The sequence below is a fragment of the Schistocerca nitens genome, chromosome 1 (genome assembly GCF_023898315.1).
Source record: "Schistocerca nitens isolate TAMUIC-IGC-003100 chromosome 1, iqSchNite1.1, whole genome shotgun sequence".
Taxonomy (NCBI): domain Eukaryota; kingdom Metazoa; phylum Arthropoda; class Insecta; order Orthoptera; family Acrididae; genus Schistocerca; species Schistocerca nitens.
In genome coordinates this window covers 114,697,084-114,841,262 of record NC_064614.1, presented here as the reverse complement: position 1 = coordinate 114,841,262, position 144,179 = coordinate 114,697,084, and the positions used below count along the sequence as shown (strand labels likewise).

Here is a 144,179-nt window from a genome sequence, read left to right as displayed (position 1 = left end):
CAGTGTTAGCTATGATTAAGTTGTTCTCTGTGCAAAATTCTACCAGGCGGCTTCCTCTTTCATCCAATCTAGTTTCACCTGCTGATTTTCATTGTCTTCCTGTTCTTACTATCGAATTCAAGTCCCCTATGACTACTAAATTTTCGTCCTCTTTATCCATCTGAATAATTTCTTTTATCGCAACTGACATTTCTTCAACCTCTTCATCATCTGCGGAGCTAGTTGGCATATAAACTTGTACTATTGTGATGGCGTGGGCTTCATATTTATCTTGGCTGCAATTATGCGCTTACTATACTGTTCGTAGTGCAAGGTGCATGGTTTATGGGGGGGGGGGGCGCAACCCAAATAGAGTGTAGCAGTTCTTCTGTAATGATGCGAAGTTTCAACAATGCGTGACACATGTGCTTCGAGCTATTCCACAAGTGACGTTTGCTAACAGTTTCCAGTAGCTTTAAACTAATATCGGAAGTGTGCTGTAGCTAATGGTGATTACAGTTAAGGTCAGTAAAGATTCTTTTCTTGTAGCTGTGATTTTCGTTTCCTTTTGACGCTATTTGGCGAACATCGCGAACTCTCATATAAATAATTCGTTCATACAAGAAAATATACCAACTCATAAAAAGTAGACTGAACCGCAGGTTTAGTAAAATGATTCGTACTGAATCAACATTATAACCACCGACTATGGAACAGATCGAGATTTTAAAAAACTGCAATAACGTGGCTTTCTTTGGGACACAATATTCACTTCAGCGCACGCTGCTTGCAGTACACATTATTCACATATCACAGCCCCATGTGCAGGAGCCACAACGATCCGTAACTCAACGCCCACAACTCTCTTATCAGCTGGACTACAATTTGCTTCACTTAATGCACCCATGCATGTAACTCAGTGACTCAAAAGGAACAACAGAGCAGCAGTATACCAAGACTGACATCAGAAGCATTCTGATTGTGCTCCTTGTGACCTTCTGAAGTTTCTCCTCTACCCCCTGCAATGCTGTGTGTGCGACAGGGTAAATTGGGACCTGCTCCAACAGGTGGTTGTCCACACGCCAGAGCTGCCTACGCTGAGCATTTTGATCTACAGTCGATACACTCGAAAATGCGGCAAGTGACTGAGACTTGGCTTCGTGCAGAATTCCTTTCTTTAGTGTCCCTCCAGCAACACCCATCACTCACTGTTCATCTCGAGAGGAGATGAAACCACCATCACCCTGCTAGTCCCATGCGAATGTTGATGGAGAGCCGCCTGACCCTGGAAATTACAGAGCCATTTTTAAACTTGTGCTAAACAGAGAAGAAGAACCGAAACCAATCTGGAAGAAAATGGGCTATATCGGGGATTTCTATACAGAACGAACTGACTGTATGTATAAACGAGGAGATATGTGAATATAATATCCAGGTTCGGATTCAACCATATTTTACGTCTGCATTGCGAACTAGGAATAGATGCTTCAGACAAGTCCGAAAAAATGACGTTTTGCCATTCGTGCACCCAGGTTCGTAGTTGAGTACAGCATCGCAGGCGCTCCTGCCCGTGATGCAGCGTCAAGGGTAACCGCAGCCATGGTCTCCGAGCTGATAGTCTATGCTGCTGCAAACGTCGTCGAACTGTTCGTGCAGATGGTTGTTGTCTTGCAAACGTCCCCATCTGTTGACTCAGGGATCGAGACGTGGCTGCACGATCCGTTACAGCCATGCGGATAAGATGCCTGTCATCTCGACTGCTAGTGATACGAGGCCGTTTGGATCCAGCACGGCGTTCCGTATTACCCTCCTGAACCCACCGATTCCATATTCTGCTAACAGTCATTGGATCTCGACCAACGCGAGCAGCAATGTCGCGATACGATAAACCACAATCGCGATAAGCTACAATCCGACCTTTATCAAAGTATCAAAACAACATTTCACCAGGCAACGCCGGTCAACTGCTGTTTGTGTATGAGAAATCGGTTGGAAACTTTCCTGATGTCAGCACGTTGTAGGAGTCGCCACCGGCGTCAACCTTGTGTGAATGCTCTGAAAAGCTAATCATTTGCATATCACAGCATCTTCTTCCTGTCGGTTAAATTTCGCGTCCGCGTCTGTAGCACGTCGTCTTCGTGGTGTAGCAATTTTAATGGTCAGTAGTATATATATATATATATATATATATATATATATATATATTGCCTGTGGTACTCCGGGTATTACCTTTACATCTGTCGATTTAGCTCCGTTACGAGCGAAGTGTTGAGTTTTGTCTGCCAGTCCCATCGCAGGTCTGCTCCGATACTCCGTAAGCTCGTATTTTTTTTTTTTTTCATTAAACGTCAATGCGGGAGGGATTCAAATGCCTTACTGAAATCAAGGAACACGGCATCAGCCGTTGTGCACTGTTCTGTGGATCTCATGGAGGAACAGAGCGAGCTGACTTCCGCAGGATCTTAGTTTACGGAATCCATGTTGATTTTTATAAAGTATTCACGATACGCGTTGAGACATTGATTCCACTGGGAAACGAGACGATCAGTTCCTGTTTCGTAGAATGCAGTCGGCCGTTGACAGATCCCACTCTTGCGCTTCCTCGTCCGACTGAAACCGACGTCCACAGATGTCGTACTTCAGGTCGCCAAAGATGTGAAAATCACACGGTGATAGATCCAGGGTGTATGAAGGATATTGCAGTTTTTCCGAAGCAAGTCCCTACAGTGCAGCCTTCGTCCAATTCGCAGTGTAGGGGCCGGCGTTTTCGTGCAGCAGGATGATTCCGTCCGATAGCATTCCAACAGATGGAGAGCAAACGGCAAAGCCTGCAGTAGAAACATCCCATATCTCCCTCCACCAAAGAAATCCAAAGCTGTTCATGGAATTACCGGTAAGGCCATGATCACAATTTTCTTCGACAGTCGGAGCTCTCTGCTCGTCAAATTATTGGAACCACAATCAGTGCACAGCGATATGAAGACACTTTGCAGAAATGGCCACCCCCTCCCCCCTTCCCATCAAGTCAAAACGCCCAGGAATGAAATCATTTTGTTGCACGATACCGCCCGTCCCCACACTGCAGATCGGACGAAGGCTACACTTCAGGGATTTGATTGGGAGAAACTGCTACATCTTCCATACAGCCCGGATCTTTCACCGTGTGATTTTCACATCTTTGGTGACATGAAGAAAGACATGCATGGAAGTTGATTTCAGTAGGATGAGAAAGCGTAAGAGCCAGTAAGGTTGTGGAATCGTCAGCGGCCGACTGCTTTCTACGAAGCAGGAACTGTTAGTCTCGTCTCCCAGTGGGATAAATGTCTTAACGCGAGTGGTGATTACTTTTGAATGGAACCATTACATGGTCCCGCTTGTGGCGGGTGTTCGGTTTTCATTTGATTTTTCGTGTTAAAACTGTATGCGTAAAAAGTCTTCGGTTGTCTTCTGCTGACTGGTGCTGGCCCAGGAATCTGTTCTGGAGAGGAGATCACAGTTTGTTACAGTCTGTATCCTCTTGCGCCTCCACTTCCGAACTTAACTTGCATCGTATCCACTCTCCAAGTGGTACAAACATACACTAATAAGTTCACATTACCTCTACTTGCTAAATATCTCATGGGCCCAACCTTGGACATAATGCAACAGCGAATCTCCGAGACACATCTCGGTAGGTTTCCGGAGGTGTGTGGCACAAAGTGTCTACGCACAGGTCACGCAATTTACGCAAGTTACGGCCGGTGGTTTGCTGACTCGTATCTGGCAGCCTATAGTGCTCCAGACATGTTCCATCGGATTCAGATCGGGCGAATTTGGCGGCGAAGACATCAATGTGAGTTCACCATCACGCTCTTAAAACTACTCTAGCCTTCCGACACGGGCGTCCTGTAGGAAGGTGCCATCGCCGACAGAGGCGACATCACGTATGAAGGAATCCAGTTGGTTCTCGTAATGCTCACGGAGTTCACAGCTGTACGGTGAAACTGTTCGTACCATTTAACTGATCTGATAGAGTTACAGTGGCATCCACAATGGTACTTTTTTATTTCTCCTTTCCGAACTTTAATTGCCTATAGAAATACCCTTTCTTTTTCTTTAATGGTTGCTCAGTATGCAGATCGGACAACATTTGAGATAGGCTATAGCACTGTATCACTCTCTTCTTAACTACCGCCTTCCTTTCATGTCCTACGCTCTTACAATTTCAGTCTGGTTTCTGTGCAAGTTGACACAATATTTCGTCCTCTATATTTTATCGATGTTACCTTCAGAACTTGAAAGAGTGTATTCCAATCAACATTTTCTACGATATGAGTTCTTTACCGTTGCCTATTTATCGTTGCGGAGGAATATACTGCCTGCTAGATGCCACAGCCTCCAGAAATTTTGTAAACATAAACAGGTTGCTTCTTTCACCAGGGTTACTTTATTCTTAAATAAATTATTCTGTCATTTCGTCACTCGTGTATAGTTTCTTCATTCTGGCCAATTTAGGATATACATACATGACGTAGAACAAAACATTTTTTTCATATATGTGATAAATATGCATTTGGAAGAAACAGACGAGTCCATTATTCAGGCGAGCGTAACGGGAGCGAGTAATGCGAAAGTACTGCTTCCACTGGGATACGTTACAAAATGTGCTGGAAAATTAGTCCATAGTACATTTTTAGCAAGGCTCCCATACCCACTGTATAGGACATATTCTTTACTAAGAATATATTTCTACTTATTTTTGAGCAGAGCTTATCGATATTTTGCAATGTTAGTAGTTTGACCACCTCTTTTTTCCAGAAACCTGTTCAGTCTATTTCTTCTACATTAACATGTCCAATGCTCAGAATAATGACCACTGAGCTGAAAGTTCTGTTTTTGTGAAACTTCACACATGTTGTTTTCTTCCTGTTGATCAGTAGATTATTTTCTCTAAAATATCTTTCTACACTCTGCATGCTGACATTGGATCTCTTTTCCAGATCCTTTCCTGAGTCGTTACATAGGAGTAAAGTTGTGTTGTCGGCATGTACAATCACTTTTTCATTTACTGTAGTGGGCACGTCATTTACATAGAATATAAAAGGCATAAATCTGAGCTACTCCATATTTTACCACCAAAAAGCCAGTGTAGACATTTCTCTCAATATTTCCAGATTTGTGTTTTATCTCCACCCTGCTACTTGCTTTCATAAAAGCTTTTTATGATATATGCACCTTTCCCTCTTACATCAGAGCAGTGCATTCTTGGAGTATTCTATGACAGACGAAATCAAACACTTTGCAAAGTTCTTAGTATACCCTCGCTACTTTTATCTATTCATCAGTGTCTCAATTACTTTTTTTACGAACTTTGCGACAACAGTCTTTGTGGGTCTCCCTTTTCTCAACCCATGCTATGCTTTGTTTAAGGTATTTTGTTTCTCTATTATGGTTATCATTCTGTCGTTAATCACATGTGATTTTTAAGGTCTACAGTTTCCTTGATCTACCTTTAAATAGTTGAACTACCTTGCTCCTTTTTAAGCAGTTTGGGAAAACTCCTTTCTACATTACTAAATTTGTCAATAACGTCACTAGTTTTGCAAGGTATTGAGCACAAAACTTAATCAGAATAACACCAAGGAAATAATTTTCTGAATAAAAATACAGCTGATACAGCAAAATTTTACAAATATGATCAAACACTAATAGGACACAAAGCAAATAAATTAATAGAGAAACGCTACTCATAATAAAAGTCGAAAAAAGCTGCTATGGAACAGAAACAGTTGCTTAAAAATCTCAACAGGAAGCTCAATGGGAGCAATGCACAGGCTGTGAAAGCTGATGAAAATTCTACAATAGTGCTTACAGACAAATGTGAATATATAAATAAGACAATTGATTTCTTTCAGAATAATCACATAGATGAAATCTCACATGACCCCTCACAGAAATTGAATCTTACACTGAGGAAGCAGTTGACTAAAACATATTTCCTATTAACAAGAGACATTTGCAGTACTGTTGTAAGTAGCTGTGCTGTGTGCAGTCTGTGGCTGGTTGGCATTGTTGAAATATTCGCTATTGTAGTGTTGGGCAGTTGGCTGTTAACAGAGCGTAGCATTGCGCAGTTGGAGGTGAGCCGCCAGCCGTGGTGGATGTGGGGAGAGAGATGGCGGAGTTTTGAGAGCGGATGATCTGAACGTGTGTCCATCAGAGACAGTAAATTTGTAGGACTGGATGTCATGAAGTGATATATACATTATGACTTTTGAACACTATTAAGATAAATACATTGTTTGTTCTCTATCAAAATCTTTCATTTGCTAACTATGACTATCAGTAGTTAGTGACTTCAGTAGTTATAATCTTTTATTTAGCTGGCAGTTTTGGCGCTCGCTCTATTGCAGTAGTTCGAGTAACGAAGATTTTTGTGAGGTAAGTGATTCATGAAAGGTATAGGTCATTATTAGTCAGGGCCATTCTTTTGTAGGGATTATTGAAAGTCAGATTGCGTTGCGCAAAAAATATTGTGTGTCCCTTTATTGATGATCTGAATAAGTAAAGAGAGAAATGTCTGTGCACATTCAGTTTTGCTCAGCTGTTTGAAAATCAAATAACGTAAGGGGTTTATCAGCACAATCATTCATAAAGTTTTCTAAGGGGAGGTTTCATATGTCGACCCTTAGCCGAGGATACCTCACTGTAATCTTCTGATTTTTTGTTGTGGATTGTGTAATTAGTGTAGCTACTGTTTATTGCTAGCGCGTAATTGTAGAAAGAATCTCCTTTGTAGTTGTAGTCTTTCATTCTTGTACAGTAAAACAGTTGTGGCATGCATGTAGATTTGCACCAAGTGTTTCGCAGCTGCGCTTGCGATTAACTAGATATTATTTTCAGTGCTATCTTAATGCGTTTTCTTATTTTTCCTCTTCAAATTGTGATTTTCTTGTTATCGTGTGAAGCACATGATAATTATGGCCTCTGAAAAACGTAACACTTGGCTCCAAAGTAAATTGAGAAATGATAGTGACGACGAGTGTAGCTTATCAGCACCACCGTGGTGTAATAATTTGGTAATTGTGCATAGGGAAATGGACCAGGCGGCAAATAATGGTGAAAGTGAAACAATTAGTCAACAGGGAAACATTGTCGATCGATCGGTCGGCAACAGCTCGCCTCAGGAATCCGAAATGACAGGACAAAATTTTGCAAATACTGCAGATTCAGGTTTTGCGTCATTACCCGTTTCTCAATCAGGTCAAGACACATTTTCTGCCTTTCAAAATGCGAATGTTGCCTGTTATGCACTGCCGCTAAGCACAAAGGAACAAGTTCCAGACACTAATACGTTGTTATTGCAATTCATGCAACGAATGGAACAAAATCAGAAACGAACACAGCAACAGCTACACAAGTTAGACGCAATGGAACAAAATCTTCAAAAGATAAACACAATTGAGCAAACGCTTGAACCAACTCGTAAAGATTTAACTGCTGAGTTACTTAAAATCGAATCTAAATGTCAAAAAGTCTGTAATGACGTGAAAACACAGATTTGTGAGCATTTTCAACCTATTTTTACGCGTCATGAAAATGCATTACAGAATCACGAAGCAGCCATAAAGGAACTGCAAACTATTGTTCATGAAAATCACAACACCTTGCAAGCTAAAACTGACTCAGTTACATCTACCGACTCGGTTACGCAACTTGCAAAAACTCAGGAAAACTTAAAGGACACAGTAGATACGTTTTCGACACAAATGGACACTCTGAAACTTGGTTCAGAAAAACACACTGCGGAAAGCAGTTCATTATCGGAGAAAGTAGCCGAACTTTCGGATCAGTTCACTAACTTATCTACAAAGGTAGATGATGATCTGAATGACACAAGACCTGTAGCCTTCACTGACTCAGAAGAGTATGAACAAAGTAGAAAATTCCAACAAAATCAAAATCAAATCAATACACAGTACAAAAGAGAGATCCGGGAAGTACAAGATCAGTTGACACAGGTAATACAAGAATTACATATTTCAGAGCACACTCGCGCTCCAATACGGGAAGAGGAACATAGAAATACGGAACAGCCACAAAATAATAACGCAGGGCACTTCGGAAATTATGAAAGAAATTGGCAAGGTACACCGAATTTTGAGATGGAACCGCCGAAACGAAGTAACAATGACCTATATGCGACTCGCCGACATGATGATTTTGACTATAAGCTGTTCATTACTACACGTAAGTTCAAAACATTTAAGAATTCTGGCCACGACATTCATCCACAAGCGTGGCTTCATCAGTTCTCTCATTGTTTTCCTCCCAACTGGTCATTAGAGCACATATTAGAATTTATGTGTGGCTACTTAGAGAATGAACCAGCTGTAAGAATGCGATCGGTCATTCACGATTGTCACAGTGGAGGAGAATTTTATCATGCCTTCCTCTCAGCATATTGGTCTCAAGCTGCACAAGACCAAGTAAAACATAGCATCATAATGATGAAACATTTCGAACAATCTGAATTTTCCAGTCTTGTGAAATATTTTGAAGACATGTTGCATAAGAATCAGTACCTGTCAAACCCATACAGCCCCTCAGAACTCATCCGCATTCGCTTAATCAAATTGCCTGAACATGTACGACATATTATTTTGGCAGGACGTTGCAAAGACGACATTGAAGCTTTTCAAGGACTCTTACAAGAATTAGAAATTGACACAGACAGTCGCGGGATCCAAAAACAGGAAAACAATCACTACAGGTCACATCCGTCACAATTTCGTGACGACAGAAACAATAACTGGAGACGACAAGGCTATTCTTACAACGCAAATCGTGACCAAAACAGACACCACCCATATGACAACCACTGGCAGAGTAATGGTTACAGAGGAAGATCAGGACTGTCTTTATGGACTGTGAGAAAATTTTAGCTTTTGACCAACATTGTATGAATAAGTGTGTGCATTTGGTTTCTTTGTTATTGTAATTATGAAAAATTTCTTCAAATCTGTATTGGCCAGTGCCCAAAACAATTTGTAAAATTTTTTGTGGGTAGCATATGGGCTATGTAAGTAGGCTGTTTAGGTTTTTATGTTGGTAACGTCATGTAGCGCTCTATGTGAAAATCACTGACTGTGCTGTGTGCAGTCTGTGGCTGGTTGGCATTGTTGAAATATTCGCTATTGTAGTGTTGGGCGGTTGGCTGTCAACAGCGCGTAGCGTTGCGCAGTTGGAGGTGAGCCACCAGCAGTGGTGGATGTGGGGAGAGAGATGGCGGAGTTTTGAGAGCGGATGATCTGGACGTGTGTCCATCAGAGACAGTAAATTTGTAGGACTGGATGTCATGAAGTGATATATATATATATATATATATATATATATATATATATATATATATATATAATGACATTTGAACACTATTAAGGTAAATACATTGTTTGTTCTCTATCAAAATCTTTCATTTGCTAACTATGCCTATCATTGGTTAGTGACTTCAGTAGTTATAATCTTTTATTTAGCTGGCAGTTTTGGCGCTCGCTGTAATGCAGTAGTTCGAGTTACGAAGATTTGTGTGAGGTAAGTGATTCATGAAAGGTATAGGTTATTGTTAGTCAGGGCCATGCTTTTGCAGAGATTATTGAAAGTCAGATTGCGTTGCGCTAAAATTATTGTGTGTCACTTTATTGATGATCTGAATAAGTAAAGAGAGAAATGTCTGTGCACGTTCAGTTTTGCTCAGCTGTTTGAAAATCAAATAACGTGAGGGGTTTATCAGCACAATCATTCATTGATTTTTCTAAGGGGAGGTTTCACTGTACCTAATAGCTCCAAAGTTATGGGCCCAATCAATTATCCATAAAACTAATTTCCTCATAAGACCTATTGTTAATGCTGTAAACTATCCTGGCTACAAAGTTATGTGAAAGCTACGTTAAATATTACAAAACGAATACAATTTTCAAACCACTTTTTCAGTGAAACTCAGTTAGCAAACAATTCATGCCATTAAATAACACTCGATGCCAGTTAGTGCAAATTTTATTTCCTTAATCACAGCAAACTTGTACAGCAGCATACGTATCAAAGACCCCATAGATATAATTAAATAGAATTTATTAAAAGATCAGACTTTGTCCAGAACTGAAATAGTTAATTATTTCAATATTTAATTATTTCAATAATTATTATTTCAATAGTTCAGTAGTTAATGATTTCACATTCTTTGAAAAAAATGTATAAACAGGATTTGCGTCTAGCAATGGCTGATCCACTCACTGGGATCACTGCAGAAATTCTGTCTAATAGCCTTGAAAATATACCTCTGAAGGGAAGAACAACATTACATAGGAAATTGTCCACTACTGCAGGCATATAGTAACAGTGTTGAGCAGATTCAATACTTACATATTCACTTCACCATAAGCAACAGAAATATAGCAAAACAATTTTTTTAAGCATAACAATAACCAACACAAACCAGGCCTTGAACATCAGTGTGCACAGAAAACCAGCCAACATAGACACTGTCATTGATGAAGCCTCCTCACTCTGCAACACGCGTAAACAATGTGCATTCAAACCTTTCTTAAACAGAAAGCAGAAATTCCAACTTAATTTTGCTGAATATGAGACAGAAATATTCACCATCGGATACACTGCACGTAACAATGCCTACCAATGACATGAAATAGATGCTCTTTCACAACACATATCCAAAAAAAAAAGCAAACAAATCAACACAGCCAACACCTACAGCATTCAAAAATCCAAGTACGTAATTATACCATATTTACGAGTCAATTTAGACAAAATAGCCAAGCTGTTTAAGAACACAGTTACCAGGATCACTTTTGCCACTAACAGCTGAAGGGAGAGACTGGTTCAAGACCTCTAACAACCAACAGAAAAACTGAGCAAATCAAGACTTTATAAAATTCAATAGTATCATTGTAATAAGTAGTACATTGGTCAATGGGCTGACATTTTAAAACTCATTTTAAAGAACACATTGACTGCTTTAGACTTGTTAAAGCTTACAGTGAAACACAAAACAAAGCTGGACACAATGGTGCAATAGACAACGATCTTAAAGTACTGCATAGTTAAGGAGAGCTGCAAAATCAATATCTTGGGGGAAATGGAAATTCGCATTTGATCAAAAGAGGAAAAATGAGATCCTAAAGGAAATGATGGGGTTTAAGAACTCACATGTTTTCAATAATTTCAATACAATATTCTTAAAAAAGAAAATACATAAAAATTTAAATTATGTATGAATCTAGGTTGCAGCAATATCTTTGTAATTCTTTAAAATAAATTTCTATACTGTCATTTATTTTGTAATACCTTTTTCGACCAACATCAGTGATGTGATAGCAAGATGTCTGGAAGAGGTTGCAGATAGCTGATAACACCACAACCATCATATCGATATTTAAATCGAAACAAGCTCTGTTTTGACTACCATCTTGTTTTCCTGCACTGTTATGTTCAAAGAGTGTAAATGAAATAGAGCAGCTTAACTCCACCACGTCTGAAGGAAACTGAATTCCCTTCCACTATTTTTCTGTAATCAGTCGTCCTCTTTCTCATGCCTCCTTGAAATTAATTTAACTAACTTCATATACCTCATGCTAGCTCAGTTTTGTCCATAAAACAGTAAACACCGGCAATTTCTGTGCGCACTGACTGGATAAACTTTTCTATGCAGATAAAACAGCAATATGAATCAAAACATGTTCGTCTGGTTACGATAACTTCTTGTTATTCACAAACTGAATGCAAACTGAGTGCATTTTCGACAAGTACTACCTGAAGATTCTAGTAAACATCGAAACGCGCTATGATTAGCTAACTGCCGTAGAAATCAAAGTCTCAAAAACGAGCTCACTATAGTCGAAAATGTATTTAAAAATTGTGTGTCACAAGTAGTTAACACAAGTAGTTCAATAATAATAATAATGACTTAAAAAGATATTTAAATAATTTCTTGACATTTCATTTGTGCAATGTTTTCAGTGATATTCCATTTTTGTAATGATTTCACTAACCTATAAATAAAATATGTTTGGCATATAGCTGTCTTGCTATTTTATCTCTTTGCTCAAAAGATTTAGATTTACATAATGATTTATTATGCAGATAAAGTAATTCTTCAGGTGCAGGTTTATATTTCCCATAAAGTACTGGTTTCCCAAATTTAGTAGCTGTAAAAAGATGACCACTGTTTATAATCTAGGAACTTCTCAGTAACTGCAGTGAAACATTTCTGGGTCAGATAATTTCAGGAACTTTCATTATACATCTTAGTAAAATGAAAATTTAATGTCAGAGACAGTCTCCTAGTTTTCTGGGAATGTTATGATACTTTACCACTAGCTTGACTTTCAAAAGATTCTTCAACAGATCCGTTACGTTTTCACTATTTAACGTATAAAAAACCGAATCACATAGCTTTTTTTTTTCAAACCAACAAGTCAGGCCTCAAACTGGTCTATTTTTCTTATGTGTCACACACTAAGTTGTTTAATATGCTTCTCTGCTTATACTCTGTAGACTTAAAGACGCTAACTGTGATCATCATAAACAGTTGTGCTAGATACCAACAGAGTGAAAGTCCACCATAAGAGTATAATAATTATTTCACTGCATTATCACGATCTGTCGGTGTATCGAAACTTAATGAAAACCAGGAATTGATGAGCCTGATTTCAACTCGTTGATGTTATCCACACTACGAGATATTAACTAATTGGTTATTTGTTTGTGATATCGTGTTTCAGATTACAAGGGCTAACTAGTTCAAGAGAGACGTAGAAACAGTGGACGCTGAACATATTTCAAAGGCGCATGTGCGAGAAGAGCAGAATTTATCCACAAAATATTTGAAACGACTATAGGATTAACCGCAGAAACAAATGTAGAATTACGTACTTCAGTTATTTTTGTGAAGGGGATGGCACCTTTTTAGTTTTAGAAGTGATACAAGATGGACGCTTTCCTGTGATTACGGCAGATTTATATGGCGCACCGCCATTATCATTTATATTTTACTTAATGTAAGTCTCACTGTAAATTTGTTGTTTATGTGTGATAGTAAAATTAGTTAATATTTGTTTCATTTTATATTAAAAGTTATCCACAGCTATACAGCATCTTGAAATGGCGAAAGCTTCAGTGTTCTTTAAATGCACATGAATAGTTCAGTATGAACCATTTCTTGGGTGAGTAAATATTTTCGAAGTCCAATAGAAGAAGTTTTCGTTTGAAGAGGTATCCACGGTCGAGTAAAATAACCAGGACGGGCCTCACCCACGAAGCCACTGTCAAGTGCGCCAAATAAGAGGAATGAATTAACAAAAATTATTTAGCTTAGAAATTACTTAATTATTTTAGTAAGTGTGGCTCACCCCCTAGCATTTATCCAATCATGATCACGTCATAATTAATAATAAAATAAACTTTAAAACATTTTAACGTGACAGTGACGTCAACAGAACAAAGAAAGTGATTATTTAAAATTTTTAGTACTAATAGCATACCAACATAGAGACATCGTTTCTTATCAGTTTATCATTCTCTTTCTGCACAGAATAATCACAGCACATGCCGAGACCATACAAAAGAAAACTTTAATATATATGTGCACTAACGTTAAATGTCTTCGTACCACGACTGTATCCAGATGACGAGGTCTGACGTTGCAACATGTTGCTAATTACATAATTTAGTCAGAAAATTTTGTGACTGATAGCAGCATTTCCAACCTTACTGTTTTTGATTGCAGGTTACTGACGTGCATGAAGCAGCAAATACAGAAATGTTTCCAGCAACTAGCATAAGACCTTTCCAACATAGCTCAGGCTCAATGAAATTCAGTTTTTGGCGGTCTCATACAGCGTAAAATTGAATTCCATTTGCAACGGTGACCACACAGAAATCTCTTGACTTGTTAATTGGATCTTCAGTCGGTTTGTTGCAGAAAAACATTATTATAAATGAAAGGCGCTAGTCTGTTTTTGTTCCACAGTATTACTTTCATTGTGTTAATCGGTTTTCGGCTTACATTTAATGAGTATTTTCACCAAAGAAGTTACAATCTTTATGAACACCATTGGAAGAGAAGTTACACATCTAGATTGAAGCAGAAACGTACAGTAAATAACAACTTTGACAGTGTGGTGGTAATGGAATGTAAAAGGTAATTTTTTTATTTATTTACTGTTCAACTTTTTACTTTTTACTGAATTCTTTAAATTTTTTTACTGTTCAACTTTTTACTGTTTTTCCAGTTACAAGGTCATCTTCAGACATTTAGTGAGTATTGTCACCAAAGAAGTTACAATCTTTATGAACAACATTGGAAGAGAAGTTACACATCTAGATTGAAGCAGAAACGTACAGTAAATAACATCTTTGACAATCGTATAGTCACAAATCGTGTAAGTGAAAAGTGATTAAACATATTTTTAACCAATCATACGTTACTTGAAGTGACAAATGTAGGCACCTCGTCCTTTGTGTGTGTAAAATCTATGCTCCAAGCGGGTATGAAAGGAACTTGAAAGTCGCTTGCCCAGTGTCGTCGGATGAATAGGATAATGCACTGCCTTTGTTATTCCGAATTACGATTCATGTTCCTTCGAACTTGCATGCATCGTAATACGGAAAAGACACAGGCACTGCACAATCGTATTTATCCGCCGACACCAGGCAAGCAACTATTAAGGAAAATATCTGCTCTGCACAGGAATATACACAATGAATGTACGAATACAGGTTACGGACACATGGTTTACGGCATGTGGAAGTTTGGGCCTGGCGATGAGTCGTGTTCTGGTAGCCAAATGGTAAGGCGACCTCTTGCGACAACCACGAAATCTGGGTTCGAGTCCCGGTCTGGGACAAATATTCACTGTCGGTATTCCATCATGCAGCTGATGGTTGTCCATATTCGCAACTGCGAATACGTTTCATTTATTTTACGACGGATGTAGTCGCCACAATGCCTGTTCCTTTGGAGATGCTTGCATTTCTAAAGCAACAGGCAACGCAACAGCAACGCAGTTCAGACAATGCAAAACCGTATTTTTCGTTAATGGTCATGTTCTTTTGGAGCGAGGAAACACACGTCATAATTTCTTCCATTCATGGGAAAATACTACTCATTAGCTATAAATAATGCAACGGACTTCTCGGTCCTTCTCATTCTACCATACGTATGAGATATCATCCATCCAACGCATTTGCTGTTTTGTCACTGGGCTTTGATGAAGACAATAAAATATAGCAAAAAAGGCAGATAAGCGAAATGAACTTCTAGATTGAATCTTGAACGCTGCTACCCTTCTCCTCCCCCCACCCCTTCCCCCTCCCCCCAATATAGGAACCTTGGAATGCTCTATGACCAGGCACACAACATATTATCCTGAGAGTAGAAAAGTTCATTGAATTTGGTCGTGGTCTTTCGAAAAATTTAGCACGAACTGTATAAAATCTGTTGTCAAATGGCGTAGATTAATTGTGACTGCTTAAGCTAAGGAAAATCATATTTTAAAAAATACAACTGTCACTAGCACTTAGTTAAGCAAGTTGAAACGTGGTACTCCATTTGCACCATAGCAGGTACAAATTCAGTGAAAGGACTCTTCTGCGAAAAAATTTACGGATTAGCATCTTGCCGGTGCGCTATTCTAACGGCCGCAACAGCAGAGAAATCACTATATCCAATGTAATATTTAAAAAGAATTAAAATTTCCGAATTTGTCTCGTATGATCCGCTCTTCTGACACAAAAAATACCAAAGTGCTATCTGAAAAACTAAGCTAATGTCTCTATTTCTTTGATTAATGTAGGTGCCAACCCCGCCGGTCACTACTCACAAATCGTGTAAATGAAAAGAGATTGCCGGCCGCGGTGGTCTAGCGGTTCTGGCGCTGCAGTCCGGAACCGCGGGACTGCTACGGTCGCAGGTTCGAATCCTGCCTCGGGCATGGGTGTGTGTAATGTCCTTAGGTTAGTTAGGTTTAATTAGTTCTAAGTTCTAGGGGACTTATGACCTAAGATGTTGAGTCCCATAGTGCTCAGAGCCAGCCATCTGAAAAGAGATTAAACGTATTTTTAACTAATCATACGTTACTTGAAGTGACAAATGTAGGCTTCTCATCCTGCGTGTGTGTAAAATCTATTCTCCAAGCGGCAGTTATCCACGGTATTCACGTTATCCACATTTTCTTCCCGCGTAAATGTGTCACTGAGACTACAGTCGCTTATATTGTTGCCGTCTACAGAGAAGGCAGCGTTTATCCCGGAGGAAATACACTGAAGCGCCAAAGAATTTGGTATTGGCATGCGTACTCAAATAAAGGGATATGTAAACAGGCAGAGTACGGGGCTGCGTTCGCCAACGCCTATGGAAAATGAGCGTTTGGCGTCATTGGCGGGGAGGCCCCTTACGGGACAGATCCGGCCGCCTTGGTGCAGGCCTTATTACATTCGACGGATGGGGATGAAATGATGATGAAGGCAACACAACACACAGTCCCTGCCCGGAGAAAATCTCCAACCCAGCCGGGAATAGAACCCGGGCCCGTAGGACGGCAATCCGTCACGCTGACCACTCAGCTATAGGGGCGGACAGCAACGCCTATATCAGACAACAAGTGCCTGGCGCAGTTGTTAGATCGGTTACTGCTGCTACAATCGTAGGTAATCAAGATGTAAGTGAGTTTGGACGTGGTGTTATAGTCGGCGCACGAGCGTTGGGACACAATATCTCCGAGGTAGCGATGAGGTAGGCATTTTCCCGTACGACCATTTCACGGGCGTACCGTGAATATCAGGAATCCGCTAAAACATCAAATCTACGATTTCACTGGGGCCGGGAATAGATTCTGCAAGAACGGGACCAACGACGACTGAAGAAAATCATTCAAAGTGACAGAAGTGCAACTCTTTCGCAAACTGCTGCAGATTTCAGTGTTGGGCCATCAATAAGTGTAGCGTGCGAACCATTCCCCGTCAACAGCGACATTGCACTGTTGCTCACTGGAAACATGTTGCCTGGTGGGACGAGTCCCGTTTCAAATTGTAAAATTGTATCGAGGGGATGGACGTCTACGGGTATGGAGACAACCTTATGAATCCATGGACCCTGCATGTCAGCAGGGGACTGTTCAAGCTGGTGGAGGCTCTGTAATGCTCTGAGGATTATGCAGTTGGAGTGATATAGGGCCCCTGATACGTCTAGATACGAATCTGACATGTGACATGTACGTAAAAATCCTGTCTGATCACCTGCATCCATTCATGTCCAATGTGCATTCCGACGAACTTGAGTAATTCCAGCAGGACAACGCGACACCCCACACGTACAGAAACGCTACCGAGTGACTCCAGGAACACTCTTCTGAGTTTAAACATTTCCGCTGGCCACCAGACGCCCCAGACATGAACATTATTGAGCGTATCTGGGATGCCTTGGAGTGTGCTGTTCAGAAGAGACCTCCACCCCCTCATACTCTTAGGGATTTATGGCCAGACCTGAAGGATTCAGGGTGTCAGTTTCCTCCAGGAGTAATTCAAACATTAGTCCAGTCCACGCCATGTCGTGTTGCGGCACTTCTGTATCCTCGCGGGGGCCCTATACGATATTAGGCAGGTGTAAGAGTGTCTTTGGCTCTTCAGTTTAATGGAAAGAATCGGTAAGAGATGGAGGAAAGAGAAGAGTATTTTTCTCAGAAATTTTAGTGCGTTTCGTTCTGTTCCTCTGAGCTTTTCGCAGTAGGCGGTACAGTCATTCTCCACTGTAAAAGCAGGTAGTTAATGATGTCCGTCCCCAAATAAGATAGCTGTGGCAGCATCACGTAAACTACTCTCTCCCACAGGCCAGGAATCCGCCGCACCTGAAACAACGAAAACCAGGCAAGAGTTATTAAACATTTTAAACGATAGCCTTGTAAAATAGCTACGGAGCACTCGTCGATATTTTTAAAGCATTGCAGGTGATCATGTTCCAGTTTAATCTTAAATGCCAACTACTGCATGATAATATTGTCAGAACTTCGGCCAGAGTTCAGAAATTTAGCCATCATGAAGATAAACGAAGGAGTACCACCAAACTAGTGGAAATAGCTTGTTTATTACTTTATTCATTACAAGTACTGAATAAATGTGACGCAGTATTTTGCTAGCGGGTGGTACGCTCTTCCCTGGCGCACACCCGAAGTTATTTCTACATCTGTTGACAACTCTCCATCCAAGGTAACAACATACTGCGTCCTCTCTACCAACAAATCGCCCATCCAGTCGCAAACTTCGTTTGATAGTACGATCGCACATTTGATAATAACTGGAGGTGTGGTACTGAGTGAAATTTTGAATCTACCTCGCTGCGCTAATCTGTTGCGTCGAGGCTGTTACGCAAGAAAAGTGCAAGTTCGATGTTTTCGGAACCGTTAGTATGGAAAGGTCATTCTGTTCGAGCTCAGAATACGTTTTAATATTCTACAACAAAGAGATGGCAAAGATGCTGGACGGTAGTTCTATGGATAACTTCTACTACCCTTCTTCCAAATGGGCGTCACCTAGGTTTTCTTCCAACCACTGGGCACTGTTTGCTGTTCGAAGGACCTGCGATTTACTATTGTTAAAAGAAGAGCTAACTCAGCCGTAAAATCGTTATTGAATCTGATGTTTAGTTTTAGCGAATTCATCTGTTTTTCAACACCCCTGACACTAATATCTGTATCACTCATCTTTGCAGTGGTGAGAGAATTAAATTAGGGAAATACTCCTGCATTTTCATTTATAAAGGAACGGTTGAAAACGAGGTTCGGAGTTCTTCTTTTGCTTTGATACCTTCAATTTCAGTCCATATGATCAGACTTTCTTTGGATTTATTGTGAGATCAATCGATAACAATCTGCTACGGTTGACAGCCAAATATGCTTCGTTCATGGTCTCCCTATCTATAGCCCTTCACTTTTTTCGTTCCTACATCGCAGCAGCATCTGCTTCTATAGAACTGTACAGTGACTTTATAGCTACCTTAGAGGGTGCCTCCCATCATGAACTATTGTACTAGGTACATATTTGTTAAGTGCATGGTCAGCCAATCTTGTGAACCCGAACCACAGTTCTTCTGTGCGCTCCTGTCTTGAGCTAAATGTTTCGCGTACCTTATTGAGGTGTGACACTACTGCGTCTTTATCTAGTTTGTTGAACACACAAACCTTATAATTGTTCTAGTTGCCTTTTGTACTTTGGTAACTGTTGCTACCATGTCTCATGGACATTGGTACTAAGTTCGTCCTCAAAGAGGTCAGATCTATTTGTCCCTATAAGAACCGTTATGTTTTCATCACTAGTGGGATTTAGAGCAGTCTTTTCTAGGCAGTTCTCATAGAAAACAGTGAGTGATGTTTCGAAGGAAGTCTTGACACGCATATCACTTATATAGCTATAATTTTCTCAGTTGATGGTTGGATGATTGAAGTCTCCTCCAGTGATGACAGTGTGATTGGAGAACTTACGTACTAGTGCACTACGTACACAGATGTGGAGGTAATTCTGGTGGCCAATAGAACGATCCGGTAAGTTTTGTCTGATACTGAATCTTGCCAATCAAATCTCGCAAGCAGTTTCAGTTTATGTCTTGATGAACTTGTGTTCCTTGTCTATTGCGTCAAATACATCACCTCAATTTATCATTAGCCTATCCTTTGAATATATGCTTAAATTTTCACCATAAATCTCACTTTCTGTACCTGGTATTACGTGAGTTCCACTGCTTTTTAGGAGCATGCCTATTCGGGGGCTATTGTTTGGATTATATACTGACATATACGGATCCTCTGCAGCTATCGTTATCTGGACCAGATGGGGGATTTGCCTACTCTAAAATAGAAAAAAAAAATACAGTCAATTTCCTAACAGCTTCAGATGTGTAGTGCGCACTTGAACCATTTAGTGGGGACCTATAATTCTCAGACGTATGGCGCAAGTACAAGAAGTCGTAGCCTGGCTGGTCACAAAATATTCCAAATCTTTGTTCTTTGATTCAATGCTTCCCCAATTACGATGAAGTATTGCGATTTTTTTAACGACAGTTAAATATCGAAGGGTCACACTTGATCGCCAGCTTATATGGAAGTACGGAGCTCACGACACCTGGTAGAAAACTTCTGCCTCCCTAGGAGCCTGTGTGTTTACTTATTTATTTATATTTAGTGACGATGCGGCCCAGCACGAATTCCTCTCCAGCCCTAACTTCTTCATGTCAGAGATAGCACTTGCAAGTGCAATTATTCGTTGGATGTATTCCAATACCTGCCTTCCTATATAGTTTTTACCCGCTACAGCTCCCTCTAGTTACATGAAGGGTATTGCTTCATGCCTAGACACATGTATTATCATCCTGTGTGTTATTCTTGCCAGTGTCTCCCATATATTCCTGCTGTCGCTGCACACTTCGGACATCGTAGCGCCTACTGGATCGGCATCCCACTTTATGTCCAACCATCACGGGATGCCTGCATCACAGCGTGTGTATTCACCAGGAAAACCTACGTCGTCTGTGTTGTCAAAATAAAGACTTACTGGCGGCCACAACACAACACACCACCAGGTCTCCACCAAGAGCCGCCAGGGACCGCTAAACGTTTGCGGAACCTGCAGAACAGCTTCATCAGTGGTCGCAGCTAGCCTAAGAACTTCGTTACGTCAGGCATGTGATCGCAAATTCTTCTGGCAGATACATCTGCAAATTGACTTTATAAGGCGGCCCACTGCCGGCCAAAGGCACCCGCCCCCTGCCACGCCTTCACTGTTGTGTCCCCCCTACCCTCCATCTCCACACCCTTCATCTCCTTTCCCAAGGTGACTTCCATCAACTCCCCCTCCTGGATGATGCCCTCTCTCCCTCCATTTATCCCTCCTATCAACTCTGACCCTCACTCCCCCTCCTTTCCTCTGTCCTTTTCCCGGGCTCCCTCTCCCCCCCTTCCATCCTCTTTTTTTCCCCACCTCCTCTCTCTCTGCCCCCTTCTCTCCTCCAAGTCCTTTTGCATTTCCCTCCTCTGCCTTTTCTCATTCCCTCTTGTGTCTGCCCTGCCCCTCTCCCCCCTTATGAGTCCTCTCCCTCCTTGGTTCCCCCCCTTTTTCGTTTTTTCCTCTCCTACCTCCTTGTTTTCCCCCTCCTCCAGGTCCCCCCCTCCCACCAATCTGCCCTTGGCTCAAGAGTGTCCTCTTTGTGCCGCCATTTTCGTGCAGTGTTTTACAGTGAGTGTTCCGTGTTGTGTGTCTTTTGGGAAGTGTTGCGAACGGCCATCATACTGTCACTGGGTGTGATTTTTTGTCTCTTGCGAACAGAAACCAGACTGTCGCCATGTTTTTTTTTTAATTGTGTGTCTACTATGTTACTTGTCTGATTCCTGTGTATTTTATTAACATTGCCAACCCCTTTGCTTTCTGTTTTAACTTTCCGCATTTTTCCGCTTTTTACACTTTAAGTCACCGTTTTATCGCCTGCTTTTCTTGTTTCTTTTCTTCTTCCGTTTTTAAAAAGTCTGTTGGCTGTAGAGCAGCGTACTAAGCTGCTGCCAGCCCGCCCCCTTGGGGGGGAATTGAAAATCAATAAAGGAAAAAAAAAAAGCCAAAGGCATTTCGGAAGGATACAGCAGCCTCGGCCAGACACCTCTTCTAGCTGGCCGATCTCTTGGTGTAATCGACGAATCTCTTGACATTGTAGAACGGTTTGTGTTTGTTCCCTGTAAAGAGTCGGGTCTTTTATTATTATTATTATTATTGTTGTTGTTGTTTTGTACTTGTGGCCGGCCAGAGTGGCCGAGCGGTTCTAGGCGCTACAGTCTGGAACCGCGTGACCACTATGGTCGCAGGTTCGAATCCTGCCTCGGGCATGGATGTGTGTGATGTCCTTAGGTTAGTTAGGTTTAAGAAGTTGTAGGTTCTAGGGGACTGATGACCTCAGAAGTTAAGTTCCATAGTGCTCAGAGCCATTTGAACCTTTTTTTTTTTTGTACTTGTGTCGATCCACAGTTGGGATGGAGTCGGTTGTTCTTTTGGATACTGTATTATTGTTTCGTTTTGGTGAATCCAATAAATTGTTTTCGGACTTGTGTTTTCCGCATTTCTATTTTACTAGCACAGATACTTCAGTTCTTTTCATTCAGTCATCAAAGCCTGTGGGGTACTTCCTATTGACCAAATACCGTGCAAGGAAAAACTCCGAGAATAGTTAATTTTCACTTGTATCACATAAATTTTTTTTTGTCGTTTCTTGTCGGTCTCTCTGTCCATCTGGATGTTAAGAGCCCATTTTCTCAGGAACGGGAAGAGTTGTCAAGTTGAAATTTATGTCAAATGTCGAGGTTCGACCTCGAGGTTTTTGCTCGAGTATCATGTCGTTTTTGGAAACCCAGAATCTACTATGTAGGAATCAACATGGATTCCGGAAACAGCGATCGTGTGAGACCCAACTCGCGTTATTTGTTCATGAGACCCAGAAAATATTAGATACAGGCTCCCAGGTAGATGCTATTTTTCTTGACTTCCGGAAGGCGTTCGATACAGTTCCGCACTGTCGCCTGATAAACAAAGTAAGAGCCTACGGAATATCAGACCAGCTGTGTGGCTGGATTGAAGATTTTTTAGCAAACAGAACACAGCATGTTGTTATCAATGGAGAGACGTCTACAGACGTTAAGGTAACCTCTGGCGTGCCACAGGGGAGTGTTATGGGACCATTGCTTTTCACAATATATATAAATGACCTAGTAGATAGTGTCGGAAGTTCCATGCGGCTTTTCGCGGATGATGCTGTAGTATACAGAGAAGTTGCAGCATTAGAAAATTGTAGCGAAATGCAGGAAGATCTGCAGCGGATAGGCACTTGGTGCAGGGAGTGGCATCTGTCCCTTAACATAGACAAATGTAATGTATTGCGAATACATAGAAAGAAGGATCCTTTATTGTATGATTATATGATAGCGGAACAAACACTGGTAGCAGTTACTTCTGTAAAATATCTGGGAGTATGCGTGCGGAACGATTTGAAGTGGAATGATCATATAAAATTAATTGTTGGTAAGGCGGGTACCAGGTTGAGATTCATTGGGAGAGTGCTTAGAAAATGTAGTCCAGCAACAAAGGAGGTGGCTTACAAAACACTCGTTCGACCTATACTTGAGTATTGCTCATCAGTGTGGGATCCGTACCAGATCGGGTTGACGGAGGAGATAGAGAAGATCCAAAGAAGAGCGGCGCGTTTCGTCACAGGGTTATTTGGTAACCGTGATAGCGTTACGGAGATGTTTAATAAACTCAATTGGCAGACTCTACAAGAGAGGCGCTCTGCATCGCGGTGTAGCTTGCTCGCCAGGTTTCGAGAGGGTGCGTTTCTGGATGAGGTATCGAGTATATTGCTTCCCCCTACTTATACCTCCCGAGGAGATCACGAATGTAAAATTAGAGAGATTAGAGCGCGCACGGAGGCTTTCAGACAGTCGTTCTTCCCGCGAACCATACGCGACTGGAACAGGAAAGGGAGAATGACAGTGGCACGTAAAGTGCCCTCCGCCACACACCGTTGGGTGGCTTGCGGAGTATGAATGTAGATGTAGATGTAGATGTAGGTCTACTGCTCCTTGGGGCCGTAAAAAATTTAAGCTTCTAAGTCAATATAGCAAAGATTCAGTCGTTCACATCACATCTTTTGACGCTTGGAAAGTTACTCATTGAAATTTATAATTGAAGTATCTATACACATGTATGACCTGGTGGTCTGGTGGTAAGGCGCGTGCTTGGATACCAGAAGGTCGCAAGATTGAACCTCGTTTGGACCACGGGCATTTTCAGTGGTCACTGCTGCCTCCATGTTGCCCACAACAGGAAGAGAAAAGCCAGACTCGCTGTCTGTGATGGGATGCCACCTTGAAGAAAGGATAGCGTTAAAGCAGTAATCGCTAGCTCTACGTAAGCCCTCAGGCTGTATTTACCGGCCGGCTGCCAGCTCAGCCCCTGTCTTGACGTACCTGGAAGTACCTTCCGATGCAGGCGTCGACGAGCTCGTGGATCACTTCGTCGATACTGGGATTCCTTTTTGCGAGGAACGTCAGTAAAGACATTCTTTTCTGTAAAAAAAGAGAAACAAAACAAAAATCACAGACGAAAATGATAACAGTGATTCGATGATACATAGATGTTAGGTGAAACAAGCGCTGCATCATTGTAAAAAGTACAGGGGCGAGCGAGTGTGTCATGGCAGGGCATACTCCAGTTCACTACTACTAGCGCCACGTCATCATAATGCGCCTGCAGAGGATTGCGCCACAAACTAAGAGTGAAATTAAACATGAAAATAACTTTTACAAACTTTGTCAATGTATGCTTCAGCATATTAATGCTGACATTACGAAGTCTCGGAATGATCATGTGAATACGTTTCACTAAATATATTATTTTAAGAAAAAGTAAGTGGCGCTAAATGAAGAAGTTAAAAAGCTAAAAGTTATTCAGAATGTGCAAACGTATATCACAGTCAAAGGTTTCAAGTCTCAACTTGATCGGAGCAATATTTTGGTCAAAACTGGAGTTTTAACGAAAAATTGAAGGCGCTAAATACTAAACTGATAAAGATAAAAATTCGTTCATAGGTTCAGTTTAATCAAAAAACCTAATATCTGTAACACCTATAAGCTACCTCTACTAGTTTTCACTTTATCTACGGAAAACCAAATTTGGGACAAAAGTGTCCTTGTTCATAATAGATTAGGCATAATTTGTATTTGTTAATAGAATGCTCTAATTACAGCACTTGACTACATTCATTAAATAAATCAGCTGTACCAGGTTGCAAGACTTTATTGTAAATAACAATCATTACAAGGAGTTTTAAAGAGGCAGTTCAGAAGTCATGTTCTACTGTTCGTTCCGTTCTAAAAATTCCAGCCAACAAAATTTAAATGCAGTCGAGCAAAAACTTTTTTGGTAACTAAAGCCAACTTAACTCTAATTATAGACGACATTTCTTCACGATTAATGAGGTCCTTAGGAGCTATAGCCATGGTAAAATTATTCCGTCTATTATGCTTGATATATAAAAAGGGCAAAATATCCTCGCACTTCAAGAAGAATGTAGTAATTTCCATTCCAAAGATGCCAAGTGCTGACTGGTGTCATAACTGATTTGTAAGGGCACTCGTAACTGCTGTGTTAAGCACGCCAACAAACAAAAACGCTTATAGCAGTAACTGTAGTTTTAGAAAAAGTGTTGAACAGAAAGCAAGATTCGATTTCCGAACCTAGCAGAGGTAAACTACAGGGGGTCATCAACAACTTGTATTGAAGATAGACTGCAGTTTTAAGAGTCGAAGAATATATAAGGGACCATCAAACGAAAACGAGACAAACGGAGAAAAATGTAAGCAAGATGTTTATTATTTCAAAAGTAATCTTCATAACTGTTAATACAATTGCCCCATTGTGAGATAAGATGGTCAGTGCCTTCATGGAAAAATGTTTCTGGCTGCCTACGTAATAATATTTGTACCCAAGCCTGTGCCTCTTCGTACGAAGCAAATCGTCGGCCACAAATACCTTTCCTCAGGGCTCCAAAAATATGGAAACCGCAAGTGGAGAAATCGGGACTCTCTGGAGGATTGTGTGCGGGGCTCCCAGAATAAAACTTCTGCAGCGTGCTTGAAACAATATTGGCAACTGTCCCGTATAGTAGTGTAAGGACTACTGCTATATTTTTCTGTTATGACATAGTCTACGGTACTCTTCACGCATCTTTGGTTTCTGGAACTTTCGCAGCTGAGGATGATTTTGTGTGGGAGTGCGTTGTCTGACTATTTAGATTCAACAATGCCTAAGTGCTACTGAGCATGCGCGGGTTTGCGCCGCGTGGAGCCGTGTCGTGCATAGATTGAAGAATACGCTAAATAGTTGGTTTGCGAGTTTAAACGTATTACGTAGGTTCTTAGGGTAAAAGTAGGAATTTGTTTTCTTGGCGGAAAGGCACGCGGAACATTGTTAACTGGTTAGTAGTTAGTTACGCAACGTAATGGAACTTGAACAGATACGAAACGACTTCCGCGAAGAGTGATAACTGAAAAATTATCGGAAGGCAGCAATGGTTACTTCACTGTGAACGGAAAAAAATGAACTTAACTGTCAATACAAGAGTGGGTTAACCTAGGCCTTGTTAGAAAGTGTGTGACACGCCAAAATGACAATCTAAAGAATTAATATTGATCTGTACTGTTGTTGGCAACGGCCTTGCCGCAGTAGTACACCGGTTCCCGTCGGATCACCGAAGTTAAGCGCTGTCGGGCGGGGCCGGCACTTGGATGGGTGACCATCCGGGCCGCCACGCGCAGTTGCCATTTTTCGTGGTGCACTCAGCGTTGTGATGCCAATTGAGGAGCTACTCGACCGAATAGTAGCCTCTCCGGTCAAAGAAAACCAGGAGAGTGGTGTGCTTACCACACACCCCTCCTATCCGCATCCTCAGCTGAGGATGACACGGCAGTCGGATGGCCCCGATGGGCCATTTGTGGCCTGAAGACGGAGTGCTGCTTTTTGTACTGTTATTATTTCAAAGTGACATTCTTTCCTTTTTTAACTGAAAGGCTATAGTATCTGCAACTGTAAGAAACGCATGTTTGTATTAGGCAGATGGTCAGGTTTATTTAGTAACGAAGCGTGATCTTTCTCTAAAGGCACTGTACTCGAGCCCGTTTGCCATAAAACAGGGTAGCTCACTGTTTATCTGGAAATCAGCTTAAATGGTTAATTATGTCATTTCATGCTCATAACATGATTTTTCCTCAATAATTTCAGTATTAAAAAACCTGGAAATGAAATTCAAATAATTTAAAAACGCACTACAACAATCTATTTGAGTCGCATGTTGCCTGTGACGTCACCGACTACCATGCTGCTCCTACTGTCGTAAAGGTCATTCACAGTGGTATCTTGTTTTACACTCCGGAAAGTGGGCTACAAATGGTGTGTAGTACCACATTGTACAAATACGTCTATAAAAACTCCAGAAAATGATTTTTGAGTGTTCTAAAGAATGAGAAGATGCGTAAAATGTGTTTTAGCTCGCCCCTAGAGATCCAGGTGTGATATTGGTCACAACGTGTGTGTGTTTTTGTGAGGATGATTTTGATGTAAGTAAACACTCTACATGTACACGACGTCGCTTACAGCGTAATAGGTAGCGTATTGGACTTCTAAATGCAATGTTCGCAAGACTGATCCTCGCTCATAACAACTCTGTTTTTTTTTTTTTTCGCTTTAAACCGCTGTTTTCTGAACACCCGTGTTCTAGGGGTAGCGTCTTTGATTAGTAATCAAAAAATCCTCGGTACTGGGCTCGAAACCCGCCACCGCTTAAATTTTGACTAATAAGCAGCATTGGCGGCCGAAGACTTCCGGCACAGGAAGTCACCCTCATTCTGCTTTATCAAAGAGGGCGGAGGAGTGGAAAGAGCTTCGGGCCACTCCATTGTCCTTGGAGCGGGAAACTGCTTCTTAAGGCGGAAGAATCAGCATTGATCAACGGCATGAGGATGCAGAACGCAATGAAAACCACTGCATTAAAGACACATATCGTTTATCCACATGTGGCCTGAAATTGAAAAAGTGTCATGTTGACCTCTCTATTGAGATAAGATACCGGAATAGTCTCCCTTTCGGATCTTCGGGAAGGGGGAGGTGACCATGAGAAAAAGATTGAATAATAAACGAAAGGATAACGTTCTACGAATCGGGGCGTGGAATGTCAGAAGCTTGAACGTGGTAGGGAAGCTAGAAAATCTGAAAAAGGAAATTCAAAGGCTCAATCCAGATGTGGTAATGGTCACTGAAGTGAAATGGAAAGAAGACAAGGATTTTTGGTCAGATGAGCATGGGTAACTATGGATAGAAAGGTAGAGCAAAAAATTGTGTTATAGTCAACAGTTCAGTGATAGGGTTGTTCTTGTCAGAATCATCAGCAATCCAATACCGACAAAGATAGTTCAGGTATACATGCCGACGTTACAAGCTGAAGAAGTAGAGAAAGTATATGAGGATACTGAAAGGGTAATACAGTGCATGAAGGGAGATGAAAATCTAATAGTCATGGGGGACTGGAATGCAGTTATAGGGGAAGAAGTACAGTAGAAGAAAAGGTGATAGGAGAGTACGCACTTGGGACAAGGAATGAGAGAGCAGAAAGACTCATTGAGTACTGTAATAAATTTCAGCTAATTATAGCGAATACTCTGGTCAAGAACGTCCGCAGCTCGTGGTCTAGAAGGTAGCGATGCTGCCTCTGGATCATGGGGTCCCGGGTTAGGGATTTTCTCTGCCCTAGGAATGGATGTTTGTGTTGTCCTCATCATTTCAGCATCGGCATCATCATCATTCGTGATAGTTGCTAGATTGGACTGAGTAAAACATTGGAGTGCCAAAAAATTGGGACTATGTACGGGCGCTGTTGACCGCGTGAGCGTCCCACAAACCAAACATCATCATCATCATCTCTTCAAGAATCACAGGAGGAGTAGGTATACTTGGAAAATACCGGGTGATACAGGAAAATTTCAGTTAGACTACATCATGGTCAGACAGAGATTCCGAATTGAGATACTGGATTGTAAGGTATACCCAGGCCGTGAGTGATGAGTAGTAGGCTGAAGTTCAACAGACTAGTCAGGAAGAATCAATACGCAAAGAAGAAAGAAGTGGGACACAGATGTGCTAAGAGATGACGATACACACTTGAAGTTCTCTAAGGCTATAGATACAGCAATAAGGATTAGCTCAGTAGGTAGTACAGTTGAAGAGGAATAGTCGTCTCTAAAAAAGGGCAATCACAGAAGTTGGAAAGAAAGACATAGGTACAAAGGAGGTAACTGCGAATAAGCCATGGATAACAGAAGAAATACTTCAGTTGATCGATGAAAGAAGAAAGTGCAAAAAAGTTCAGGGAAATTCAGGAATACAGAGATGCCAGTCGCTGAGGAATGATATAAATAGGAAATGCACGGAAGTTAAGACGAAATGGCTGGACGAAAAATGCGAAGAAATCGAAAAAGAAATGAGAGTCGGAAGAACTGACGCAGCTTACAAGGAATGAACGGGAATTCCACTGTTAAATGCAGATGAGAGAACGGATAGGTGGAAAGAGTACAATGAAGTCCTCTAACAGGGAAAGATTTGTCTGATGTCATAGAAGAAGAAACAGGAGTCGATTTAGAAAAAATAAGGAATCCAAGATTAGAACAGAATTTAATAGAGCTTTGAGGACTTCAGATCAAATAAGACAGAAGGATTGATAAAATTCCACCAAAATTTCAAAACTCATTGGGAGAAGAGAGAATGTAGGTGTGTAGAATGTATGAATCTATCGACATACCATCTGACTTTCGGAAAAATATCATCCATACAATTCCGGAGACGACAAGAACTGACAAGTGCGAGAACTATTACATAATCAGCTTAACAGCTCATGCATTCAATTTGCTGACGTTAATACTACACACACCAAAAAAAAAGTTTTGTATCGCCCCGGTTCTCAGAACTCCTGAAGATACACAATGACTGTGCATATTGTATAACAGACACAGTCCCTTTGACTGTTCAGAGATCTCACTAAACCTGCCCAAAGATATAAACAACCATGCATGAGCAGCGCCTATTAGATAGAGGGGATCCGACAGTCGATCAGTTCCAGTCATTCCACCAGAAAGGAGGTACAAGGCTGGTGTTGTCTGTAATTCAACCATTAATAGACTGTCAATACCGCGGTTCGATCACGTCCGCAATGTTACTTTGTGCCAGGAAGGGCTCTCAACAAGGGAAGTGCCCTTGCGTCTCGGAGTGAACCAAAGCGATGTTGTTCGGACATGGAGGAGATACAGAGAGACAGGAACTGTCGACGATATGCCTCGCTCAGGCCACCCAAGGGCTACTACTGCAGTGGATGACCACTACCTATGGATTATAGTTCCGAGGAACCTTGATGGCAACAGCACCATGTTGAATAACGCTTTTCGTGCAGCCAAAGTGCGTCGTGTTACGACTTAAACTGTGCGCAACAGGCTGCATGATGAGCGACTTCCTGACGTCCATGGCGAGGTCAATCTTTGCAACCACAACACCATGCAGCGCGATACAGATGGGCCCAACAACATGCCGAATGGACCGTTCAGGACTAGCATCACGTTCTCTTCGCCGATGAGTGTCGAATATGCCTTCAGCCAGACAATCGTCGGAGACGTGTTTGGAAGCGACCCGCTTCAGACACACTGTCCAACGAATGCAGCAAAGTGGAGATTCACTGCTGTTTTGGGGTGGTATTATGTGGGGCCGACGTACGCCGCTGGTGGTCATGGAAGGCGCCGTAACGGCTGTACGATACGTGAACGCCGTCCTCCAACCGATAGTGCAACCATATCGGCAGCTTATCAACGAGGCATTCGTCTTCATGGACGACAATTCGCACTCCGATCGTGCACAACTTGTGAATGATTTCCTTCAGAATAACGACATCGCTCGACTAGAATGGCCAGCATGTTCTCAAGACATGAACCCTATCGTACATGCCTGGAAGAGATTGAAAACGGTTGTTTATGGACGACGTGACCCTCCAACCACTCTGAGGGATCAACGCCGAATCGCCGTTGAGGAGTGGGACAGTCTGGACCAACACTGCCTTGATGAACTTGTGGATAGTATGCCACGATGAATACAGACAAGCATCAATGCAAGAGGACCTGCAACTGGGTATTAGAGGTTTACAGCAATCCGGACCACGATCTCTGAAGGTCTCGCTGCATGGTGGTACAACATGCAATGTATGGTTCTCCTGAGCAATATGCCGGCCGGTGTGGCCGTGCGGTTAAAGGCGCTTCAGTCTGGAACCGCGTGACCGCTACGGTCGCAGGTTCGAATCCTGCCTCGGGCATGGATGTGTGTGATGTCCTTAGGTTAGTTAGGTTTAATTAGTTCTAAGTTCTAGGCGACTAATGACCTCAGAAGTTAAGTCGCATAGTGCTCAGAGCCATTTGGACCATTTGAACCTGAGCAATAAAAAGGGCGGAAATAATGTTTATGTTGATCTCTATTCCAATTTTCTGTACAGGTTTCGGACCTTTCGGATCCGAGGAGATGCAAAACATTTTTTTGATGTGTGTATGTAGAAGAACGGAAAAGAAAATTAAGGATGTGCTAGGTGACGATCAGTTTGGCTTTAAAAAAAGGTAAAGACATAAGAGAGGCAATTCTGACGTTGTGGTTAATAACGGAAGCAAGACGAAAGAAAAATCAAGACACGTTCATAAGATTTGTCTACCTGGAAAATGCGTTCGACAACTTAAAATGGTGCACGATGTTCGAAATAGTGAGAAAAATAGGGGTAAGCTATAGGGAGAGACGGTTAATATACAATATGTACGAGAGCCAAGAAGGAATATTAAGAGTGGACGACCAAGAACGAAGTGTTCGTATGAAAAAGGGTGTAAGACAGCAACGTAGTCTTTCGTCCCTACTGTTCAATCTGTATATCAAAGAAGCAGTGATGGAGATAAAAAGAAAGATTTGGAGTGGAATTAAAATTCAAAGTGAAAGGGTATCAATGATACGATTCGCTGATGACATTGCTATCCTGACTGAAAGTGGAGAAGGGTTAAATAATAGGATGAACAGAGTGAACCATCTAATGAGTACAGAATGCGGGTTGAGAGTAAATCAAAGAAAGACGAATGTAATGAGAAGTAGCAGAGATGAGAACAACGAGAAACTTAACATGAGGATTGATGGTCACGAAGTAGATGAAGTTAAGGTAATTATGCTATCTAGGCAGCAGATAACCAATGACGGACGGGGCAAGGAGGACATCAAAAGCAGACTAGCTCTGGCAAAAGGAGCATTCCTGGCCAAGAGAAGTCTACTAGTATGAAAAATAGGCCTTAATTTGAGGAATAAATTTCTGAGAATGTGCGTTCGGAGCACAGGGTTCTGTGGTAGTGAAATATGGACTGTGGGAAAAGCGAAAGAGAAGAAATCGAAGTATTTGAGATGTGGTGCTACAGGAGAACGTTGAAAATTAGGTGGACTGATAAGGTAAGGAATGAGGAGGTTCTGCGTAGAAACGAAGAGGAAAAGAGTATGTGTAAAACACTGACAAGGAGAAGGGACAGGACGATAGGACATCTGTCAAGACATCAGGGAATGACTTCCACGGTACTAGAGGGAGCCGTAGAGGGGAAAAAACTGTAGAGGAAGGCAGAGATTGGAAAACATGCAGTAAATAATTAATCACGTAGTTTCAAGTGCTACTCTGGGATGAAGAGGTTGGTACAGGAGAGGAATTCGTAGCAGCCCGCATCAAAAGAGTCGGAAGACTTATGACCGAAAAAAAACTACTGATTTCTCGAGAAAAATCTGGAACGGCCTCAGTCGCATCAGAAATGCGAACAGAAGTTGCCGAGCACATTCTTTATAAGTGGTGCTCCATACACAGACCTAAATGTAACCCTGGCACAATAGAGCAAAAAATAGAGCATATTATTTGTAAATACCCAATAATTTCAAAGAGGTTGGAACGACATGATAAAGAGCTCTCCAAAGGCTATAGATGATTAAGTTCGTCCGACATGGAGCTCTGATGGAACTGTGAAATTGGTAACGTATCTGAGTGTTCACATACTATAACTTTATACTAGTTTGTTATTGTTTTCGTAAGTATGTTTTATGCCTTACTTTCCTGTTGTACGTGTATCATATTTTTGTGTAGTTTTGCCATACGTTGAAGAAGTAAACAATAATAACTGTCTACCGACCATTTAGCCTATAGATGATGTCACGTATCAAAAGAGAGTATTTAGTGTAGTAGTAGAAGTAGGCTAAGAAAGCAGCGCTTTTGTATTAAAAAAGCTAGGAGTTTTTAAATAAAAATTCGTCCAAGGAACAGAAGTTTGATGTGAAATTTTGGATGTGACTCACCGTGCACTTATCATCGTAATCAAGTCCGTAAGCCTCTCTCACACTGAGTGGGCGCGTCTGAAAATTCTTCGAAATTGTTGCCTTGAAATGATCGGGATTGTTCAGACCAGACCTGAAAAAAGAACATTTTTTAAGGAAATCATCATGCTTATTCATTGTCCGACGATTACTTACTAACCCTTGGATATGTAGTAAAAACATTCGTTAAAACCACAGGATTACAAATATCATATTTCACATCAAAAGAAAAGCATATATCCGTTGCGTCTGAAGAAAGGACTAAGTGGCTGTACTATTGTTGCACACACACACACACACACACACACACACACACACACTAGAGTCAGTAAAGAAAACAATCCGCATGTATAAAACATCTTCAAACGTCTAATTAATTTAAAATGAGTTAATGAGTTTAGCTAGTTTTCAAGCATTTTAATGTGATTCTTGAGTTTCTCCCGGCGTATTTGATAATCAAAATATCCACGGGTGTGCTGCCGGTCTATAGTGTCCAACGGGCACAATATTTCGGCGATCATACATGTCGCCATCATCAGGTGAACTGACGGACTGAGCTCCTGTGAACGTGCCGGCACGGAGATCCGTACGCTATGGCTGCTCAGAGGGAACTGGGTTCGGTCGCGGCGGCGGTCGATTTAAATACCCTCCGCCCGCGGCGCGCTCCCTCCGCCGTCCGCGCCCCGCGCCACGGTCGCGCGGTGGAACAGATTGCGACGGCGTCTGAGATGACGTCGGTGTGATGGCTCTGTCCGCCGTGGTCGTCACAACTATACGATTGCTCGATTTACTCTTGATTAACCCAATCGCTGGTTCCCAAGCCTTGCTAAGATTATAGCCACAGTCACAGTTTATGAGGTCGTCATTGGTGCGAATTTCGATGGCCTCTCTAACAGCGCCAAAGATGACCTCGGTTTGAGGAAGGCCGGCGTGTACCAGATTCCGTGTCAATGTGGCAAGTCGTATATTGGTCAGACGATGCGTACCGTCGAGGATCGATGCCGTGAACACCAGAGGCACACTCGACTGATGTATCCGAGCAAGTCGGCGGTCGCTGAACATTGTTTGTCGGAAAATCACGCCATGGAGTATGACCGCACGAGGATTCTGGTACAGACGTCGATATACTGGGACAGCGTTGTTAGAGAGGCCATCGAAATTCGCATCAATGACGACCTCATAAACCGTGACTGTGGCTATAATCTTAGCAAGGCTTGGGAACCAGCGATCGGGTTAATCAAGAGTAAATCGAGCAAACGTATAGTTGTGACGACCACGGCGGACGGAGCCATCACACCGACGTCATCTCAGACGCCGTCGGAATCTGTTCCACCGCGCGACCGTGGCGCGGGGCGCGGACGGCGGAGGGAGCGCGGCGCGGGCGGAGGGTATTTAAATCGGCCGCCGCCGCGACCGAACCCTCTTACTCGGCCGTTGAGAGCTCGTGAAGAGGTTTTCTGTGCTGTGGGCGCTGCGGAGAGCAAATTGTCGTGCGTTGTTTTGACAACGCGTGCAAATTGTCGTGTTCCGCGCCTCGCAGCATGGGAAAGAAGCGTGCGCAGAGGAAACCTGCCGCTACGAAGGGTCCTTCGGTTGTGCAACTCACCGAGTCTGCCGACCGTGCAAGAAACTCTCGAGAAGACGAGTCGCGGCCTGTCCCCCCTTTGTACGTCAAGTGCAAAGGCGGGTGGACAGCGCTGTTCGACACCATGACGAGCTGCGCTCAGAACGAGGTGGTCTACGAGTCTGTCGATACAGACTCGCTGATCTGCGTTCGAGCCGCAAACGTGGCCGACCACAGGGCGATCAAGGTCGCAGTGGCCGACCACATCGTCGACGCGCCGCCGGCGCGTGAGAAGGCACCTTCCGTAGGAAGGATGAAGACGACTAAGGCACTCCTCAGGGGGTTGCCTTGGTGCTGTGATGAGGCAGCGGTCCGGGAAGGGCTGCTGCGAGCCGGGTTTGGTAGTGTAGCCGCAAGGTTGCACAACCGAACCAACAGGAAGAGGGCGCCGCTCTATGCCGTGACCGTGCAAACGGTCGACGGCGGGAGTGACATCTTCGACTTGCGGAAGTTGCTGGGCTTCCCGGTTACGACAGAGGCTCTCCCGACCGCCATGGATCCTCAGCCCCAGTGCTTCAGGTGCCAGGGCGAGGGCCATGTTGCGAAGTATTGCCGCAACGCGGCGCGGTGCGTCAAGTGCTCAGGTGAGCACGACAGCCGCGCCTGCGACCGCGGCAGCAACGCTCTGCCGACTTGTGTCCGGTGTGGCGGCCCGCACGTCGCCAGTTGGCGCGGATGTTCGGCTTTCTCAAGCCGCAGCCGTGCCGGGGGCGACGAAGCGGCCGCGGCCGCACCGACGCAGCAGCAGAAGAGAAGACGACGCCGGAAACGGCGTAGGGCGCAGAACAGCCCGGCGCAGCTGAGGGACGGCGCAGCAGCAGATCCACCTGCCAGGGGCAGGGACGGCCGCTCGGAAACGAGCAGCCAGGACGCAGCTCGCCTTCCTGCGAAGAGATGTGACCTCGAACTCGGCACCGCCGTGAAGGAGGCCACAGCAGCCCTCAAAGCCGTCATGGCGGCGGAGAGGGCTGCCTTCGCAGCCGCCGTGGCTGCAGAGAAGGAAGAGGCCTTGAGGCAACTGCGAGCAGTTTTCGCCCAAGGCCTCAGCGCAGTCGTACCTGCGAACACTCCTGCGACCTCGCAGAAGGACGTTCGCGCGCCTATCCCAGCTCTTGTTCCAGCAGCAGCGCGGGTGAGAGGCGCAAAGAAGAAGAAGACAACCGCCGCCGCAGAGGAGCCGCTGGCGACGCCGACTGCAAGGGGTCGAGGAGCCAATAGGCCAGTCTTCATCGCAGAAGCGTCGCCGCCCTGCCGCGCCGAATTTCTATGTTACAGGGAGTAAGCCACTGCGGCCGGCCCAGGAGACTACAAGCGAGCCCAGCCGCAGCACCGGACTGCCCCAGCTGACAACCACGCAGTACATAGGTAACGTTGCACGATACCTCACGCTAACCCCCCTCACCTTGCATGCTCTGTCGCAGCTAGCAAGCCGCTACTGCCCTTACCACCCGTCCTACTGTCGCAGAGGTTTTTTTCCCTTGGCGCTGGCCTTGGCACTTTTTTTCCTCTGCTCTTAAAACCGCTACCCTTCGATCGTTTTCGACCACTACTATCTCCTGATGGACCATGTTAATGAGTAGTCTTACCCAGACGCATGGATAACATCACAGCCTGCATCCTGTGACGCCTGATTCAAAACTAACATGCTTACGGAGGTGACAGTAAAACTTTTGTGTTGGTCACCACGTTGGTGCGGGCGTGGAGGGGCCCCATCCTATATAAAAAGCGACCGAACCCTGTTCCCTCTGAGCAGCCATAGCTTACGGATCTCCGTGCCGGCACGTTCACAGGAGCTCAGTCCGTCAGTTAACCTTATGATGGCGACATGTATGATCGCCGAAATATTGTGCCCGTTGGACACTATAGACCGGCAGCACACCCGTGGATATTTTGATAAGCATTTTAATGTTTATGACGTACGTACATCCTGAACTAAGCATCATACAGTGTCATAATTTAACACCCCTGTCTGGAGCCTGTGTTTCGGGAGAATGACTCATTCGTGCAAAGTGACAGATGGTCTGAAGCGGATTCAGTCGAGTTCGTAGTTCTACTTTTCATCCACCAGAGTACAGTAGCAGACAGAGACAGTCAAGAAACAGGTCAAGAGAATGTTTTTGTGAATTGTTCTGTATATTTCTTGAAGACTTTTTTGTTTATTTATGTTTGTACAGTTTTTTTTAGTGGTGTGAATGATGCGTGATTGTGGTCTTAATTAAATATGTAGATCATTGTTACACTAAAAAACGCTGTACGAACTAGCGTGAGAAATTTGTAAGACAGTGTGAATGCAGACGACGGGGAATTTTGTATCATAATATGTTAAGTAAGTTTATGGTAAAAGGAAAGCTAATTCGAGTGCAAATGAAAGTAGTTAATGAAGTAAAGTATAAATAAAATAGCAGAAGGTTAAATATTTATTACGGAAAAAGTGCAATTCGAAAGTGTGCTATTTGTTGATTGGTTAGTCATGAAAAGCGCGGACAAACGCGGGAGAGTAATATTTTTCTATTGGCCTTAGACAAAACTGATCAATCAAAACGGGGTATTCTTCGCGCGTCTTTTCCCTTGGAGACTGAGAATGCTTGGAGCACTCAAAAGTAGTCGGAGCCCAGCCTTTCAATGGTACGGTCTTGTGTAGTATGAGCTCCGAAGGAGGTTACAGTTTGCCGGTTTTAGTGGTGCCGCATGCCTCAAAAGTGCTTTAAAGTAAAGGCGAATTTATTTCGGTGCGGTTTTTTTAGAAAGTACGGATTTCGTAAGTAATTTTGTGAATGAGAAAAGACAGTAATTCTGCGTGGCATATTGAGCAGATCGGTGACGAAAAACTTGAGTGCTTTAGACACCAATAAACTTAATAGTATGGCGAGAATTTTCATTTAAGAACAATCCGTATTTAGTAGCTGTTCAGATTTCGGGAAATACGTTACCATAAACTTGCCAACGTGAATGAAAGTGTTTGTGCATGACTGTGTTAGGATTAGCACGGGCTTGGCAGTGAACTTGCAATTCTAAACTCCAGAACATACCGAAGTTTTGCCAGTATATCCAATTTTCATTCAAAATTAAGACCATTTCACGATTGTTAGAATAGTTACGCTGTGTTCAGCCTGGCGCGAGTCGCAGTACAGTAGATTTGTCCTCGACTATCCTACGGGCGATCTGCTGCAACGAGTTCACAGTTAGGTGCTGGTTTAATCCCAGAAAGGAACCGCGCCGCCGCACTTGATGCTGAAATTTTACTGCATGGACAGAGAAAATGTAGTAAGCAATAACCTTTTTTTCTTTCACTATTTTATGAGAAATATCAGCGAGAAATGGTTTAAAACAGGTTAGAAATCATGTGCACAGTTAGTTGGAAGCTCTCAAATGCCAGAGGAATATACTCTGTGCTGCGCCACAGGCGTGGATTTGGGGAATTCTTGAAAATCTCGCGTTGTTATGGCTGGAAGGCTGTAGTTACGGGACCGATTGGCACTTCGGAGGGCAGGTGCGGACGATGTTGATATTTTGCAAACAATCCTACGAGGCAGGTTTACGACACCGCTCGTAGGCTAGAAGGGTGTCGTGTATTCTCCGCCCTGTGAATTTGCCGCCCAGAAAAGGTCGAGCAAGGGCCCACTGATCCCCTGGGGACGCGAGGTAGCATGTTCAAGCCGTACGGTACAAGCCATACTATATGTTGCGTGTAACAATTTCAGTGTTATAGTACTGATATGTAGATGTTTTTCCGTAGAGAGTTCTTACTGATTAAAAGTAAAAAGAAATAATTCTATTAATTTATGCAGAAATTTGGTTTAGAACAAATACACAGCGACGTTGCCCAAGTGGAGCACAAAATAAGTAAATAAATAAATAAACAAGTAAATTACGGTCAGGTTTTTGAAGGGCCATTTGTTGGCTGGTTCAATGCTGACATTTGTTAAACTTACGTCAGAGAAGCACTCGATCCAAAGGATATGAAAGAAGCCGCAAAAATATTATAGTTCAAGAGTGCATTTGTAGATGATCAAAAAATTGACGAGACTAACAAAAATGAAGAACCTGTTAAGGAGGTCGTTCTTAATCAAAATATCCACGGGTGTACTGCCGGTCTACAGTGTCCAACGGGCACAATATTTCGGCGATCATACATGTCGCCATCATCAGGTGAACTGACGGACTGAGCTCCTGTGAACGTGCCGGCACGGAGATCCGTACACTATGGCTGCTCAGGTGGAACTGGGTTCGGTCGCGGCGGCGGCGGATTTAAATACCCTCCGCCCGCGGCGCGCTCCCTCCGCCGTCCGCGCCCCGCGCCACGGTCGCGCGGTGGAACAGATTGCGACGGCGTCTGAGATGACGTCGGTGTGATGGCTCTGTCCGCCGTGGTCGTCACAACTATACGATTGCTCGATTTACTCTTGATTAACCCAATCGCTGGTTCCCAAGCCTTGCTAAGATTATAGCCACAGTCACAGTTTATGAGGTCGTCATTGGTGCGAATTTCGATGGCCTCTCTAACAGCGCCAAAGATGACCTCGGTTTGAGGAAGGCCGGCGTGTACCAGATTCCGTGTCAATGTGGCAAGTCGTATATTGGTCAGACGATGCGTACCGTCGAGGATCGATGCCGTGAACACCAGAGGCACACTCGACTGATGTATCCGAGCAAGTCGGCGGTCGCTGAACATTGTTTGTCGGAAAATCACGCCATGGAGTATGACCGCACGAGGATTCTGGTACAGACGTCGAGATACTGGGACAGCGTTGTTAGAGAGGCCATCGAAATTCGCATCAATGACGACCTCATAAACCGTGACTGTGGCTATAATCTTAGCAAGGCTTGGGAACCAGCGATCGGGTTAATCAAGAGTAAATCGAGCAAACGTATAGTTGTGACGACCACGGCGGACGGAGCCATCACACCGACGTCATCTCAGACGCCGTCGGAATCTGTTCCACCGCGCGACCGTGGCGCGGGGCGCGGACGGCGGAGGGAGCGCGGCGCGGGCGGAGGGTATTTAAATCGGCCGCCGCCGCGACCGAACCCTGTTCCCTCTGAGCAGCCATAGCTTACGGATCTCCGTGCCGGCACGTTCACAGGAGCTCAGTCCGTCAGTTAACCTTATGATGGCGACATGTATGATCGCCGAAATATTGTGCCCGTTGGACACTATAGACCGGCAGCACACCCGTGGATATTTTGATAAGCATTTTAATGTTTATGACGTACGTACATCCTGAACTAAGCATCATACAGTGTCATAATTTAACACCCCTGTCTGGAGCCTGTGTTTCGGGAGAATGACTCATTCGTGCAAAGTGACAGATGGTCTGAAGCGGATTCAGTCGAGTTCGTAGTTCTACTTTTCATCCACCAGAGTACAGTAGCAGACAGAGACAGTCAAGAAACAGGTCAAGAGAATGTTTTTGTGAATTGTTCTGTATATTTCTTGAAGACTTTTTTGTTTATTTATGTTTGTACAGTTTTTTTTAGTGGTGTGAATGATGCGTGATTGTGGTCTTAATTAAATATGTAGATCATTGTTACACTAAAAAACGCTGTACGAACTAGCGTGAGAAATTTGTAAGACAGTGTGAATGCAGACGACGGGGAATTTTGTATCATAATATGTTAAGTAAGTTTATGGTAAAAGGAAAGCTAATTCGAGTGCAAATGAAAGTAGTTAATGAAGTAAAGTATAAATAAAATAGCAGAAGGTTAAATATTTATTACGGAAAAAGTGCAATTCGAAAGTGTGCTATTTGTTGATTGGTTAGTCATGAAAAGCGCGGACAAACGCGGGAGAGTAATATTTTTCTATTGGCCTTAGACAAAACTGATCAATCAAAACGGGGTATTCTTCGCGCGTCTTTTCCCTTGGAGACTGAGAATGCTTGGAGCACTCAAAAGTAGTCGGAGCCCAGCCTTTCAATGGTACGGTCTTGTGTAGTATGAGCTCCGAAGGAGGTTACAGTTTGCCGGTTTTAGTGGTGCCGCATGCCTCAAAAGTGCTTTAAAGTAAAGGCGAATTTATTTCGGTGCGGTTTTTTTAGAAAGTACGGATTTCGTAAGTAATTTTGTGAATGAGAAAAGACAGTAATTCTGCGTGGCATATTGAGCAGATCGGTGACGAAAAACTTGAGTGCTTTAGACACCAATAAACTTAATAGTATGGCGAGAATTTTCATTTAAGAACAATCCGTATTTAGTAGCTGTTCAGATTTCGGGAAATACGTTACCATAAACTTGCCAACGTGAATGAAAGTGTTTGTGCATGACTGTGTTAGGATTAGCACGGGCTTGGCAGTGAACTTGCAATTCTAAACTCCAGAACATACCGAAGTTTTGCCAGTATATCCAATTTTCATTCAAAATTAAGACCTTTTCACGATTGTTAGAATAGTTACGTTGTGTTCAGCCTGGCGCGAGTCGCAGTACAGTAGATTTGTCCTCGACTATCCTACGGGCGATCTGCTGCAACGAGTTCACAGTTAGGTGCTGGTTTAATCCCAGAAAGGAACCGCGCCGCCGCACTTGATGCTGAAATTTTACTGCATGGACAGAGAAAATGTAGTAAGCAATAACCTTTTTTTCTTTCACTATTTTATGAGAAATATCAGCGAGAAATGGTTTAAAACAGGTTAGAAATCATGTGCACAGTTAGTTGGAAGCTCTCAAATGCCAGAGGAATATACTCTGTGCTGCGCCACAGGCGTGGATTTGGGGAATTCTTGAAAATCTCGCGTTGTTATGGCTGGAAGGCTGTAGTTACGGGACCGATTGGCACTTCGGAGGGCAGGTGCGGACGATGTTGATATTTTGCAAACAATCCTACGAGGCAGGTTTACGACACCGCTCGTAGGCTAGAAGGGTGTCGTGTATTCTCCGCCCTGTGAATTTGCCGCCCAGAAAAGGTCGAGCAAGGGCCCACTGATCCCCTGGGGACGCGAGGTAGCATGTTCAAGCCGTACGGTACAAGCCATACTATATGTTGCGTGTAACAATTTCAGTGTTATAGTACTGATATGTAGATGTTTTTCCGTAGAGAGTTCTTACTGATTAAAAGTAAAAAGAAATAATTCTATTAATTTATGCAGAAATTTGGTTTAGAACAAATACACAGCGACGTTGCCCAAGTGGAGCACAAAATAAGTAAATAAATAAATAAACAAGTAAATTACGGTCAGGTTTTTGAAGGGCCATTTGTTGGCTGGTTCAATGCTGACATTTGTTAAACTTACGTCAGAGAAGCACTCGATCCAAAGGATATGAAAGAAGCCGCAAAAATATTATAGTTCAAGAGTGCATTTGTAGATGATCAAAAAATTGACGAGACTAACAAAAATGAAGAACCTGTTAAGGAGGTCGTTCTTAATCAAAATATCCACGGGTGTACTGCCGGTCTACAGTGTCCAACGGGCACAATATTTCGGCGATCATACATGTCGCCATCATCAGGTGAACTGACGGACTGAGCTCCTGTGAACGTGCCGTCAGACGATGCGTACCGTCGAGGATCGATGCCGTGAACACCAGAGGCACACTCGACTGATGTATCCGAGCAAGTCGGCGGTCGCTGAACATTGTTTGTCGGAAAATCACGCTATGGTGTATGAACGCACGAGGATTCTGGTACAGACGTCGAGATACTGGGACAGCGTTGTTAGAGAGGCCATCGAAATTCGCACCAATGACGACCTCATAAATCGTTACTGTGGCTATAATCTTAGCAAGGCTTGGGAACCAGCGATTGGGTAAATCAAGAGTAAATCGAGCAAATGTATAGTTGTGACGACCACGGCGGACGGAGCCATCACACCGACGTCATCTCAGACGCCGTCGCAATCTGTTCCACCGCGCGACCGTGGCGCGGGGCGCGGACGGCGGAGTGAGCGCGCCGCGGGCGGAGGGTATTTAAATCCACCGCCGCCGCGACCGAACCCAGGCAGTCTGCGTCGAGCCGCCGCAGCGTCAGGTCGCTTGGGCTCCTCGCAGCGCTTTGTCCGTCTCGCGCCTTTGTTCACGAGCGCCTTTGTTTCCGCGCGCCTTTGTCAAGGCACGCGGGTCGAAGGTGGCCACGTGGCAGAAGCGGTAGCGGACTTCTCCAGCTAACGTCTCGCTCGCGAGTACGTTTAGCGGCAAAATTGTGTGTTACCGATATCGTGGCTGCAATACAAATTGATCAGTATCAATTTGTATTGCGCCTAGGGACTGTTAGGGCACGCCGTGAGTCAGGACCCCCTTCGCGTGGGACCAGTCCGCGCTCACTCGCCTAGAACCCACCGATAAGAGTTCCTGTCCTCCTCATGGAAGACAATAACATCGCTACGAACATCGCGGCGTTGGTCGCCGCGTCAGAGCACGCTCTGGCGGCGGCCTCCGGCGCCCCGACCTCCGCGGCTGCTCCTCCGCCAGGGTATCGCCCACTCACAGCAGTCGAGCTGTTCGTGGTAATGAACCGCGCGGCCAAACCAGAAAACGCCTCGGAACGCGAGGCCGCGGAAAGGGCCTACATCAGGTTCCTACAGTACGATCTCCCCGCCGCACTGCCAGGCGCAGCCAGTGAAGAGGCCAAGGTACCGCCGGGAGCCCCGCCAGGCGTGTCCACGCAAGAGGACACTGCACTGCCGGAGGCGGCCCCGAAGGGAGCAGAGCCACCAGGCGTGGCGTCCGAAGCACCCACCGCCATGCTGGCCCCCCCTACGGTACAGGCCAATCAAGAGGCTGCTGACCTGCCAGCAGAATCTCGAGAGGATGCGACCATTCCAGAGGCAAATCTAGAGACACTCATTCTAGAGGAGGAAGCCATGGAAGTAGCAGTACCATCTAGAAAAAGACCAGCGGATGACGACGAAACGTCCGCAGACTCTTCTTATGCCCACAGGTCCCAGCAGAAGAAGAAGCCAATCGCGCCTGAGGGCGCCACAGCGGACGACGACGCCGCCCAAGAAGATGAAGAGGGGTTTGTCGTCCCGAAGCGGAGGCACACGGCCCGAGCAAGAAAGCTCGAGCAGGTGCAGCCGCTTCCGACGGCAAACTCGTTCGAGTGCGAGCCGGCAGAGGCAGAGAACGATGCCATGGAGGCAACAACCGTTCCGCCAAAAAGGGCGGCACCTCCTCCAATTAACATTCTATGGAAGGGCACCTTTCACGCCTTCCTAGCCAAATTCAATGAAGGTGTGTCCGCACCTCCCAAGGTCAAGACAGCCGGGCGTGAGCTATTGCGAATCACGCTAGCCAACATGGAAGACTACCGAGCTACCATGAAAAAGATCAGGGACGAGGGCCTGTTCTGTTACACGCACGACGCAGAACGACTTCCTCTCCTAAAGGTAGTCTTCAGACACCTCCCCATGAGTATGGAACCATCGCACCTCAAGGAGGAACTTACCTCCTTGGGATACGGGGTACGCTCTGTGGGCCTCATGAAATCGCCCAGGACGCGGAGGGACATGCCTCTGTTCCTGGTCGTGCTGGTCGATAGCGTTGAGGCACGCAAAATCTTCCAACTGAAGACGGTAGCGACGGTGAACGTCGAGGTAGAGCCACTGAGAGCAAAAGGAAGGAGGGCCCAGTGCTTTTCATGCCAGGGCCTCGACCACGTGGCTAATTTTTGCACGATGCCGGCCCGCTGCGTGAAATGCGCGGGGTCGCATCAAAGCAGAGAGTGCAAGAAACCCAAAGAAGAGCCACCAAAGTGCTGCAATTGCAGCGAACCCCATGTAGCGAGCTACAGGGGCTGCAACCTGTTCAGGAGAACAAACCATCGTGGTCGCGGCCGGAGAGCCGCGTCACGGCCGATTCAACAGGGGACAAGTTACGCTGCAGCTGCAAAGGGCACAGACTCAGCCCACCAGCGGCAGCAGCAACCACCCCCCAACCCCACGAAAGCGCCTGCGGTAGTAAAACCGCTGCCAGCTGCCACAGCTGGCCCCCAACCGTCCCCAGCGGACACCCAAGGCAGCAGAAGGGGCCCTAAACGCCCCCTCCCTCCCCCCCAAGCTAGGCAAGTAGCGGCGCAGGTGGGCGAACCTGTGCAACTGCCACACCCACACCGGCGGCTTCATCTACAACGAGGACTGCCCCAGAACACCCCAGCAACTCCGGAGTGGACGGGACCCAACTGAATGCACTTCTGCATTCTCTAAACTCGATGTTACATCAACTGCCCATACTGGTCCAGGCAGTCACGGCGGCCCTTCAGGCCAGTACCGTCCCAACACCAAACCACCATGGATAATCCGCACATTCTTGGTCTTTCAGTTTGCGGATTTAATGCAAACGGCTTGGTGAGGCAGCAAGGTGAGTTTCGCGACTTCCTACAGGAAGAGGCAATTGACATCTGTCTAGTCTGCGAAACTCACCTTAAGCCCGGCGTCCAAGTCCGGGCAGCAAACTACGCCTGTTACCGGTCTGACAGGCCGACCGCCGGAGGCGGGACGGCAGTCTACGTACGGCGCACTCTCAAGCACCACTCCATCCACCTCCCTGACCTCGTAGCCATGGAAGCTACAGCGGTCAGTGTATCCACAGCCATAGGTCAGATCACCTTCATTGCGGCCTACAAACGCCCACGGGCGATCATCTCCGACCAGGATGTCGACGCACTGCTGGCGGCCGGTGGGCGAGTTTTCATTGCGGGTGACTTCAACGCGAAGCACTCGGAATGGAACTCCCGCCTCACAAATGCCAGTGGCCGTCGCCTTCTCAGGGCTGCCCAGAGAAACGACGCCATAGCGCTGGGGCCATATGAGCATACGATATTCCCCGCTAGACAAGGGCTGATGTCGGATGTGCTGGACATTGCCCTGATAAAGGGCATTGGGCACCACATCTCTGCCTCGACACGCTGCGCGCTATCTTCAGACCACGTGCCTGTGATATACGACGTGGATATCGTTGGCGCTGCCCTTCCACCACGCCGCCCCAACTTTAGACGCATGAACACTGAGCGCTACCAAGAAGAGGTCCTCTCTCTCTTGGATGGTGCACCAGATCCTGCTGCAGTCGGCACAGACGCTGCGCTGCAGCACCTCACCCAAGAAATCCTCAGGGCCGCGGCGGCAGCTGCTCCGACGCCCCCACCGCGTCCACCGGTACACTCCCATCGCCTCCCGCCAGAAATCAGGGAGACGATTAGGGAGAAAAACAGACTGTTTAGAGAATGGCAACTGACACGACAGCCTCGCACCAAAGCACGCCTAAATCACATGCGCCGCGAGATAAAGGCAGCGGTGGAGGCCAACCGCAACAGGGAATGGGCAGACCTAGTGGCAACACTAGACCCTGCAGACGGCAATGCGTGGCGCATCGCGAAGTCGTTCCTGAGACGTCGGCGTCGCGTCCCACCTATCCAGGTAGGACACGACGTTATCAGCCACCCAGATGAAAAGGCGAACGTGCTGGCTGACCACTTCGCAGCGTCTTTCACCCCAATGGAAGACGTTGTGGACGTGGAGCACGTCCGCCTAGTTCAAACGCAACTGCCCACTTTCCTGGCGGCCAGGGAAGAGGGAGACGAAATCGAACCGATATCGGTGGAAGAAGTGGCCGAGCAGCTGCGGACACTAAGCCCCAAAAAGGCGGGAGGGGATGACGGCATTGTCGGCATCCTCTTGCGCGATCTTCCAGCAGGGGCCCACCAGAGCGTGACCGACATATTCAACATGATCCTGCGTACGGGGATCTACCCTTCCGCGTGGAAGCATGCGGAAGTGGTAGCAATCCCCAAGGCAAACAAGGACCCCAGACAAGCGGCATCCTACCGTCCCGTGAGCCTTCTGCCCACGCTGTCTAAGGTTTTCGAGCGCATATATGCAAAGCGGCTCCTCAGGCACGTGGAAGCCGAACACCTGCTTCCAGATGAGCAATTCGGTTTTCGCAAAGGCCACTCCACCGCACACCAACTCTTGCGACTAGTGGAGGAGGCCATGCGAGCCCTGGAGACCCGGGAATACCTAGGGGCGGTGTTCCTGGACGTCTCCAGGGCATTCGACTCGGTGTGGCACGACGGCCTCGTGTACAAACTTCTTGTGCACGGGGTCCCGACGCCACACGCGGTGTTACTCAAATCGTATCTGGAGAACCGCACTTTCCACGTGCGCTTGGAGGAGGGAGCGTCCACCCAACGCCCAATTCGGGCTGGAGTGCCACAGGGGTCCGTACTCGGACCCCTGCTGTACTCCCTCTACACTGCTGACGCTCCACGGGTGGCGCAAGTGTCGCTGGCGCTATATGCCGACGATACGGCGCTACTCGTCCGCAGCATGAACGTTCTTGAAATGAGGCGCCGACTCCAGCTTGGTTGCGAAGAGCTTGGAAGGTGGTCCACAAAATGGAGGCTCAAATTCAATGCCGCAAAAAGCCAAGCAGTCGTGTTCACCAAACGACTGCTTCCACCTGATCTTGAGCCGGTCACGATCGCGGGAGGCCCCGTCCCGTGGTGCAAGACAGCTCGATACCTCGGGGTAACCCTCGATCAGAGGCTAACGTTTCGCCCACACATCCAGGACATAAAGGGTAGGGCTATGGGACGTCTACGGACCCTATACCCCCTACTTAACCCGACCTCGACGCTTCCCCCCCCGCCACGGAATCACCCTGTACCTAGTACTGGTCCGTCCAGTACTGGAGTACGCAGCCGTGGTGTGGGGCAATGCAGCCGAGACTCACATTGCCGAGCTCCAGAGGGTTCAGAACCGGGCACTTCGGCTCGCCCTCCGGTTGCCATGGCGCTACCCGACAGCCCAATTACATGAGCAGACCGGGATCCCACTGCTCAAGGACAGATTTCGTCAGACGGCAAGACAGTTTTACCAGGAGACCAATAGGTCACAGAACAGGCTCGTACAGGCACTGGGCCACAACATCCACCGCAGGCCGACGACACGTTGGCCTGACCTGTTGCGAGACTAAAACCTCGATACAGTCAAAGGATGCCATGCATCCGAAAGGCCGGCTCAAAAGTAAGTCAGTTCTCTAAATTTCAGCAAGACATGTTCTGCAGGAATAGCGATAAACGCTCACCCTGCCAGACCACGAGCATAGGACCGCTCGTTAGGAAAGTGCAGTGCAGTGCAGTGCAGTGACCGAACCCAGTTCCCTCTGAGCAGCCATAGCGTACGGATCTCCGTGCCGGCACGTTCACAGGAGCTCAGTCCGTCAGTTCACCTGATGATGGCGACATGTATGATCGCCGAAATATTGTGCCCGTTGGACACTGTAGACCGGCAGTACACCCGTGGATATTTTGATTATCAAATACGCCGGGAGAAACTCAAGAATCACGAGGTCGTTCTTGATAAAACTGATGGACTTAAAGTAGACGTAGTAAATCTTGCGCATAACTTTCATGCAAAAGAAGACAGTGTATTAGTTGAAGAAAGTAGTACTAATATTTTCTTTTCTGACACCTGTCGTATGCCTTTGACTGTCTTGGAAATATAACAGTTGAATCATCAATATGGTAAGCGAAAAAAATTAAAAAACAAAAATTACTCATTCTTTCTTAACAGACAATGAGATAAAAAAAGCGTCAACTAACAGTTAACGTCTGACTCTTCCTATATGAGCCACAGCCTGCGAATGTTTTTAGAACTTGATGGCACATTCTACTAAAAATCACCGTTTGCACGATTCTTGTTGTAGTCTCTTTGTCACAGACACGAGTTTGAACAGCGCATATAAATTTGTTAAAGGTTTTCAAGTGTGGAACAAGTCTATCTGTAAACAGAAATACCTTAGCTAGACAGCAACTCAAACGGAAGAATGGTCCTATCGGAATTAGTAAATAAATAAATGATTTTGTGAGGATGGTAATTGGTGAGGATGACAGAAGTCCACGTTGGGTTCCAAAATACATAGCTAAACCACTGCGTAAATGCCAGTTTGCAGCAGAACAAAATATTCGACGTGGAGGTAACAAAATAGGAAATTAATACAATTCTGTGTGAGCTCGAAATTGATCACGGCAAATATTGCCAAGTCATTCAATAACTTAATATTTAAAAACCTCAGGAGTCTCATCTTTGCATCATTAGTGCGCGTCTTCCTAAAGTGAATGGGAACTCACAAACAGCAAGTTTACATTCAAAAAATATGCTTATTTTAGCTCAGTATATGATCATTCATCATTACAACCTAGAGAAAACGAATTTTTCGTTTGGTGTTTCATGTAACGTCCACAGCTGTGGTCATTAGAGATTTAGATGATTTCGCTCGGATTATTGGTTACGGGAGAGGTTGCGGTGGGGGGGGGGGGGGGATGGGAAGCTACCACGACCTCTTTAAGGAACCTTCACAGCATTTGCTTAAACAAGGAAAACCAAATACAGTAGACTATGGACGGTCAAATGATTGAGCTCCGGTCAGCCACTGCGCTAACCTCGCTTCGTATGATAAACAACAAATAGGCAGTAGATAGAACAAAATAAGACTTCACAGAGACTTTCAGTACATAAAGAAGATTCGGTTCTTCTCCAGCACCAGACAATAAAAGTGCACTTATTAAATACACGGAAATATTAATTGGCATTATTTTCACACAGGTGTAGTGTAGCTTAATTTTAACTGTTAGTTTGTAAACACTACTGAGGAGTGTGACTAGTGGCGCTTTGGGTTTGGATGCGTTAGAAATCACATACCTAAACCTTTAAAAATAATCTGATTCCCATCGCACTTTATCCAGGCTTTGGACTGGCTACATGGCAAAAGTAATTTTATTGTGATTTAGGCGTGTTTAAAATCAGCTTATAAGCTTCGTCAAATTTTTGTTTTTTTGTATTTTTTTAAGATTGCTATTTACATTTCATATATTTTTTATTTATACGCGTATTCTGATACATTATTTAGTCTAGTTTTTGAAGGAAGATGGGACTGTGATTTGGCGCTGTTCAAAACAGAAAGAGAAGCATTGTCTAGGAAAGCTTAAAACCAAGGATTCTACAGTGCTCTTTTCGCACGAGCATCAATTTGGAACTCCGAGTGACGCAAGTTTGCAAGAACAGAGGACTCTGAACTAGGCGAAGAAGAGGGCACGAGAGGAAAATACGTCTATTCCCTAAATCTATTCAGAGGAGCTAGGTAGCTTACCACTTTGTGACAGAAATGCCAGAGCAGCGAACAACGAAGAGGTCGTTATGCAAGCAAAGGGCAAAGTCGTAGGGAAGTGAGAGGGATCCAGAGACAAGAGAAGAGATTGAACTTAAAGCAGAGCTATTAACTATGAATCATGGCAGCAGCTTCCTGTTAAGCGACGATAAATCAGGAGACAGGATAATAGTTTTCTTCGGAAGAGCAGGGAGAGAGGCTCTAAGAAATAAACAAGACTTTCTTATGGCTGGTACGTTCAAGTGCTGTAGCAAACAGTTTTCGCAGATATATACAATTCATGCAGATTTTGGAAGTAATAAAAATGAGACTAACATCTACCCAGTTTCATTTGCATTATTACCAAATAAAAGGAAAGAGACATACATCCGACTTTCCAGAAAAGTGCTGGAAAAAATTCCAGAATGGAATCCTGCAAGTGTGACTGTAGATTTTGAGTCAGCGGCGATTTCTGCAATTATACATATGTTACCAACTTCCTTAGTGCATGGATGCTATTTCCACATGAGAAAGTCTCTCTGGAAGAAAGTACAGGATCTTGGACTCACTCGCGAATATAAAGAAAATGAAGAAGTGAGACAACAAATTCGCATGTGTGCTGCGCTGGCGTTTCTACAGCATGAAGATGTATGTGATGGCTGACTGGAGATACATTCACAGGCACTGGATGTTCCTAGGCTTTCTGAATTTTTCGACTACTTTGTAGAGAGATGGCTGGAAAATGAAGAAAACCCTATCAGCCTTTGGAGGTGCTGCAAACGGTTCCATCGAACAACTAACTCCGTAGAGGGTTGGCATAACAAAATCGATAATATACTTTCCAAACCAAATCCTAAAATGAGTGATGTAATCACTTGCATGAAAACATAAGCAGAAAAATCAGCGAGTGCATTAATGAGAACAGAGCTGAGTATGGAAGGTAAAAGAAAGAAAACAGTGTACATGAAACGGGATGAAAGGCTGGAAAAAATACTGACAAAGTACTAGGAGGATGGTGACATAAGGACTTGCTTGAAGGCTATCTCCTACCTCCAAAAACTTTACTAAATAATGTATCAGAATATGCATGTAAATAAAAAAATACATGAAATGTACATAGCAATCTTAAAAAAATACAAAAAACAAAAATTTGGCGAAGCTTGTAAGCTGATTTTAAACACGCCTAAATGACAATAAAATTACTTTTTCCATTTAGCCAGTCCAAAGCCTGGATAAAGCGCGATGAGAATCAGATTATTTTTAAAAGTTTAGGTATGTGATTTCTAACGTATCCAAACCCAAAGCGCCACTAGTCACACGCCTCAGTAGTGTTTACAAATTAACAGTTAAAATTAAGCTACACTACACATGTGTGAACATAATGCCAATTAATATTTCCGTGTATTTAATAAGTGCACTTTTATGAAAATATGTCTATTGACAGTGACTGCTGTTTGTTGCTGGAAAAGAACCGAACCTTCTTTATGTACTGAAAGTCTCTGTGAAGTCTTATTTTGTTCTATCTATTGTATATTTGTTGTTTATCATACGAAGCGAGGTTAGCGCAGTGGCTGACCAGGGCTCAATCATTTGACCGTCCATAGTCTACTGTATTTGGTTTTCCTTGTTTAAGCAAATGCTGTGAAGGTTCCTTGAAGAGGTCATAGTGAATTACGCTGCCTGAAGAAATGTACACAGTTTCTAGCTTAATACTTGACTCATTACGTTAAACCATTAAGGTAATAGTTCTAAGTTCTAGGGGACTGATGACCTCAGATTTTTAGTCCCATAGTGCTCAGAGCCATTTTAACCATTTTTAACCTAAATTATCCTAAGGACAGACATACACACCCATGCCTGAGGGAGGCCTCGAACCTCCGCCGGGACCTGCCGCACAGTTCTATAATTTCACGAAATAGCCTACGTAGATCATGATAGTATTTTAAATTTTTCGATTCAGTCTATAATTAGATGAAATAGCCTATTGGTTCAAAATCAAATGGCTCTGAGCACTATGGGACTTAACTTGTGAGGTCATCAGTTCCCTAGAACTTAGAACTACTTAAACCTAACTAACCTAAGGACATCACACACATCCATGCCCGAGGCAGGATTCGAACCAGCAACCGTAGCTGCAGTGCGGTTCCAGACTGTAGCACCTAGAACCGCTCGGCCACTGCAGCCGGCTAGCCTATTGGAAATCAAATCTTTATTGCCCCTGGAAGGCAGTAATTAAGGAGCCTGCAGCTGGGTTGTGTGATTGGCTGGACGATTTATTGATGCTGATTAATGCTGTCTGTATTCTATAGATGCGATGTTTCCAAACCTGTTACATGGAGCTAACCAGCATTTCAAGGTATGGCCGTAAAATTAGTTCCTGTTTGCTTGAGAAACTTACTGGTAACTCAGTATCAACAGTTCTAAACAAATTTACTCTCGTTATTTAAATCCACATGAAATGTAGTAGAAAAATTGCTACCAATTAAAAGGTTTTAATACATTATTCAAAAATACATTTAATATATCCTTCAGGGCGGCTGCGTCTCAGAGCTATCAGCTACGAGCCTTGTTTTAAAGGTTTTTTGCGTTTCTATCTTACCATGAGACCATTTATTATCGTATACAATATCTGAAAGTGGATCTCCCATATTCGATGGCCAGATCAATAGACACCTATAAAGGTATCTCGTTGATCCGTGGGAAGTACGAATTTCGACAGCAAAGAATAAATCCTGCTCCAGAATATAAATTATGTTATACGCACTCGCAACGGTCTTGGCAGCAACGTGTTTTCTATTAAAGGAGTGTTCAGTGATTGGAAGTGGAATTAAGTCTCACGCTTCTTGACAGAGCGTAGTGGAACGATGCGGGAGACCCGCACTGCCGTACTAGGCGGAGATGGTTTGCCGTGGCCTTCCTCCGACCGTAATGGAGGTGGCTGATGACGATGACGACGACACAACACCCAGTTACCTCGTGGCAGGTGAAAATCCCTGACCCCGCTGGGAATCGAACCAGGGCTCCCGGGCTGGGAAGCGAGAAAGCTACCGCGAGACCATTGAGTTCAAGCGATTTTAGGACTGGTCGGGGTTTAACTTTTTAACTTTATGACTTCATTTTAATTAACGTATATGCGCTATCTGGGACTAGTGAAGGACGATACAGAAGTAACTTGTATCGGAATGGGGTAGTTGAAGTGTTAAAGAACGTTGGGGCTGCCGCCATGCTTGCCAGAGATTTTAACTGTGTCTTGCGCCGTGAAGACCAGACGCCCAATTTTAACACTTGTTACGAGCTACAAACATTGGTGACTGAATTAGAACTGCAATACACCTGCCTTTACTTGAATCTTCACCATACCGGGTTTACTTATGTCAGTAGCACGTCAACAAGCAGGTTGGATAGAATCTATGTTACTAAAGAATTCATGCGCAGTATTGGTGATTGTGAGATATGGCCTATAAACTTCTCCGACCATTGTGCATACCATATTTCATTCAGGTATATCCGACAAAAAACCTTTCATGGCCGTGGGGTTTGGCGCCTTACGTCTCACTATTGTAGGATGTTGAACTTAAACAACAGATTAAACAGACTTGGAAAAAATGCTTACACTCCCAAACGAGGTATCGGGAGTGTATCATTTGGTGGACTGAATACGCAAAACCGGTACTTCGTAAATGCATTATACAGTACGCAAAAGACCAAGCATATTGACTCAAAGTCGAAAATAGCGGTCCTAGCCCGGCAGCGTCTGGACGGGGTGCGTACGCGAGTTCGAGGCAAGGACGATCTTATGCAGGAACAAACGTCGTTATACCATGTGATAAGAGAGACACGTAGAGCTAAAGAGAGAATAATATCTGCGCTGGCGGACGATGACGGAGGAGAGTATACTACTCAGACTGCCGTTAAACAATATGCAGCGAAGTATTCTAGGGATCTCTACGCTGGAACGGAAATAGATAGTCTGGACGGTGAAGAACTTTTAGCAAACGTTACGACGGGAATATGTGAGGAGGTTAATGCCCCTCTAATCGAACATATAACTTACAAGGGAACCTCCCCATCACCCCCCCCCCCCGCCCCCAGATTTAGTTATAAGTTGACACGGTGGATAGGCCTTGAAAAACTGAACACAGATCAATCGAGAAAAGAGAAAGAAGTTGTGTGGAACTATGAAAAAAATAAGCAAAATATGCAAACTGAATAGTCCATGTGCAAGATATGCAACATCAAGGACAGTGCGAGCCCAGGAGCGCCGTTGTCCTGTGGTTAGCGCGAGCAGCTGTGGAACGAGAGGTCCTTGGTTCAAGTCTTCCTTCGGGTGAAAAGTTTACTTTATTTATTTTCGCAAAGTTATGATCTGTCCGTTCGTTCATTGACGTCTCTGTTCACTGTAATAAGTTTAGTGTCTGTGTTTTGCGACCGCACCGCAAAACCTACGAAATGGCTCTGAGCACTATGGGACTTAACATCTGTGGTCATAAGATCCCTAGAACTTAGAACTACTTAAACCAAACTAACCTAAGGACATCACACACATCCATGCCCGAGGCAGGATTCGAACCTGCGACCGTAGCAGTCACGCGGTTCCGGACTGAGCACCTAGAACCGCTATACCACCGCGGCCGGCTCAACTGATTCCTCCACAGGAAAACACGTCTGAGATATTCTATACGACACTGGTGGCGGCATGTGCGTCACGACAGGAATATATTGTCGACCCACCTAACTTGTACACTTGGCGAATGGGTAAAAAGATTCTTCTACCTTTCCCGATTTAGGTTTTCTTGTGGATGTGACAATTGTCTGAAAATAAAAAACTGAACTTTTCACTCGAGGGAAGGATTGAACCAAGGACCTCTACTTCCGCAGCTGCTCACGATAACCACGGATGACGGCGCTCCTGAGCTAACACAATCCTTGATGTTGCCTATCTTGCGTATGGACTACTCAGTCTATATTTTGCTCATCTTTTTCATAGTTCCACACAACTTCTTCCTCTTTTCTCGATTGATCTGTGTTCAGTTTTTCCAGGCCTATCCACTGTGCCAACTTATAACTAAATCTGAGGGGGGTGCGATGGGGAGGTTCCCTTGTTAGGACGAAATAAAATCCATGATTAGCGCGCTCAGAGGAACAAGTCAGCTTGTCCCGATGGGCTCCCGGTCGAATTTTATGTACGCATGTGGGATGTAATAGGCAATGAGCTCACAGATACGTACAATGAATTATTAACTAATGAGGCGTTCCCGGCTATACTTTTAGGAGGGAATGATTGTACTGATTTCTAAACACTCAGACAGCAAGAGGCTTCACGATTTAAGACCACTCACCTTACTCAACGCTGACTTTAAAATTCTAACTAGTCTCCTGAATAGAAGGATGAAGTCATTCCTGCAAAACGTCATAGGTCCTTACAAAACGAGTGCAATAAATTGAAGATCAATGCTAGACACCTTATGTGAGTATAGGAACGTGAAACTTCCTGGCAGATTAAAACTGTGTGCTGAACCGAGACTCGATATCGGGACCTTTGCCTTTGGAAGGTAGGAGACGAGGTACTGGCATATGTAAATCTGAGAGGACGGGGCGTTAGTCGTGCTTGGGTAGCTCAGATAGTAGAGCTCTTGCCCGTGAAAGGTAAAGGTCCCGATTTCGAGTCTCGGTTCGGAACACAGTTTTAATTTACCAGGAAGTTTCATATCAGCGCACACTCTGCTGCAGAGTGAAAATCTCATTCTAAGTACAAATATGATTGATACATGAACAGAACTGTAAACTCAGTTTGCAGTGCGTCCATCAGCTGGCATCACTGCACTGACAAAATGTCGACATAGCAAAAAGATAGTTTTGTGTACTGGAACATACAGATATTTATCTGATACAACAGTGCGTGAGCAGTATGATCTCGTAAACGAGATCACAGGAACGCATATTACTAATAAAAGACACTTAGGAGCCTGGAAGTGAGATGAATGGCAGTCTGACTGGGACACTAGGAGCACTGAAAGGCGTGTTTACTGTATATTACCAAGCATCAGAAACAGGCTCAAATGCGCGACATTGACCCTCTTCGAGGTATAGTGCAACTATTGACAGGTCACAGTCCGTATCCCAAACATCTGCATCGACTGGGATGTAGTAACACACCAACCTGTAAATGTGGAGAGGAAGGTTCTGCAGATCATGCCGTTCTCAAATGCCTCTTTTTTTGAGGAAGAGAGAGACTGCAGACAATTAGACTGCGATCTGCAGACAGTTGTAAGTGACCAAAACTTGTGGACTGAAGTCAGTATGACACCAGATGGGATGCTTAACATTCAGTCTATAAGGTCAAGTGGACGCTCTGAATATCAAAAAATGTCAACAGATCACAAGAGGCGTTTCCTGAATTATAAATAATGATAGGCAATATAAATTTAATTATGAAAAATGCACAATGCCAGTGTGGGTAGAATAGTGTAGCAACAATAGGTTTAGAAGTAGATATAGTTGTAGTTAGTCTGCAAACCTCGAGTACTTTCGAGGCTGTCAGTAACATATCTAGTAATGTTAGACGGAAGTTATTGACATGGAACTGGAGTTAATTCCCTGTTTTTTAAGTTATTTTTTAAAATTGTTTCTTATTTTTCAAATGTTCTATTTTATTTGTACATTAATATTACTAATGGTTGCTGTTAACACGATTTACTACTACTTAGTTAATATAAAACATTGTATGTCACCATGATTAATGAATATGTACGACCTGTTTAGAGTTTCCAGATAACAGGTCTAAAATATGTAGCAATCAATTGAATTGACTGACAACAGTGCAGGGTGCATTCAGAAAAAGTAACCATGGGTGGGAACTGCTATGTCGCTATGTAAACAGAACATCATGCTTTGGTGTCGACAATTTAGCGACACTGTCTCTGTAAACAGCAAAGTACCGTTCGGCCTGATGCAATCGTGGAGAAGGGGAGGGGAAGTTACGTACCCAGTCCAGAAATATAAATGCTCCGCGCAGGCCACGAACTTGGAATAACGCAGCAAACCGTGTGGAAAATTTTGCGACTGCTTTACGTTTCAAACCGTACCGTCCACAGCTCGTGCAACAGTGAAAACCAGTTTTGCACCTCAGTAAACGAAGCACTCGAGGATGGACCTTTCGCCTCCAAGCTGATACTCAGCGACGAAGAAACCTTCACCATATCTAGAGAGGTTAGTCGCCATACATGGGGCAGCGAACATCCTCATGAAATTGTGGCGCATGAACGAGATCCACCAAATGTTAATGTTTCCTGTACACTATCACATATCATTTTGTTTGGGCTATTTTTCTTCCGTGAGAAGACTGTGACAGGTACCTCTTACCTTCATTTGTTGCGTGCATGGTTGTTTTCACAACTGACGGCTGATTCCGAGAATTTCATCTTCCAACAAGACGGGTGCACCCCTCCTTAGCATCATCGACGTTCGTCGCTACCTAAACGACGAACTTTCGCATCCCTGGATTGGGCGTAGTGGTGAAGATGATGTGGTTCTGTTCCCTTGGACCACAGGTCGCCTGACCTGACGCCTTGTAACTTTTTCCTTTGGTGGTCCATTAAGGACACTGTTTACATACCGCCACTGACAAGAAAAGTGCAACAGCTCAGAGAACGTGTCAGTGTTACTCGCCTGGGCTCGTCAACACCGACATTCGAGTGTTGATGACTGGAAACAAGTTGCGTGGTCGGACGAGTCTCGTTTCAAATTGTATCAAGTGCATGGACGTGTACGGGTATGGAGACCACTTAATGAATTCATGGACCCAGATTGTCCGCAGAGAACTGTTCAAGGTGGTGGAGCCTCTGTAATAGTGTGGGGCGTGTGCAGATGGAGTGATGTGGGTCCCCTGATACCTGTAGATACGGCTCTGACAGGTGACACGTACGTAAGCAGCCAGTCTGATCACCTGTATCCATTCATGTTCATTGTGCGTTCCGATGGACTTGGGCAATTCCAGCAGGACAATGTTACACTGCACACGTCCAGAATTGCTACAGAGTGCCTCCTGGAACACTCTTCCGAGTTTAAACAGTTCCGCTGGCCACCAAACTCCCCAGACACGAGCATTATTGAGCATATCTGGGATGCATTGCAACGTGCTGTCCAGAAGAGATCTCCACTCCTTCGTATTCTTACGGATTCATGGTGTCAGTTCCCTCCAGCACTACTTCAGACATTAGTCGAGTCAAGCCACGTCGTGTTGCGGCACTTCTGCTTGCTCGGGGGGGTCCCTACACGATATTAGGCAGGTGGGCCAATTTCTTTGGCCCTTCAGTCTATGCTACAAAGTGCTGTACGTTCACTGTGTTTTTCGACCGACCTTCTAATGGATTTGTCTTTTTGAAGAGACTCTTGTGTGAACGTCAAATGTGAACCCTCATATGTGATGAGGAATTACTGTCGATATAATTATTGAATGAATATCAAGAGCTCAGATGGCAACCCAGTTCTAAGCAAAGAAGGGAAGGCAGAAAGGTGGAAGGAGTATATAGTGGGTTTATACAAGGGCGAAGTACTTGAGGACAATATTATGGAAATGGAAAAGGATGTCGATGAAGACGAAATGGGAGATAAGATACTGCGTGAAGAGTTTGACAGAGCAGTGAAAGACCTGAGTCGAAACAAGGTTCAAATGGTTCAAATGGCTCTGAGCACTATGGGACTTAACATCTGAGGTCATCAGTCCCCTAGAACTTAGAACTACTTAAACCTAACTAATCTAAGGACATCACACACATCCATGCCCGAGGCAGGGTTCGAACCTGCGACCGTAGCAGTCGCGCGGTTCCGGACTGAGCGCCTAGAACCGCTAGACCACCGCGGCCGGCAGTCGAAACAAGGCCCCGGGAGTAGACAACATTCCATTAGAACTACTGATGGCCTTGGGAGAGCCAGTCCTGACAAAACTCTACCATCTGGTGAGCAAGATGTATGAGACAGGCGAAATACCCTCAGACTTCAAGAACAATATAATAATTCCAATCCCAAAGAAAGCAGGTGTTGACAGATGTGAAAATAACAGAACTATCAGTTTAATAAGTCACAGCTGCAAAATACTAACGCGAATTCTTTACAGACGAATGGAAAAACTGATAGAAGCGGACCTCGGGGAAGATCAGTTTGGATTCCGTAGAAATGTTGGAACACGTGAGGCAATACTAACCTTACGACTTATCTTAGAAGAAAGATTAAGAAAAGGCAAACCTACGTTTATAGCATTTGTAGACTTAGAGAAAGCTTTTGACAATGTTAACTGGAATACTCTCTTTCAAATTCTGAAGGTGGCAGGGGTAAAATACAGGGAGCGAAAGGCTATTTACAATTTGTACAGAAACCAGATGGCAGTTGTAAGAGTCGAGGGGCATGAAAGGGAAGCAGTGGTTGAGAAAGGAGTGAGACAGGGTTGTAGCCTCTCCCCGATGTTATTCAATCTGTATATTGAGCAAGCAGTAAAAGAAACAAAAGAAAAATTCGGAGTAGGTATTAAAATTCATGGAGAAGAAGTAAAAACTTTGAGGTTTGCCGATGACATTGTAATTCTGTCAGAGACAGCAAAAGACTTGGAAGAGCAGTTGAACGGAATGGACAGTGTCTTGAAAGGAGGATATAAGATGAAAATCAACAAAAGCAAAACGAGGATCATGGAATGTAGTCAAATTAAATCGGGTGATGCTGAGGGGATTAGATTAGGAAATGAGACACTTAAAGTAGTAAAGGAGTTTTGCTATTTAGGGAGTAAAATAACTGATGATGGTCGAAGTAGAGAGGATATAAAATGTAGACTGGCAATGACAAGGAAATCGTTTCTGAAGAAGAGAAATTTGCTAACATCGAGTATAGATTTAAGTGTCAGGAAGTCGTTTCTGAAAGTATTTGTATGGAGTGTAGCCATGTATGGAAGTGAAACATGGACGATAACCAGTTTGGACAAGAAGAGAATAGAAGCTTTCGAAATGTGGTGTTACAGAAGAATGCTCAAGATAAGGTGGGTAGATCACGTAACTAATGAGGAGGTATTGAATAGGATTCGGGAGAAGAGAAGTTTGTGGCATAACTTGACTAGAAGAAGGGATCGGTTGGTAGGACATGTTCTGAGGCATCAAGGGATCACCAATTTAGTATTAGAGGGCAGCGTGGAGGGTAAAAATCGTAGAGGGAGACCAAGAGATGAATACACTAAGCATATTCAGAAGGATGTAGGTTGCAGTAGATACTGGGAGATGAAGAAGCTTGCACAGGATAGAGTAGCATGGAGAGCTGCATCAAACCAGTCTCAGGACTGAAGACCACAACAACAACATAATTATTGAGAAGTGAGATATTAACACATACACGTAAATGAATGTCGATATTGAAACTTACTGGTAGATTAAAACTGTATGCAGACCGAGACTCGAACTCGGGACCTTTGCCTTTCGCGGGCAAGTTTCATATCAGCGCACACTCCACTGCAGAGAGAAAATCTCATTCTGAAAGTCAATATTATTTGAAGTGTAATTATTGTTAGCAAAGAAGCCCAGTTATTGTAAACAAGGAAGTATCTAGGGGCATACATGAAGTTATTCTTTAACTGAAGATCATATACCAGATGCTTGGTGTACTTTTCCTGCTGATCCCTCAGCAGTCGAGCTTACATGTAGCTGGACGGCTCCACTGTGCAGACGGAGACGCCCCACTTCTTCATCTCGACACGCAGAGCGTCGCAGTACGATATGACGGCACTCTTGGACATGCAGTACGGGGACATTATCGGCATTGCTGTCCTGCCTGCGGAATGAACAAATTGACGACAAATGTAAAGAAGCTATAAACCGATACAAAAAGACATAGACACTTCAAATTTCAGAATATATTTCAATCAACATTTACATAATTAGAAAATTTATTTCGCTTTACCTGATTCAGCAGATTAATCTGTCATCTTCAGTAACTTACAAAATTTTGGGTGTTATATGGCATTAGAACTTGGCTCTGGCTCTGAGCACTATGGGACTCAACTGCTGAGGTCATTAGTCCCCTAGAACTTAGAACTAGTTAAACCTAACTAACCTAAGGACATCACAAACATCCATGCCCGAGGCAGGATTCGAACCTGCGACCCTAGCGGTCTTGCGGTTCCAGACTGCAGCGCCTTTAACCGCACGGCCACTTCGGCCGGCTTAGAACTTGGCCATAAATGTGTGTAAAATATACGAAATGGTTCAAATGGCTCTGAGCACTATGGGACTTAACATCATCAGTCCCCTAGAACTTAGAGCTACTTAAACCTAACTAACCTAAGGACATCACACACATCCATGCCCGAGGCAGGATTCGAACCTGCAACCGTAGTATTCGCGCGGTTCCGGACTGAGCGCCTAGAAAATATAAGAAGTGTATTACAAATACTTACTTAATATGTTAGGTAGTCGTCATGATCTTCTTGACTGAAACATAATACCACGACGTACCGAAAAGTGTACATATTGTATCTGATAATTATAACCATATATTCATAATTTGCAGTAACTGATTCACGTTTATGTACTTAGCTTAGTTGTGGTGCTACCTGGATGAAACATACATAAAAGCATGTTGTTGTTGTGATCTTCAGTCCTGAGACTGGTCTGATGCAGCTCTCCGTGCTCCTCTATCCTGTGCAAGCCTCTTCATCTCAGAGTAACTACTGCAACCTACATCCTTCTGAATATGCTTAGTGTATTCATCTCTTGATCTCGCTCTACGATTTTTACCCTCCACGCTCCCCTCGAATACTAAAGTGGTGATCGCTTGATCCCTCAGAACGTGTCTTATCACCCGATCCCTTCTTCTAGTCTAGTTGTGCCACAAACTCCTCTTCTCCCCAATCCTATTCAGTACCTCCGCATTAGTTATGTGATACACCCATCTAATCTTTAGCATCCTTCTGTAGCACTACATTTCAAAAGCTTCTATCCTCTTCTTGCGTGAACTATTTATCTCCATGTTCCACTTCCATGTATGGCTACACCCCATAAAAATACTTCAGAAACGACTTCCTGACGCTTAAATCTATACTTGATGTTAACAAACTTCTCTTCTTCACAAACGCTTTCCTTGCTATCGCCAGTCTCCATTTTATATCCTCTCTACTTCGACCATCATCAGTTATTTTGCTGGTCAAATAGCAAAACTCATCTACTACTTTTAAGTGTCTCATTTCCTAATCTAATTCCCTCATCATCACCTGTTTTAATTCGAATATATCCCATTATCATTGCCGATGTTCATCTTATATCATCGTTTCAAGATACTGTCAAATCCGTTCAACTGGTCTTCCAAGTCCAACATTTCATCATCATCCATGAAAGTGGCGAGATTATACTAGTAAAGATTGGGAATTTGTACGGGCGCTGATAACCGCGCAGTTGAGCGCTCCACAAACCAAACATCATCAACATCATTATCATCATCCAAGTCCAAGTATATAAAACGTACAAGTAATCTATATAAAGAAAGTTATGTAAAATAAGTACGAAAACTTGGTGCACAGTACTAAGTCAGTTACTGCTGATATTAACGTCTAAAGGAAATTGGCTGACTTTCACCGTTTTACAACAGAGGCTATATAATCAAAATAGTTTTTGTTGTTCAAAACACGCTAATCGTTGGACAAATCATTGGAATTTAGGTAGGAATGTTTAAATATTTCGAGCTCTTAAGCAAAGAGGGAGGAGGAAGAGTGTGTTTCTCGATTTTGAGATATTTTGCGAAAGTCGAATTATTTGAATTTTCACGGTCTCTGTTGAGGAAGTTCTCACGAAAGAGGATTTTTAGTGCCTTCCCATTTGGTCCCTACAAAAACTCGGGCACATATTACACAGAATTTTGTCTGCTCCACATTTGAGAAAGAGCAGTGTAAACAGCAGCTTGGTGACGTTGGTGGTAAAGGACGCAGTGACGGCATGATTTTTAAACAAATAAATTGTCGATATGTGCTTATAATTTTCACATACAGAATGTACATTTTCGTAGATGTCAAGGCATTATGCTTCTGTGAAGAAGATATTGACATTTTCTAGACCAATATTAAGTAAATTTTTTAGTAGGTTTCTTGTACTTTACACACATCTATGGCCAAGTTCTAATGATTTATAATGTCTCAGATTTTGTAGGCTTCTGGAGATGACCGGTGATTAAATGAAACAACAAGTTTACTGTTACCAGTCACTGTTGATTTATCTCCAAGACGCGTTTCAAAGGTTTAAACATCCATCATCAGGTGGATTTACATTTGTTACTATGACATGTGTGTTTGTGTTGTATTAGTAATTTTTGGAGAAACTTGTCATATTGTCTCTAGTGGTCACTGGTTCCTTTCATTGCCGTAACACATCACATGTATACTGTCATATTTTGTAAACAAATATGGCGTCGGGAAACTAACCTGTGTTAGGATTCTTCTTCAGAGTGAACGGAGTCCTTGGGCGGCTGAACACTATCGATAGACAGTATCGCGTTCACTTAGAAAAGGCGTTCTCCCGTGCTTTTTCGGAGAGGTGGAGATAATGGGTAAAAATCTTCGCGCTGAAGTTCGTCACTGGGTTACTGCTGAAAGGGTGTAGTGAAAGAGAGGGAGAATTCAAAATATTATTCTTGTTGTACCGCCTCGGTTATTTCCTACTATTTGTTTACGTTCCTCGCCCGGCGTTGTTAGGTGTTTACCTCCTTGATAGCGAGTAGCCATAAAGCCGACAGCGTGCAGCTGTCCTCTCTATTGAAACCGCGCTCATTCTTAGATATTTTAACTGTTTCCCCGTCTTTCTTCTATAAATATTACTTTCTCTGTTTAAGGCTCGTAACTTCAATGCTAATAACTCGGAAACGACGCAACGTACAAAATTTTTTTAAACAAATATTTCTCAGCCCATCCTACCCTGCAACACCCTTACAATCTTTTACATACTGTTTCTGACCACCCCGTAAGTGCTTTGCCAGAGCCGCGTGTCACTTCATAGATTCCCGCAGTCTGGAGGCGGACAGGAAGGTCCATTTTAAGTCGGAAGAAGTTTCTTTTATCTCGTGTTGGCTCAAAAATGTAGTCGTTATTACATTCTTCTGAATCTTTCTGCCTATGCTGTCAGTTACTCTAGCAACAAACGGCAGGCTTATGGGGGGCAGGGAGTTTACTGTGTGGACTTATGTAGAATAACGTATCTGTTGTGTACATAGTTCCGCGTAGTCAGCGCGTACACAACTTTCCCTCTAGAAATGCCCCGTTGAGCACAACAGCGCAGGCGCAGCGCTCGTCCGTCTCCGCACTACGAGATCGCGCTGCCTTACAGACGGACCAAATTCTGCTTCCGCCGATCCGTGTATTAATATGTAACGCAGCCAATGAGATTGCTGCTAACGTAGAACCTTTTCTCCTCGCGGATCACACTCGCGCAGTGATACCTGAATGCGCGAGGTATTATAATGAGTGTACAGACCTCCGATTAGCCAATCTGCATTTGTCTGCACCAGTATGTACCAGGCTGCATTAGTCTGTACCAGTCTATAGTCAAGTTTCAGTCTGCACCTAATAAGATTACCATATTCCTGTACATAGCCATGAAGATAAATGTATAGACACTTTGTCGGGTATCAGAGATATGTGAGAATAAGATTAACGTACCAAGACCAAAGGAACTTCAGATTGTCAATTGTAAACAGCATCCAGAATCAAGTTACGTAATGTCTATGCTTTTTAATATTTTAATAAATGTGTGTGAAAATTAATCAAGTTCTGTTTAAAGTTGGTCACCGTCAATCTGCTACTCTATGCGTGCAAGTGGCACTTCTATCGTCTGACCTAATGGCAGATGATAAACACGCCACGATAAGAGCACGAGATATATTGCTGACACTCGCCTACTTCGTTAGAGCGACAAGTAAAATAATGTGATGGTGTGTGTACCGAAGGTCTTGCAGTACGCACACCACAGTATCTAAGAATTGGAAGCCGACTTCATTCTCCGTATCCTAAGTGAAGATGAATTCAGTTGTGCGTAACTTACTGTCTTTTGCTCTAAATGCTCCATGAAAACGTCAGCTGCTACTATCGAACAGAGAAGAAGGCTGAAGTGGAACACGACGCAGCCAGAAGACTCACAAGGTTTTGCCGTCAATGACAACAGCTACAAAAGTGTGCAGACTTACAAAGGTTGGTTAAAATAAAACTGGCCCAGAAAATATTTCCCACCCCAGGTATTGTTAAGTTGGGTTGCCTACCTTAGAGTGTATGAAATATTTTCCGACCAATTTCATTTTTGTCACCCTGCGTAAACTTCAGGGAGGTGTAAAGGATGTCTTGAGGAGCAAACTGAGCGTAGGAACCCACCCTTTGGAACGCATCCACCGATCCACCGACGCTACAGGCTGGTAATGAAAACAACCTGATGGAAACAATCGTTTTCGCAGCTCTTTCGAAAACAATGGAATTATTCAGTTGCAGGTTTAAGCATCAGTTGTCGCTTGAATTATTCAATCAGCCATTTGACAGAGGCCAATCTAGGTGAGCAGCCAAATGAAAAAAATCGTTTCAGGCAGGTACAGTTTCACTTATGGTTGAACTATTAATTTATTCTTTTGAGTGAAAACAATTTGTGTAAGCAACGGAATGGATACTGCCGATTCAGTCGGCTGCTTTTTTATGCATCGCTTCGCTTATTATTCATTCATTTCTTTGGAGCGAAATCAGAATGTGAGAACAACCCAATGAAAAGATTAGATTGTTTTGACAGTGTTAAATAATTATTATTGTTGACATCACTCCGTTATAGCCCTTAGTAGTTGTTACTGCCATTCCAATACATGTTTCTTTTATTATGTGCCAATAAGTAGCTTCTAATCCAGTTTTTCGTCCATGATTACGAGTAGGTGTTCACTTAATAGTGAAATTTGTCTCGATCAATGTGCAAAAACGCTAAGTGGGGCGGCAATGGAAGAAACATTTGACACGATAGAAAATATCACTAATATAAATTCAGTTCGACATACAGAATATGCAAGAATGATTCATATTCTGAAAATGTGTAGCTTTAGAACATTCCAAGAAAATTAAGGAATGATACGAAAAATTTCTCATGAAAAAGATACTTCCGACAAGTGACAGTCTGTGCTTAAATACCATTTGATTAAGTCACCAAACAATTAAAAAAAATATATGATTTGATTTCTGTTCACGTCACCTTAGCATCTACTGAAAGAGAATTTCGGTAATGGGTGCAAACTAATGGGAGGAGGGAGACAGAACTTCAATAAATTTGTATAAAAAGTAATTGTCCTTTTACTTAATCGTAAATTTATAATGTAGTATCATTTACAAACCATTTAAAGCCAACAAAAAATTCATATTTAATGCCACAAATGCGCAAAATTCGTATTTAAGTAAATGATATAATTCTTGAAGACTCAAGTTTGCCCAAGTTGCTAGTATTTTTTTTTTTATTACTATTTCCGATTTCGATATATCTACGCTGTCATCATCGGATCTTGTAACATTTCATACACTATACAGAGTGTTCACAATTCCTTTTACACTCTTCTACGGTTTGTAGAGCGGTTCGATTTGCAGAATGACCTGCAAAGGATTGATGAATGGGGCAGGCTGTGGCAGTTGACCTTGAACATAAAATAAATGAAATATACAGCGCATACACCGGAAACGAAATCGACTATATCTAATACTGTTACAGGATCCAATGATGACAGCGTAGATCTATCGAAACCGATGATACTAGTAATAATAATTACTGGTGACCTTGGCAAACTTGATTCTCGAAGAATAATATGGCTTTCAGACTGACGCAGTGTGAAACATCTATTAAGTAAATAGATACTTAACTTCTGAAAATATTTAATTTTTAGAAATATACTTTTAATTTATCTCTCCTCGAAATTAAATACCTTATCTGTCTTCATAAAAGTTGGTATTCCAAGTCATAGTTTATATATAACCGAAAAGGTTGAGAAAGCTTGTAAGTGAAATAACGTAAACGCAGAGACCGAGTGAAAGCATTCATACAGTTGATCAAACCGCAGGGGCTTGTTTCATTCGTGTGTTCTATCGCTACTCCATAGCGTCCAAGTTGCAGGAATCAACGCCTGGTTATAGAGACAGGTGTGTAGGTTTCTAAAGCTATACTGAATACTGTCAGGAACATAGCAAGAATTTCTGCTTCCAGTCCTTCACTTAGAAACTCAAGTCTGCTGCCCGACGGATGACCTAGTGATGGTCACTGGCCCCTAACATCATTCTTTGTGATGTCATTGACGTTTCTGGACATGGGTTTCTATCCTCAATTGGTTCCTCTATTCATCTGCTGCAAATAATAAAATATCATCAGTTTTGGTTCTACTCTGATTTGTCGAAAGGTTTTGACTGTGTCAATGACTTGTATTTGAAGAGAGATAATATTTCATTAGAGATGTCAAGTTTCTCTGGAATACATCATTCAGCATATGCGTCGTTTAGTTTTTATTCCAGAAACAAAATGCAGAAAGTAACAGTAGCTTGTCCGAGTAAAGCGAAGAGAGACGGCATATCAACTGCAGGGGGGAGATTTTGCAATGGCAGTCCTACACGGTTCGATAATTGGCCCAATGTACTCGTAAGTTCTTAAATTAAAGTGTGGTTTACTATCTTTTGATTCAAAAAATCAATTTTTTTAAATTGCATATTTGTATCCATAAAAGTGTTTAGAGTCCACCCCTGAAACGGTTTTTCCGAATATGGAACGGAAATGTTTGTTATTCGAGGTTGAACAAAAAAATGCACCTGTTTGAAATTGACCTTTTTCACGCACCAGTTTTTTTCTTTCGGAGGACGAGTTATTGTACCGGTGCTTGGGAGGAAACAAACAACATTCAAATGAAAGTTTGAACGCGTGTGTTTGGAAGTTAGCCCCCAAGCATTTGCATTCTGGTGCGAAGACTGTGGAGATTGCGACTGTCCTGGCAGTGAGCAGCTTCAACGAAGGGTATTCAGAAATTCTGAAGACCATGACAACGATGGACGTCACCGGGGGCTCTATTCGACGCAGTTCGCCAAGCATTCGGACGACCACCGGACTCAAGCGGCCGAAAACCATTTGTCACCGGCCGTACGAGCGGCTCTGGAGCAGCGCAGGATGGCCATCTATGAGGAAGAGGAAGGACTAGTTTATGGACCCGTAATAGCAGAGTGAACGTACGTTGCATAATATTGCATTTATATGCAGTCAAAACTTCAAACGTGTTTTCCTCGAAAGGACTTTTTTCATGGTAACTTCAAATCTACTGAACCGATTGGCATGATTCTTTGTTTCCGGAAACGCTAACTAAATTGTCTAGGAGTTGTAATATTTTTATTCCGATCCATCAACTATAAATATTTTTACTTGGCCGGCGAATTCGAAAAATCGATAAAAAAACGTATTTTTTCAAATGGCCGCCATTTTGTTTCCTATGGTCCAAATATCTTAAGCGAGGTACAACTCCTAAAGAATTTCATATACTTCGCTAACGCCAATTCAATTTTGATTTCAGACGAGCTGGCTAACCTGTGACATACCGTGCGTGGAGGTCTACATCGAGATTTTATTTCGTTCCGACGGCACTTCCGCCACTGCTCTTCGACATTTCTGGTCGAAAAAAATCCAGTTTTGAAGAGGAGATACCAATAAATATTTTGACATATTTTGATATCGATATCTATAACACATCCCGAGAAAAAAATTCTCAAAGAACATGCTTTTTCCGGGCCAAAGATAGTAAACCTCCCCTTAATGATGTGTCATTTTATTCGAATCCGAAGAGAGAGAATCAGCCCTGTTTGCAGGTGATACTGTGAGGAAATTGGAAATAAAAATATTTCGCTACATACTACAAACTAGCCTGACCTAAACGACAGTGTCAGCATAGGGACAGCAATCACAGTGACGCTGGTTACTAAAGTTAATAAATCCAGAAAGAACACTAGGAGAGTATTTTTGCTAGAAAGAGCAGATAAGTAGTTGTTAGCATTCCACTTAGGGAATGAATTGACACCACTTATCTCCAATATGATGAGTGTAGAGGAATTATGGGGCAAGTTTAAACTGATTGTAAATCGAGCTCTGGGGAAGTATTCTGGTGTCCAAAATTGATGCAATAAACTGCTACTTCCCTATCCATTGTCTAATTCTCGATATAGCACGCAAGATGTCATTCTCGTTGACGGACAACGACGCCAACGATGAAGCCAGGGCACCTATCAAACGGGTTAGTTTTTGCCGAGTAGCCCCGCAACCACAATCGCTGTCTACATAGTCACAAACAGTGCAGTACGGTACAGACAGGACACTTACCAGACTCTCTACGGTGAAGGGTCATAGGAAGAATGGAAGCAGCCAGTCAGAAACTGATATGGCCCGATGGTTCTGTTGCTTCTCGGGTGTAGTGACGGTTCATAGAGACCGAAGCTGTATTCCGAAGACCAGGGCAGGGCCGACCGATTGTTTCATCAGAAAGGGAGGACCGTTATTTAGATGTAAGAGCACGACAGTACCGCCTTAGTACTGCACAGAAACTGACATCTGACCTCGCAGCATCCACTGGCCGTGGTGCATCGAGGCAAACGATGTACAGAAAGCTTCGGCAGAGTGGCCTTTATTGTCGAGATTGTTGTATGTGCACCTCTGACATGTCTTCACAGAAGGGAAAGTCTAGAGTGGAATCGTCAGCTTTCCACCTGGACAGTCGAACAGTGGGCCAATCTTCTTTTCACAGATGGGTCCCCAATTGGTCTAGAGAGTGATTCACGCAGATTCGCATCTGGGGGGAGCGTGGAACGCGATTTCTGGACCCGAAAATTGTAGAGAAAGACCGATATCGAGGAGGATCCCTAACGATGTTCGCATAGATTATGCTGACCACTCAAACACCTCTTCATGAAATTGAACAGGTTAATCGGCAAGGTTTAACTCTGGTCAGGTATCGCGACGAGATCTTGGGACCCATGTGCGGTTGTTGCGAGGTGCTGTGGGCTCAGAATTCGTAGTGATGGACGATAATGACCCGATCTCATAGAGCACAGGTGGCTGATGTTTTCTTGCGAGAGGATGTTATTGCACGCATGGCGTGGCCTGCTCGCTCTGCCTATTCGAATCCCATAGACCATGTCTGGGATGCACCTGGGAGACAGGCTGCGTTGCGTCAGCATCCACCAACTACTCTCCAAGACTTGCGAGCAGCTCTGCAGGGAGAATGGGCGTTACTGCCTTGACATAAGACTTATTACATGATCCACAGCATGCCCCATCGTTGTCAGGCCTGTATTTCTGCCAGAGGCGGACACACTCCATACTGAACACATTAACCAGTTGTCGGAATGCATGTGCAAGTATGTTAGGTTGAGAAAAACAAATAACATTTTTGTCTGCCACTATGCATGTTTCAGTTGTTTACGTTCTTCATTCTTTACATTGTTTCTACTTTATTATCACCTGTTTATACTGTTTTGTGACAAAATAAATGCAACCTTGCAAATTTTCCGTTCGTTGCTTTAATTTTGGACACCAGTGTATGTGCTGAGTAAGATCGACAGGAAGTGCAAAATGGCTAAGCAGGGATGGCTAGAGGACAAATGTAAGGATGTAGAGGCTTATCTCGCTAGGGGTAAGATAGATACTGCCTACAGGAAAATTAAAGAGACCTTTGGAGAGAAGAGAACCACTTGTATGAATATCAAGAGCTCAGATGGAGACCCAGTCCTAAGCAAAGAAGGGAAAGCAGAAAGGTGGAAGGATTATATACAGGGTCAATACAAGGGCGATGTTCTCGAGGACAATATTATGGAAATGGAAGAGGATGCAGATGAAAATAAAATGGGAGATACGATACTGCGTGAAGAGTTTGACAGAACACTGAAAGACCTGAGTCGAAAAAAGGCCGCAGGAGTAGACAACATTCCATTAGAACTACTGCCGGCCTTGGGAGAGCAAGTCCTGACAAAACTCTACCATTTGGTGAGCAAGATGTATGAGACAGCCTAAATACCCTCAGACTTCAAGAATAATATAATAATTCCAATCCCAAAGAAAGCAGGTGTTGACAGATGTGAAAATAACAGAACTATCAGTTTAATAAGTCACAGCTACAGAATAATAACACGGATTCTTTACAGACGGATGGAAAAACTGATAGAAGCCGACCTCGGGGAGGATCAGTTTGGATTCCGTAGAAATGTTGGAACACGTGAGGCAATACTGACCCTACGACTTATCTTAGAAGAAAGATTAAGGAAAGGCAAACCTACGTTTCTAGCATTTTTAGACTTATAGAAAGCTTTTGACAATGTTGACTGGAATACTCTCTTTCAAATTCTGAAGGTGGCAGGGGTAAAATACAGGGAGCGAAAGGCTATTTACAATTTGTGCAGAAACCAGATGGCAGTTGTAAGAGTCGAGGGGCATGAAAGGGAAGCAGTGGTTGGGAAGGGAGTGAGACAGGGTTGTAGCCTCTCCCTGATGTTATTCAATCTGTATATTGAGCAAGCAGTAAAGCAAACAAAAGAAAAATTCGGAGTAGGTATTAAAATCCACGGAGAAGAAATAAAAACTTTGAGGTACGCCGATGACATTGTAAAACTATCAGAGACAGCAAAGGACTTGGAAGAGCAGTTAAACGGAATGGACAGTGTCTTGAAGGGAGGTATAAGATGAACATCAACAAAATCAAAATGACGATAATGGAATGAAGTCGAATTAAGTCGGGTAATGCTGAGGGAATTAGATTAAGGAATGAGACTCTTAAAGTAGTAAAGGAGTTTTGCTATTTGGGGAGAAAAATAACTGATGTTGGTCGAAGTAGAGAGGATATAAAATGTAGACTGGCGATGGAAGGAAAGCGTTTCTGAAGAAGAGGAATTTGCTAACATCGAGTATAGATTTAAGTGCCAGGAAGTCATTTCTGAAAGTATTTGTATGGAGTGTAGCCATGTATGGAAATGGAACATGGACGATAAATAGTTTAGACAAGAAGAGAATAGAAGCTTTCGAAATGTGGTGCTACAGAAGAATGCTGAAGATTAGATGGGTAGATCACATAACTAATGAGGAGGTATTGAATATAGCCGGCCGGAGTGACCGAGCGGTTCTAGGTGCTACAGTCTGGAACCGCGCGACCGCTACGGTCGCAGGTTCGAATCCTGCTTCGGGCATGGATGTGTGTGATGTCGTTAGGTTAGTTAGGTTTAAGTAGTTCGAAGTTCTAGGGGACTGATGACCTCAGAATTTAAGTCCCATAGTGCTCAGAGCCATTTGAGGTATAGAATAGAGTTGGGGAGAAGAGGAGTTTGTGACACTTTGACAAGAAGAAGGGACCGGTTGGTAGGACATTTTCTGAGGCATCAAGGGATCACAAATTTAGCGTTGGGTGGCAGCGTGGAGGGTAAAAATCGTAGAGGGAGACCAAGAGATGAATACACTAAGCAGATTCAGAAGGGTGTTGATTGCAGTAGGTACCGGGAGATGAAGAAGCTTGCACAGGATAGAGTAGAATGGAGAGCTGCATCAAACCAGTCTCAGGACTGAAGACCACAACAACAACAACAACAAGTTGATTTGTGATGGAGAATTCCCACCGTGGTTTAATAAATAAATTCGGAAAATGCCCGAGCACGGAGAAACTGTTGCACTCCAGGTTCAAAAAAGGGCGCACAAATGACGACAGGTAAAAGTTAGCAGAAATTTGTGCGTCTGGAAAAAGATCGATGTGCTGAGCATACAATATTCACCGTCATACGATAGGAAAAGGTCTTGCTGAGAACCCGAGAAAATTCTGGTCCCAAGTAAGCTTATTGAAGGCTTCTATCCAGTCGCTCGTCGACCAGCCTAGCGTGGCTGTAGAAAACAGCGAAAGGAAATCCAAAGCTTTAAATTTCGCGTTTAAGAAATCGTTCAGACAGGTGGATCGGACATACCGTCGATTTGGCGTTACAAGACTCCCGTATGGATGACATAGTTATAGGCTTCCCTGGTATAGTCAAGCAGCTGAAAGAGTTGAAAACAAGTCGCCAGGTCCGAATGGAATCCAAATTCGGTTTTAGAGACAGTGCTATACGACATTGGCTTCTTAATTAGCTTAACTCACAATTACTATCGTGGGGTAATTTTTGAGCACAGCATAAACATTATCTTATTTATTTCTGTAATGACGCCGCTCTTGTGCCAAAGATTGTATGTATTCTCTTAGAAGTCAATTGTTTTCAAGGAAACGCGTTAGTGCAAGTCGTGACATTGTTTGTTACAGAGTAATTGGATTTTGGGGTCACTGAAGACCGCAGGATAGTACTTACGTGCACATTATTTCTGAATATCCCACTGTGTTTTCTGAGTTGTGTGTGTGATTTTACAATGAGTAGTGAATCTATTCGCATCGACGGGCATGTTATGACGGCGGAAGAGGTTATGGACTATTTAGATAACACAGAAAATGAATATGCAGAATAAGAACGAAGCCAGGGGCATGCTTCCGATATAAGTGATTGTGAAAGTAAACACAGTGCTCACAATGAACACACAATAATTTCTCATTTGGATGTCTCAGAAGACGAAATCTCGGAAAATGATTACGGTAGTTAGTACTATGGGAAAAACAGGTTCAAATGGTCGCGTAACTTTTCCAGTAGTTCTAGAACGAGAAAATCTAATATTATTGAACAATTACCGGGACTGATTCGACCTGCTCAGGGAGGTAAGCCTTCTATTCCATTTGAAGCATGGTCTCTGCTTACTACAGATGATATGCTAAATACTACAGTAGGTCACACAAACGCACAAATTCCTAAAGTGAGTGTAAATTACGGTGTGACTGCGACTAGTGATGATCATGTGTCTCCAGAAGAAATGCGAGCTTTTTTCGGATTGATTGATCTCACAGGTGCTTGTAAATCTAATCATGAGAGTGAAGACCCGGTTTTTGCTACGGAGCTAACAGGAAGACCAATATTTAGAGCAACAATGTCCCAGGAACGGTTTCTTTTTCTTCTGTCTGTTATCAGATTTGATAGCCGAGCAACAAGAGAACAAAGAAAACAATCAAGTGACAAGTTGGCAGCTATTTCTGAATTGCTTAACAAGTTTACATCCAATTCCGCAGCAAATTAGAGCTGCTCACAATTTGCAACAGTTGATGAAATAGTAGTAGGTTTTCGTGGAATCTGTTCATTTAGAGTATATCTAAAAAACAAACCTCAAAAAATGAGTTAAAAATTATGTATTTGTGTTGTGCAAAATACTACCATCTGCTAAACGCTTTTATTTATTCAGGGAAGGCGACAACGCCAAATCCATCAAAACCAAGCATCCCAACACAATCTGTTCTTAAGCTGGTTCAGCCTATTGTTAAGACAAACAGAAACGTAAGTGGAGAGAACTTGTTCACCTCTGTAGAACTGGCTAGTGTGTTACAAAAGATTAGCCTGACATATGTCGGTACACTTCGAAAACAGATAAGTGAAATCCTGGCAGAATTCTTGCCCAACAAATCATATGAAGTGGAACATACAAAATTTTGTTTCACAAAGGGCTTAACAATGTCCCCAAGAAAAGTAAATCAGTAGTCATGCTATCATAAATGCATCATGAGAAGGACATTGATCAGGTGAGTGGTAAACCTGATATTATTCTATTTTACAATTCTACAAAGGGGGCCGCAGATGTTCTCGATCAGAAGTGTGCTCTCTATAAATGTGGAAGGAGATGTAAAAGGTGGCCACTAACCATATGGAGGCTGTAATGGATATTGCTATTGTTAACAGTTACGTAATATGGCATTACTCTAATCCTAACAGAAAGATGTCACGTTGTCAATTTATGAAAGACCTGTCAACAACTCTAACTGAAAAGCACATGAAACAACGTACTACTGTATGAATTCTATCAACACGTTTTAAAACATTAATTAGTTCAGCATTTCGTTTGGAAGAACAGTTCCAACCATCAAACCCATGTGGACCTAAAAAGCGCCAAAGATGTAACTTTTGCTCAAGAAATAAATGACAAAAAAGTGTAGGTGACTTGTTAAAGATGCAACAAATCTGTCTGCAAAAACCACTCTCAACAGAAGACATTATGTGTACAATGCAACAAAGAGTAACTTTATTACGAACAACAATACCTTAGAAATTGAAATTTTTGTGAAGTACAGGGTTATTACAAATGATTGAAGCGATTTCACAGCTCTACAATAACTTTATTATTTGAGATATTTTCACAATGCTTTGCACACACATACAAAATCTCAAAAAGTTTTATTAGGCATTCACTAATGTTCGGTATGTGCCCCTTTAGTGATTCGGCAGACATGAAGCCGATAATCAAGTTCCTCCCACACTCGGCGCAGCATGTCCCCATCAATGAGTTCGAAAGCATCGTTGATGCGAGCTCGCAGTTCTGGCACGTTTCTTGGTAGAGGAGGTTTAAACACTGAGTCTTTCACATAACACCACAGAAAGAAATCGCATGGGGTTAAGTCGGGAGAGCGGGGAGGCCATGACATGAATTGCTGATCATGATCTCCACCACGACCGATCTATCGGTTTTCCAATCTCCAAGAAATGCCGAACATCATGATGGAAGTGCGGTGGAGCACCATCCTGTTGAAAGATGAAGTCGGCGCTGTCGGTCTCTAGTTGTGGCACGAGCCAATTTTCCAGCATGTCCAGATACACGTGTCCTGTAACGTTTTTTTTTTCCGCAGAAGAAAAAGGGGCTGTAAACTTTAAACCGTGAGATTGCACAAAACACGTTAACTTTTGGTGAATTGCGAATTTGCTGCACGAATGCGTGAGGATTCTCTACCGCCCAGATTCGCACATTGTGTCTATTCACTTCACCATTAAGAAAAAATGTTGCTTCATCACTGAAAACAAGTTTCGCACTGAACGCATCCTCTTCCATGAGCTGTTGCAAACGCGCCGAAAATTCAAAGCGTTTGACTTGGTCATTGGGTGTCAGGGCTTGTAGCAATTGTAAACGGTAATGCTTCTGCTTTAGCCTTTTCCGTAAGATTTTCCAAACCGTCGGCTGTGGTACGTTTAGCTCCCTGCTTGCTTTATTCGTCGACTTCCGCGGGCTACACGTGGAACTTGCCCGCACGCGTTCAACCGTTTCTCCGCTAACTGCAGGCCGACCCGTTGATTTCCCCTTACAGAGGCATCCAGAAGCTTTAAACTGCGCATACCATCGCCGAATGGAGTTAGCAGTTGGTGGATCTTTGTTGAACTTCGTCCTGAAGTGTCGTTGCACTGTTATGACTGACTGATGTGAGTGCATTTCAAGCACGGCATACGCTTTCTCGGCTCCTGTCGCCATTTTGTCTCACTGCGCTCTCGAGCGCTCTGGCGGCAGAAACCTGAAGTGCGGCTTCAGCCGAACAAAACTTTATGAGTTTTTCTACGTATCTGTAGTGTGTCGTGACCATATGTCAATGAATGGAGCTACAGTGAATTTATGATATCGCTTCAATCGTTTGTAATAGCCCGGTATAAAGTAATGGCTGTTTACATTTCCCCTTTCAGAGATTAATTTGGACCTTAATCAACTAGGGCAGGCAGCTGAAGCAAAAAAGAAGAGTTACTACTAAAATGGCAAATTTGTTACTTTAAAATTACCTCTGCATTGAGAATTGAAAAAAAATGTAGACATTAAAATAAATATGTTTTTATGAGTTTCTGGGTTTCTTATACCTCATATTTAGGTTAAAGCAGTTGTAAACAAATTGAAATGAATGTATATAAAACAATTACCATGAACAATTGAATCAAAGTTAACGGAGATACTAATAATCATGATAGTCAAAAATATTGATAGTAACTCAGGGTTAACATCGGTGTGCTGCAGAGTTCTTTAACATATTCTCAGTTTGAATAAAATAAATTTCTTTCAGACGGAAAAGAAGGACGATGGAATTCCCTCGAACATGCACAGGTACTGCAACGTCGTATTTATTCGGCGATACCGGGCAGCGACTTTCAATTAAAATTTCCTCTCCTATACGGGAATTACGTAATGTGTATACGAGTACATGTTATTGAGCAGGAACAACCACAGACCGTAAGTTGTGCACGGATAGTCCAAGCGATAAGACGACCAATAGCATAAAACGGGAAATGCGGTTTCGAGTCCCAGCCTTGCATAAATTTTCACTGTCGTCACTACCATTTATATCGGATGGTTGTTCCTATTTCCAACTGCGGATACATTTCATGTACTATACGGGGTGTTTCACAATTCCTGTTACAGGCTTCTACGGGTTGTGGAGAGGATCGATTTGCAGAATGATCTGTAGAGGGTTAATGAATTGTGCAGGCTCTCACAAGGGCCCTGAACGTAAAGTAATTTTAATATGAAGCTTATGCATAGGAAAAGAAATGCACACCTATGCAACTACACTATTGATGACAAACAGCCGTAAAATATCTACGAGAAACTATCCCGAGTGACTTTGAGTGGAATGACCATATAAAAATAAAAGTAGGAAAAGTAAATGACAGAGGTATTGAAGGATGAATCATATGGAAATGCAGCTCATTCACGAAGGAAGTGACTTACAAGGTATTTGTTCGATCGATCCTTGAGTATTGTTCATTAGTCTGGGATGCTTACCAGATATGACTGACAGAAATATAGAAGATCCAAAGAAGAGAGGCGCGTTTTATCACAAGATCGTTTAGTCCGCGAGAGAACTTTACAGAGATGTTCAACAAACTCCAGTGTGGCAGAAGCTATAAGAGAGGCGTTGAGCATCATGGGGTGGGGGGGAGGGGGGGGGGTTGCTACTGAAATTTCGAGAGAGCGCTTACCGGGAAGAGTCAGACAACATATTACTCCCTCCGCCTACATCTCGCGAAGTGACCAAGGTCAGAAAATCCGAGATATTAGAGCTAATACAAAGGCTTACCGACAATGTTCTTCCTACACGCCACTCGCGAGTGGAACAGGGAGGAAGGGATCAGTTAGTATAATCAGAACTTCCCTCCATTACACAATGGTAGGTAGCTTGCGGAGTATGACGTAGATGTTGATGTAGATGTAGACTTGAAGGGAGACCGCGCCTCCATGTCATCACCGATTTCGTTCACATTTATAGAAGATGCGCAAATGAAAGAAGCGGTAGCTTCAGATGGCCAAGCATTGGAAAAAATAGCATTTTTGGCTCGAGTCCGGGGAGACATGAGCCATTTGTCATCGGAGTTTCCAGGCAGCGGCGGGCGCTGAGGAAAGGGTGCAGAACGGTAATCCGAAGGTTTTGAGAGCGAATTCCAATCCCGAAACTTTTTTGTAATTTTCACCGCAAATGAACCAAAATAATGCTTATATATTGTATTTATTCATATTTTCTATAAATGCATGAAAAGGGAAGGCACAGAAAATTTGAGATTGCAAATAAATTTCCAAGAAAGGATTTTACTTACAGCACACACGAGGAATCTGCAAATAACTTTTGCAGACGGTCTTCTAATTAAAATGCCCAACAAACAGGTACGTTGCGAATTCTCATTCGTCGATGTCGATCTAAATGCTCTTTTTAACGTCATGTATAATAAAATATTTACATTCGTATGCTACCTTGCTTGGTTACCGTACCATTTGACTTATAACCTAACCCTAGACCATCGAGGGGCAAAAAACGTTCTCGTGAGATGACGTGATATCAACAACGTAACTCTCTCGTCTATGATGCAATATGTTATAAAGCTTTCTGGAAAATTATTGCTAACAGTCTACATATGGCTACAAGAGATACTGTCCCATATGGACAGAGGATTCAAAATATGATGGACGAGTACCCGTCAAAGTGGAAAACTTAGAACAACCCCATACGAAGACTTATTGACGATGTATTCAGGCCCTACTTGCAGGAGAAAAAACTTCTTGTGTTAATTGAGTCGTGGGAAGGAGAAACGAAAACTCAATTATGCGACGAGATTTTTCAAGTTGATGAAGGATTGTTGCTGTGCATTGAGTGGTTCTTTGCTAGAACAAAACTGCATTGTTTATTTTTATAGTCAGATAAATAGTACGACCAAAACGCTTCAAAACTGCTCTTATCTCATTTACAGAAAAAAAGACATCACTTACCTAGAAAACTGGATCAAAATACATTCCACTGTACATCACCAGTTATCGTTGCCAATATATGGAAAAATAATGCGTTACGCGTGGTTTGCTGCTTAGATATGCTATGAGAGAGAACCTTTTATGAACGTAAGCCAAGTTTGTTTTTCTACAGCAACTTTAAAACAACAATGTAATGCCGCTTTTATAACGGATCCAAGATGCCGAGAAAGTTATTACTCCCCTAGTTTTACGATATCACCCGAGCACTTGTACGCCATCAACTGTAAAGTAATAAAAATATCTAATTTTATATACCAAGTTCTCGTGTAGAATCCTGTCCTGAAAATTTATGTGCAATCCCAATTTATCGTTCATCTTTCCTTTTGAAGCATTTTATGAAAACATTAAAAATACAATATACTGAACATCATTGAAGTTTATTTGCAGCATACGTAACGCAGGAATTTAAACATAAATATGTTTCCACAGGACGACTCGACCCCAAGACCCTTGGATCACACTTTCCGTTGCCCTAAACGTAACCAGGAAACTACGGTAACGAAATTAGTTCACGTCTCCTCGAACCCGGGCCACCTGGAACTCCCATCTCTGTCACATATCTGACCTAGCGCTGTATATACCACAAATTTGAAGAGAATCGGACATGATAAGTAGGTGCGGTTCCCTTGTTAGTTTACAAGTTTTGGTAAGGAATCGAAGTCCGGAAACGGTCCTGTTTGTACATAAAATCAGTGTGAAAATTGAATCACTTTGAACTCCCCCGTTTCACAGTACACACACATACTGAGAAGAGGGCGCCTTCGTCAGTCCTTGTTGTAATTATGATTTCACACACCATTTTCTTGCGACTACAACGACTGCGAGAAACTGGTACTTAGGCTACTAGGAGGGTTGATTTTGTTGCATCACGGACGCGCCGAACTCTCGACTCTGAAGAGGACGTCCTTTGACACGAAGAAGAGACTCCGACTTTGTGTTTGCGAAACATTAGCCATACCATGAAGTTCTGCAGAGCACACAGATTAGGGCTCATTGTCCCCTTTGTCTGCGTACTGTGCAGCGGGAGATTTGAAAGTGATCAGGGTTTACATCCAAGCACCAAACGGTACATTTCCAATGATCGGTTTTATTATGAAAACTTTATGTACCAACTACCGAATACAACACCTATAAACCTGCGGTAGGAACTGTGTAACACTGTGAATGCTCCTTACTAAAAAACCATACCCAGCAGATTTCGAAATAAATCAATTTAACGTAATTACGAACTACTGACTTGGCGACAGGGTGGTGCTTTTGTCATGGCAAAACTCAGTTACATGTTCCGCGATCTGCTGGCGTCGAGTGACAGAAAAGAAAATACGTAACACAAAATGTGCACAATCAATCTGGGCCGGCTGGGAGTAAGACGAGCGAATGTCTGGCATAAAAGAAAATTAAATCCTAAGGATGTGTGTATGGTCTTGTGTGCGGGCGTGAGTATGTGTTCAGCATCTCCTCCTAAAACACTGAATCGATTTCAACAAAATTTGGTACACTTACTGCTCGCTATGAGAGAATCAGAAACAGCACTGTCTGTGTCAGAACTGAACTCGCATAGGAGCAGGGATATGGTCAAAAAAAGTTTTCGTATCTCTGAAATATAGGCTGCCCTCCATGACAGGCATGTTGTGTGAGTAGTATTGGCATGCCTTACAGGTGCTGCACATGCTGATATGGACAACTGAGCAGATGGGGGGGGGAGGAGAGGAGATGGATTAATGGGAGAGGGGGAAAGAATGAGGTAGACAGGTAAGGGGGGAAGAGGAGATGGACAGAGAGAGAGTGTGGAGGAGGCTGAGATGGAGGGGCAGACAGAGTACATGGATAGAAAGAGTGGAGAGGGGGAGGTGGAAAGATGGACAAAGGAGGAGGTGTGTTGTGTCAGTAATATCATCATATTTTGCAGGGACTACATCTGTGGAAGGACATAGCTGAGCAGTCAAGGGGGGGGGGGGAGGAGATGTATAGAGAGAAAGGGAGAATGAGCTGGACAGAGAAAGAAGAGGAGAAGATGAGCAGATAGTGAGTCAGAAGGAGGAGATGGACAGAGAGAGGTGCTAAGAGGATATACAGGGTGTTGCAAAAAGGTACGGCCAAACTTTCAGGAAACATTCCTCACACACAAAAAAAGAAAATATGTTATGTGGACATGTGTCCGGAAACGCTTACTTTCCATGTTAGAGCTCATTTTATTACCTCTCTTCAAATCACATTAATCATGGAATGGAAACACACAGCAACAGAACGTACCAGCGTGACTTCTAACACTTCGTTACAGGAAATGTTCAAAATGTCCTCCGTTAGCGAGGATACATGCATCCACCCTCTGTCGCATGGAATCCCTGATGCGCTGATGCAGTCCTGGAGAATGGCGTATTGTATCACAGCCGTCCACAATACGAGCACGAAGAGTCTCTACATTTGGTACCGGGGCTGCGTAGACAAGAGCTTTCAAATGCCCCCATAAATGAAAGTCAAGAGGGTTGAGGTCAGGAGAGCGTGGAGGCCATGGAATTGGTCCGCCTCTAGCAGTCCATCGGTCACCGAATCTGTTGTTGAGAAGCGTACGGATACTTCGACTGAAATGTGCAGGAGCTCCATCGTGCATGAACCACATGTTGTGTCGTACTAGTAAAGGCACATGTTCTAGCAGCACAGGTAGAGTATCCCGTATGAAATCATGATAACGTGCTCCATTGAGCGTAGGTGGAAGAACATGGGGCCCAATCAAGACATCACCAACAATGCCTGCCCAAACGTTCACAGAAAATCTGTGTTGATGACGTGATTGCACAATTACGTGCTGATTTTCGTCAGCCCACACATGTTGATTGTGAAAATTCACAGTTTGATCACGTTGTAATGAAGTCTCATCCGTAAAGAGAACATTTGCGCTGAAATGAGGATTGACACATTGTTGGATGAACCATTCGCAGAAGTGTACCCGTGGAGGCCAATCAGCTGCTGATAGTGCGTGCACACGCTGTACATGGTACGGAAACAACTGGTTCTCCCGTAGCACTCTCCATACAGTGACGTGGTCAACGTTACCTTGTACAGCAGCAACTTCTCTGACGCTGACATCAGGGTTATCGTTAACTGCACGAAGAATTGCCTCGTCCATTGCAGGTGTCCTCGTCGTTCTAGGTCTTCCCCAGTCGCGAGTCATAGGCTGGAATTTCCGTGCTCCCTAAGACGCCGATCAATTGCTTCGAACGTCTTCCTGTCGGGACACCTTCGTTCTGGAACTCTGTCTCGAAACAAACGTAACCGCGCCACGGCTATTACCCCGTGCTAATCCATAAATCAAATGGGCATCTGTCAACTCCGCATTTGTAAACATTGCACTGACTGCAAAACCACGTTCGTGATGACCACTAACCTGTTGATGCTACGTACTGATGTGCTTGATGCTAGTACTGTAGAGCAATGAGTCGCATGTCAACACAAGCACCGAAGTCAACATTACCTTCCTTCAATTGGGCCAACTGGCGGTGAATCGAGGAAGTACAGTACATACTGACGAAACTAAAATGAGCTCTAACATGGAAATTAAGCGTTTCCGGACACATGTCCACATAACATCTTTTCTTTATTTGTGTGTGAGGAATGTTTCCTGAAAGTTTGGCCGTACCTTTTTATAACACCCTGTAGGCAGTGTGGAGGATGATGAGATGGACAGAGAGAGAGTGGAGGAGGATGAGATGGAGAGAGAGATTGGGAAGGAGGGTTATGGTGGAAGAGGCTGGAGAGAGAGAGAGAGAGAGACAGCATTTTGGTGGTGTAGATATCCAGCAGTTATTCGCAATGGGTTCGTTGGGTCAGATCGAGGCTACATAGTGTTGGGATGCAAACCAATGTTAGGCCAGTTAGTGGCGCTACGCTACGAGCTCGCCGCAGCTGCTGTGCTGTCGTTTTCCACCGCGGTGGTGTACGTACCCAGGGGACTGGCGACGGTGACGATGCGGCCCTTGGCCTGCCGGATGAGCGGCAGACAGGCCTGCGTGACGCGCACCACGCCTACTGTGTTGACGGCCAGCGTGCGCTCGAACGCCTCCAGGGGCACCAGCTCTGCCTCCCCCCCGTCCGACACCCCCGCGTTGTTCACCAGCGCCCACAGCTCTGCGGAACACACAGTCAGTCCTCACTCAAGGCTTCTGCCGATCTGCAGGGCCACTCTGAGCAACCAATAGCGAAGCCATTTCAAGGTTAATCTCTTACGACACTGTAGAGTCTTAGTGTTACGACCATATCAACAAGCGAAATATTATGATGATTCATCATCACGAAATGAATACCGGCTAGGGTCGTTGCGCGTCCATGAACAGTAGGAGAAGTATGTAAGCAGAGTCGAGGAGATTGGGGAATCACTGTAACGACGATACGGGTGACAAATGAGTAAACAAAAGCGACTTTGACAGAGGGCAGATTGTTAGGTCCTGGTGGCTGGAACGAGCATCTCTGACACGGATCAGCTGTTCGGTCGTTCCTGGGCTACTTTCGTATCTACATCTACATATTTACATCTAAATATACACTCCGCTAGCTACATGGCGGTGTGTGGCGGAGGGCACTATTCGCGCCAAAGTACCACTCGCGGATCGCGCGAGGGAAAAGCGACTGTCTGAACGCATCTGTACGATCTCTAATTGCCCTTATCTTTGAATGGTGGTCATTGCGCGATATGGAAGTTGGTGGTAATTACATATGCTCTACATTCTCGGCGAAGATCGGATTTTGGAATTTAATGAGCAGCCCCTTCGTCCGCAGCTCGTGGTCGTGCGGTAGCGTTCTCGCTTCCCGCGCCCGGGTTCCCGGATTCGATGCCCGGCGGGTTCAGGGATTTTCTCTGCCTCGTGATGACTGGGTGTTGTGTGATGTCCTTAGTTTAGTTAGGTTTACGTAGTTCTAAGTTCTAGGGGACTGATGACCATAGATGTTAAGCCTCATAGTGCTCAGAGCCATTTTTGAGCAGCCCCTTCCGTTTAGCGCGTCGTCTATCTGCAAGTGTGTCCCACTTCAATCTTTCTGTGAGATCTGTAACGCTCTCGCGTACAGTCACGAATCTTGCCGCTCTTCTTTGGACCTTTTCAATCTCTTGAATCAGACCCAACTGGTAAGGGTCCCATACAGACGAACAATACTATTAAAAAAAAAGTTCAAATGTGTGTGAAATCTTATCGGATTTAACTGCTAAGGTCATCAGTCCCTAAGCTTACACACAACTTAACCTAAATTATCCTAAGGACAAACACACACACACACACACACACACACACACACACACACACACCCATGCCCGAGGGAGGACTCGAACCTCCGCCGGGACCAGCAGCACGAACAATACTGTAAGACTGGACGAACTTAAGTATTGTAAGCAATTTCCTTTGTTGAAGGACTGTATCGCTTCAGAATTCTACCAATAAACGGCAATCTAGAGTTCGCCTTACCCTTTACTTGTGTAGTCTGATAGTTCCATTTGAGATCATTTCGAATAGTCACACCTAGATTCTTGACGGATGTTACCGCTTCCAAAGACTGGGCATTTATTTTGTACTCGTAAATTAATTGGGATTTTCGCCTTGTTATACGCAGTAGGTTACACTTACTAATATTGAGAGATAACTGCCAGTCATTACACCAAGCATTTATTTTCTGTAAATCCTCATTGATTTGTTCACAACTTTCGTGTGATACTATTTTCCTGTAGACTACAGCATCATCGGCAAACAGTCTAATGCCGCTGTCAATACCATCAACCAGATCGTTTATGTAAATCATAAAAAGCAGCGGAACTATTACGCTGCCCTGGGGCACACCTGATGTTACGTTTGTTTCTGTTGAACTCTCCCCATTCAGGACGACATACTGCTTCCTGTCTGTTAGAAAACTTTCTATCCAACCGCATATGTCATAGGATAGACCGTAAGCGCGCACTTTTTATAGCAAGCGGCAGTGCGGAACTGACTCGAACGCCTTTCGAAAGTAGAGGAATATGGCACCAACCTGGGAGCCGGTATCTAAAGCCTGTTGTATATCATGCATAAAGAGGGCCAGCTGTGTCTCACATGACTGCTGTTTCCTAAAACCGTGCTGGTTTCTGCATATGAGCTCCTCAAGAGTCTAGAAAGGTCATTATGTCTGAACACAAATTATGTTCCATGATTCTACAACAAATCCATCTCAGTAAAATTGGCCGGTAATTATGTGCATCCGATTTCCTAACCTTTTTATAGGTTGCTATGACCTGGGCCTTCTTCCAATCCCGTGGAACTTCCCGCTGTTCCAATGATCTCTGATAGATGATGGATAAGAATGGTCCTATATTTGTAGCATAGTCAACTTAAAATCTTAAGGGGATACCGTCTGGGCCAGATGCCTTCCTGGCGCCTAAGGATCTTAACTGTTTTACAATCCCAGATACACTAAACACTATGTCAGCCATCCTTGCGTTTGTTCGATAATTGAAAGGGGGAATAGTGCTGCAGTCCTCTACCATAAACGAGTTTTTGAAAGCTGGGTTTAGAATTTCGGCCTTCTGTTTATCATCATCCGTTACTTTACCCGTACTGTTAGCAAGAGAAGGTATTGAATTATTTGTAGTGTTCATAGATTTTACGTACGGCCAAAATATTTTGGGGTTATTTTTAAAATCTACACATAAAATATTGCTTTCAAAATCGTTAAAAGAATCTCTCATTGGCCTTTTGATAGCTGCTTTCATTTCGCATAATTTCTGTTTTTCATCGGGGCAGTGACTACGTTTAAAACGACTGTGCAGAATTCTCTGCTTACTCAGCAATTTCCTAATATGTTTACTGAACCAATGTGGATCCTTTTCCTCCCCTACATTTTTGCTAGGCACATATTTCTCTAGCACAGGGTGGCCAATACCTTCAAATTCCGACCAAAGGTGCTCAATAACTTTGTGTCCCGCGGTGAATGCTTAGAGATGACTATGAAGATATTCATTAATGACACTTTTATTTGCTCTCCCAAACAAGAAAACTCTGCGCTGTTTCTTTGGATTTTTTGCAGCTTCCGCTGACATAGAAGCCACAACGATATTATGGACGCTAATACCTTTTTCTAGATTAACTTCCTCAAAATGATCAGGTCTGTTTGTCGCCAAGATATCTAATATGTTCCCATCTCGAGTTGGTTTTGTAAGCAATTGCTCAAAGTTGTATGTTGAGAGCGCTCCTAGAATAACTTCACACGGGTCTTTGCTTCTGCCCCCTGTGATAAACGTGTATTTTTCCCAGTCAATGGACGCCAGATCAAAGTCTCCACCTATAACTAATGCATAATTTGGATATTTATTTCCTATGTACTCAAGACTTTCCCTGAAACGTTCTGCGACGTTTGTTGCGGATGCTGGTGGTCTATAAAAACATCCTAATACAATGGTCACTCCTTGTCTGATTGACAGCTTTATCCACACTATTTCAAAGCCCGACCCAGTATCGATTTCAACTGCGTTTCAACAGCTTTTAACTGCAATAAACACACCACACACCCGCCCTTAGCATCAGTCATATCGTTCCTAAATATTGTCCAATCCGAGTTCAAAATTTCACTGCTATTTATGTCTGGTTTCAACCAGCTTTCGGTACCTAATACAATATTGGCATTACTCAATAACAATCTGTTTATTTCGGAGAGTAACTAGGGGTTCTTGCTACAGACACTTCGAAAATTTACTAACGTGAGATTTAGCATATTTAAATCCTTTGGAATGACCAGTTTAGGCGAACTAACAATTTTTACAGTCGCCACACACACATCAGTGACAGTGACGTCAACTGGTAATTTTTCAGGCCAACGGTTTTTTTCCAGTGTGGAAGAACCTAATCTAAAAAAAAACCACATGTGCAAGCCACAAGTACTGTGCTACCCATGTAGCTGCGTCCTGTATGTAGTGCACCCCCGATCTATTGCGAGGCGTCCTACAGCCTTCCACCCCATAGCGTAGGTCGAGGAATCTACAACCATTTTAGTCACAGAGTCGACGTACCCTCTGTTTTAGATTCTCCACTCGACTCCAAACCAGAGGACCCCGGTCCACCCTGGGTACGATGCTGCAAATCGTCAGCTTGGCTTCCACTCTTCGAGAGATGGCGGCGCCTTCGCCAATTTAGCCAGCCGTCGAAAGGATCCAAGGATTTCCTCAGAAGCCCGACGACAGGCATCGTTGGTGCCGACATGTGCAACAATCTGCAGCTGGCTGCACCCCTCACGCTCGATAGCCGCCGGAAGAGCCTCTTCCACATCCCGGACAAGACCCCCAGCAAGCACACTGAGTGAACGTTGGACTTCTTCCCCGCCCTAGCCGCTATGTTCTTGAGGGGCTCCATGACCCGCCTAACATTGGAGCTCCCAGTAACTAACAAACCCCTATCCCCATGTGCCTGTCCGGATCTTGCTGAAGGAGCGGCCACTATCCTGGCAGAAGGTGCATTCTGATCCAGCTCAGCCTTCCCCGTAGCATCAAATATCACACTGAATGTATTAGCAAAGCGCATGGGATTTGGCAGGAGCCTGCGCCCCCCATGCAGCCTTCTCCTTGAGGCTAGAGACCTCGACACAGTCCGCCACCCACACTGAGGTGAGAGTGCGCCGGCTCAGTGACAGAGACCTGTGACATTCCCCCCCCCCCCCCCCCCCCTGCACATCTAGTACAGCAGAGGCTGCCCGAGGCACTCCATCCCCACTGCACCTCAAGATGGCACTCTGGAACTTGTTAACTGTGGCCATCTGCGTTTGGACTGTGGCCTAATCCTCCTGCATCCGCACACATCAGACACAGTCCCTATCCATCTAGCTAATATGTGATTTACTGTAAGAAAGTTAATGAAACCTACTGCCACACAAGGTTAACAGCTACACACTAGTTGGCAAAGGGCACTCAACAATGAAAAACAATAAAAATGTATGATAGAAGCTAGATCTGGTGTTTTCTTTTCCTGCTAGGGGTGTATAGTGAATACTAAAGAAAAATAAACAGTGACCTACAGTAAACTGCTACGGGCTAGCTAGCGAATATTACTAAAGAATTAAACAGTAGCCTACGGTAAGCTACACCTACTGATTATCCCTCGTATTTATAATGCAAACAAACGTTTACGTACACACGAAAATGACCAAACAAAACTATAAAAACATCTATCTTCAATTTATCGAGTCTAAATGACACTAATAAAAGTAAATACTGAGTATTGTACACTAACGGATGAAGGTACAAAACAAAACATTGAGCTAACTATAAGAGTTGAGAATGTAAAGCACAAATACGAACTCTACCTTATAGGAACCGATGGGCTTACGGTACACGATCACTAAAGTCCACAACAAGCTAAGGAATTTAAGAAGTCGGCGAGCTTTCTGCTAACTAAAGCGTATGTAAGAAGGGCTCAGAATTGTATTATAACAATGATTTACTCAGATATTGTAGTGTAACACTAATTTACCACGTATTTTACGTTTGCTAACTGTAAACGCTCGCAGATTGCGCTAGCCAAACGTATACAAGTGAGGTTAGAATTCACTGACAGTATCACTTTTCGTAATAAAACTTACAAAAACGGCTACCTTCAATGTATCGAGTCAAAAAATGGCTCTGAGCACTATGGGACTCAACTTCTGAGGTCATTAGTCCCCTAGAACTTAGAACTAGTTAAACCTAACTAACCTAAGGACATCACAAACATCCACGCCCGAGGCAGGATTCGAACCTGCGACCGTAGCGGTCTTGCGGTTCCAGACTGCAGCGCCTTTAACCGCACGGCCACTTCGGCCGGCTGTATCGAGTCTAAATGACACTAATAAACGTGAATACTGAGTATTGTACACTAACTTAGACTGATTATCCCTCGTATTTATAATTTAAACAAACGTTTACGTACACGCCAAAAATGAGCTAATAAAACGTATAAAAACTGCTACCTTCAATGCATCTAGGCTAAATGACACTAATAAACGTGAGTACTGAGTATTGTACACTAACTAAGACAGATTAAGTCTCGTATTTACAAACATCAAAAAAAGTTTTGCATCACCCCGGTTCAGAGAACTCCTGAAGGTAGACGTTGACAGTAGATATTGTATCACAGACAAAGTTCCTTTGAGTGCTCAGTGATGACTCTAAACCTGTCCAAATACGTAAACAAGCATGCATGAGCAGCGCCTATTAGACTGATGGGGTCCAACGGCCGATCAGTTCCATTCATTCCACCAGGAAGGAGGTACACGGCTCGTGTTGTCTGTAGACGATCAGTACTGCGGTTTGATCGGTCCGCATTGTTACTTTGTGTTAGGTAGGGCTCTCAATAAGAGAAGTGTCCAGGCGTCTCGGAGTGAACCAAAGCGATGTTGTTCGGACATGGAGGAGATACAGAGAAACAGGAACCGTCGATGACACGACTCGCTCAGGCCGCCTAAGGGCTGCTACTGCAGTGGATGACCGCTACCTGCGGATTATGGCTCGGAGAAATCCTGACAGCAAAGCCACCGTGTTGGATAATGCTTTTCGTGCAGCCACAGGACGGCGTGTTACGACTCGAACTGTGCTCAATAGGCTGCATGATGCGCAACTGTACTCCCGACGTCCATGGCGATTTCCATCTTTGCAACCACGAAACCATGCAGCGCCGTACAGATGGGCCCAACAACATGCCGAATGGACTGCTCAGGATTGGCATCACGTTCTCTTCACCGATGAGTATCGCATATGCCTTCAACCAGACAATCGTCGGAGACGTGTTTGAAGGCAACCCGGCCAGGCTGAACGCCTTACAAAGGGAGGCCGCCAATTGTGAAATTCAGATTCGATTCATACTGCGCATAATAAAAGCTCATGGCCAGAGGTGTAATGTGGCAAAGCACCAAGATGCACTTCTCAGCCGTTGTCGAGAAAATCGACAGTTAATAGAAACCGTTGCGGTGAAATACTCTCTACGATGTATAACTTCCTATAGCGTCGTGGTGCAGCGGGAAGTGCTTGGGCTCGTGAGTCAAAGGTCGCCGGATCGAATCTCGCGCCATGCAATTTTTTTTTAGTATTTGTTATTTGTAATATATATATATATATATATATATATATATATATATATATATATATATATATATATATAAAATTCCCGGCAATCAGTTGCAACAATTATGCATATAATAAGTTGTTGAAAGTCGTTTGTCATGGAAAAACTGGCGACTTCGAACATGATTATGTTTTCTGCAAACAAAGTTGTATTTCACAAATATTATTAATTGTCTTCATAATGTTTACACGTGTAGTTAACGGAAGACGTAGAAACGATATTCCGAAACGAATACGTATAGTGTAAGTCAAACGTTCGAATTAGAGACCTCATGGTATATATATATATATATATATATATATATATTTGAATTACAAAAAACAAATACTAAAAAAAAATTGCATGGCGCGAGATTCGATCCGGCGACCTTTGACTTACGAGCCCAAGCACTTCCCGCTGCACCACGACGCTATAGGAAGTTATACATCGTAGAGAGTATTTCACCGCAACGGTTTCTATTAACTGTCGATTTTTCTCGACAACGGCTGAGAAGTGCATCTTGGTGCTTTGCCACATTACACCTCTGGCCGTGAGCTTTTATTATGCGCAGTATGAATCGAATCTGAATTTCACAATTGGCGGCCTCCCCTTGTTAGACACACTGTCCAGCGAGTGCAGCTGGGTGGAGTGTTTTGCGGTGACATTATGTGAGGCTGACGTACGCTGATTGTGGTCATGGAAGGTATCATAACGGCTGTACGATACGTGAATGCCATTCTACAACCGACAGTGCAACCATATTGGCGAGTCATTCGTCTTCATGGACGTCAATTCGTGCCCCCATCACGCAAATCTTGTGAATTTCTTCCTTCAGGATAATGACTGAAATCTGATTTCGCAGGACAGAGTGGATCAGGTTGTGAAAAGGGGCCCAAATCAGTTGCTGCTAGTTGCACAAACATACAAACTTTATTTACCACACACACTCAATCACACATGCGCTTAAAAGAAGTCAGAAACAATACAGCTGAAGGCCAGAACACAAGTTACTAAAACTGCGTTAAGGAATACACACGGCTGAAGGCCTTAGTTACAAAACAGAAGAACTGAGGGCTTAAGACCTGGGTAACAAGGACTCCAGAAAGAAAATTTTAAAAGGTTTTAGGCAAAGACCTTTCAAATTTTATTTTAAGTAGGCTGAGGGCCTTATCTTAAAATATTTCACATAAAATACTTTACATAAAGGTCGGCTGAAAGCGCGACATACTGAATATTAAAACAAACTAAATCAATACACTGCTGAAGGCCTCGCCCAGTACTTGAGACTAAAGAAAATCACAATCTCAAACAACAGAATTGTGGTGTTCAGAAGTGTTCCAAGGGTCGGCCTGGGGAGGAAACTCTAACAACAGGTTAGGTGAGACAGGCAGCCAAGTGTAACACTAAATAATCGGGTAGCAGCACGACCAACCAACAATCTAATCAATTCCCTTCCACCCGACGAATGGCACGACAACCGAAAATATCAGCGAGGATGAAGATCGCAGCAGCACTACGTCTTGAAAATTGGCGTCTTAACACAGTCAAGGCACAATAACCAATCAAAGAAGACAAAAATGAACAACATCAAAGCTGTCGAACTACATGCCATACCAGACAGCATCAACACGGCGAGGAAAACACACTGCCGGTAAACTTCATTAACGAACAGGGCAGGCAACCGGATTGTTAAAGGCCACAAGGCAGAAGATACCACTGGTGCACTTCACTAATAAGTTACAATCATTTCAATAGTTAAACACCATACAGGAAGACGGCTGCAAAATTTTGCCGACGCCAGCACACCATATGTTGCTGCTTGCGAGAAAGGCCCGGGAAGCAACAACTGACAATGAACGAAGAGATGTCACAACAGTTGAGATTTCATAACAGGTTAACTCACTACTCAACTCCAGTATCCAGGTTCGGTGGGCGACGAGCTTTGCAGCTCCTGCAGCTAGTGCCTCACACCTCCGACAGCGTGTGCAAGCCACCAGCGGCTCCGGCCTGACCACATGCCATGAAGACTTCCTTGCTGCTCTGTCGCAACCAACCGACTCCTACTCCAGTATGCAGACAGCTTTCATAATTGCTCAGTGGAAATCACAGATACTAAACACAGTTCCACGTAAACACTTGCAGCAAGAACTCTGACAATCGTAAAACCAATCGCTGTGGGACAACAAAGAGAAATCACAAGTCGACACACAGAGTTTCCATAAGTGGTCGGCGACCAAATACACGTCGTCCAATGAGACGACCGACCGAAAGACCAACCAAGGTCGTCCCTACTCAAGTTACGAGTGTCGGCAACGGTCGGGCGAGTCTTGGCTGTCCGGAGCCCACAGCAGCTGCAACCCGACTCAACTCGATGTCCGTTCGGAACTCGGAGACACGGCGACCCGGGCACACTGGCTTGGACCCAAACATGCAGAGGTAACTCTCGCCTGCACGAGGAAGAAACCGACCCTCGTCCAGCAATATGTTCAACTGACGAGGCCCAGAAACGGTCAAAAGACCAAATACACGTCGCCCAATGAGATGACCAACCAAACGACCCACCAGCGGTCATTCCTGCTCCAGTCTCCTTCCGTTGGAAACTATTAGAGCTTTGGTATTTAGTTCTTTCTTAGTTTTTATTTCAAGCCATGCTTACAGATTCATACAGAGCTCTGGAAATATTATTCTGCCTCATCCTAATACTACTGGAAACATCTGTGAAAATATGGATGTTGATCCTAACAGTCCAAACTTTCAGCCTTACATTAGGGAGAAAGTACCAAACCTGACTCATCATGATTGTTTTGTGACACTCATGTTAGATGAAATACACATTAAACCAGCAATGGACTTCAAGGGAGGAAATTTAGTTGGTATGACACATGATACCACTACTCTTGCAACAACTGCTCAAGTGTTTATGGTGCAAGGTGTAATTTCATCATTTAAAAATGTTGTCCACATCTTGCCTGTAAATAAAATGACTGCTGACCAGGTGTTAGATGTAATAAAAAGTATTGATTGGTTGGAAGACGTAGGTTTAAAGATTTTTTTTGTTCTAACAATAACTCAATTAATAGAAAAGCTGTTAGTAATTTTGCAAATCCACCACAACTTAGTATTGCTTACCCATACCTTTCAGATCATTCCAGACCCTTGTTTTATGTTATGGACCCAGTACACATTTATAAATGCATCAGAAATAACTGGGTGAATTTGAAAGATGAACTTCTGACATGTTGCTTCCCCAGTATTGAAAACACATCTGTGAATATGCAAGCTTCATTTTCTGCAATTAGTTCCATATTTGACATTGAAATAAACAAATTATTGAAATTTTGGTATGGTTTAAGTATGAAAGCTCTGTGGCCCTCTTCATTAGAGAAACAAAAAACATAGCTTGTTTGTCAAATTTTCAGCGACAGCATCAAGTGTAATTTACTCGATTTGGGGCCTACAAATAACATTTAAGTTATGAAGGAACTGCTGAATTTATTAAAATAAGAAGCAAATGGTGGAAAATTGTGAATGTTAAGTCACGTTTGAAAGGTCTTAGACTGCAAAAGGCTCTAACAAGCCACAAGGATGGCGAGAGGCGTAAATTTCTAGAAAATTTTCTAAATTGGCTAGGCACCTGGAGCTCCAGGAATTTGTCAAGTGGTAAGCTCAGTAAGGAAACACACTCTGCACTCAAGCATACAAAATACGCATTATTAGAACTGAGAATGTATTGTCTGTCGGAACTTAAAATGTCATCCTTGCTGCCTGGAAAATTTCAGACTGATGCCTTGTAAGCCAGGTCTGGGTTGTATCGATGGCTATCTGGATCCTAGTACCATGTGTCAATGAGGCAAATATTTGAGTCAGAGAAAAAGCTATGATTGTCAACTTTGTTAGAGCTTTGTTTACTAGGTGATTCAGCAAAGAAAATTGTAATTAGATCTCTACAAAACTGTGATCAGTCTGAATATCTTGATGATGCCTGTGACATCTCTGCATTGGGTATTTGTGAATTAAGTGTTATTCAATGTGATTTGGAACTTATCGGTCCAGAATTACCAGTGCTTACATTCATTGCTGGATACAGTTGCTACAGCACAATAAAGAAGTTAAAGTGTGGTAACTGTATACAGTTTTTAACAATAGATAAGCAGCTGGCGTGTGGTGTTGAGCACTAACTAATTAAAGAACTTGATAGAGGTGGCTTGCAATATCCACAGAAAATGCCATTGCTGATAGTAATGTATTCTTTTTGTTTCATGCAAAAACTGTTATCAGGTGAACACTGTCATTCCTTTATCAGGCTTCAAAACCAATGGCAAACAGCAAGTAAGTTAATTCTTGATTGTGTCATGGCCGATGATGATTTTGCAGTAGATCTCTATGACACACAAAGTGTATAAATCTGTTGTTTGGACAGGTGTTAATATTTTGCTTAATAACTATTGTAAAATGGAAATTGACAAGGTACATAGGTCATTAAACAAAAGGAAACTGAAATCTGTGGTGGAAGGACATACGTATTTTAAACAAAGAAATTAAAAAGAAATGTACATAATTATCATTAGTAGTTATCTACTTTTGTTAACTCCACTAAGCAATTTTTCCATACTAACTAACATGTAAACTCTCTCTCTACATATTTATTTCTTCAGCTCCGTTGTTACAAAACTTTCACTATTTTCAATATAGAGAGAATATACCTTGTGTCTACTATGATACTGTAATGAGTATTACTTAGTGGAGTGTGGGATGCTGAATGAGCTGTTAGGTGTTAAGAGGAAGGACTGATAAGTGTATCTAGTTATAACTGTTTGTCATGTTCCTTCTATTACATATTCTCAATGTGTTTGAAAAATATTGCTGGCACTTGTCATTCCCATACCTGTGACTCATGTCTCTGATGTAAGACATCATTTTAGATACTATGCAAATGTCAAATACTTAGTGTGTGTGCTGGATGATGTGAGTGTGCAGCTAGATGGTAAGAGAATGTGGAGATAAGTGTCGTTAGTCATAATTGCTTCCCTTGTTCCTCCTATCATTTTTAATGTATTTTGAAAATATTTGGTTTCTGATATCCAACAGGTCATTTAAGAGTCCTCTAATTTCTATTCTTTATGAGTGCTGCTTTCCTTAAGAATGGGGTGTGTGCTATTGCTGACTCTTATCCTTGATGTGATTTGATGTGGTTTTAGATAGTATACAAATGTCAAATAGTGTGGGTGTGGGATGATGTGAGAGAGTTGTTAGGTGGTAAGAGGAATGGCAGATAAGTGAACCTAATCATAATTGCTTATCTTGCTACCCCTATTGTTTTCACTGAGGAATATTTGGTTTCTGATATTCACCACGTTGTTTATGAGATGTCTATTTTCTATTATTTTTATTTGCGGTTTGCTTTGTGGATGGATGAGGTGTGTGCTTTTGCTGACACTTGTTACTCCCATACCTTTGACTCGTGTCCCTAATGTGAAGTGTTACAGTGGTAGTTAGTTTCATGTTCCATGGATCATTTTGCATGATAAGCCATAATGATTTGGAATGGCCGGCCGCTATGGTCGAGCGGTTCTAGACACTTCAGTCCGGAACCGCGCGACCGCCGCGGTCGCAGATTCGAATCCTGCCTCGGGCATGGATGTGTGTGATGTCCTTAGGTTAGTTAGGTTTAAGTAGCTGTAAGATCTAGGGGACTGATGACCTCCGATGTTGATTCCCATAGTGCTCAGAGCCATTTTTTGATTTGGAATGAGCCATTTTAAATTCACATTGCAAATTAATTTGTACATATGGCCACATGCTGAAGATTTTTAAGTGTATTTTCCCACGCAAATGTGAAATGAGCTGTTCCACACTTGTGCCCTTAGATGTTGTCTGCTTTTCTGTGAAATATTCTGTTGGTAATATACACCACTGTTCATTTTGATATTTGAACTAGTAAATTCCTGCATTACTAATGTTTTAACATGCACTTTTTCTTACTTCTGGTGTCTTTTTGTGCTGCATTGTGTGTCTTCCGAAAATGTTACTTACTATGTGTACTTCTCATAATATTTAGGTGGGTCTTTTTCTGCTATATAGCATACCTTGTTAATTAACAAATAAAGCTGTTTCATCCCTCCAACAATCTGCTTGTAGTTTTCCACTGAAAGCAGCACACTCTTGTTTTACATTCAATATGCAATGATAGCAACTTTACTCTCTCTAAGATGGTTCTCATTCATGTTGCTTATTATCTGCACGGCATTGTTTGCCACATTGCCATTTTGTAGAGTTTGGTAAGAAATATCTGCATGTCTTTGACCATGTACTATGTTGATCCTGCTTTGACAATTAATTGTGGTTGGACAAGGGCGTCATGTTTGTATTTCCTCTACATATCATGAATTTGAATTGTCTTGTTTTTCTTCCTCTATTTGTGTGAAAGTTATTTTTGTGTAGAAATCTGTTAGTGGGATGTGATCTCCCATCTGAAAACTTAAATATATTATCTTCCCTACATACTGTGCTGTGCCCATTAGCACTATAACTGAGACCCACACAGTTAATATTTAAGATATTTTGTCGAAGAAACTTCGCTATCTAGAAATGCAAATGTGATGTAGTTTGAGTAATTATTACCATCTGTCCTTACATAACTATTAATAGGCTGTGGCATCAGTCGTTGCTTCTATGAAACGAACATAGTAAATGAAAACAAGGTTACATTCATGAGGACTGCTACTTTGTAACTCTGTGCAATGTTTCCATAAGTGTAATGTAGAATGAAAGCTTTCATTGTTAGAGTAATGCTGAGCTATTTCATACAATTCATAGATATTTCTGTATGTTTTGGTTTTGCTCATACAGGGTGTTTCAAAAATGACCGGTATATTTGAAACGGCAATAAAAACTAAACGTGCAGCGATAGAAATACACCGTTTGTTGCAATATGCTTGGGACAACAGTACATTTTCAGGCAGACAAACTTTCGAAATTACAGTAGTTACAATTTTCAACAACAGATGGCGCTGCAAGTGATGTGAAAGATATAGAAGACAACGCAGTCTGTGGGTGCGCCATTCTGTACGTCGTCTTTCTGCTGTAAGCGTGTGCTGTTCACAACGTGCAAGTGTGCTGTAGACAACATGGTTTATTCCTTAGAACAGAGGATTTTTCTGGTGTTGGAATTCCACCGCCTAGAACACAGTGTTGTTGCAACAAGACGAAGTTTTCAACGGAGGTTTAATGTAACCAAAGGACCGAAAAGCGATACAATAAAGGATCTGTTTGAAAAATTTCAACGGACTGGGAACGTGACGAATGAACGTGCTGGAAAGGTAGGGCGACCGCGTACGGCAACCACAGAGGGCAACGCGCAGCTAGTGCAGCAGGTGATCCAACAGCGGCCTCGGGTTTCCGTTCGCCGTGTTGCAGCTGCGGTCCAAATGACGCCAACGTCCACGTATCGTCTCATGCGCCAGAGTTTACACCTCTATCCATACAAAATTCAAACGCGGCAACCCCTCAGCGCCGCTACCATTGCTGCACGAGAGACATTCGCTAACGATATAGTGCACAGGATTGATGACGGCGATATGCATGTGGGCAGCATTTGGTTTACTGACGAAGCTTATTTTTACCTGGACGGCTTCGTCAATAAACAGAACTGGCGCATATGGGGAACCGAAAAGCCCCATGTTGCAGTCACATCGTCCCTGCATCCTCAAAAAGTACTGGTCTGGGCCGCCATTTCTTCCAAAGGAATCATTGGCCCATTTTTCAGATCCGAAACGATTACTGCATCACGCTATCTGGACATTCTTCGTGAATTTGTGGCGGTACAAAGTGCCTTAGACGACACTGCGAACACCTCGTGGTTTATGCAAGATGGTGCCCGGCCACATCGCACGGCCGACGTCTTTAATTTCCTGAATGAATATTTCGATGATCGTGTGATTGCTTTGGGCTATCCGAAACATACAGGAGGCGGCGTGGATTGGCCTCCCTATTCGCCAGACATGAACCCCTGTGACTTCTTTCTGTGGGGACACTTGAAAGACCAGGTGTACCGCCAGAATCCAGAAACAATTGAACAGCTGAAGCAGTACATCTCATCTGCATGTGAAGCCATTCCGCCAGACACGTTGTCAAAGGTTTCGAGTAATTTCATTCAGAGACTACGCCATATTATTGCTATGCATGGTGGATATGTGGAAAATATCGTACTATAGAGTTTCCCAGACCGCAGCGCCATCTGTTGTTGAAAATTGTAACTACTGTAATTTCGAAAGTTTGTCTGCCTGAAAATGTACTGTTGTCCCAAGCATATTGCAACAAACGGTGTATTTCTATCGCTGCTCGTTTAGTTTTTTTTTTGCCGTTTCAAATATACCGGTCATTTTTGAAACACCCTGTAGGTTTAGTGAGAGTTATCAGTATTCTTTTTTCCACTATTATTGTTTACAATTTACTTCAAACCATATATTTGAAATATGTGATGGATGTATATTATTATTTGTTGAACATCGTTTAGGTGTGCAAGCTGTATATTCTACAATTTTGTTTGTGTCAATGTTAGGAGAATAAAACTGTGTCAGTGTAAATCAAAACTTTGGTGCAATTGAAGGGGTCCCTGCAAGACAATGCTAGCCATCAATCAAGGATTAAACCGAACTTTATCTGTTGTTTCCCAACATACAGCGTTCTGGGAGGTAGTAGTTTCATGTGTACTGTCAGAATGCACTGCCTACTCTGTTTATGTCCTTGTCTTTAAAATTAACGAAACATGTGACGTACAATAACTCAAAATATGCTGTTGTTAACTAGCACTTTCTTCCGACATCTGCTTCAGTGTCGTGTTATTTTACACCTGACATGCCTTAGAAGAAAAAGAAAATGCTGTAAGTCTCAGTAACGTCATTTCTTACAGCTCGACAGCTTTTAGTGCCTGGAATTTTTCAGCATCCAAAGTTGTGTTAAGCGCAAAAATATTCATGATTCTATACCTGACACAGTTGAAAACAATAAATGCTTCCGCATTTTTCACCGAGATAACAAATCACCTCGCAGTAATTTCATTTGTAATCAAGCTCAATCGTCTTAACGTCTTTTACTGGCTTATATTTATGCATTCCTAAAACGGTGTTAGCACAACGTTTTGCCGAAAGGCGGGGTTGACGCTAAGTGCCTCGCCTGGATTGCGTGACGTCAAAGTTGAGTTGTGAGGCCTTGTCGTTTAGGTGGCGTTGGTGTTGTCCCACATCCACAGTCGCTGTGTATACAGTCACATACACTGCAGTATGGTACAGAGAAGACGCCTCCTACCAGACTCTCTGCTGTGGAGGGCCATAGGGAGAATGGAAGCAAGACAGATGCAAACTGATGCGGTCCGATGACTAAATGTGGATCTTTCTATTGTTTCTCGGAAGTGGCGACAATTTATAGAGACCGAAACTGTCTCCCAAAGACCGGGGCAGGGCCGACCACGCGTGACATCAGGAAGAGACGACCTGTAGTTGGCTGTGTGGGTACGACGGTACCGCCTAAGTACTGGACGGCAATTAGCATCTTACCTCGCACCGTCCCCTGGACGTGTTATATCGTGGCAAACGGTGGAGTGCCCTGGTGTATGTGTACCTCTAACGTGTCTTCAGAAAAGGGAAACTTTACGATGGAGTCGTCAACATACCACCTGGGTGTTAGAACTGTGGGCCAATGTTCTTTTCACAGCTAACTCTCTATTTTGTCTGAAAAGTGATTCTCGACGGATTCGTATCTGGAGGAACCGTGGAACACGACTTCGGGGCCCAGACCTTGAGGAAAGAGACCGATATCGAGGATTATCCCTAATGGTATGGGCAGAGATCGAGGATGATCCCTAATGGTGTGGGCAGAGATTATGTTGACCTCTCGAACACCTCTACATGAAACTGTGTGGGTGAATCGGCAAGGTGTAACTGCTGTCAGGTATCGTGACAAGATCTTGGGACCTCATGTGCGGTTGCTGCGAGTTGCTGTGGGAACAGACTTCGTACTAATGGACGATAATGCTGGACCTCATAGAGCACAGGTGGTTGAAGTTTTCTTGGAAATGGAAGACACAGAACACATGGTGTGGGCTGCTCGCTCTCCCTGTTTGAATCCCGTAGGGTATGTTAGGCATGCAATAGGGAGCATCACGTCAGCATCCACCTACAGGTCTCCACGACTTGCGGGCAGATGTGCTGGAAGAATGGCTGTTATTGCCTCAACATGAGACTGATGTCATTACTCACAGCATGCCTCATTGTCGTCATGCCAGATGTGCTCACACCCCATACTGAGTACATTCAACAGTTGTCGGAATGTGTGTGCAAGTCCGTGAAGTTAGAAACAACTAAGAACATTTTTCTCTACCTTTATGAGTGTTGCAGTTGTTTACGTTCTGTATCCTTTACATTGTTTCTACTTTACTATCATCTGTTGATACTGTTTTGTGGCAAAATAAAAGCAACCTTGGAAATTTCTGGATGTTGGTTTAATTTTGGACACACTATTTTTTTTTTCACTAGCTGCTAATTTTTTATGACCCATCGTCTAATTTCTTATGGTGGGTCAGATGTTGCCACTTAGCCGCTGTGACTGGGTCCGGGGTCCGGTGTGGCTGAAAGTAACACCACAGCGGCTCCCGTCCCCACTCACACTGTTGCCCTTGTCCCGCCATGTGGTGGCGGGCTCTATTTGTTTACATCCATTTGATATCTTTTTTGTGCAGCATTAGAAAAACTTATAAATAATACAAAATCAAGTGAGATATTAATAAACAAAACGAAATTAAGTATTTAGAAAGAAGAAAGTAAGAGAAGTGAATAGAGAAGAGATAGGTATAATATTGCCGGTCACCTGGTTCTGGGCGGCGACCCGGGTCTTGGAATGACCCTCAAGACGCTGGTCATCACTCACCATGCCTTTAATATCTACCATCCGAAAAACTGACTTGACTAGAAGAGATTAGGGTACGTTAAAGCTAGAAACTAAGACAAAGACCTCCATGTCCAGCCTGCTGAACTTTTTTCTATGTACAATAGAGCGGTAACTGATTTTGTTTTTGGCTCAAAGTTGCTAATGAAAGGGTACTTGTGGTAAAAGTAACCAGTTTATTTTGGGGTGGCCTTTTTTAGCTGGCCTGTATAGTGTCCTCACTGCGTCACGAGCTTGCAATGCCGGCCGTTGTGGCCGAGCGGTTCTAGGCGCTTCCGTCTGGAACCGCGCGACTGCTACGGTTGCCGGTATGAATCCTGCCTCTGGCTTGGATGTGTGTGATGTCCTTAGGTTAGTTAGGTTTAAGTAGTTCTAAGTTCTAAGGAACTGATGACCTCAGATGTTAAGTCCCATAGTGCTCAGAGCCATATGAACCATTGTTGAGCCTGCAACGCCACCAGTCGGCGCTGGGGAATGGTCGTAGTAATATTCGGCCCATCAGTGTACAAGTTCGAGAACTCCGCGCTATACTTAGGGAACCTGGGGTTGAAGGCGGTGGCAGAGACGTACCCCGCCCGTCCAGGCTGTCGCGGATGCTGGAGACGGCGTCGCGCACCTGCTGCTCCGAGGTGACGTCCAGCGGCAGGACGCGCAGCCTGGAGGAGCACTGCTGGACCAGCCGCTGGGCTCCGGGGCCCTCCGGGAAGAGGCAGCCCGCCACCACGGGCACACCCAGCGAGTCCAGCCGCCGCGCCAGGGCCTCGCCGAAGCCAGAGTCGCAGCCTGGAAAATGTGGCCATCGTCTCTCATCTAAATTCAGCCTTCGTCTACTTACCCAGATGACGTTTTTGGTGAGCGTCCGTGCTGCAACAATTAAATAATGAGACTTTGCCTAGAAACGTAATTAATTGTGAACAAAGTTACTACAGGGAAGTCCACCTGTTGCATTTTATTTAGCAGAGATTTACAATCCCTCTGCAGGGTGCGGGCTGGCAGTGGCCAGCTTCTACATCTGCATCTGTGGAGGGTACTTTCTGTACCACTGTCACTCCCTCCCCCCCCCCCCCCCTTTCCTGTTTCAATCAGCTATAGTCTACGACAAAAATGATTACTGGTAATCTTCTGTGTGAGCTCGAGTCTCTCTAATTTTACATTCTTAGCCTTTTCGGGAGTCATTTGTAGGAGGAACCAATACAGTTTGGTTGACTCTTTCATGAATGTACGCTTTAGAAGTTTTAAGACGCAGTCCCCGCTGGCATTATGCAAAAACAATGCGCTACGTAATATAACGGTTAGACACACAAGCGCCCTGCATTTGTGGTGTACGTCGAAAAATAGTTGAAGCGCCTTAACTGATTCACACTGGGGCGACAGCGAGACAGCGACACGGACAACGACTCTTGTCCACATCGTATCGTCGGCGCAACAGGTAATGCTGGTTGCTCCACGCAACTACGTCATACGGTAAAAATTTCGAGTCATTAGATGTGCCTTCAAAAAAATTTTTTAAATAAACGAAGCAAAGCTACATCCTTCTCTTTAATCTCTGTTGATCCGTCATGGACTGGGGACATCAGCTGGTTAAGTAACTGTCAATATTGATGAAATTCTCCAACAGCCGTGTAACTAAGATGTTATTTTATTTTATTTTCACGACAACCACCTTCGGCATTCCACTATGCCATCTTCATGCCCCATATGCATGTCTCAAAATGCATTACTGGCCATTAAAATTGCTACACCAAGAAGAAGTCCAAATGATAAACGGGTATTCATTGGACAAATATATTATACTAGAACTGACATGTGATTACATTTTCACGCAATTTGGGTTCATAGCTCCTGAGAAATCAGTACCCAGAACAATCACCTCTGGCCGTAATAACGGCCTTGATACGCCTGGGCATTGAGTCAAACAGAGCTTGGATGGCGTGTACAGGTACAGCTGCCCATGCAGCTTCAACACGATACCACAGTTCACCAAGAGTAGTGACTGGCGTATTGTGCCGAGCCAGTTGCTCGGCTACCATTGACCAGACGTTTTCAATTGTTGAGAGATCTGGAGAATGTGCTAGCAAGGGCAGCAGTCGAACATTATCTGTATCCAGCAAGGCCCCGTACAGGACCTGCAACATGCGGTCGTGCATCATCCTGCTTAAATGTAGGGTTTCGCAGGGATCGAATGAAGGGTAGAGCCACGGGTCGTAACACATCTGAAATGTAACGTCCACTGTTCCAAGTCTCCGTCAATGCAAACAAGAGGTGAGCGAGACGTGTAACCAATGGCACCCCATACCATAACGCCGGGTGATAAGCCAGTCTGGCGATGACGAATACACGCTTCCAATGTGCGTTCAACGCGATGTCGCCAAACATGAATGTGACCTTCACGATGCTGTAAACAGAACCTGAATTCATCCGAAAAATGACGTTTTGCCATTCGTGCACCCTAGTTCGTCGTTGAGTATACCATCGCAGTAGCTCCTGTCTGTGATGCAGCGTCAAGGGTAACTGCAGCCATGGTCTCCGTGCTGATAGTCCGTGGTGCTGCAAACGTCATCAAACTGTTCGTGCAGATGGTTGTTGTCCTGCAAACGTCCCCAGCTTGCCGGCCGGAGTGGCCGTGCTGTTCTAGGCGCTACAGTCTGAAGCCGAGCGACCGTTACGGTCGCAGGTTCGAATCCTGCCTCGGGCATGGATGTGTGTGATGTCCTTAGGTTAGTTAGGTTTAATTAGTTCTAAGTTCTAGGCGACTGATGACCTCAGACGTTAAGTCGCATAGTGCTCAGAGCCATTTGAACCATTTTCGTCCCCAGTTGTTGACTCAGGGATCGAGACGTGGCTGCACGATACGTTACAGCCATATTGATAAGATGTCTGTCATCTCGACTGCTAGTGATACGAGGCCGTTGGGATCCAGTACGGCGTTCCGTATTTCCCTCCTGAACCCACCGATTCCATATTCTGCTAACAGTCATTGGATCTCGACCAACGCGAGCAGCAATGTCGCAATACGATAAACCTCAATAGCGATAGGCTACAGTCCGACCTTTATCAAAGTCGGAAACGTGATGGTACGGATTTCTCCTCCTTACACGAGGCATCACAACAACGTTTCACCAGGCAACGCCGGTCAACTGCTGTTTGTGTTGGAGAAATCGGTTGGAAGCTTTCTTCATGTCAGCACGTTGTAGGTGTCGCCACCGGCGCCAACCCTGATTGAATGCTCTGAAAAGCTAATCATTTTCAAATCACAGTCACAGTCACAGTCCTGTCGGTTAAATTTCGAGTCTGTAGCACGTCATCTTCGTGGTGTAGCAATTTTAATGGCCAGTAGTGTAAACTATAAAGCAATACAGTGCTAAATATCCATGGGTTTCGTGAATTCAAGCAATCAAGTCTTCGAGTGGAGCACATGTGAAACGGTTTGAATTCACGAAACCCAGGGATATGTGGCACTGTATGGCATTATTGTTTATTTTGAGAGATGCATATTGGGCCTGAAGATGGCATAGTGGAATACCAAAACTGGTTGTCGTCAAAATACAATAAAACATTTTAGTTACACGGTGTTGAAGACTTCCATCAATATTGACAATTCCTTCTCTTTAGTTCCTCATTAAAAAAATTGATATTTTTTCACGACTTATAGTCCCATGCTACATCTTCATAATGAATTGGTTTTCACTTTGCCATTGCCCTTAATTATTACGATATTTCGCATATGAGTAAACCACTGGGCATATTTTGAAAGTTACCAGTAAAGAATGCAGTCGGCTACCTGTTTAAAGTTTGCTGCGTTTTAGGTCTTACATACGAAATATAACTAACATACGGAATTCGTTCGTAACGGTGGCAGAAAACCCATACCTCTTTCCATTCTCGAGAAAATTTGTGAGGTATATTGGAGGTCGTCCACGACGACGTTGCCAGCCACACGCTATTAAGTGAGGCTAGTGCTATGCGGAGTGGGGAGATGCCTCGTGTTTCTCTTTGTCGTATGCTGCAGATATAAGCCGAAGCTGTAAATGAAAAACGAACTGAAATGAAAAGACACCGGAAGTCATCAGCTGATGACATTTATTCTATTTTTTTCAGTATATGCTCCCTGATTTCAGGAGACTTTGTAACAGGCATAACAGATATTCGAAAGCTAAATTTATGTTACTTCTGAATGTGCAGCTGGAAGAAGTCGAGATGGGCACGTCGGGATTTTCTTTGTCATCATGGGCTTCTTCCACTTCTTCAAACCCGTTGCCAACCTATAAGCAGAGTTCATCACCCGCTGCTGCGCCATCGGTAGTGACTCATTTCCTTTCAGATACTCCTCAAGTACCAGTTTGCGAAATCGAACAGCTGTAGAAATACTATCCAAGCTTCATTAATCTGTAATCATTGTTTACGTATGTATCACAGTGAATTAAGTAGCGTACTAGGTGGTCTTACAAAAAAAAGGCATGGTGGCATTTTTAACGTAATTCAGATATATATTTGATATAATTAAATTTTCCTTGAGGCATCTGAGTCTCATCTTTATCTGCGATAATGATAGAAGCTGAAGAAATGAATTAAAATTTGTGCAATAGCCAGAGCTTGCATCTGGGTCTCGCTGCTTACTAGGGAGGTGTGCTTGCCATTACATGACTGTGTCAGTATGGGTAACAAAGTTGCATGGAGTACCCTAGTCCAGTGGCCTGCCTAACACAATCCTAACTGCCCAAGAAGGGGAAAATAAGCTGAAGACGCGAAAAAGTTCGCATTAGGGAGAGCACTCGACTAGGCTAGTCCCCGTAGTGGTGTAATGCCTAGCACACCTGCCGAGTGAGCAAGGAGAACCAGATCAAGTCCCGGCTGTGACACAAACCTTACTTCATTTCTTCAGCTTCTATCGCTACTGTAATTCAGATACTTCACTTACGCTGCTGTAATGCGTAGCTTATCAGCAAGAAAAACAGCAAGTCGAAAGTTTATGTTTATCTGATACTAGGGGCTCCAAAAAGGTAGAAACTGTCTGGGCTGATTCTGTAGAATTTGCGAATTTGTGTTTGTGTTGACAGGCCTCACGTGAAACCACAGCTATCAGAATGATATTTTCACTCTGCAGCGGAGTGTGCGCTGATATGAAACTTCCTGGCAGATTAAAACTATGTGCCGGACCGAGACTCGAACTCGGGACCTTTGCCTTTTGCGGGCAAGGGCTCTACCATCTGAACTGCCCAAGCGCGACTCACGCCCCGTCCTCACAGCTTTACTTTGCCAGTACCTCGTCTCCTACCTTCCAAACTTTACAGAAGCTCTCCTGCACAGGAGATTCAACCACAGCTATATTTACAGCGTTGTATGGGTGCACCTAGCATCTCCTTCCTTTTTTCAGTTTTTTGACCTTTAAATGATAAGCTACAATAACAGCCTCTTCAGAAGAGCTCATGATTACAACTGAGGCTGAAACAAAATTGTGATTTTTGCCGTCTTGTTGCTTGTCGTATTTTAGCTGCATTGTGTATTGTATCGCATATAATATCACCCCCGTGGGAACAATGATGTCGCATTGATGAGCATCGTGCTGTGCAACTTGCATTGCATCGCATATGACATTGCTTCAGTGAGAACTGCACCTAACAGTAAACAACACTGCGATGCACAACATGTCTCTTGTAGTGTATGCTACTGGAGTTAGCTGAGCATCTGCGTGACGCTTTCGTGCTCACTAAAGGAATCTGTGACCGTCTTCTTTGCATCTTCTCTGTATCCTCTGTCAATCTTATCTGATACAGACTGACTCGCAATAAGGTCTTGTAAAGCTACCACCTTGGTGGACATACTTCAATTTCTGAGGATTCATTTAATATACGTAGCACCTGCCTACCTGCGATTAGTTTTATGTCGTTATTTCACCTTAATTCGATCTCTACACATTTGTTGTTGTTGTGGTCTTCAGTCCTGAGACTGGTTTGATGCAGCTTTCCATGCTACTCTATCCTGTGCAAGTTTCTTCATCTCCCAGTACCTACATACATCCTTCTGAATCTGCTTAGTGTATTCATCTCTTGGTCTCCCTCTACGATGTTTATCCTCCATGCTGCCCTCCAATACTAAACTGGTGATCCCTTGATGTCTCAGAACATGTCCTACCAACCGATCCCTTCTTCTAGTCAAGTTGTGCCACAAGTTTCTCTTCTCCCCAATTCTATTCAATACCTCCTCATTAGTTATGTGATCTATCCATCTAATCCTGTGTGTGGCGGAGGGTACCTTGAGTACCTCTATCGGTTTTCCCTTTTATTCCAGTCTCGTATTGTTCGTGGAAAGAAAGATTATCGGTATGCCTCTGTGTGGACTCTAATCTCTCTGATTTTATCCTCGAATTCTCTTCGCGAGATATACGTAGGAGGGACCAATATACTGCTTGACTCCTCGGTGAAGGTATGTTCTCGAAACTTCAACAAAAGCCCATACCGAGATACTGAGCGTCTGTCTTGCAGAGTCTTCCACTGGAATTTATCTATCATCTCCGTAACGCTTTCGTGGTTACTAAATGATCCTGTAACGAAGCGCGCTGCTCTCCGTTGGATCTTCTCTATCTCTTCTATCAACCCTATCGGGTAGGGATTCCATACCGGTGAGCAGAACTCAAGCAGTGGGCGAACACGTGTACTGTAACCTGCTTCCTTTGTGTTCGGACTGCATTTACTTAGGATTCTTCCAATGAATCTCAGTCTGGCATCTGCTTTACTGACGATTAATTTTATATGGACATTCCATTGTAGATCACTCCTAATGCCTATTCCCAGATAATTTATGGAATTAACTGCTTCCAGTTGGTGACCTGCTATATTGTAGCTAAATGATAAAGTATCTTTCTTTCTATGTATTCGCAGCACATTACACTTGCCTACATTGAGATTCAATTGCCATTCCCTGCACCATGCTTCGATTCGTTACAGATTCTCCTGCATTTCAGTACAATTTTCCATTGTATCAACCTCTCGATATACTACAGCATCATCCGCAATAAGCCTCAGTGAACTTCCGATGTTATCCACAAGGTCATTTATATACATATATATTGTGAATAGAAACGGTCCTACGACACTCCCCTGCGGTACACCTGAAATCACTCTTACTTCGGAAGACTTCTCTCCATTGAGAATGACATGCTGCGTTCTGTTATCTAAGAACTCTTCAATCCAATCACACAATTGGTTTGATAGTCCATATGCTCTTACTTTGTTCATTAAACGACTGTGGTGAACTGTATCAAACGCCTTGAGGAAGTCAAGAAACACGGCATCTACCTGGGAACCCGTGTCTCGTGGACGAATAGCCCGAGCTGGGTTTCACCAGATCGTCTTTTTCCAAACCCATGCTGATTCCTACAGAGTAGTTACTTTTACATCTTAACATTTCTCCCCTCTGAGAATGACATGTTGTGTCCTTCATACATTCACACAGCTGGTCTAATATTCTGTACGATCCCATTTTGTTCATTAATCAGCAGTTACGATTTCCTGGGTCTCACGAACAAACAGTAGACTCCACGAAGGATATGGTGGCCGATGGACAGTGACCAGTTTTCATCGAAAGCGTTGAGCGAGTTCATTCGTTTGTTGGGAATGGGAGGCCGATAAGTGTTTCCCACCTTTCGGCCGATCAGCGATGACAGAATCGAGGAGTACTCCCTGCAGTCCTTCTCCAATGATTTTACAGTAACCATTAGGTAAAAAAAATTCAGTGTATTGACGTCACGGCACTGCTAGTCTTCACCCGCATCGGGCTCTGATGGTACACATGAATCGAAGTGCCCTAATCCCTGCCCCAGATGTGTTTCAGGTTCTCTGTCTCTCTCTGCTTCCACACCTGTTTCTGCTCAGTGGGCACTCCGGCGGTCCTGCCCCTATTCTGACTTGGTGCACGTTCAACTGGACTGCCCGCATGTGGAGGCCATATGTTCGGTTCGCCGCAGAACAGACCACAGGATGGTTATCAGAGGTCCCAGTATTTTGACGTCATCAATGTTATCTGAATTTTCTTGCCCCTAGCTCTATCCCCTTCGCCATGCGATCGAGGCCGATTTGCAGCACTGGCAGGATCTCGGTGTTTTTTTCCTATTTCGATGGCAGTGGGGCACCCCTTTGGTGTTAATTCAGAAATCAGGCGGCATCATGCGGTTTTGTGGTGATTTAAAGCAGTTCTGTGGCCAAAGAAGTTGCTGGCGAAGTTATTTGTGGCCAGTATTCTTCAGGCATCGACTTGCGCGATACATATTACTTGCAGACGCCACTGCACGCAGCTTCTCGGAATTTCCTGGTGCTCAGTACCATCTTTGGGCTTTATTGATTAAGTCACTTTCTTTCTGGATATTGGTCTATGTCAGAAATTTATCAACATACGTGGAGCAGTTGATTCATGAGATCTCCTGTTGCGCAAACTACCTCAGCGACATGTGGGTAATTGGCGCTACACGACAGGAGCATTTACGACATGTACAGGTGGCCTTCCAAGGCAGGTTTTTCTCCAGAAAGGTGCATTTTTGAGACATACCCTCAGCAAAGTGGGTCTCGTCCCTACGGAGGAGCACAGGAAAGGTGTTGTCAACTTGCTGGCGCCCAGAAATCTGAATGACTTTCTTTTTGGGCAAGATTTCTTATTATGATGAGTTCATTCCCCGGCTGTGCACATTTGCCGCCCTCTTAACTGGCTTCAGCAAAAGGGCGTCATGTTCATCTGGTCTGCTCACCGTCAGTGGGCCTTACAGTTTGTCAAGCAGTATTTGGCTTCCTTTAAGCTGAGTAAACCATAAACACAGGCCGGCAATATATTTCAAAATGGTACTGGTTCAGTCCAATTCCAATGGCACTGGGCAGCCCACTGCTTATGTTTCAAAGACTCTTTCTGTGGTGAAACATTCGCTCTTGGGAAAGGAGATGCTGGATATCATTTTCAGACGCATTTACAAACGCAGGTGTAGATGCAGAAATTACACTGTGAAATGAAATTGAGTGTTGGACATTGAGGGAAGGTAGTGCATGTTTATGGAGGTGATGCAGCAGGCAATAATGCCCTGCTGTTGCCCCATGTGGAGTTAGTAAAGTAGGATAGAGCAGATTGTGTCAAGGTTTATAAACTTTAGAAGGCAAAGCGAGATTGGTTCTCATAGTGGGTGGACGTTACACTAAGGTGGAATACAGACCTGTCAGCTAGAGTAATTTCTTACAGAGCGTGGGGCTGTTTTGCAGGCTGTTCTGGAAGCTTAAGGTAACAATCAGACTATACCCTCAGCTGAAAATGTGGGGTGGAGGGAGTAGGTGGTGTAGCTTGGGGTATCAACTGGACGGATTGGAACACTGCTACACTTCAGGAGTCTTTGCAGGGGGTTTGGCCTCGCACTTATGGGACTGTGTGGGATGGGCCTCTACGGATGTGTTAGTTGATGGAGAATTTTTAAGTGAGAACACACTTTGTGGAGGTGATGAAATTTGCACAGAGGAGGGTTGAGTGGGATTTTGCATTTTTTTGTGTAGAGATCATTGTATTGGTGACATACACCGGTGTACACACGTATTCCGTTTTTCAAAGCAATGGTCGCCGGCAGTTCTCCTGTTCAACAACTCTGTCGTTTCTGGTTTTACCTATGACACATACTGAAAAGTGTCTTCAACGCACCGATCACTTTTGGCAGCGAGATCTGGCGAATACGGTAGGTGCTGAAACACAGTTTAATATTTTTTGTGGGATCTAAAATTTAAAAAACCTCTCTCACACCGGCCTGATTTAGCTTCACTGATCAGGATAGTAAAAACATGCGTATATTAAGGGAATTTTTATTCACAAAGCAGGCTTATCACATTCACACAGTTCAATACTGTTCTATCCTGATTAAATTGAGCTTAACTTAAATTCCATAAGGCAGTGAAGCAATTTCGAAGTCTCGGTGCGACGAAAATTGTCAGTCGATCTCCTGAAAACACTTGTAATAATTATTAACTTCCGGTGATCACACGGGGAAGACCGGAGATCTGCTGGTAAGACCGTGTTAGCCTATTTATTTGAAGTAATAAACTGGATATCTTGAGCATACAAAAGGGCAGGTTCGTCCAGTGTAAATCAGACGTTCCCCACTGCCAATGATAATCAGTTAAATTATACGTGAACACACTTACTTTAGTTTAGTTCATGTATTAAATTCCTTCTCATACAGAATCTCATCAAGATGGCGACTAGCTCAACAATACATACATATACATCCTCCTTCTTTCACGGCTAATCGGCAAGATCTCCCTCATTCTTTTCATAAGAGAAAACATAGATAGCAGAGAAGATATTCCATGGAGTAAATGCACGCTCCAAGGAATAATAGGGCTTGAAACTACTTTGCATTGATAATCATCGTATATTAAAGTTTAGGAATCGGTAAGATAAGAAGAGATATTTCGAGATATGTAATGAGTTACATAATTTATAAAATTTCTGAAAATATCGCGGAGAGACCGCTGCAAGAGACATTACAACAGGAAAGTGATTGTCCTCTAAGACCTGCTTCACCGTTATGGCATAGTGGGCTGAGGTGTTGTGCTGATACGGAATCCACAGTGTTCCTTGCAAAAAAAACCGGTCTTTTCTTCGTTACATCTGCATCTATATCTATATCATAATTCGCAAACCACCTAATGGTCTGTGGGGGAGGGTACTTTCGGTATCACTATATGATCCCTCCAACCCTGTTTCACTCGCGTATAGTGCGTGGGAAGAATGACTGTGGGTAAGCCTCTGTATTGGCTCTAATTTCTAGAATTTTCTCCTCGTGGTCAATACGCGAGCTGTATATGGGGGGGGGGGGGAGGGGGGGGGAAGTAATATGTTTTCCGACTCTTCCTGAAAAGTGCTGTCCTGAAATTTCAATAGTAACTCTCTCATTGATGCACAACGCCTCTCTTGTGACCTCTGCCAGTGGAGTTTGTTTGGCATCTCCTTAACGCTGTCTCGTCAGCTAAACGATCCAGGGACGAAACGGCCACTCTTCCTTGGATCTTCTCCATCTCCTCTATCATTCCTACCTGAAAGGGATCTCAGATAGATGAACGATGCTCAAGAATCGGGCGACAAGCGCCTTATAAGCCACTTCTTTCGTACATGAGTTACATTTCCTTAAGATTTTTCCGATGAATCTGAGTCTGGTGTCTGCTTTTCCCACTATCTGATTTATATGGTCCTTCCACTTAAGCTCGCTCTGGATAGCTCTAGATATTTTACGGTAGACGCTGTCTCCAGCTGTTTGTCATCAATAGTGTAGCTGTACAGTATTGGATTTCTTTTCCTATGTATGCGCAATATTTATTTACGTTCAAGGTCAGCTGCTAGAGCCTGCACCAGTGATCAATTCTCTGCAGTCGTTCTGCAAATTCTCACTACCTTCTGGCGTTGCTACTTTGGTATAGACAACTGCATCATCTGCAAATAGCCTTAAAGAGCATCCGACGCTTTCTAATAGATCATTTATATATATTGTAAATAGCAACTGTCCTATAACACTTCCTTGTGGTACTCCGGATATTAACTTTTTGTTCCGTTAAGAGCGAACAGCTTTACGGTAGCTAGATCAAGACTTCTTTGCAGTATTTCCGAAAGGGGAGCCGGTGTCCAAACGAAACCAAATTTGAAACGTGCGTAAGTTGTCATATCTTCTTCAAGCTGTATGTCTTATATGATAATAGCATTGCCTTCTCAGGAGAATTTCACAGAAAAGCATGTGATCTAAAAACTTGGCATTAAAAAAATCCAAATATTTGTCCCACCGTTTATTTGACTGCCACAGTCCTAGAACATTTCAATGAAAGTGGGGTAGTCAATTTCTGTGGAAGGTTTCACTTATATTGATATTTTACTTTCAGAGAAAATTATACCAAAAGCTAAAAATTTCATACTTTCGAGAAAATGTATATAAAGACTCGATATGCTCTGTTCAGCCTACATTAAAAATTAAAACTCGCCAGGCACACAGCTGTCATTGTTGCAGGTTTCTCTATTTTCTTATGTTTGGAAGCCCTATCCTAAATTCTGACGTCTTTTGTCATTTGTGGGACAATTTTCTCAGCTTTCCGCACCGTCGGGTGATCAATTGACAAACCCGCATTATTCATGTTCACTGCAGGTTCTATGCCCAAATCGTTCAAAACTTTCAGCCTGCTGACTGAACCACCGTTCAAGTACCACACTGCGTCCATGACACCGGTTTTTAGGGTTCCGAGACCCACAGGTACCGTTTCAGGCAAGCGTTCCTTACACACAGCTATTGAAACTTTCGTTAGTATTTTGAATTCTTCAATGAATGAATTTAGCAAGCAAGTCTTCATAGATTGGTTTCATTATATCTGGTACTGACATTGGTAGGGGATGGTTGTATCTATAAATTCCACTAGGTACACTTGTTCTCTGGTATTTACACCATCTACATCTCATACTACGCAAGTCACAACATGGTGTTGGCAGAGGGTACCTTGTACCACTACTAGCCATTTCCTTTCCTGTTCCACTCTCAAACAGACCGAGGGAAGAACGAATGTATATATGCCTCAGTATGAGCCCTGATTTCTCTTATCACCGTGAACCTTAAGCGAAACGTACGTTGGTGGCAGTAGACTAATTGTGCAGTCAGCTTCAAATGCTGGTTCTCTAAATTTTCTCAACAGCGTTCCGCGAAAAGAACATCTTTCCTCCAAGGATTCCAACTTGAATTCTCGAAGTATCTCCGCCACAATTGCGTGTTTTCGAACCTATCGGTAAGAAATCTAGCAGTCTGCCTCTGAATTTCTCCAATGTCTTCTTTTAATCCGCGTTGGTGGGATACCAAACATCCGAGCAGTACTAGGAATGGGTTGCATTGATACTCTATACGAAGTCTCCTTTACAGATGAACCGCCATGTCCTACAATTCTCCCAATAAACCGAAGTCAAGCTTTGTTCTTCCCTTCTACCGTCCTTAGGTGCTCTTGCCATTTCATATAGGGAGCACAAACACAGCTGAATTGAAACAGACTGACGGACGCATTCCGTTGTTTGGGAAATGCCTTCTCTTTCCTATCAGTATACACCAAGCACACAAAACCATACATTTTCTTGTTCAGGAAGGCATTTTCCTCATTATCTTAATCTGCGCGCAACTACTGCCAGCACAGGCTTCTCAATCGTAGTGTATCTGTAATCATGTAGCTTGAGGAAGCCAGTTCAGTATGATCGAAACCAACGTGTAGACACTGAAGAAATTGGAGGATCTACACAGCGAATTATGAAGTAATTTTTTTAGTTGCTCACGAAAACAGCAGTCTGCTGGGTACATATCGTGCATACCTATTCTCTATTTTAATGCTTCCAGTCGGGAACGACTCATTTAAAGAAAAACAGTTTTAAGAAATCCCACACTGAAACAGCTCATTCAGATATATCGGCAGTAATAAAAAACACTATAACGGAAAAAAGTGGTGCAGTGTTTGTCAAAGGTATGGGACAGTGTCATACTGTTTCTGGCGAAGGTTTCAAACAACTATGCCAAGAAGGTCCAGATGCACATTATGGAGAAACCAGCGTTTCAGATGTCATGTTGCATCCGTGTATTACAAGCAGATATGCCAAAGGACAGGTTGATGTAATTTGAAACAGATTAAAGCCTTCTGTTGTTAACGAAGTTATTAATAAAACATGTGCTGCAACAGTTGATATGTGGGCTGATTCACACAATCAGGTACATTGTTTCAGCACATTTCATAAACAGATTGTTCCCTTATGAATAATGCTTTGTTTATAAAGTAATTCCGGGGTGTTAAGAAAATGAGAGTAAATACTAAAATAGAAATATAAGAGAGTATGGGTGACTGGAACATTTCGCCGGACATGTTGCGTAATTTTGTTTTTGTCTGCGACCAGAGTGCCAACATAATAAAAACACTTGCATATGATGAAAGGCTTCCTTTTGTATCAACACAGCACTCATCCAAACTTTCGATGAAGTCAGCTCCTTGTAACACGCTGCCCCGACGATTGTAGCAACAATAAATACTGGAAAATACATTGCACAGTACATGAAGGAAAGTGGTGTCTGCTTCTCTTGGGAATCATCATTGATAACAGTACGCTTGAGTCCTTACTCAATCAATGTAAAGAAAATTGCTACTTTACCGACGGAAAAAAGCTCCGGCAACATGTTATAGGGATATGATAATGAATATGCAGGAATAATTGTGGGATTCTTGAAACCATTAAAAGAGGGGAGTAATGACCTAAAAGGCTAAAAGGGACCTACGATACAGTTAGTTCTTCTTTGGTTTGACAAGTCTGCGGAGTCAAGAACAATCACTGTCAAATAACGTGAGGTGAATTATATTACTGCACTTACAAGTACTTTTCCTTTATGATAGATTTGTAATCAACTAGCGTAATTGATGTATACTAACATACATGTATTTTTTAATACGAGGTACAAGAAATCAAAAGTCGAGTCATGACTTTGATACATAGAATGTCGTAATTATTTCCAGTCATAAAATTGCTTCCTTCCTTTGGTTGTCTTTCCGTAATGTCGGTCTACATCTGCATCTACATCTGCATCGAAATTCCGTAAGCCGCCGTACGGTAGCCTATCGTGTCGTTTCCTCGCCTGTTCCACTCACAGATAGAGCGAGGGAGAAACAACTGTCTATATGCCTCCGTATGAGCCCTAATTTCTCGTATCTTAACCTCACGGTCCTTACACGAAATGTACGATGGCGGCAGCAGGGTCGTTATTGAGTCAGCTCCAAATGCCGGTTCTCCGAATTTTACGCAGTAGTGTCTCTCGAAAAAAAGTCGTCTTTCTTCCACGGATTCCCGTTTGAGTTTCCAGAGCATCTGCGTAACACTTACTTGATGTTCGAACCTACCGGTAGCAAATCTAGCAGCACACCTCTGAATTTCTTCGATGTCTTCCTTTTATCCGACCAGGAAGTGCTGCAACTTGTATAATAATTTGTGAATATAAAACACACTACTCCGGCGTGCACCTTGATGGAGTTTTGCATTACTTGCCTCTCTGTTGTTTATTAAGACCCAGAACGAGAGACAATAACACATTCTCTGCTGCAGATGAAGTACATCTCTATATTTTAGTGTACGTTAATTACATGTTAAAGTGGTGTAACAGACATGAAGAGGATGTACCAGGGATGGCTGGAGTTACCAGACGAAGCACCTAGTTAGCGGTACTAACTTATTAACAAATTGGCACAGCTAATTACAGCCAGACAGCGTCAGTTATCTGCTGTTGATCTACATCAATATCTACATTTATACTCCGCAAGCCACCAAACGGTGTGTGGCGGACGGCACCTTACGTGAAACTGTCATTACCTCCCTTTCCTGTTCGCGGGAAGAACGACTGCCGGAAAGCCTCCATGCGCGATCGAATCTCTCTATTTTACATTTGTGATCTCCTCTGGAGGTATAAGTAGGGGGAAGCAATATATTCGATACCTCATCCAGAAACGCACCCTCTAGAAACCTGGACAGCAAGCTACACCGCGATGGAGAGCGCCTCTCTTGCAGAGTCTGCCACTTGAGTTTGCTAAACATCTCCGTAACGCTATCACGCTTACCGAACAACCCTGTGAAGAAACGCGCCGTTCTTCTTTGGATCTTCTCTATCTCCTCTGTCAACCCGACCTGGTACGGATCCCACACTGATGAACAATACTCAAGTATAGGTCGAACGAGTGTTTTGTAAGCCACCTCCTTTGTTGATGGACTACATTTTCTAAGGACTCTCACAATGAATCTCAACCTGTCACTCGCCTTACCAACAATTAATTTTATGTGATCATTCCACTTCAAATCGTTCCGTACGCATACTCCCAGATATTTTACAGAAGTAACTGCTACCAGTGTTTGTTCTGCTATCATATAATCATACAATAGAGGATCCTTCTTTCCATGTATTCGCAATACATTACATTTGTCTATGTTAAGGGACAGTTGCCACTCCCTGCACCAAGTGCCTATCCGCTGCAGATCTTCCTGCATTTCGCTACAATTTTCTAATGCTGCAACTTCTCTGTATACTGCAGCATTATCCGCGAAAAGCCGCATGGAACTTCCGACACTAAGTAGTAGGTCATTTATATATATTGTGGAAAGCAATGGTCCCATAACACTCCCCTGTGGCACGCCAGAGGTTACTTTAACGTCTGTAGACGTCTCTCCATTGAGAACAACATGCTGTGTTCTGTTTGCTAAAAACTCTTCAATGCAGCCACACAGCTGGTCTGATATTCCGTAGGCTCTTACAGCAACTATAAATTTTATTGAAGTGAAAAGTGTGAATAGTTACAGCTGTGAATATATAATGTTCTTTGTATGTTCTTATTAGATTTAAGGGATAGCATTTGTTTAGTGTGTACGTAAGTTCCTCTTATTGACAAACTGGATTAATCTTCGGTTGAAAATGAGTCGTTTTTCTGTGCTTGGACTAAATATCAAATTAGTTTCCACATGTTGTATGAAGTTAAGTGTGTCAAGTAAGCGTCCTTGCAGACGTTAGTTTCGTGTTAAGAAAAAGAGGGGTAGGGAGAGAACGGAAAAAGAAAGAGAGAGAGGAAGGAAAGAGAGACGCGTCTGGTTTGTGCCGTGCAGCGAGGCGAGACGAAGTGAGAGGTTAGCTGTGACGTCATGCTCGGTTATTCATGTCTCTGGAGTCCGGACATCAGATCTGGAGCGAATTCGTGGCCGAGTAGGGTCATGTGAGGCCTGACACAAGTTGCTCGGTTCCCCCTTTAGCAGGCGAGCCCCAACCAGTCAGACACAGAGCGCTGGAGCACTCTGCACTAGACCACCGTGCCCGACGCACGTGTTGCCCGCGCCTTGAGGCGAGAGCTGTCGTTTGCGAGGCGACTCACCCGTGATGAGCACGACCCGCTGGTGCAGGCGGTCGACCAGACGCAGGGGATGCAGGAGGTCGAGGGCTATGGTGAGCAGCCAGGCGGCCAGCCCCAGCAGCGCGGCGGCGCCCACCAGCTGGCAAGACCACGACCAGCACCACCACGCCGCCTCGCACGCCCCGCTGCAACACGCCAGTCTCCGTCAGCTAACCACCTGTTTGGCTCGCAGGCCTACATTCAGTATTCAGACAGCCCCGAAGTGGGGTTTGTTCATTGTGGCCTTCTCACCCACGCTACGCCTCATACGAAACTCTTCTAGTTTCTTTCCGTATGTCGTCGTACACTGCTAGCCATTGAAACTGCAACACCACGAAGGACAGCAAGGAACAGAATTTTATTTACCATTTCTGTTCAAAATGGTTCAAATGGCTCTGAGCACTATGGGACTTAACTTCTGAGGTCAGCCGGCCGAAGTGGCCGCGCGGTTCTGGCGCTGCAGTCTGGAGCCGCGAGACCGCTACGGTCGCAGGTTCGAATCCTGCCTCGGGCATGAATGTGTGTGATGTCCTTAGGTTAGTTAGGTTTAACTAGTTCTAAGTTCTAGGGGACTAATGATCTCAGCAGTTGAGTCCCATAGTGCTCAGAGCCATTTGAACCATTTTTTTCTGAGGTCATCAGCCCCCTAGAACTTAGAACTATTTAAACCTAACTAACCTAAGGACATCACACACGTCCATGCCGAGGCAGAATTCGAACCTGCGACCGTAGCGGTCGCGCGGTTCCAGACTGTAGCGCCAAGAACCGCTCGGCCACCTCGGCCGGCCTACCGTTTCTGTACAGTAAGATCTGATTGCTGTTTATTTTATTTGGCATTAACTTGAGCCCCCACTAGTATTATACACTACCAGAAACAAATGAACCCTTCTCAAAGACGAGGTTATTTTGTTGATAACTGATGTGACGGGTAGTTCATGATCGCAGCAGAAGATGATACCAAATTCAGACCAAATGAAACAACCATGTCAGAGAGAAGGGTTTCAGAAGTCGCATCAAAACATTGTGTACCTCCCCTCCCAACTCCCTTCCCCACCCCTCCCGTGTATTTTCACGTGCAAATAACCATCAAGATGCCGAATGGCATCCTGCGACAGTGTCCTAAGCATCAATTCAGCAAAGATTCTTGAATGCTGTCGAGAACGAGTAAGCATCCGCTTCGTCATATGCCATACGTGTTCGGTTGGTGAGACTTGTGGCTCTCTCGTGGGCCGGGCCAGTTCTTTTACTCCACGAAGAGAACACTGCATCGTAACAGCCATATGCAGGCGTGTGTTGTACTGCTGTACAAGCACATTACTATCCTGTCGAAGAAATGACAGCAGCATGGAGTAAAAACCTGTCCAATGTTGCACGCACTGTTTCACATACCCGATAAAAACACCAAATGAGACCACTGGTTGTAGGTGATGATGGCCCCCACACGATGAATCCCAGAGTGGTTAGGTGGGACCTGTGTGTCGTGGGCAAATGCACTTTGGGCTGGACCGTTCACGACGTCCATGCTGTACACGTGTACAGTACGTCCATCATCTGCCTACAGACAGATCACTGAAGACGAGGGACCGTCATTCCACTCTCCAGTCAACTCTTTCACAACGTCAGAGTAGCCTCGCTTGGCGGTGTCATGGTCTCAATGGTAACCTGGCTAGAGGCTAGTTAGTTCGTTTGCTTCATGTTCCATCAGACATTTTGCGAGATAAACCATAATGATATGGAAAGAGTCATTTTTCAGTCGCAAGGCAAATTTATTTGTAAATGTGACTACATCCAGAACATTAATAATTTTATTTTATTTTATTTTATTTTTTCAACATACAGGTGTGAGTTAGTGATTCTTACTCACCACCTTTAACACATTACAGTAGCAGATATTCTTCTACAGAACAGAGAAGTTGTCAAGGAGAATATTTTTTCAATTTTTTTTTCAAATATTGCTTCGCTGTCTGTCAGCATTGTGCACTCGTTTTTGTGCTAACGATAACCTTATCGTGGAGTACTGAATGTCTGTTGCCTACTGGTATTGTAATTACGAAAATCATTGTTCCTTCTAAACTGTAATGGATTATTTACAACAAACTTCATGAGGGAATAAATATACTGTGAGGCAGTAGTCAGAATGCCCAACTCCTTAAACAGATGCCTACAACATGATCGTGGATAAGCAGAGCGTTTTTGAGCAATGAAACTTTTCTTTTTTGAAGATGAGTGATCCCAACAATATACCATATGACATCGCTGAATGAAAATATGCAAAATATCTCAACCTACTGATTTGTCTCTGCCCAAGATTTGCAATAATTCTAAGGGTAAATATGACTCAACTTAGTTGTTTTAGAAGTTCCAAAATGTGCTTTTTCCATTTCAAATTCTCATCAATATTGACACCCAATAATTTTGAAATTTGCACCTTACTTATCATTTTCCTCACCATGTGTTATACTTATAGCTGCTGGAGTACCGCTAGATTTGCATCACTGAATACTTTGTGTCTTTTTAAAACTGAGGGTCAGATCATTCGCAGAAAACCGGCCAATGATACTTCTAGGAACATTTTTTAGCAACTCATCTGTTTCTGTATATAGGCCTATGCTTGGACTGATTATAGTACTAGTATTATCTGCAAAATGAAATTATTCTGCTTGTTGTATATTACATGGAAGATCGTTTACATATGTGAAGAACAAAACTGAGCCTTCGAGAACCCCAAGTGTGATTTTATTTTAAAAATCCAGACGACATTGGTTGAATAATTAAGTACAACTTTCTGTTTTCTTTTGGTTAGGTATGAAATTATCCATTGGTTGGCTATACCATTAATCCCATGAAACTTTGAGTTTTTTGGAATACTGTGATTTAAAGTCAAATTCCTTAGGTAGCTCGCAGAAAATGCCAGTCGGCGCTATTTTATCATTTGATGGTTCTAAAATCTGGTGAGCGAAACTGTGAATGGTATTCTCAGTGGAGCAACTCTTCTGACCTGACACACAAACTGTGATTTGCACAGGCCATTACTTTAATCCCTCTAGTAACCAAAGTTTTTTTTTTTACATGGCTATTTAATACCTTCTTTCAGATAATGATATGAATTCATCATGGAATAGATTAAATTTTGTGTTAGCATTTGGTTCATTATAAAATTCATCCGAGGTCGTCTTCTGTAAATTATTATGAAAAACTTTTGTCCTGTATTCATCAATTATTTTAACTCATTCCCACTGAGTAATTTGCACACTGTAAGTCACTATATTATTTATCAGAGAGAGCATTTGTTACAGAGTAAACAGTTACTTTCTTGCTTTGAGCTTCACCAAGGAAAACATTATCAACTGGAGTCCTACCGTCAACGTTGGAAAGTTAATTACCGAAATCAAACTATAGAATCGAAATAAGGTTTCCATATCACTTTTCCTATCAGAATCCTTTAGAAAATCTACATGGTAGTCACCATAGACTATTAACTGCTTGCTGCTGTCTGTGTTCTCTGCCAGTGGGCCTTTGTGGGTGGATTTCGTTGTCTTCATAGCGTAAAAAAGCAGCATGTACATGTAAGTCTAAACATCGACATAATTAAAGCGGTAAGTTTGAAGACGTGAAAATTTACATTGAGGTAATAGAAATCTACGAGATTAATTTTGCTATGAAACTAACCACGCAAGCGTCAGTCTGTAACCGAGTGGGGATCTGTATACAGTTACAATTAAAAGTGAACTATTTTTCAGTATCTCTTCACAAATATACACTTCTGTGAGCTGATCACTACAGAATGTATTGGTCTCGACGTTTCTGTACTTGTGTTCTCTTTCAATGTATGTAACAACTCTTTCTTTTCCCATATTAGTTCTACATGAGTAAGCTGCTAAAGTGTAATCTCGTATATGTAATTTATGCAGTCTTGTGGTTATATGGTTCTCAGATAGGCCTAGGAGCTCTCTAAATTTTCCAAACAGACAAGTAGCTCTTCTGCCTTATTACTCAGTCGTCTAATATTTTGATGAAATGAGGTAACCTTACTTTTCCGTGCAAGCGTTTTCGGGGGCTTTCTGTTATTTTTACTTCTTTGGAAACAGGGTGTGTAAATCCTGATTCTAACCCAAAACGTGCGTCTCTGACACCACTGATTACAGAGATCTTACTTTTCATGATATGATGGTGCCCCCCCCCCCCCCCCCAGCGTATATTATCGGCAATAAGCTCAGTCAATATATCTTGCCCTCTTCTATTCAGGTGTAGGCTGTATCTGTCATATGCCCATCTCCCAACTGTATCAACTGGCACTGCACTCATATGAGATTTGATTTGATGTCAGTCGGCAGCAGCCTGCTCAACTCCGAGTTCACACAGCTCACAACAGTGTTTACCCAGGGTTGGTCATGGCACTGCAGGACCTCCACAAAACTCACATTTGTGTGTGTAGTTGTTACTCCTGTTTCATCCATGTCACCTCTAATGCTGTAATAACTGTTCTTATCCAGGCTGCTCCTTGATCCGTCAACTACAATAACCTGAGCCTCTTGCCTGAACCTTCGCAGAGATTCCATATGTCCTCTGTCACTTGGCTTGGCTTCACAATACTTGTGACCTGGTAGCCTGTTCCTAATTTGTCCTGCACCATATGGCCTACAGCCCTCCAGTGGCCACAGTCTCTTTTCTTCCTGTTCTCTTTTGTTACCGACCTACACTGAGTTTCTTTGGTAGAAGTCTGCTGCACCCTATCTTGATCTTCAGGTCAAACTTATTCGATACAGTGAGATCAAACACGTGATCTTAGTACTGCAGCAAGCAGACGGTTACCAGTGGTCTCTGATGACACAGCAGGTATAACATGTGCCTATACTTCTTCCCTGGATGATGTTCGGTGGGTCACCGATGCTCACATGATGCATCGACCTTGACACGCGCCTGCGTTACGTGACGTCCAGAGCCTGACGTAAGGTCTGGGAATGTCTCACAGACCACTGCCGACAGCAACAAAGCACTAGCGGTACGCTGCGCCCAACATGTGCTGCAGTTCGTAGCTACTTCCATCCAGTTTGCTAAAGACCGATAATGTGGCCCCATTCAAATGGCTGAAGCTGTTCAACGGGAGTATATTCTCGTCTGTGGGCATCGTGTACCCTGTAATCAATGCTACAGAGTGACACTTGAAAGGAGCTACACTTGCATGGAGCCTGGGCTTATTGACGGGATAACCGGGTTTTCACAGATACAGGCATACTAAGAAGTCTTTCAGTCCAGCACAGATGCTCTGGCGGTGCCCATGCCGTTAACACCCATTTGTGGCTTCAGAGTGCTTCATTAACGCGTTCTGTGGGGACTTTATTTTCAAGGCTGTGGTATGAATGAGAAACGGCAATGAAATTTGACAGAATGAAAACTTTCAATGAAATTTGGCATCATTTTTAATATTTCGATTAGTCGAAGACGGGAGCAGCTAAGTAAGGAAAACGCCGTTTTAGGACGAAATTTAAAGTGAAAAAATGGTTCAAATGGCTCTGAGTACTATGGGACTTAACATCTATGGTCATCAGTCCCCTAGAACTTAGAACTACTTAAACCTAACTAACCTAAGGACAGCACACAACACCCAGCCATCACGAGGCAGAGAAAATCCCCGACCCCGCCGGGAATCGAACCCGGGAACCCGGGCGTGGGAAGCGAGAACGCTACCGCACGACCACGAGATGCGGGCAAATTTAAAGTGACTAATTTATATTTCGTTACCATTATATTTAAAAGTTAAACATAGAAACACAGAATATCAATGAATATTACTTATTTTACTTTTCACTGAAGAGTCAATGTCTGGTACTTCGTTTCGAATAACGCTAATTCGAAGACATGCTCTTAACTTGAAATCTTCCAGTGGGCCTTTGTGGGTGGATTTCGTTGTCTTTATAGCGTAAAAAAGCAGCATGTACATGTAAGTCTAAACATCGACATAATTAAAGCGGTAAGTTTGAAGACGTGAAAATTTACATTGAGGAAATAGAAATCTACGAGACTAATTTTGCTATGAAACTAACCACGCAAGCGTCAGTCTGTAACCGAGTTTCCACATTGCCAACGTCACCCTAAAATAAGTGGAAGTGAGCGATCATTTGCAAGGTGGAACGCTGTATGGTAACTTGTCCTAACAGCAGATTAGTTCGTTGACTGTTTCTCCTGAAAACAAAAATGTATTGTCATACTGAAAATATTGCAAAAAGTATTGAGACATTTATTTCTCTGCTCCCATAAACTTTTTTTTTAATTTTTGCACATCGCTTTCTCGCTGTTCGCCTTCCAAATGACCATAACCTTTTGCATAGAATCTATTGTAATGCTGTTGTAAATCGATTTTTTTCGTTGTGTTCAAAGGTTTGAAGCACATTAATAGAACACTAAGCGTATCAATACACCATCACAGCCGGCCGTTGTGGCCGAGCGGTTCTAGGCGCTACAGTTTGGAACCGCGCAACCTCTACGGTCGCAGGTTCGAATCCTGCCTCGGGCATGGATGTGTGTGATGTCCTGAGGTTAGTTAGGTTAAAGTAGTTCTAAGTTCTAGGGGACTGATGACCTCAGAAGTTAAGTCCCATAGTGCTCAGAGCACACATAATAAACATATAGACTAGGGATCCTGCACTGATACGTTGATGTTTCTAACTCGACCATCATCCTACTTTTCAGCGCTTTATAAACAGCTACTCTCCATTTTAGGGGAGACTTCACCCTAAAAGTTCATTTAAAATAAAAATTAGTAGCTATTTCATCTCTTTGGAGTATTTACTCTTAGATCCCAAAATGATTTTGCTGTACCCGAATTACGAGGACGTCTAAGAAATGTTTGAAATACGGACTATGTAAGAGGCTCTGGCACACCGAAAGTTGCCAAAGGTAATTTTTTATATCTGTCACCATCGGACAGAACCATCTTTACCCCAAACTTGGCATTAACTGAAGCTGGGAAAAACGAGTTGCAACATTTCCAGGAAAACTGAAATGAAACAACTGGCAGCCAATCGTTGGAAATCAAAAAATGGTTCAAATGGCTCTAAGCACTATGGGACGTAACATCTGAGGTCATCAGTCCTCTAGACTTAGAACTACTTAAACCTAACTAACCTAAGGACATCACACACATCCATGCCCGAGGCAGGATTCGAACCTGCGACCGTAGCGGCCGCGCGGTTTCAGACGGAAGCGGCTGGAACCGCGTGGCCACTGCGGCCGGCGGAAGTCAATTACTTGGCCTGTTGACTGTATTTATATAAATTTAGGGGGTACACTGAAGTTCTGTTCAGTGCAATGAACAAGCACCAAGGATATAGGCATTGGCTTACATTCTGATATCCCTCCCACTGCACTACCTAAATAAAATTGTGAGTAAATATTTATTCAGACAATTCGAGGAAAAGATTACCCTGATCTTGAAATTACAAGATGCAGCCTCATATAAGTAGGAAGGTAAAACGTAATGATGCCATTGAATTTTTATGGGGATGTTTTATGTAGTAACATTCATTTTTTGATAAAATGTTAAAATCTGTTTTACCATAAATTTGGTTTTTTTTTCAGTTCAGTGTCATAATTTTTGCAGGAAGTAGTCTTGATGTGTTTGCATACTTCTGTGCTTTAATATTATCGAAAATGTAATTTGTTTATTTTATCACCACATTTATGCACTGATAATTAAACAAAATTTAAAGCTGAAATTTGAAATAATCACAAAAAATTATTAATATGTCTCATAAAATGAATGCAGAGAACAGTTGAACTACATGTGGTGTATGTATGCACAAAACTTGGATGTGAAAATTGAGGTGTGAATACCAAAAGTTGGTTTTCGAGAAGACTTTTAAAATCATATTAAAAATTTAAAAATCGAAAGCCAATGAAGTTATGGACTTCAAAACTTGGGTGTTGCTATATCTTTATATAATAAACGTGATTTTAAAATTTGGTTGCTGTCGGCAAAGTAGAAGAAAAGTTGAAGTGGATTCTCCCCTCAAGCACCGCGCCGTATATAGTGTATGTTCGTATTTAACTCCACGCCGAACCTAATAATGGCCATTCCTCTGAAGGCAGCACGTGGTTTTCACTCATTCTGTGCTACCAGTCGGCCTTGCTGGGTTACGTAACGACATCTGACTGTCCCATTTTACTGCGAGCGTCACAACCTAGGCGGCTGGCGTGCGTGAGCGCTCTTGCTTGCCTAGCCACATCCTGAACAAGCCTGCTGTAACCCACGACATGTGTTACTAGAAGATAGTTGTAACATACAGGGTTACATTTATTGGACTATAGAAAAAACGTAAAATAGTTACAAATTACGGCGTGCACACACTTTATTCAACACGTAAACGTCGGTACGGATATTCGAATTTAGGTTATGACATGTTCGATATGCCTGCCATCATTTTCGATGATGTGGCGCACACAAACAGAGAAATTCTGCATGACCCGCTGAAGTGTGGGAACATGGATGCTGTTGATGACCTCCTGAATGGTTGTTTTCAGCTCGGCACTGGGTTTGGGGCTATTGCTGTACACCTTGCCTTTAATGTAGCACCACAAAAAGGGGTCGTATGTGTTCAGACCTGGAGAATGTGGTAGCCAATCGAGGTCCATGTCAGTGGCCTCTGGGTACCACAGAGCCGGAATGCGGTCTCCATAGTGCTCCTCCAGGACATCAAACACTCTCCTGCTTCGATGGGGTCGAGTTCCGTTTTACATGAACCACATCTTGCCGAAATCAGGGTCACTTTGGGTAATGGGGATGAAATCGTCTTTCAAAACATTCACGTACATCTACATCTACATCTACATTCATACTCCGCAAGCCACCCAACGGTGTGTGGCGGAGGGCACTTTACGAGCCACTGTCATTACCTCCCTTTCCTGTTCCAGTCGCGTATGGTTCGCGGGAAGAACGACTGTCTGAAAGCCTCCATGCGCGCTCTAATCTCTCTAATTTTACATTCGTGATCTCCTCGGGAGGTATAAGTAGGGGGAAGCAATATACTCGATACCTCATCCAGAAACGCACCCTCTCGAAACCTGGCGAGCAAGCTACACCGCGATGCAGAGCGCCTCTCTTGCAGAGTCTGCCACTTGAGTTTATTAAACATCTCCGTAACGCTATCACGGTTACCAAATAACCCTGTGACAAAACGCGCCGCTCTTCATTGGATCTTCTCTATCTCCTCCGTCAACCCGAATACCGTTCGGTATTCGCCGTGCCGTCAATTGATATCGCATCGATTATTCCGTGACTGGACATTGCGAACACACAGCCACCCCTTAAGGGCGAAGAGGCTTCTCGATCACGAAATGCGGATTCTCAGTCCCCCAAATGCGCAAATTTTGTTTATTGACGAACCCATCCAAAATAAAAGTAGGCTTCGTCGCTAAACCAAAGTATGCATGCTCATGCTAATTCCCATCATGTCCCGCAGCCAATCGAGCGGTCTGAATATCGTAACGCAAATCGTTCAGAAGCTATAACAATTTTATTTCATATAGCTCAATAATTGTATGTTGACAGGTTGTAAAACAGCTACCAGTCGATTTTTTAGGAAAATTTATCTTTTGCTTACCGGTTTCATTCTGGCTTGCTTTGTTTTATAACAGGGAAGAAAGTATGGATTTAATTAATGTCATATGCCTGCGTTTCCGCTGCAAGATTATTGATTCTAAGAACCTCTCAAGACGAATTCTGCGGTTATTCAAAAGAAAAGGTTTGGCCTTTGAGATAGTCTTGTTAGTCTTCATTACAGAATATTTTACAAGTTTCAAGAGACATATAGCCGACTTTGTTTAGTTCAAGGAAACATCACGAGGAGGTAGATCCTTTTCGTGTTCCATCAAATTTATTTACAATTTTTACAAGATTGTCAATGATTACATTAAACTACTTTTCAATATTTAAAATGATTCTGACATTTTCTCCCTTACTGTAGCTTATGTGCGTAGGACACATGTGTCAGAAATGATCTCAAGTTCTCATCAGTTTGCATTTTCTTTAAAGGTTCAAATGGTTCAAATGGCTCTGAGCACTATGGGACTTAACATCTGAGGTCATCAGTCCCCTAGACCTTAGAACCTCTTAAACCTAACTAACCTAAGGACATCACACACATCCATGCCCGAGGCAGGATTCGAACCTGCAACCGTTGCGGTCGCGCGGTTCCAAACTGTAGCGCTTAGAACCGCTCGGCCACACCGGCCGGCTTTCTTTAAAGGCTTTGCAATCGTTTCGTCAGTCTTCGTTGCTGATTTTTTTCTTCTTTTCCCATCATAGTTTAAAATTAGTCGGTAAAACTCGCGTCCATGGTACTCTGCATCTTCTCGAAGATTTTTTACTAATGAGTAAACATTCAGATGAACTTTAGATATTAATGTATTTATTCTTCGGTGCATCCTTCTGAGACTTCAATGCGATCACGCCTTTCACTGCAATTCCACATCTCTCTTGGCATGTATTCATTATCGAGTCACTGGTCCACAAAATAGTCATAAGCGTCCTGAAGCTTTTAGTTTTCAGTCTTGCTCTCCTGAAAACACAGCCAACCATCCTCCAACATATCCAGGGGAAGATGTGCTGGAGCAGAAGACGTCCTTACGAGACAGTGTAGTTCCTCGTTTTCCTTATAGACTGGAACGAGACCACAACACTGAACTTGTTTCCACAGACATTGATTAAAATGATAATTGCAGCCAGTAATGTCTGCCAGAAAACAAATTGCTAGCTGCCTGGACGATGAAAATTTCGAAGTTTATCATCAGAAACGCAAGGTTCCATCCGGGCACGTTAGTTTTAATGACTTTAAAAAAATCTTCAGGTGTTTCTCCCTTTTTGTTTGGCAGCAAAGTGTAAACAACTGGAATGTTGCGTTTTTCTTGCCAAGGACTATTGAAGTCGGCGTGGAGTATAAACAACTGTCCAAACTGCTTCCTCAGACTCTTGAACGTGCCATTCACAAAGAATTATTCGCGTTTCAGGTTTATCTGGCAAACATCAGTATTCTGTCATTCGGACCCCTATTATCATCTGTAGTTAGATTTTGATAAGCTTTTAAGTCCAACAGCGAAACTTGCTTCAGTGGCGTAGGTACGGGGTTGCGGTCCGCAATGGATTCCAGCCTTCATGGGTGTGACAAAATTTGTAAGTTCTGGGACAGACGCTGTAAAATTTTTTTAAATACCTTATGGTCTGCATTTAACAATGTGATGAGTGCAATGTTACGACAGTGCTTCGACAATGGCTGGAGTGCATTGAGGAATTCAAGCAAGAATTTTTGAACTTAAACCTAAGGCATTATTTTCACTCAGTGCAAATCGTTCTCTCAACCTGTGTAGAGTACGAGCTTATACATCGGCTTCATTTTGCATAACGTTATCGGGACTTTAGAAAGGTTGTACGCTTTACTCAGCTTCTACTCACGGATGGACGACTTTCCCGAAAGCCGTTGATGTCACGTTTACGAGACTTTCAGACACATGGTGTAGTGCTCACTTCGAAGTTGTAAAGCCTGTGTTTAAGTGTTTGAGAAAGAATATCTCTGCCCCTGAGGAATTGTCTGATTCTTTGGAAACTATAGACACCAAAAAGCTGCTCAAACTCTGCTGCCTACAGTGTGTTGTTTCTCGTTTTTTTGTATGGAGTACTGCCTTAGAAGAAGTCTGCCATGCTCATAATTATCTGCAGGTTCCTAGCGTCAGCTGCGGAATATGTGTTACTATGGTTAGAGGTCTAAAGTTCATCTTGAAAGACAACAGAAATTATCCTTATGACGAAGCACTTCCATCTGTGAAGGACACAAGATTGGCTTTCCTGTGGAAATAAGCAGAACTATCAGGAAGCAGGAAGTAGTACCTGGAGAAAGGCTACAGACAAGACGTTGGATTTACACCAGGAACTGAGCGGATCAGTGTTAGAGTGCATCGACAGGTCTCTACAAGAAATACCGTGGAAGGTATATCAATCGTTTTGTTATTTTAGAGCCAAGCAATCTGGTTAAACCCTAGAAACGGAACTTCCGAAGACGGTAAAAAGTTTAGTTGACAATTATTATGAGAACTTTGAAGATGGCATTCTTGCAGATATTCCGAATATTTCTGCAAGCTACCAACATTCCGAAAAAAGAGCCTCTTGGTTCGACATTTTTAAGATTGTTACAGATCGAAGTCGAATATGAACCTTCCGAATCCGTTGAAAACCTCATTTAGGCCTAAAGATTTTTCTTGATTGCGTGTGTGTGGTTCGGTAGCATTATGTCAGACGAATTTTTCGAAATTCAAGAATATCTTAGATCCACTTTGAATCAAACAGTATGGAAATTTTCTCAGTCGAAAATGACTTGGCTGAAGATACCGATTTTGATGATGCAGTTTAAAAATTTGCTGCATAAAAAGAAAGAAGTCACCTATCAGTAAAAAGTCTTTGTTTATTAGTACAGCTTCATTAACAGTCAAATAAACTGTGTCATTTATAAAAAGCCTTTTACTTATTTTTTTCCATTCATAAAAATTATTTTCAAAATTGTTAACAGTATACTCTGCTTAACTTAACCATTAGTACAGAAAAACTGCTTCTAAAAAATGAACTTGGTATTTTTGCGGCGTTGATGGGGGTGGGGTTGGGTTAGGGGGTGGAGTAACAGTTTAAAATCCGCACCGTATGCTATACTGCCTAACCGTGCCACTGATTTGCCTTAAATGTTCAGAAATATAATTGCAGGAAAGTTATGTTCTATGTCTATAAAATCGATGAGGCACAATGGGAATCAGTCAATTTATACAAATACTTGGATGTAACAGCTGATGGAGACATAAATAAGTTGATATGCCTACATCAGCAACATGCAGATTTTGGAGCGGTCACAGAATGCTGAATAAACTATAAAGGAAAGTGCTTAAAACACACTGTGCGTCGTTTCCTAGAATATTTCACAGAAATGTGGTACCCATACCGAATAAGACTAAAAACGAGATATTGAACGTGTACAGAGAAGATCACCACGACTACTGCCCACATGGTTGTTTGATTCGCGACATAGCATCATGGAAATGCTGAACAACCTGAAGTAGCAGACGCTAAACCCCCCCACCGTTCATGCACCGTGGAGCTTGCAATTGGTGGAGAGGCTTGCGTGCCTCAGCGATACAGATAACCGTACCGTAGGTGCAACCACAACGGAGAGGCCAGACAAACTTGAGAGACCAGACAAGCTTGTGGTTCCTGAAGAGGGGCAGCAGCCTTTTCAGTAGTTACAGGGGAAACAGTCTGGATGATTGACTGATCTGTCCTTGTAACATTAACCAAAATGGTTTTGCTGTGCTGGTACTGCGAACGACTGAAAGCAAGGGTAAACTAGAGCCGTAATTTTTACCGAGGGCATGCAGCTTTACTGTATGGTTAAATTATGATGGCATTCTCTTTCCGGAGGTAAAATAGTCCCTCATTCGGATATCCGGGCGGGGACTATTCTGGAGGACGTCGTTATTAGGTGAAACAAAACTGGCGTTCTACGGATCGGAGCGTGGAATGTCAGATCCCTTAATCGGGCAGCTAGGTTAGAAAATTTAAATAGGGATGTGAGTAGATTAAAGTTAGATATAGTGGCAGGAGGAAAAAGACTTCTGGTCAGGTGAATAGAGGGTTTTGAATACAAAATGAAATAGGAGTAATGCAGGAGTAGGTTTAATAATGAATAAAAAAGCTACTACAAACAACATATGAACGAATTATTGTAGCCAAGATAGACACCAAGCCCACGCCTACCACACTAGTACAAGTATATATGCTAACTATCTCCGCAGATGACGAAGAGACTGAAGAAATGTATCATGAGATAAAAGAAATCATTCACATAGTGAAGGGAGACGAAAATTTAATATTCAGGGGGACTGGAATTCTACAGTAGGAAAAGGAAGAGAAAGAAAAGTAGTAGGTGAAAATGGAATGGGGAAAGAATTGAAAGGAAACCGCATGGTAGAATATTTCACACAGCATTACTAAATCGTAGCTAACACTTGGTTTAAGAATCACGAAAGAAGGTTGCATACATGGAAGAAGCCTGGAGATACTGGAAGGTCTCAGATAGATTATATAATGGTAAGACAGAGATTCAGGACCCAGGTTTTAAATTGTAAGACATTTCCAGGGGCAGATGTGGAATCTGCCCACGATCTGTTGGTTATGAACTGTAGATTAAAACTGAAGAAACTGCGAAAAGGTGGGAATTTAAGGAGATGGGACCTGCATAAACTGAAAGAACCAGAGGTTGTAAAGAGTTTCAGAGAGAGCATTAGCCAACGATTGACAGGAACAGGGGAAAGAAATAAAATAGAATGGGTAGCTTTGAGAGATGAAATAGTGAAGGCAGCAGAGTATCAAGTAGGTAGAAAGACGAGTTGTAGCAGAAATCGTAGGATAGCAGAAGAGATATTGAATTTAACTGACGGGAAGAGAAAATATAAAATTGCAGTAAATGAAGCTGGCAAAAAGGAATACAAACGTCTCAAAAATGAGATCGACAGGAAGCGCAAAGTGGCTAATCAGGGATTGCTAGAGGTCAAATGTAACGATGTAGAGGTATATATCAATAGGGGAAAGATAGATACCGCCTACAGGAAAATTAAAGAGACCTTCGGAGAAAAGAGAACCACTTGTATGAATATCAAGAGCTCAAATGGAAACCAAGTTCTAATCAAAGAGGGCAATGCAGAAAGATGGAAGGAGTATGTTGAGGGTCTGTAGAAGGGCGATGTACTTGACAGCAATGTTATTGAAATGAAAGAAGACGTAGATAAAGATGAAATGGGAGATATGACACTGCATGAAGAATTTGACAAAGCACTGAAAAACCCAAGTCGCAACATGGCTCCGGGAGTAGACAACATTCCATTGAAACTACTGATATCCTTAGGAGAACCAGCCCTGTCAAAACTCTACCATCTGGTGAGCAAGACATATGAGACAGACGAAATACCCTCAGACTTCAAGAAGAATATAATGATTCCAATCTCAAAAGAAAGCAAGTGTTGACAAATGTGAAAATTACGGACTTATCAGTTTCACAAGTGATGGCTACAAAATACTGATACTAATTCTTTACAGCCGAACGGAAAAACTGGTAGAAGACGATCTCGGGGAAGATGAGTCTGAATTCCGTAGAAATGTTGGAACACATGAGGCAATACTGATCCTACGACTCCTCTTAGAAAATACATTAAGGAAAGGCAAACCTACGTTTCTAACATTTGTAAACTCAGAGAAAGCTTTTGACAATGTTGACTGGAATGCTCTCTTTCAAATTGTAAAGGTGGTAGGCGTAAAATACAGGGAGCGAAAGGCTATTTACAATTTGTACAGAAACCAGATGGCAGTTATAAGAGATGAGGGGCATGAAAGGGAAGCAGTGGTTGGGAAGGGAGTGAGAGAGGGTTGTAGCCTATTACCGATGTTATTCAATCTATATTTAAAATCTATGGAGAAGAAGTAAAAAATTTTGAGATTTACTGAAGACATTGTGATTCTGTAAGAGACAGCAAAGGACCTGTAAAAGCAGTTGAACGAAATGGACGGAGTCTTCAAAGGAGGATATAAGATGAACATAAACTAAAGCAAAACGAGGATAATGGAATTTAGTCTAATTAAATCGGGTGATGATGCGGGAATTAGATTAGGAAATGAGACACTTAAAGTAGTAGATGAGTTTTGCTATTTAGGGAACAAAATAACTGATGATGGTCGAAGTATAGAGGATATAAAATGTAGACTGGCAATGGCAAGGAAAATGTTCCTGAAGAAGAGAAATTTGTTAGCACCGAGTATAGATTTAAGTGTCAGGACGTCTTTTATAAAAGTATTTGTATGGAATTTAGCCATGTATGGATGTGAAACATGGACGATAAAGGTTTAGACAAGAAGAGAATAGATGGTTTCGAAATTTGGTGCCACAGAATAATGCTGAAGATTAGATGGGTAGATCACATAACTAATGAGGAGGTATTGAATAGAATTGGGGAGAAGTGGAGTTTGTGGCACAACTTGACAAGAAGAAGGGACCGGTTGGTAGCACAAGTTCTGAGGCATCAAGGGATCACAAATTTAGCATTGGGGGGGGGGGGGGGCAGCGTGGAGGGTAAAAATCGTAGAGGTAGACCAAGAGATGAATACACTAAGCAGATTCAGAAGGATGTAGGTTGCAGTAAGTACTGGGAGATGAAGAAGCTTGCACAGGATAGAGTAGCATGGAGAGCTGCATCAAACCAGTCTCTGGACTGAAGACCACAACAGCAACAACAACAACAACAACATCAACAAACCCCACGAATGTCTGTTTATAAATTTACAAGAACTACTATTAGTTGAGTTATGTAGGATTGCAGAGTACTACAGAATTCTGTGTATCTCTCCCACAGCGACTGGGAAAACAGGATTAGATTAGTTATAGCAAGCATACGCTTCATACGTGAATGCAACTAGAAGAGATGCTGTCTGACTTACGCAGACTACACAGTGGTTGTATTGGGGTAAAATTCACTCCACACTCAACGACCACATAAATACAGAAACGAAAACCTTAAAAGACACTGGTCACATAACGATGAATTACTAAAAATGTAGTTAAACGAAAATATTGAAGTTAGAAAAATTTTAAAAACTGCTCTTGCACATAATCCGAACTAGAATTCCTTCTGTCTGATTCCAAGCCTGCAGGGACAGGACATTTGACTTTCTGTGGTTCGGATCTCAAACTGGCTTCTCTGTTCCTTATAGTTAGGGATCGATAGTAAAAAAAAAAAATGAATAAATCTACAGGATGTTTCAAAATTACATCGACGAAGTTCGAGGGGATGCACGAGATGTCTTGAAGAACAAAATGAGAAAGGGCGTCCATCTAAAGCGGGCAGGTAAAACACAGTAAGGTGGTCGTAGAATCGGTCGGTGTTGTAGTTGTAAATTGTCATAGCTGTGTTGGGAAAGAACCAGAGCTCCAAGCCCTAATAGAAAGCACTGAAGCTCGAATAGTTATAGGTACGAGAAGCTGATTAAAGCCAGAAGTAAGTTCAGCCGAAATTTTTTCAAGCGACCTAACAGTGTTCAGAAAGGATAGATTAAATGCAGTTGGTGGTGGATTATTTATTGCTGTCAAAAGTAGTTTACCTTTTAGTGAAATTGAATTAGATAGTTCCTGCGAAATAGTATGGGTAGAGGTTGAACTTGACAATCGGACTAAACTATTTACTGGATGTTTTTACCGATTGCCCCCGACTCAGAAGATATAATTGCTAAACAGTTCAAAGAAAAATTGAGTCTCATTTCAAATAGGTACCCCACTCATACAATTATAGTCGGTGGCGACTTCAATTTACCTTCGATATGCTGGAAAAATTATACGTTTAAAGCCAGCGGCAGGCATAAAACGTCATCCGAAATTGTACTGAATGCTTTCCCAGAAAATTATTTTGAACAATTAGTTCATGAGCCAACTCGAAGCGTATATGCTTGCGAAAGCATACTTGACCTCTTAGCAACAAGTAATCCTGGACAAATTGGGAGTATCATGACGAATACAGGGATTGGCGACCACAATGCAGTTGCTGCTAGGCTGAATACCGCAACACCCACAACCATCAAAAAAACGCGAAGTACACATATTTAAAAAAAGCAGATAAAAGTGCTCTTAACGCCTTTTTAAGAGACAGTCTTCACTCCTTCCGATCTGATCACGTAAGCGTAAAAAAGATGTGGAACGATTTCAAAAAGATAGTATCGACGGCAATTGAAAGATATATACTACATAAATTAATAAGTGAAGGTACTGATCCCCTATGGTACACAAAACGCAAAACGGGACAGATCGCTGTTGCAGAAGCAACGAAAAAAGCATGCAAAATTTAAAAGAACGCAAAATTACCAAGATTGGCAAAGTTTTGCAGAAGTTCGAAATATAGCGCGTTCTTCAATGCGAGATGCTTTTAATAATTTCCACAATTAAACTCTGTCTCGGAATCTGGCAGAAAACCCAAAGAAATCCTGCTCATACATAAAGCACACCAGTGGCAAGAAGCAAGCAATACCTTCACTACGCGATACCAACGGTGAATTCACTGATGACAGTGCCACCAAAGCAGAGTTATTATACACGGTTTTGCGAAACTCCTTCACCAACGAAGACGAAATAAATATTCCTGAATTCCAATCAAGAACAACTGCCAAGATGAGAAACGTAGAAGTAGATATCCTCGGTGTAGCAAAGCAGCTTAATTCACTTAATAAAGGCAAGGCCTCCGGTCCAGATTGTATACCAGTCAGGTCCCTCTCAGAGTATGCTGATACAATAGCTCCATATTTAGCAGTTACATACAAGCGCTCGCTCACAGAAAGATCCGTACCTTAAAACTGGAAAATGCTCAAGTCACACCAATAGCCAAAAAGGAAATAGGAGTAATCCGCTGAATTACAGGCCCGTATCACTAATGTAGATTAGCAGTAGGGTTTTGGAACATATACTGTATTCGAACATTATAAAGTACCCCGAAGAAAACGATTTATTGACACATAGTCAGTACGGATTCAGAAAATATCGTTCTTGCGAAACACAACTAGCTCTTTATACTCATGAAGTAATGAGTGCTATAACAGGGGATGTCAAATTGATTCCATAGTTTTAGATTTCTAGAAGGCTTTCGACACCGTTCCTCACAAGCGTCTTCTAACCAAACTGCGTGCCTATGGAATACCACCTCTACTGTGCGAGTGGACTCGTAATTTCCTGTCAGAAAGGTCACAGTTCATAGTAATAAGGAAAGTCATCGAGTGAAATAGAAGTAATATCCGGCGTTCCCCAAGGAATTGTTATAGGCCCTCTATTGTTCCTGATCCATATTAACGACATAGGAGACAATCTGAGTAGCCAACTTAGATTATTTGCAGATGATGCTGTCATTTACAGTCTTGTAAACTCATGAGATGACCAAAACGAATTGCAAACTGCTTTAGATAAGATATCTGCATGTTGCGAAAAGTGGCAATTGACCCTGAATAAAGAAAAGTGTGAAGTTATTCACATGAGTTTAAAAGAAATCCGCTAAATTTTTATTACGCGATAATTCACACAAATCTGAAGGCTGTAAATTCAACTAAATGATTAGGGATTACAATTACTACTAACCTAAATTGGAACGATCACATAGATAATGTTGTGGGTAGGGCAAACCAAAGACTGAGATTCATTGGCAGAACACTTAGAAGATGCAACAGGTCTATTAAAGAGTCTGTTTACACCAAAGTTGTCCGCCCTATTCTGGAGTATTGCTGTGCGGTGTGGGATCTATATCAGGTGGGATTGGCGGGACATCGAAAAAGTTCAAAGAAGGGCGGCTTGTTTTGTATTATCGCGAAATAGGGGAGATAATGTCAGAGACATATACGTGAATTGGAGTGGCAATCATTAAAACAAAGGCGTTTTTCGTTGCGACGGGATCTTCTCATGAAATTTCAATCATCAGTTTTCTCCTCCGATTGCGAAAACATAGTGAGAAATGATCATCACGAAAAAATAAGAGAAATCAAAGCTCGCACAGAAAAATTTTAGTGCTCGTTTTCCCCGCGCGCCGTTCGAGAGTGGAACGGTAGAGAGAGAGCTTGAATGTTGTTCAGTGAACCCTCTGGCAGGCACTTAATTGTGAACAGCAGAGTAATCACATAGTGTAGATGTAAGAACCCGTGTCTGGCATGACGTAGTTATAGGCGCCAGAGCGTGTTAGTGTGTATATATAGAGGGTGATTATGTGACGATGTTTCACACTTTCAGGGATGATGGAGAAGGATATATGTACCAGTCTGATGTAACGGACTCTGTTCCGGAAAAGGACGTGTCGGAAGTTATAAGCGGAAATCGTTCTGATAGTTCTGACAGTGGAACACAAGTACCGGCACTGTTGTTGCTAACAATATGGGATAGAAACTTGAAACTTCCTGGCAGATTAAAACTGTGCGTCGCACAGAGACTCGAAATCAGGACCTTTGCCTTTCGCGGGCAAGTGCTCTGCCAACTGAGCTACCCAAGCACGACTCGCGCCCCGTCCTCACAGCTTTACTTCTGCCAGCACCTCGTCTCCTACCTTCCAAACTGTACAGAAGCTCTCCTGCGTACCATGCAGAACTAGCACTCCTGAAAGAATGGATATTGCGGAGACATAGCTTAGCCACAGCCTTGGGGATGTTTCCAGAATGAGATTTTCACTCTGCAGAGGAGTGTGCGCTGATATGAAACTTCCTGGCAGATTAAGACTGTGTGCCGGACCGAGACTCGAACTCAGGACCTTTGCCTTTCGCGGGCAAGTGCTCTGCCAACTGAGCTACCCAAGCACGACTCGCGCCCCGTCCTCACAGCTTTACTTCTGCCAGCACCTCGTCTCCTACCTTCCAAACTGTACAGAAGCTCTCCTGCGTACCATGCAGAACTAGCACTCCTGAAAGAATGGATATTGCGGAGACATGGCTTAGCCACAGCCTTGGGGATGTTTCCAGAATGAGATTTTCACTCTGCAGAGGAGTGTGCGCTGATATGAAACTTCCTGGCAGATTAAGACTGTGTGCCGGACCGAGACTCGAGCTCGGGACCTTTGCCTTTCGCGGGCAAGTGCTCTGCCAGCTGATATATGGGATAGGCAATTTCCAGAGGTAGTTGTATGGATCGGAACAAGAAAATAAAAATTCCAGTAAACAGAGGTCTAAAACGCATACTCGAGAAGCTATGAGTACCTGCACATCTTCCCTACTGTGAAACACAGCTCTTCTATTCAACAAGTACATTTTATTTCTGAAGACACCTTCTATATGCGCTCAAAGTTTGTCGGTGTAATTTTGAAGCACGCATATAGTGCAAACCGAAACAGTATTGAAACCCAAACTATCAATATATGTGAATTAAAATAAAATATCAGTTAGATTACGTAGTAATTTATTATAAATGCTATGCTATGTTCAGAGTGATACATTCGTGTGGATGTATCACACATTTAGTCTCAAGCATAGATAAAGTGTCGCAAAATGAGATTCGAGATGCGACTGATTGGTAATCTGGGTATGTATCACAAGTAGTCAATTTCGAGAAAAAAGTCGCTGGTGTAAAGTAGGCTTAATAGTACATCTCCTGAAACGCATGATGCTAATATGAACGAGAATGTAAACAAGGACTGGCTTCGATTTGATGCACTCCATCTTCGTTAGAAGTAAAATTCCGATTAATGGCTAAGGAACTACAAGAAACTTTAGTTCTGTTACATCTGTAGGCCACGACAGGTAGTCACCACGTTGTTAGTAACCCGCAGATGCCATTAGTGTGGGTGTGGGTCGTACCTCAAGTAGCCGATCATGGTGCTGGTGCTGCTGCAGCCGCCTGCCGTGCGCTGTGGCGAACGCAGAACTGCGGTGTGAGGCGGCACAGTCGATCAGGCCACAGCCAACTGCCTGCAAGCGCCCAGACATCCCGTCCAACCAGGAGACGCGATAAAGCCGTGGCCTCCAGAGGCACTGCAGCGTTCCGGCTCCTAGGTCGCCCGCGTGGCCGCGTCTACTTTTCACGTGTTCAGATAGCTCTGAGCACTATGGGACTTAACTTCTGTGGTCATCAGTCCCCTAGAACTTAGAACTACTTAAACATAACTAACCTAAGGACATCACACACATCCATGCCCGAGGCAGGATTCGAACCTGCGACCGTAGCAGTCCCGCGGTTCCGGACTGCGCGCCTAGAACCACTAGACACCCGCGGCCGGCTTTCCACGTGTATCCCGGATTCTTTTCCGGGAAAGCGGGCAGCGATCAGAGATTGTTACAATCTCTCCCTCCCACAACCCAATTTCTGCCAAGGAATAAAACAATAAATTACCCAAGGCGATCAAAGAAATTACTCAAACGACCTCATTTAAAAAGGCAGTTAAAAGGCACCTGTTAACCAGTGCACTCTATATACTGAGGCATTACTTGGATAACTCAGACTAGATGTTTGCTAACAAAATTTAAAAACTAGAAATAATACTGGCCATTAAAATTTGCTACACCAAGAAGAAATGCAGATGATAAACAGGTATTCATTGGACAAATATATCATACTAGAACTGATATGTGATTACATTTTCAGGCAATTTGGGTGCAAAGATGCTGAAAAATCAGTACCCAGAACAACCTCCTGGGGCCGTAATAACGGCCTTGATACGCCTGGGCATTGAGTCAAACAGAGCTTGGATGGCGTGTACAGGTACAGCTGCCCATGCAGCTTCAACACGATACCACAGTTCATCAAGAGTACTGACTAGCGTATTGTGACGAGCCAGTTGCTCGGTCACCATTGACCAGACGTTTGCAATTGGTGAGAGATCTGGTGAATGTGCTGGCCAGGGCAGCAGTCGAACATTTTCTGCATCCAGAAAGGCCCATACAGGATCTGCAACATGCGGTCGTGCATTATTCTGCTGAAATGTAGGGTTTCGCAGAGATCGAATGAAGGGTAGAGCCACAGGTCGTAACACATCTGAAATGTAACGTCCACTGTTGAAAGTGCTGTTATGCGAACAAGAGGTGACCGAGACGTGGCACCCCATACCATCACGTCGGGTGATACGCCAGTATGGCGATGTCGAATACACGCTTCCAATGTCGCCAAACACGGATGCGACCATCATGACGCTGTAAGCAGAACCTGGATTCATCCGAAAAAAATGACGTTTTGCCATTCGTGCACCCAGGTTCGTCGTTGTGCTAACAGTCATTGGATCTTGGCCAACGCGATCAGCAATGTCGCGATACGATAAACCGCAATCGCGACAGGCTACGATCCGACCTCTATCAAAGTCGGAAACGTGATGGTACGCATTTCCCCTCCTTACACGAGGTATCACAACAACGTTTCACCAGGCAACGCCGGTCAACTGCTGTTTGTGTATGAGAAATCGGTTGGAAACTTTCCTCATGTCAGCACGTTGTAGGTGTCGCCAGCGGCGCCAACCTTGTGTGACTGCTCTGAAAAGCTAATCGTTTGCATATCACAGCATCTTCGTGGTGTAACAATTTTAATGGCCAGTAGTGTAATAACAATAATAAAACACGCGTCTAACACAAAAAACGGCGCACAAAGAAGGAATTATCCGAAAGTGATGGAAATCGGTAGATGTTATCTACATTTACAAACAAATGATTGTACTTTCAGGAAAGATGGCTAATTTATTCAAAACAAAAAGCTTCAGAAATTCAGGATATCAATAACGCCTTGGTCCACCTCTGGCCCTTAAGCAAGCAGTTATGCGGCTTGACATCGACTGGCAGAGTTGTTGGATGTCCCGCTACCGGATATTCTGATAGATTCTGTCCAACTTGAGTGTCAGACCATCAAAATCCCGAGCTGGTTGGAGGGTCCCGTCCATAATGTTCCCAAAGTTTTCAGTTGGGGAGACATCCTGCGGTCTTACTGGTGATGGTAGAGTTTTGCAAGCACGAAGACAAACAGCAAAAATTCGCGCCGTATGCGGACGGGCATTGTCTTGCTGAAATGTAAGCTCAGTATGGCTTGCTATGCAGGTGAACATAACAGGGCGTAGAATATCGTTGATGTCCCACTGTGCTGTAAGGGAGACGCGGATGTGAGCCAAAGTGGTCACACTAGTAAATTTTAGGGCACCCCAGACTATCGCTCCAGCTTGCCGGGCCTGATGGCTGTAATCCACCACTGTACGCAGTGTCTTCAGACACGTTTCTCCCGGTCATTGGAGCTCATTTCGGAGCGGGACTCATCACTGAAGACAATTCTACTTCAGTCAACGGGATTCCAGGCCGAATGTGCTCGACACCACCGTAGACGGGCTTTCTCGTGTACAGAGGTCAACGACACTTGGTGCAACGAGAGCGGTGATCTCGTCTCCCCTCCTGTGAGCCGCCTATTAATGGTCATTGTGGTCACTGAAGCGCAAGTTGCACGACGGCTCGGTGATAATGAGCAAACTGGGGCTTTCAATTTCTCTCCGCCGATTGTTCGGTCCTCACGTTATGTCTTCTCTCTAGGTCGACCGCTCCCTTCTTGATGCTGCGTTTGGGCATAATTCACTCATTGCTACAAACATTGTCGAACAGTGGCATCCATCTTATTCAGATATCCAGTGAGTCGGTGATTATTTTCCAACCGGCTTTTTTGAGCCCACCTACACCTCTTGTCTCAAATACTGATATCAAGTGCCTGTCTGCGAGGCATAGTTACTGTCGAACTGAGCGCACAGAATTAAACTCGCAAAGACTCTGGTATCTACATGTCCTCTGTTTGCTATCTTTCCCCGCATCACGTGTAATTGCTCTGCAGCGTCACACATTCATCCACGTCCACCAGAGTTCACAATTTTGCATTTTCCATTGATACCTTTATGAACATCACTTTGTGGCCAATTTGCACAACCCCTTCGTCGCGTCCTTAGAGTGCGTAATATATCATCTTGAGCTCAAAATCTCACTCGTTATAGAGGGATTCTAACTCAGCCTTTCCACACGAGCAAATGGAAAGTTTCAGTACACAATATGGAAACAGACATCGTCAGTAGTAGGGCAAGGTTAGCGCCAAGACACGCTGTATTGTTGCCAAATTTATTCAAGCTGGCGGTGATGACGTCATCCGAGATGGCGGCATGCAGACTTGGCAACCGCGCATGACGTCATCCAAGATGGCGGATTTTGGCGGGAAAATAGGCCACTTGTGCTACATCCACTTACCTAACCTTCAGAAAAAATGTCAGCAATTTTGAATTTTTGTGGGAAAATAGCTCAATTGGGCTAAGTCCACTAACCTAAGCCTACAGAAGAAAAAATGGAAGGAAGTTTGAATTCCAAGAGGATAATGTATGCAAAAACCGTACTTGTCTTTCTTAATATTCATTAATATTGATTATCATTTACTAACTTTCATTATCATTTATTACAATTCATTATCATTTATAATCATTTATTATCATTTATTATTATTTATTATTATTGACCTGCCTCCACTAGAATATTCCCTCCAAATTCAAATTCCAGCAAGATAATGGCTGCAAAACCTTACTTTTGTTTATTATTATTTATTACCATTCATTATCATTCATTATCATTAATTATTATTTATGTTCATTTATTATCATTTATTATTATTTATTGTTATTATTGGCCTACCTCCACTAACATAGCAAATCGCGCCAAGTTCAATCGTTTATTATTATTTATTCAGTACGCCTGATTTTGGCGGCAAGAAAGCGATTTCCGTTACAACCATAACAAAAAATCGGTCACAAGTTCAAATTCCAACACGATAATCGGTCACACATACTAAATAGGCCACCTCATCGTACTAAGTTTGAATTTTCTGGCAGTCACTTATTGTTTCACTCATAAACTATCAAAATCTCTTCAAATAATAATAATAAACTGCACTTCCACTAATCTAAGTCAACTCTGTGAATTCGTGGGAAATGGACTGAGGTCTTTATTTCAAACAGTACGGTCATCACTAGTCCTCCAACACCACATCTTCGAGATCGCAGCAGCATCCACTGTGCTCGCTACGAGGTCTTAAGTTCAACTGTGTGTTAGTTCGTATGTCAGCCTGTCGAGGACGTCGCCGTGACGTCATTTAAGATGGCGGCAAGAAAGCCAATTGCGTCACATCCAGCAAGTTTGAATTTTCGCGGTCATTTATGCTTCCACCGCTAAATTATTAAACTAGCGCCACTTGTACTAACCTAAGTCATCAGGTGGGGAATTGACTCTTTATTTCAGGCATTACGGTCATGCAGGTGTGTCCCAACTGACTTCTCCATGTTCACACAGCGAACTGCAGAGCGCAGCTGACGTACGCGCGGCCGGCTGAGCCTGCTCCATGGGCAGCTCCCTGGCCGGCTGACGTCAAGCGACCAGCGGTGCCCGCACACCCCCACGGCCAGCGCGCCAGGTAGGTGGCGAGCGGCGCCTCAGGGTCCAGCCACAAACGGTCAGCCGCGCTCGCCTCAGAGTCCGGCTACGTAAACATCTTTCCGCGCCCGGGAGTACTTAACGCTGGACGTGATGGAACCTGTCGACCACGCGCTGGACAAAGGACACGTTCCACCCCAAATTTATTTTTCTGAACAGGTTCTAACCTGCCGATACCTACCTCACAGAACCGTCCGAGATGTCTGGAAAGTTCTATCACGTGACACGCTAAAAGCTATATCGGTCCTAAAGTTCACAAATTCCCAGCACCGATGGACAGGAACCGACACACTTGCTTTGTCCAAAACACACTCACGCCACATACCGCGCCAC

The 144,179-nt window shown here is 43.3% G+C and overlaps 1 protein-coding gene across 1 annotated transcript; it reads right to left on the bottom strand.

Annotated features, from left to right (window-relative positions):
* Positions 1-60,377: 60,377 nt before the first annotated feature.
* LOC126260122 (estradiol 17-beta-dehydrogenase 2-like) lies at positions 60,378-139,240 on the bottom strand. The gene is made up of 5 exons (XM_049957739.1): positions 139,224-139,240; positions 117,827-117,990; positions 101,481-101,693; positions 82,834-83,016; positions 60,378-60,514 (listed from the first exon to the last, which is right to left on the bottom strand). Exons 1-5 carry the CDS (start codon positions 139,238-139,240, stop codon positions 60,378-60,380), a joined length of 714 nt encoding a protein of 237 aa, XP_049813696.1.
* Between the last annotated feature and the right edge of the window lie 4,939 nt (positions 139,241-144,179).

Coding starts and splice junctions, on each gene's coding strand:
- LOC126260122 (XM_049957739.1), bottom strand. Junction 101,694..117,826: donor GCGGGTCGTGCTCATCACGG/GTGAGTCGCCTC, acceptor CACATTTTCCAG/GCTGCGACTCTGGCTTCGGC. Junction 83,017..101,480: donor CGACAGCCTGGACGGGCGGG/GTACGTCTCTGC, acceptor TGTGTTCCGCAG/AGCTGTGGGCGCTGGTGAAC.